Genomic DNA, 144179 nt, shown 5'->3' with positions numbered 1-144179 from the left:
AGCAATCTGCCATTTCAGGCCGCTCTAGATGGCCAATTCCCATACGTCCGCAGTTCCTGCTACTTGTGAATGCGGGGCTGTGCAACATACTTCATCGGAGTCTGGGAAGGTTATCAGGCAAACAGATGCCTTTTAATCTCATGTACCAGGAGGTACCTGGGTCATTTGTAAACTGACAATCCTGGAGGAGAGTAAATCTCAGCCAGGAGGAGCCAGAACCGAACATTCTTGGCGAGAGTTTGTAGTCCCATGATGGAAACATTGGAATATCCATTTAATAAAGACCATCTGGGAGGCTCATCTGAGCAGCAACTGCATGAGGAGCAGAAGTAGAAACAGCAGCACACACTCCTGGCTGCACTGGCAGCTTCACCAACATAGATGGCTATGCACAGATGATAACGTTTCAGAGCTATGAAGGAAGCATTTGCAGAGCTGTTGCTGCCTTTTTGTTCTACCGCCCATCACCTCATTTTCTCTGCTAGTCAATATATACACACATATATGCATTTTGGGTGGGTGGGTATGATTAGTTTTGTAAGGTAAAAGGTAAAGGATCCCTGGACGGTTATGTCCAGTCAAAGGCAACTATGGGGTTGCGGCGCTCATCTTTCTTTCAGGCCGAAGGAACCGGCATTTGTCCACAGACAGCTTTCTGGGTCATGTGGCCAGCATGACTAAACCACTTCTGGCACAGCAGAACAGCGTGATGGAAACCAGAATGCATGGAAACGCTGTCAACCTTCCCGCCACAGTGGTACCTATTTATCTACTTGCCCTGGTGTGCTATAGAACTGCTAGGTTGGCAGGACCTGGGACAGAGCAACAGGAGCTCACTCCATCGCAGGGATTTGAACCACTGATCTTGTGATTGGCAAGCCCAAGAAGCTCAGTGGCTTAGACCACAACGCCACCCACAACCTTTCACCTTTCACATTTAATTTTGTATCACAGCACAGCCCTGACCTCAAAGCTGCCTTGCCCCAGCCCTGGCCAGGTAAGCAGCCATGATGTCAGGCCCAGTAGGTAGCTCCACACCCACCCAAACTCCACCACGCACACTGCCACTGCATCTTGCACTATTTCTCCAATAGAAACAATTCCCTCTCAAAAGCCGCTGTTTGTTGTCCTGATGCCCATGTTGCAGTTGTGTGTTTCCTTCCTGTTCTTCTACTCCAAGGAAGACATCAGGCCCCGTTTAAATCCTTGTGAGACTAGAGAAGCTAATCTGTTTCACTTGTTTTATTATGCTAACTGTTTTATGTAGAGATCAGACTGCAGTTACAGACAGAATCTTTGAGTGGGCTCATTGAGTGCCTTATTTCTGTCAATGATATCAGCTTGAAGTTTTTGCCAAAAAGAAAAGTCAAATGCAAAAAGAATATGATTTGAGAATTTCAAGTATGATGTTTTCCGCTCGTAAAAAAGAAAGAAAGAAAGAAAGAAAGAAAGAAAGAAAGAAAGAAAGAAAGAAAGAAAGAAAGAAAGAAAGAGCAATATGGGATTGCATCCAATCAAGTCCTACTAAGAGTAGACCTATTAGAATTGATGGACCTTGTATGCATCCCATCCAATTGAGGTTTTTGCAATTTTTTTAAATATTAGTTTTATTTTGTAAATGCAAATACAGTTACAGAAATGCTTATGTAATGTTTTCCCATTTAGGCTTTTGTTTCCTACATGATGATCTGTGGCCGGAATAAATCTTTGTTCCCACAATGGTGGCTCAGCTTTGTTTCACCCTTCCAGAGAGAGGTCAAGTTGGCCAAAGACGTTAATGGCTGGTGAGCGTGCCATTCTTGCTACTAGGCCTGCAATACCCCACCGAAGAAGTCTCAGCGGAAGCTTCTCAAACAAAATGCATCAGTGTTTCCTTTGCCCCCCTGCCTTCATTATAAACTCTTGTCTCTGACTCAGAGACCCCCCCCCCGCTGGTTTCAATGAAGGCTGTCATCCATCCTGAGAAGCAGGGAAAGCAAAACCGACCCTTAACTAAATAACTCCCAGAGATGGGAAGTTCTGGCCACTCTCCATCATGCCTGAGCCCCTCTGCTAATCTGTTATGTCTTTTTCGGTAATTTAGCACATTAGGACAGTCCCGGCTATGTTCTGTTTATTTTTCTGATCCTCACATAAACCATATTATAGCTGTAGGCTGGGGCAGGGGAGTAGAGTGGGGAGGAGATGTCTTGTAATTAATACTTGGGGCAGGGTGGAGGGAGGGAATACGAAAGCAGAGGGGAAAGTCCCAAGCTTGTGTTTTCTGCTCTCCATCTGCCGTACAGCTGTTAAAATTAATGTCTCTGTTTAATGAAGTGATTGTTGATTTTGCAACCCCAGGGCCTGAGGTTTGAAAGAACTTATGAAATCACTTGTGCTTTTCAAGCAAAGCATTAGGACCTGGCTTGCTTGCTTGTTATTATTTATTTGCTAAATTTGTTTGCCACTTTCCCACCCAAATGGTGCTTGTGAAGTTCTCAGAGATGGTGGTGGGTGAGGGCAGAGCTAGGGTGCCCATCCTCATTGGCCCTGCTCCAGGGATGCCTTAAACATTATTGGTAGTAGCTGAAGAGAACTACAGCCTAGAGTCAATGGGCAAACCCTTGATGATGTAGGTCAGCGGTGGGGAGCCTGTTATTGGACTCCATTTCCCATCAGCCCCATCCCAGCATGGGCAGTGGTGGGAATTGTAGTTCAGTAACAGCCAGAGGGCCAAAGGTTTCCCATCCCTAATGCATGGGTTTGGGCAAACAGAAAGAGTATGAGAAAGATAAGCTGCATTCCTATATAAAGTGGTACCTCGGTTCTCGAAAAAAGTCTGTTCCAGAAACCTGTTCGGCTTCTGAAACATTCAAAAAGTGAGGTGCGGCTTCCCATTGGTTGCAAGAGCTTCTTGCACCCAGCGGAAGCTGTGTCGCATGTTCGGGTTCCAAAAAACATTTGAAAATGGAAGCATTTACTTCTGGGTTCTCGACGTTCGAGAATCGAAATGTACAACAACAAAGGAGTTCAGGAACCGAGGTTTCACTATAGACACACACTTGTCTGTAAATTCATTCTGCTTAGCTCAGTGGAGTTTAGTACAGCGTAGACATATAAAGGGCTGCATTTCTAAGTACGGTGCTTGTTTAATATGGTTGCAAATCGGCAACTGTTCTGCAGCATACTGATGAGTTTTTCAATAAAACAAGGTTGAAAACGCACAGAATACCAAATGGTGTTGAGGAAAATTAAGATTTTAAAAAAAAATTACTTTCAGTAGCCGTGAAGTCTGTACCAACATGTACTTTGTTCTTTTGAGAATGCAGCACAAAGTTAGCTTTTAGAAAGAGGAAGTGTGTTTACATTAGAGATTAATGTCAAATAAATGGGACTGTTGATCCACGGTTCTCTCCCCACCCCCCACCCCACCCCAGCCTGTCTTTTCTCCTGTCCTGCATACCCGTCCCCTTAGGCTTATTAATATCAGACATATGGGAGAGACACTTGTGAAATGACAGCCACTTCCTCTCCATCCTTTGGATTTGTCAGTAGATCCTGGGGAACTAGAGGGGAAGGTTGGTTCCCCCCCCCCAAACATACACACCCCATGAATTCTTTTTATAAGAAAACTACTTTGTTTGTACTCTTGTTTTTTTAAAAGGGGAGCTGACTTCCTGCAAATACAATATCAAGTTAGACCATCTCACAAGGAGAGGTTTTCTCTCACACACACTAAACATAATGTTTACCGCAATGGTTTCAGACCAAAGATCTCTTCCAGACGGGTTGTGGGGTCCAGTGTGGTTGTGTTCTGCAACTTGCCATTGATGCAATAGTAGAGCATTCATGGTGGGTTTATACAGGGCATTCCACATATCCTCTGCCTTCATTAGATGCTGTGGGACACTTTTTCCAATATTACCTCATTAGTGCTGGAGGGGCATGCAACAAAACCAAGTTAACAGAAAATAAACCTGGAACAATTTGTGGCCTTAAATGTTACAGGATTTCTGCAGGAAATTATGGAACATGCACTTACTGGAAACAAAGCAGTATGTCCACTTGAAAACCTCTGCAGGCACAAACGTTACTGAAAGCATGCTTGTGTATAACTGACTTGATACTATCCTGAATGCACAGTAAAAAAGGGGGGGGTGTCTGGAGAGGTACAAAATATGGCCTGGCTCAGTAGAAGGCAGCTTCCTATAGGAGTTTCAATGATGTACCCAAACCATTTTAATCATACTTAGAGTGCATGTCTAGGAAACTGTCTCATACCCATATAGCTCAGTTTTATCTGTACTAGAGTTAGCCAATGTGATGTCCTCCATATGTTGTTGGACCACCATTATCCCTGATCATTGGCTATGTGGTTGGCTTCCGCAGATGATTGCTGGATAACTCCACATTGGCTGCTCCTAATTTATACCAAGTGGAAGCAGGTCTTCGTGGTTTCAGAGAAGCACATTCCCTGGGGCCTTCCACATGCAAAGCATGTACTTTCTTCACCAGAGGTGTCTGGGGTTGCTGTGGGTCAAAGCCCCATTCCTGTTTCTGCAGCAGGATCCCTGTCTTCAGCAGCCTAGAGCTGCCCAATCAGCAGGAAAGGTGAGCTTTTTTAGCCATTGAGAAGAAATCTTCTTAACCGTTGTGCTGATTGGAGCCAACCAGAGCGAAATATGGTGAGTCAGCCACTAAGGATTGACTCCTAGGGCCGTGCAGGAAGAACGCCAAGGAGTTGTTGTTTATGCTCCAAAACTAAGCATTTAGGAGCACTGAAAACACAAGGTGCTTCAATTTTGAGAGAATGATGTGCAAGTTCTGTTACATATAATGGAATGTCAAGCAAAACACAGCTTAAGAAAACCCTGGGAAAATATATCGGAGAACTACAAATCCTTTGTCCATGGTCACACATAGCAAATAGTAGATATAGCTGAAAGGCATCACATGGAGATCTGCATTGTTATCATAAAGCACCAATGCAGCAGCAAGCAAAGGCTCTAGCAGCTTAGTCAGCTGCTTGTGGCTGGAAAGCCAAACAGGATGTTTGTGACTGTTGCCATGGGAACAAAGGGGCAGTCCATTCTGTACTGAGCACTGGATGTTAGCTCAGTGTGTGTGTCATATGACCCGTACTGGAAGTACATGGGTGGAGTTTATTCTTACTGCTGTGGAGTGCAGACATGTTTCTCTGTACTGATGTAAGAGACAGAAATAAAGAATGTAAATAGATTTCTGTCTGCTTCTTTCCCCTCCCTGGGGGACACCAAAGGGGAGAGAGAATGAACGGTGTGTTCTTCTCACATCTGGGAAGAATCGCCGAGACCTCGCCTGCTTATCAGCAGAGTGGCGCAGCGGGGAGGTCGACAAGGAATATCTGCCGGTGCCTACGCTGTGGCACATTCCTCTGACCCAGGCAGAATTCCAACATGCATGACCACTCCAATGCATTCACAATTATTATTATTGTATAATTATAATATTATTGTATAATCTTAGAAGGCTGTATTTGAGGGTGTGGCAGTGAGGCAGCTTGGCTGTCTGGGGCTATGCCTATGACTCTCATGAAAGATTCTGCACTTCTGAATCCGCCAGTACACTACTGATCTTCACAGAGCAATAGCCTTTCCCCATTTCTACCCAGAGTCTTCAAACCTGTTCCATCGGTTTCCAGAGTTGCATTCCAGGTCAGACACCTCTTCTCAAGATCATGGCAGTCCCCAAAGGGTATCTTTAGCCCTAGCTCACATTTTGCTTTCTCCTAAGGATTTCCAAAAGAAACTCCATCAACCTTGCTTGATGACAACAATGCCCCATTGTCAGAGGTGCATCTCCTAATATCCCATTCAGTCTCCAGTTGGCATGGCAGTCTCGGAGTTCAATGAGGCACAGCTGCATGTTTCTTTAATGATGAACAAACATCTGGAAGAGCTAAGGAGCAGCAATAATAGAGAACTTTTCACCTCGGTTTGTAGGGCTCTAAGCTGACTGAAGTATTCATGATCAGCACATTTGGGCCACATTGATCCTCCACAATAAATAGTGCATAATGCTTTTAATTTGCACGGCAAGATGTTTTACTGTTTCTGCCTTCCATGCTCATCCTTCCAACAACCATGCTCTAATGTTATATACCTGTATCTTGGGCTGAAATTGCATGATTTGCCCCTTTTCATCGCCCAGCTTGCAATCTCTGATGCACTGGACACCACATGGCAGCAATGAAGCCACAACAGGAGAAACAGCCTCTACATCGCCAGCATGTAGAAATCAGAACAACTCCATCATTCTGTCTTGGGGAGTTAATGTTCTGCCTAGGAAGGGAAAACACACTTTGAGATTCTGTCTGTCTTGGCCAGGCTGCCAAGCTAAACGGCGCTCCACTCTGGGTAGTGATTCCTCTGCTTCTCTGGAGAGACCTCTGTGAGTTCTGGGAGGGAGGTGGCTTCCTGCTCCAAGAGCCCTTTCGACTCTGTTCCTTGTAATGGAAAAAGAAAGGGAGGGGGAAAGATGTGGCACTGGGGCTCTGCTGCCCCTATTATTTTAGCGCTAATACTTTCAGCCTGTGTTTATTTTCGGAGAGTGGCCAGTGTCTCCACTGCCGGAGATCCTGCACACATTGCACTAGTATGAGGGAGGAGGGGATCTCTGGTGACTGCATTCAGCAGCAGCAGCAGCGAGTGCATGTGAGTGTGCATGTGTTTGTTTTAGAAGTGTTGCTAGACTGGGGGCTGGACGAGGGAGATTGCCAACAGAGCAGCTTGCGAACAGGACAAGTGCTGTGTTTGTTTACTTAGCTGAGTGGAGCTGGGCTTGGGGCAGAGGGAAGAGAGAGAAAGGCAGGTGCAGGCCTGACAAGTCCTCTCTCTAAACCAGAACGAAAATAAATGGCAGCAAAGGGAAGCCATGGGCTTCGGGGTGCGAATCATCTTCCACCATCTGGTAGGGTGCTGGGCTGAGATAATTCCTAGGCCAGGAGATAGAACCTTTTTTCAGCCCAAAAGTGGCACATTCCCTCCTAAGGCAACCTTCCGAGGGCCATGCAGTGACAGTAGGGAGGGGCAAAGGTGGGCAGAGCAACACACGTGAAAATGACCTGCGTGCACCAAAAACGGAGTAGCAGCAAATAAAACTGATGGAGTATGCAGAACTGGCCAAGTTGACTGGGAGAATTCAGAACCACAAAGATGAGGACTTCCTTAAGGATTGGAAGAAATATATGACTTACAGTGGTACCTCGGGTTACATACGCTTCAGGTTACAGACGCTTCAGGTTAAAGACTCCGCTAACCCAGAAATAGTACATCGGGTTAAGAACTTTGCTTCAGGATGAGAACAGAAATCATGCTCCAGCGGTGCGGCAGCAGCAGGAGGTCCCATTAGCTAAAGTGGTGCTTCAGGTTAAGAACGGACCTTCAGAATGAATTAAATACTTAACCCAAGATACCACTGTATTTGAAAGACAATTGAATTAATGTAACATCGCTTGTAGGTTCACAATAAGTTTTGTAAGGGGGACTATATAAATTATTGTAAAATGATTTAGGAAGGAAACAATTAGGAATTGAAGTTTAAAAGCATTAATTAAAATAATAAAATGAAAGATTAGATAGCAAATTTGAAAATCACTAGACAGGATTGATGGAAGTCTCAGGCTATAATAGCCAAAATGAGGATGATGTGATGTGAAGTTTTGTTTGGAAAAAATTAATAAAAATGATATAAAGAGAGAGAGAGAAAATGACCTGTGTGCAGTAGGCTCGTTTCAACACAAGTTCACACAAGTTTCTGTATCTCCCATCACAATGGGCAACAAGCATTATCAGATTCAAGGGCACATTCTAGACAGGCAAAAAGACTTCAGGGGTGAAGCAGGACCAGTGAGAGGTGTGGTCTTGGGAGAGTTCAGGAGACCAGACAGAGAGAACTGGAAGACATACCCTCCAACATTTCTCCAATAGAAATAAGGTAAAGGTAAAGGGACCCCTGACCATTAGGTCCAGCCATTGCCAACTCTGGGGTTGCGGTGCTCATCTCGCTTTATTGGCCGAGGGAGCCAGCGTACAGCTTCCAGGTCATGTGGCTAGCATGTCTAAGCCGCTTCTGGCGAACCAGAGCAGTGCACGGAAACGCCGTTTACCTTCCCGCTGGAGTGGTACCTATTTCTCTACTGACACTTTGACATGCTTTTGAACTGCTAGGTTGGCAGGAGCAGGAACCGAGCAACGGAGCTCACTCCGTTGCGGGGATTCGAACCACCGGCCTTCTGATCGGCAAGTCCTAGGCTCTGTGGTTTAACCCACAGTGCCACCCACATCCCTAGAAATAGGCCAGATGCTGTCAAATAATAATTTTCCTGTATTTTCTTTTCTTAACCTCTGTCATCGAACCAAAGTGTCATTCCCAGACAGTCACCCATCCAAGCACTGGCCAGTTCCAGACTTCTTCTGTAGCTGCATCAAGGTGGCCACACCCTTGGGATGGTTCCTCTGTGAAGTTGAACATATGAAAGCTTTGTCATCACTTGCTTGGTTGTTCACCATTGCATCTGCCCAGAGCCAACCAGTGGTGATGTTTTGACTGGTAGGTGTGTTTTTCAATAGCTTGGTCCTTGCTCGACTCCCTCAGTGGTAAACTTTTGGCTCGGTCATAGTTTATACACCTGGCGTGCTGGCTGAACTCTTAACACACTGTAAGCGATGGACATGCTATGCTACTTTAAGGATGGCGGCATTCTGGAAAATGAATTTTGTCTGGCCCACCTTTAAGCCAGCCCTTATGCACACTTGTCCCCATTGATTTGGTGTTACTTGAGACTCCCTTCCTTCTGCTTGTTCGGCCACTCATACGGATTACTTGTTCGGATTACAATAGAAACTCGCCCTGGTGGGATGTTGTCCTTCCTGCTGCTAAGCTGTTTTTGCAGGTGAGAGAATAAAAGAGGCAGGGGAGGGCTTACTTGATTTTTGTACATTATTGAGGCAGGAAGTTAAGAGGCAGTTGAGAGTTTCACTCCCCCACCCCACCCCACCCTCACCACACGCACAGCTTTTTTTTCTCTTTTCTTTTGAGGGCAAAAGTGAATTGCACAAAGATCCTTTTCTTTCCTGTCTGGGATCCTTTCAAAGTGTCCTGGGGCTGCGGGAATAGCAGCTTGGCTGCAGGTAAATGGTTCCTTGGACCCTGCTGCTCAGAGTTGATCTGCAGGTGCACTTTAAGCCCTGGAAACTGAGCTCCGTGCACAGTAACTGAAGACAGAGGATGGGACAGCAATCCTTGTTCCTCCAGATGTTTCGTTCTACCTGCCTTCTCGCTATGCACTTCTTTGCCTTTTGTTCGTTTACAAAATAAATTCGGCTTCTTGGGGCATCCCTCTCCCCATTCCAATTGTAAGAGAATTGTTTCGTCTTTGAAATTTAGTTTTAGGGCCCCAGACTTTTTTGCAGGTACGTTCTGCATCATGTCCTTGATATAATAATACTACGTTAAAGGTAAAGGGGCCCCTGACCATTAGGTCCAGTCGTGGCCGACTCTGGGGTTGCGGCGCTCATCTCGCTTTATTGGCCGAGGGAGCCGGCGTACAGCTTCCGGGTCATGTGGCCAGCATGACTAAGCCACTTCTGGCGAACCAGAACAGAACACGGAAACGTCGTTTACCTTCCCGCCGGAGCAGTACCTATTTATGTACTTGCACTTTGACATGCTTTTTGAACTGCTAGGTTGGCAGGAGCCAGGTCTAGGCAATGGGAGCTCACCCCGTCATGGGGATTCAAACCACCGACCTTCTGATCGGCAAGTCCTAGGCTATGTGGTTTAACCCACAACACCACCCGGTTTATACTGGAAACAGCTCTGGTGTGGGACACACTTGCCAGGAAAATTGCTGACTACTGACCTACCCACTTTTTAAGCAGAAAGGAGGAAGGGAGTGGCACATTGGAAGGTTGGAAGGGAGTTAAAAACTAAGGAGGATTCCTACACTGGCCCTGATAAACCAGGGTCAGGTAGTAGAGGAAGATAGATTGCTTCCTGAAAACATTGGCAAAGGTAAGCAATGGCTAGGACTGGTCTGTGAAAGAGCAGGATTTTCTATCATTTTGTGCTGAGATTATAGCTGTAAAATGGTTGTGAAATGATTGCTTTTTCCTTTCAAGTAACTCCTGTATAGGAGGGTCAAAAGTTCGCAGGAAGGTTAAAAGTACAGGGGGTGTTTTGCTCAGGAAGAGTCGACAATACAAGGTGATGTTTTGCACAGAAGGGCTAAAGGATCGCCCTAATAACCTGGCAAATGGGGGAGATAGAAAGTTCACCAAGACCCTTCTCTTCTTATGACTGGCTGGAAGGTTGAGAAAGGAAGTAAAAATACAGCATGTAAGTTGAGTTACAAATAGAATACCGGTAGCTAAAAAGATGAGGTGTGCTGGTCCTGAGGGTTAACCGTGCGGCAAGGCCCAAGTCCAGTCCGAGGTCGAGGGTGCGGTACGGAGGCCGTCCATCAAAGCTGAAGCTGGGTCCAAGGCAGGGAGTCAGGTGAGGTCAGGAACTCTGGCAGAAGAGCAGGACAGGGTGCAGGCAAGAACAGGCTACCAACAATGTTGCTCCCGCAACCTGGGACTGGGGCTGGCTGGCTTTTATCTGCCCTGAGGCATAGGGCAGCCCCGGTCCACAGGTGACTCACCTCTCCTGGCCTGGAGGTGAGCACTCCTCCTGCGAGAACTTAGTTCCCTCCGCCTCTCTGCCCTGAGCCTCTGCAGCTCAGGAGAGGCTGGAGGGTTACCGGACCCAGAGGCAACTTCACCTTCCCCTGACGGGGCTGACAGTGGAGCACCTGCAGGCAATGGGTCCTCCATCATCTCAGGAGCCAGAGCAGACTCAGCTGATGCCTGCACCTGAGGATCCAGCACAGGTGAGGACCCTTCAGGCTCAAGCCCCAGCCCCGGCTCAGCTGGTTCTGGAGGTGGGGACTCCTGTGCAGGCTGGGATTCCTCAGGTTCAGCCTCCGAGTCCGAATCCCAAGCCATCACATGAGGAGTTGAAGAAACTTGTGGAGTCAAAAATGTACAAGAGATGAAAAGGACTGAAACACTTTTTAAAAGTTAGAATACTGGAACGTGTTCAAGGGCACAGATGAGTAGTGCAGCAAAAGCCAGCAAAAACTAAAAGGTGCCCAGAAGCTCAGTTGAGGGATGCAAATGACAAGTGTTGCCTTGTCTAGGCACACTGCCTAGAATAGGTATAGCTGGATGCATTTAGCTCAATTTATGTTTAACTTATGGGTCTAAATGACATTGCCATTTCTAGACTCCATAGGAAATAAACACAGCTTGTGATGGGACAATCTGGTTTGAGTCCTTGTTATTCGGCCGATGCCTAAGTGCCACAATACTCCACTCAATAGAGTAGGTTGGGTCAGTTAAAGTCGAAAAGGTCAAACAGCTGTTCAGTGAGGGCAGATAGAGAAAAAGAAAATCATTTACTTGGTGGCTGTGGGAAAGTTAAGAAGGAAGAGGGGTTGGTTTAACTGGTCACCTTGCCTCCCTTGTAGTTCAGGATACACTCCATACACATTTTACTGCCTGACACAAAGGACAAGAGGGAGCTCTCTCTCTCCCATTCTCTGTATAAGACCCCACCAGATTTGCAACTGAACCTTCCTTCAGCTCTGGTGATGGAACAGCATCTGCCACTGCACCTGAGGACAGTAGGCTAGCCTGAGAAGTACAAAGCAGGCCCTGTGGTGCACACAGTTCTGTCCTCCAACAAGTCACCATTGCTTCCCATCGCCTGTTTCTCCCACCTGAGACATCTACCTCACTCTCTCTAATGGTAAGGCCAACCATGGCAAAACCACTCCCTTCTTGGGGAGTGGTCTCCAATAGAGATCCACAGACAAACCTGAAACACTCTGGCTTGGTGTCCATTTGTTTCCCATATTTGCTGCAGATTCGGAGAAAGTATGCAGCTCAATGAGCAGCTTTGTGATTTGGGCTGGAATATCACTTTCCCAGGCCTGTTTTAATGGGACTTGTTGTTTTTCCCAGACTCTTTGATCCAGTTCATTGCTCGTTGCATCTAATCTGAGATGCCTGAAAATGCATCTTGAGTTTTTGGAGAGTTATGGCTCCCGTCTTATTCATTAGCCACTTGGCTTGTAGCCAGAGGAGATGTTCTGGCTTCTTTGCATGCCAGACGTGATGAGGAAAAAATGGAGGGTGTGTGTGTCTTGATCCTTGAGAAGAAAAGGTCTTGGGTAAATCAAAAGGAAATGTTTGTAATGGGTTACTGAGGCCAATAGAAGTCAATCCATCTTTATACGGCTAACTCATCCCAGGAGAGAACTGGTGAGATTAAACCATTCATTTGCATTCTGATACAGCTGCTTAAAGTCTTTCATCTTGCAAACGATGCTCCAATCTGTGGAAACTTCCCTTCTCACCACCGCTTCAATCTTTCTCACTTTCCTTCATTCTCTTTTGCAGATACACGCAAGCACACACTTTTTCAACCTCATGTTTCAATGGCTTTACAAAATACTTTAATCCAACCTAACATCAAATTATGGAAGAAATGAAACCGGGATGAAGGCTTTAGAGTTCAAATGCTAAAGATGGCTCAGATCCATTTGTCCTTTTCGGAGCAGAGAAGAGATGAAGCCAGCCATAATGTCTAGAGCCAATCTGTGTTGTTGTTTTTTAAAGAATAATTTTTTTATTAACCGACCAATCACATCAGATCAAACCAAATTACATAAATTCCAAATTACACAGCCGAATTTTAAATTTATGTTGGGGGTACCCATATTTCAAGTTCTGAAGGGGATCCAATCAACTTCTTGCTTCTTACTGCTGTTTTAATGTCCACAAATGTTCACAGTATTATCCAGTCCTTTCTTCTTGTTTTTCCACATCTCTTGTTATTTTCATATATTTTTCCTTTCTCTTTGTGACCTCTGATAGTCTCCACAAGCTGGTTAGACAGTTTGTAATCCTGCGTGGATATTATTATTTTTTATCCAGTAGCCATATCCAGACGTTTTCCATGTAACATCACTTCCATACATCAAAACAGTCTTAGCTTCATTAATCTTCACCAATCTGCCTCCTTTCTCAAAACCTCTGAGGAGATTCACCAGGAATGCAGTCTGAAAACAAGTCCGTTCCTTCTCTCGGCTATAAATCCTTTGGCAAGATGGCGACTCCGAATTAATTGCTGTGCCATTCCCAAACCTCTTATTGCTTCTCGATCTCCATAAAGCATACTTTTGGTTAAAGTTTATCTCCACACAGACCTTAATCATCCTGCTTGGGTCAGTTCAACCGACGATTCTAATGAGGAGGGGTTCTTGTAAATCACATAGAATGTCTAGAGCCAATCTGCTGTGGAAGAAATCTACTTGAAAAGGAAGAACATTGGGATCACCATGAGCAAGGAGATGGAGAAGGCCCTTTTTTATCCACCCATTCTAATCCACAGGTCACATGTCAATATTTCCACTTTTATTGGCAGGTAGGGGTTTGTGTGTGCCTATCTTCTCTATTTGGATGAATTCCCACAAGTGTTTATTGCAAACATTTCCTATGGGATTCACTCCCCATTCAAAGCTAGAGCAGCTCTTGTTCCTAGAGAAGGGGGGGTGGGGAGGAAGGGCTACTTAGGTTCCAAGCAACTCTCTTCCATGGCTGGCAATGGGGAACTGCAATTCCCAGGGTGCAATACAATAAAGTGTTCTGCTTGCAAGCTCACAGAGCGGGAGCTCAGAAAGTAGACACATTCAAGATATTCAAATTGATGATTGTTTACCCTTTTCTAGTTTATGTAGCATTGTTATTTTGCAGTGGTGTTATTGAGAAATTTGAATTCTAATGAGCTCTCATTTTTAGTCTTGGACTTATTGTAATACCATTTCTGGTAGCCATCAGCACATATCGAGATGGTTCAAACGGACTCTTTTACAATACACTCTCAGTCGTTCCTCCCTGACAGGACTTCTCTACTAGTTCCACCATTTTTCTTCATCCCCACTCAACCACTGCCAGTGGTTTGAGTTCCTCTAGGGATTTAAGAAAGCATTGTTAGCCCAAGTACAAAGGATATATTTATCCCGGGGCTTTCCAAAAGACCAGGTGCTATCCTCTTTAATCTTCTGGGTCAGAGGTCAGCATTTTTGACACTGCCGTGATCAAACAGGAGGTGGACTTGGAGAATGATTCCCAGGAACATGTGTGGTTTTGGCTCAGAAATGATAACCTTTTTTCCTCCCCTGTTTTCCAATAAAATAGTAAATTCAATGCTCTCTTCATTTAGAGCTATCGCTTTTCTTCCTCAGGGGCAAAACCTGAAAAATAGTGTATCAATACAAATCTGACTTATAAGAAAAGATGCAAATAGGTGTACTCATGCCACCCACCTGAATGTGTGCAGAATTTTCTCAGGAAATCTGTGGGGCCAGCCAACCCACCCTTCCCCATGGTTTTAGGGCTCCCTCCCTACTGAGATACAGCTGTTCATCACATGGCCAAGGTTTAGGCATCAACTCAAAACATGATCCAAGAAATTGATCTATTCATTTTTATTTTTATTATGTTTAGAGCTTTTCAGCCCAAAAGGCTCCCAGATTAGCTTACATGCAATCAATAAAAAAACAAAACAAGAAAAGACAGTCCCTGCTTGCAGGTCTACCATATAAAACTACTACACACAAAAAAATAAAAACACAAGTCAAAGAGACCAGGGAGGAAGAAAAATCAAACTCAAGAACCAATTATTAAGTCGTAATGTATATATATAATTCTATATTTATTGTTAGCCACCAGGTTGATTATCGCATTAACATGGAAATATTAAGAGGGATTAAATAAGGAATTGTGGTACAGTATAGTCAAATCTGCTCCATAATTATTGCTGAAAAAATAGCTCAAAATTTAAGGTATACTAGAGGACAAATGAAAGAAATATTCATTTTTTTACTATGCAGCAAAATTTTATACAATAACGATGATAACAATGTTCGAATGACTCCTGTTAAATAAATATGCTGCTATTGTGAAGATGTCATTGTGATCATTTTATGATTTATTCGATTTCTTATCCACCCAGTAGTGTCACGGAACAGTGGCTTTTTAATCAATATACCACCATGTCATGCTAAAGTTCAAGTGATGGTAAAGAACTGTATGCTGGGATAGTGTCCCAAATTCCATCACATGAAATTACAATGCAAAACTCCCACGATTTCTAAGTTAATGAGGCTGAAAATGACTTTTTCGCCTAGAAGCTAATTGTTAATGACATGGAAATGTTTGTGAAGCTCCCACTAGATTTCACCAGATACCCAGATGTGGCTTTTGTGTCATGTGAAAGATCACATAAGGAATAGAAATGACCAGGTAAGGTAATTTCAGGGAAATGGAAAAGGACTCTAAAGTGAAACTAGGTAGAACCCAACTCTGGTTCTGCTCTGAGCTACAGAGTTCATATGTTGTTTTAACAGGGAGCAAACAGCCTCAGCACAGTTGTGAGCCCTGCGCATACTGGAAAGTGTTGTTTTGCTTAAAGGGGCCCAGCCTTTTCCATGACTTTCTTACCGCAACAGAGCAGGGGGGTTCTCCAGTCACACCGACTCCTCCATGGAGTTCTCCAAGTCCAAGGATAGCAGTACTAGGGGGACGCTGCCTCTGTAGGCTCATTAGGTGGCTACACTTCTAGAAGGCACTTCTGTGTACCTTCCCCCTCTGTTTCAGAGTCCTCCTCTTCCTCACATGAAGAGGACTCTGACAACTGGTACCCTCCAGAAGTTGTTGAACTACAACTCACATCATCACCTTTGAGCATGGCTATTGAGCATGGCCAAATGCATTTCTTAGTACAGAAAGTATTGATTTGATTTGTAGAGATCTTTCCTGTTCTAATTAATTCAAGAGGGTTCTGGAAGCTTCTCTGTGTGAAAGAAACTTCATGTTTGGGTTATTTCTTCAGAGAAGCTGAGTACAGCCTGTTTAAACTAGTTCTGTTATCTCTATCTGTCAAGGTCATGTTGACTATAATAGTGAGACGCGAAGGAGGTTTTACTCTCTCTTTCTGTCTCTTTTTCTTTCTGGTGTGGTGTTCTATATATAGTGTTAAGGTTTAGTCTTATTACAGTATAGGTTATTGTAAGTTTAAGTTAGGTCTTCTGCAACTAGATTTCTTATGGACAGGGCCGATCCTGAATGTATTGGATTATGCTCATTTGCCTTCAGTAGCAGTCAAGCTCTGCTGGATGAAATACAATTGCCTCTGGTCTATTTTTTGGGAATCCTGCAAGGTGTTTAAGTTTTTACTCTGCTAACTATACATTGGAATCTACTCTAGATCAATATTGAGTAGAATTTAAATGACACAAATATCTGGTGGGTAACGGTTTTGGGAAGACTGTTCTAACCTACAAGGTTCTGAGCTGCTTTGGGTTGTATGAGGAGCAGCAGTTGATGGAAGGACCAACCAACTTCCAGTCCTTGTCCTTGCCTCTTTCACATGTGTTCATTTATAAGTCCACTCCATGACATTAATTTTAGATACAGTGGTGCCTCGCTAGACGAAAAGAATTCGTTCCGCGATTCTCTTCGTCTAGCGGTTTTTTCGTCTTGCGAAGCAAGCCCATTGACAGCTTAGCGGATTAGTGCTAGAGCTGTCAAGTGGCTTCCAGCGATCAGCTGTTAAGCGGCTTATCAGCAGAACAGCTGATAAGCGGCTTAGCGGCTTAGGAAAAGGGCAAAGAAAGCTTTAAAAAACCCGCCGGGGGACACAAGATTTTTTCGTCTTGTGAAGCAACCCCATAGGGAAATTCGTTTTGCGAAGCGCCTCTAAAACGGAAAACCCTTTCGTCTAGCGGGTTTTTCGTCTTGCGAGGCGTTCGTCTTGCAGGGCACCACTGTACATATTTAAATAGGTATTTTTGAATTTATTTGCTCACAAAGCACGCATTCCTAAATGAGTTTCTTTCCTCAAAATACACATTTCTAAGCAGGTTTTATCCCAAAATACATATTTGTATATGCATTGTGGTATTTCTCATTGCTGAAAACTGTTTTGTGAAATTTAGAAAAGTGCAAAATTCAAAGGATAGTTATATTCTCATCCACACATTAGTCAAAGAGGTACTGAATGAATCAGGTGAGTCCAAATTAGAATTCCTCAATTATCTCTGCCTTTGCCATTATGTAAGAACCTGGGTTCGCGGGAGAGAATTCCCCCCGCCAATGAGGCAGAATCCCAGAGTCCAGACTGTTTCCTGACAACACTGTAGCCAAAGCACAGGCATGACTGAACAAACCTGGAAATGGGAGCACTTTGCCCCCCGTGATCTGTGTCAGCAGGCTGGAGAATGAACAGTGGGAAGGAATGCAAATGTATGGTTTCGCTCTCACCACTTTGCAGAAGTGGTTAGAAAATAATAAATTGGTATTTCTAAAGCAACTACTGAAGCACAAGCAGATAGGAAGACAGACCATAGCAAAAGCATTTAAACAACAGCTTCAGACAGTTGCTAAACACTTGAATTATGAGAACCACAGCCTGTCAGACTTATTGGCAAATGCTCAAGAGCAGGCTTCCTCAAACTCGGCCCTCCAGATGTTTTTGGCCTACAACTCCCATCATCCCTAGCTAGCAGGACCAGCGGTCAGGGATGATGGGAATTGTAGTCTCAAAACATCTGGAGGGCCAAGTTTGAGGAAGCCTGCTCTAGAGGTTCCAACTGATCCTACAATGTTAGCAATATTAATTATTATAATCTGACTGGGTCACCATACCTTCCAACATTTCTCCGGTGAAAATAAAGACATCCTATTCCATACCCTCCAGCATTGCTCCGATGAAAACAGACATTTCCTCCCAAATTTCTCAGATGAAAAAAGGAATGTCCTATTTCATGTCCTCCAACATTTCTCCAATGAAAAGAGGGACATCCTAAGAAAAAGCGGAACATTTAGGATCAAATCAGAAACTGGGATGGCTTCTGTAAATCAGGGACAGTTCTTGGTAAATAGGGACACTTGGAGAGTCTGGGTTGCCCCAGCCACTCTGAGCAGCTCCTAAAAGCAAAAAGGGAGAACTTTTGGATGTACACATTAACACTGCATGGCCTCAACCAAGAGGATAGGACTAGCATGGCTTAGCGTCAGCGAATGAAGCCCTTCTGAACATCACATTCTCATAGCTCTATGACGGCCACATTAGAAACGGCATTACTTTTATCAGAGCAAATGATGAAGGTGGAAGACAAAATGTTTTGCCATGAGAATTTTTAAATTTCTCTTTTGTTACTCATTGTAATATATATAGGTAAAGGTAACGGGACCCCTGACCAGAAGGTCCAGTCGTGGCCGACTCTGGGGTTGTGGCGCTCATCTCACTTTATTGGCCAAGGGAGCTGGCATACAGCTTCCGGGTCATGTGGCCAGCATGACTAAACTACTTCTGGCGAACCAGAGCAGCGCACGGAAACGCTGTTTACCTTCCCACCAGAGCAGTACCTATTTATCTACTTGCACTTTGATGTGCTTTCGAACTGCTAGGCTGGCAGGAGCAGGAACCGAGCAATGGGAGCTCACCCCGTCGCCGGGATTCGAACTGCCAACCTTCTGATTGGCAAGTCCTATGCTCTGTGGTTTAACCCACAATGCCACCTGCGTCCCTTGTAATATATACCGTATTTTTTGCTCTATAAGACTCACTTTTTCCCTCCTAAAAAGTAAGGGGAAATGTGTGTACGTCTTATGGAGTGATTGCAGGCCGCACAGCTATCCCAGAAGCCAGAACAGCAAGAGGGATTGCTGCTTTCACTGCGCAGCGATCCCTCTTGCTGTTCTGGCTTCTGAGATTCAGAATATTTTTTTCCCTTGTTTTCCTTCCAGTCTTGTGGTCTGGTGCGTCTTATAGAGTGAAAAATATGATATATATATATACCTGTACATAAATACATTCCTTATATACAAAAAGGGAACATCTTCTACACTACAGGCACCGAAAGGACAATGCAGAAGGGCACCAACTATGAAATGCATGGGTGGGGAACCTGAGACTCGGGGGGGTCAAATACAGCCCCAAAGCCCCTCTATTTAGCTATTTAGCCCTCAGACCCTTCCCCAGGCCACACTGCCTGTCTGTTTTTCCCTGGCTGGAATGTGGCCTGGAGCTCTGATAATGCCTCCTGTTTGCCTGGCTGGAAGATAGTGTGTTTGAAACTAGCCCACTGTACAAAGATAAAAGTCCCATCCAATGCCTCTGGCTCCACTTAAAACTGGCATGTGGAACCCAGATGGCTCCCAGAAAGGGATGTGGCCCTTGAGAAGAGGGCTTCCCTCCCCTAATATAATGCCTGTCCAATAAATGATATTACCTGATCTACCTTCTTCCCCCTTCCTATACCACGAGAACATGACAAAGCTGAATGAGTACCACATGCCCTTTAAGCTATTCACAGTGTCCATAATTTCCAGCTGTGCTAAAACGCAACTTCTGCTGCAAACACATATTCAGGATTCAAATACCTTCCAGATAAAAAACTCCCCTAGGGAATTTGTTCCAGAGGTTAGTTACTTTCCTTGTTCGTATCATGTGTGCCAAATCATAGTCTGCCTAGCTTCAGTTTCAGATACAGGATCGCGTTCTGCTTTTTGTCCTCTTCAGACATCTTTGAACATTCCCCACTTTGCCTGCACTCCAGGCCCTTTGCTGTACGTTATGAGTCTGCTACTTAACCCTCTCTGGGTATGTCTCATAAGTTCCTCCCGAGGTTAGATGTGAACGTTTAAAAGATGGCTCACCTGTCTACGTTGTACATATGGCAAAGCTGTATACTCTGCTAGTTAAATGTGCATTTCAAGGCACCATCTGGATTCTGAAGAGCATGGCAGATGTTTCTCTTTCTCCATCCTTACCGTACTCCTGACACCTCGCATGCACAGATGCCTACACCTGGCCCTTTCCCCTCCATAAACAAGCCCATAAATTAAACTACCATGGGAAGGATGTCCAGGCTCCAACTCAGTGAAGAACCCAAACTCAGATAATGGGTCTTTCCAAAACTTTATATGCACAGATCCGTGTGATACATATACTAAACAATATCTCAAAAGTGCATTTGGCAATACACATCTTTACCCAAAGGCATAGCAGGTAATATGGCTACTCAAGAAATCCATGAGCGTAGCCAGGATTTATGTTGGGGGGGCAAGACACTCACCTGTCATCATCCTTTGTCTGGTTCTGCCTAGCAGATTCGGAATGAAATATCTCAACAACAATTGTTTTAAATTACAGCCGTACCTCAGAAGTCTAATGGAATCCATTCCAGAAGTCCGCTCGATTTCCAAAACATTCGGAACCCAAAGTGTGGCTTCTGATTGGCTGCAGGAAGCTCCTGCCATGGAAGCCTCGCCAGACGTTCGGGTTCCAAAGAACATTCACAAACCGGAACATTCACTTCTGGGTTTGCGGCGTTCGGGAGCCAAAACGTTCAACTTGCAAGGCATTCAGGATCCCATGAACTTTCTTTTGGCCCCAAGTGCTAGAAAACTCTGTCAAAATCGTTCTACAATTTCTACTTTTAGGTAAGTATTTTTAGTTATTTACTTGATTTGTGGGGTGGGCAGCTGCCCCCTGCCCCCCACCCACCCACACATTGATCCAACAGTGACATATGCCTTGCACTTCTGTGCAGGCAATAGCACAGGCAAAACCTAGAGTAGCAAACTATTTCTTAGCAAGCAATCTAACACTCCACCTGGAAAAAAATCTGTTCAAGGCTCTACTGGTGTCCCCAGGACCTGGATGAAGGATGGGGGTACCTGTGTCTCCTGAGAGACAGGGGGTGGGTACAGCATCTTCCTCCAAAGATGCAGGAGGAGAACTGGTGTCGAAAAGCTAGACTAAAACTGTCACAATCCCTTGGGGGAAAGGTGCTGGCAGCATGACTACGCTGGTAACATGGCAATGCAAGAAGCTATGTTATGTGTTTTGACCACTTGATTCCAAATGGCATCCAATCGTATCCAAACATAGAGGGGAAACCTCTCAGGAACCATCACACCCAATTTGGTTATGATATCATAAGAGGTGTCTAAACGCATAGAGAAAAAGCAACTTTCTGAAATATATAGTAGATTTTTGTATGCTGTTTCTGCTACTGTGGACTTCCTTTGCCCTAACACAGGCATTTAAACCAACCAACCAACCAATGAACCTCATCCATAGCTGTCAACTTTTCCCTTTTCTTGCGAGGAATCCTATTCGGAATAAGGGAATTTCCCTTTTAAAAAAGAGAAACGTTGACAGCTATGACCTCATCACTTTGCTGGAGAACTGCATTGCAAAATTCAGAGATGTGTGAATTTCAGCTGATGGCTGCATTTTGGTTCCTGTGTTATTTTGCCAAGTGCAACTTAGGTCAGTTCTGCTTTAAATGTGAACTGAATTGAATTTATCCCCCATCCTTAAAGTGATCCTTTCAAGAGAACTGTAGCCACTGGCCAAATTGTCTCAACAGCATTGGTATATAGCAGGCATGTCCAAAGACCGTTTTGGGGATGTAATCCGGCCCGCTGGTCGGTTCAATCTGGCCCTTGTGGCAGTTTATTTCCTGGGCTAAAATCCTAAAAAAAACCTAAAAAAAACCTCAACAACTTCAATCCTAAAAAAAGAAGTGTCTTTTAAACCCTAAAAGAAGCTCAACAACTTTGCAACTTTGGGGTAAAATCATAAAAAAAGGTCAACAACTTTGGTCGGCCCATTGGTCGGCCCTCATAGCTCTTCACTTCATCAAATCTGGCCCTCTTTGAAAAAAGTTTGGACACCACTGGTATATAGTGTAATTCACAAGGTTTTGGGGGGGCATTGTGGAAAGATAAAGTACCAGTTTGGGTGTGGTTTGTTTAAAAAATAAAAACTTGATATGTAATAAAAGACAAAAGACTCCATCTGCAATGCAGTTGTTTCTGCATCTCAGCTCCAGGGAGGAATTCTGCTCCGATTTCTGTTCCCTTTTAACAATACCTAATCTGAAAAGCAGTTGGAGCTTGGCACCAGCAACCTTCACAGCTGGAAGAGGCCCCGGTCTTCTCAGGAACAGCCTCCAAATCTACCCAGAAGGTGGCAAAACTTGACTGTGTGAGGCGTCGGAAAGGAGCCGGACTGGTGTGAGGTATCTGTTCTCAGTTCCGGAGCCATAAATCCTGGGCTGATAGGGTAGCCAGATGTGAAAGAGGGCAAGGATGCACCTGCTGAAATTCCATCTTCTACACGGCTATGGAAAGGCCACGTTGGTCCATATGTGTGTCGGGAGGGGAGGGGTCCCTACAAAATCCACATGCTTTTATCAGGACCAACCTGAAAGAAGAAAATTGCACAAGGAAGTGAAGGCTTATACAGAAATGAAAGGAGGTGATTCAGTGCAATGCTTTGCATGCAAAAAGGCCCAGATGGAAGGGATAGGAATGTGTCCAGTCTGAAACCTTGAGATTCTTCTTGCACCCCCTGCCCTCTGCAGGCCTATTATGGGGTGGGGGGAGACCCTCACCTTGGGAGTGAGGATATGGTAGTCTGCGGCTCCTGTACTCCCCCTGTGACTGCAAAATGAAGGTGCTTGTGGAAGACTCATTATGAGGGGGCTTCCTGAGTCCCTAAGCATGCAGGCACATGGCTTGTTCTCTGGCAAGTAAATTGCAGTTTAGCAGCCAAGGATTTTTATAACTGGACTGGGATAGAAATTGAACTTTCAGGTTGCAATCCTAAAAAAAAAAAAAAAAAAAAAAAATTACTTAGGAGTAAGACCCAATGAGATAGGTGACTATGTCAATTTTGGTTTCTCTGTTGGAACAGGAGTGGTAAACCTGATTTTAAGAAATGTTATTAAATTAAATTAATTTGGTTCAATTTGGAAAATTCATATTAAAAATGGGGGGCGGGGATCTGATTTCTCACAGTTTTCCAACCTTAAATTCAGTTCCCCATATGCCCATATCGGTGTGAAATTCTTTTTAAAAAGTCCTAATGAAAATACATCAGTATTCTATTCCAATTTCTTCTGATACACACATTTTTGCCAGCAATCTTGACCAATAAACATGTTTTTTGCCCGCAATTTCCCCGAATGTATGATATTTTTGCATGATATTTTCCCTAATATATGCATTTTTATGCACACTTTACCCTGGTACATGCATTTTCCTACATGTTGCTTTGTTGGAAACCTGCATTTCGAAATTCAAAAAAGTGTAACTTTCAACGATAACTGCATTTTGGTACAGTATTATTACCGGATGAGAAAATTATTTCTATCTCTAGAAGGAAATATGCAAAGAATTGTGCTGGCACTAGAGTTACAAAGGTGGGTGCTAATATCTGGAGAATGGCAAATATAGTAACTCATATTAACAATGCTCTAGGGGTGTTCACACATTACATTTAATGAGCATACAGTCCGTTTACCTGTGCACACAATAACCTATAGCTAAGTTGCACAAAAAGTGTACACTCTTTCACACAAACATTTGTACAAGTGTAGAGGTACCTTCTACCTGTGTTCAGTGTGAACATGTGAGCAGTCTTTTTATCTATCTACAGTGGTGCCCCACAAGACGAATGCCTCGCAAGATGAAAAACCCTCTAGATGAAAGGGTTTTCCATTTTTCAATGTGCTTTGCAAGACAAATTTCCCTGTGGGCTTGCTTCGCAAGACGCTTTCTTGTGATTTTTTTCGTCCGTCCCCCCTTTTCTAAGCCGCTAAGCTGCTAATAGCCTTTTAGCCGCCAAGCCGCTAATAGCGCTAATCCGCTAAGCTGCTAATAGGGTTGCTTCGCAAGACGAAAAAAACCGCTAGACGAAGAGACTCGCGGAACGGATTATTTTCATCTTGCGAGGCACCACTGTATCTATCTATCTATCTATCATCTATCTATCTATCTATCATCTATCTATCTATCTATCTATCTATCTATCTATCTATCTATCTATCTATGATCTATCTATCTAGAGTTTATATTCCATCCTTCTTCCTGAAGTAGCCAAAGGTGGAAAACATACCCAGATTTTTTTTTAAAAAAATTCTTTAAAAAATTCTAAAAACAATTAAAGTTAAAAACATTATTCCATCCAGTGATCTCAGGATTGCCAGAAACGGTATTCTTCTGCTACCAAATGACCGGGTAAAGAAGAATGTTTTCTAATTCCTCCTGAAAGTTAGTCATGATGGACTCAGGCTTACCACACTAGGAAGGGCATTCCAAAACTGGGGAATCACCATTGAAAAGACCCTGCTATGGGTCAACACCAACCAGGCAGCCCCCTAGGGGCAGCACCACCAACAAGGCCTTGCCTGTTGATTGTAGGATCCAAGATGGTTGGTTAAAGTGCATTCTCCAAATCTCCAGAGAAGAAGAAGAAGAAATGGGCAGGTTTGGGGGACTCGTGTTTTTTTTTATGTGTTTGTTTTAACCAGGAACAGATTCCCGAAAAATGTTTCATGTGCCTGGTAAATAGGAACAATTGGAACACATTGTATTTGCAAACCATGACACCGCTTAGAAGGTATAGTCAGACAGTTTAGCTGACTCTGAACACCTATATGATACGTGCTGTGTTGGTCAAAGAGTGGGAGAACTTCAGAGAGAGAGAGAGAGAGAGAGAGAGAGAGAGAGCAGAGCCATGAGTAACTCTCTGCAGAGCTGTCTGGACCGAATGAGGTTTTTTCCGGAGGTAAAATTACAGGCAGGGTTCTAATTGGGATCATAAATAAAGAGAGAGAAATATGTCAGTCTAAGACATTTGGGGAGTGTGGGGCGGGGGGGGGGTGTCTTTCAGCATAAACATCATGGAAAGTTAGGTCTACATTAAAAAAAAAAAATCAGAATGGCCAAGCAGAGCCTTAAGAAGACTCCCTGGAAAAGACCGTGATGTTGGGAAAGATGGAGGGCACAAGGAGAAGGGGACGACAGAGGATGAGATGGTTGGATAGTGTCTTCAAAGCTACAAACATGAGTCTGACCAAACTGTGGGAGGCAGTAGAAGACAGAAGTGCCTGGCGTGCTCTGGTCCATGGGGTCATGAAGAGTCGGACACGACTAAACAACTAAACAACAACAACATCCATTATCATTACTGTTGTTGTTGTTGTTACCCTGCCCATCTGAATGGGTTACCCAGCCACTCTGGGCAGCTTCCAACATATATAAACATTATAATACATTAAACACTAAGGAACTTCCCTATACAGGGTTGCCTTCAGATGTCTTCTAAAGGTTGTATAGCTATTTATCTTCTCGGCTCGGGGGGGGGGGGTGTCACATAACTCCAAACCCTCCAACATTTCTCCAATGAAAACAGGAACGTCCTAAAGAAAAGCAAGGCATTCCAGGATCAAATCAGAAACTGTCCCTGGAAAATAGAGGCACTTGGAGGTTCTGTAACGGTTATTTAGTAAGCAAAAACCCAGCACCCAAAGTCCATTCCGGGGTGGCTCTACCATTAGGCTCTGCCTCAGGCGGCTGATCCTTAGGGAAGCAGCAGAAGCAGTGCAGCCACCTCTGGCTTTTTCTCCTAAGCCACCAGCCCTTCCCCTCTGCTACCATATGGCCTCTCCTGCACCACCTAATCTGGCCTGCTGTCTCAGGTGTGGTGGGGGATGCTATCCCTTGTTGAAATAAGATTTGACTGCAGTGCAGTTGGCTTTGGACAAGAGAGATGGAAGGGAATGCATATGGCAAAATGTCTTGGACCAGCCCTGGTGCAATCTTAATGCCACATCTGGCTAGGCTGTCAGGGGCCATATAGACCACAGCCTGGCCTTTCAGATACATTGCAGCTACCGCAGTATATTTCAGAGATGGGGAATCTCTTGGCTCTCCACATGTTGGCAGACTCCAGACCCCATCAGCCACAACAACCCCAGCCACAACAACCAGTGATCTAGAATGATGGGAGTTGTAGTCCAACAGCATCTGGAGGAGCACAAGTTATCCATCCCTGGAGTAGAGGCAGGTAACATTCACATCAAAGTAAGGGAGGCCAGGTTGTGGCTGTTCCCTATAGGGTTGTCACATGTCTGGAATTTCCCGGGCATAGCCAGAATACTGGAGTCGGAAGCAGTGTCTGGGTGAAAATTGCAAAAAAAAATTGTCTGGGAAAATTTGGATGTATGGCAACCCATGTTGACAGTGTCATTTGGGGTGATTTTCCTTAAAAGTAGCTCAAAAACTTATAATTTTCTCTCTCTCTTTTGCGATTTTGCCAAAGAAGCTCAACAATTTTGGGCAAAACTAAAAAAAAAAAAATACTCAACAACTTTGCCCCCCCCAAAAAAAGACAACAGAACTTTTGTGTCCAGATTTTCACTTTTCAAAATATGGCAACCCTAAATTAGAAGCTTTCCCAGACTTTGCCTGTAACATTCCCACTGCAGGGTGTGTGTTTGTAAATGACGTCATCTGCTTCAAATCATATTTTACTGGAGACAAATGGCCAGGGCTCATGCCAGAGAACTCTGCTGGTTAGGGCCTGATCAAAGACTTTAGGATTGGGCTCAAGATCAATGGGAAGGAGACAGAGAGAGAAGGAATCAGCTTTATTGCCTTCAGATGGTCATTAGCTACAGGTGGAAGAAGGCATCTCCCTCACACCTGTTGTGTTGGCCCAGTCATGGAGCTGGCATCAGCAGACCCAGCCAAGACACTAATGATTCCAGGCTGCCTTTCATCTAGGAAATGCAGGGCCGACCTGACAGAGTGCCCTGATAGCCTCTTTTCTTGCCTCTTATACATATGGCCATTATTTGAGCATGCACTTACTTAAAACATCCATGCGTATGCCAGGCAGCCCGCTACAGTGCCCAAATTTTAAGGCAAATGTGATGACCACAACAGGGAATGGCAGTGATCCATTACTCAGGTTCCTTTTCAATTACAGCTGATTGACAAAGCTTCAACAGAAGTCCTTTACACCTCTACATTAAGGATTCTTTAGGGCTTTGAAGAAATGTTCTATCTCTGAGATTCCTGCATCTCTTCATCAAAAATACCCTTTCTCCGGATAACCGGTGCTTGTGGAGACAACCTGAAACTTCTTTCCCAACCTTCTCTTTCTGCTTTCCCCTATGGGTGTAAGCAGTGCTTTTTCGGGGGGGGAGTACGCAGGGGTACGCATACCCCTACCTAAACATTTTGTGAATCTAAGTTTGGCCTCATTGAGGGGCAGCATTTCAATATGAGTGGGAAAATGTTGTTGTTGTTAAGTCGTTTAGTCATGTCTGACTCTTTGTGACCCCATGGACCAGAGCACGCCAGGCACTTCTGTCTTCCACTGCCTCCCGCAGTTTAGTCAAACTTATGTTAGTAGCTTCAAGAACACTATCCAACGATCTCGTCCTCTGTCGTCCCCTTCTCCTTGTGCCCTCCATCTTTCCCAACATCAGGGTCTTTACCAGGGAGTCTTCTCTTCTCATGAGGTGGCCAAAGCATTGGAGTCTCAGCTTCAGGATCTGTCCTTCCAGTGAGCACTCAGGGCTGATTTCCTTAAGAATGGATAGGTTTGATCTTCTTGCAGTCCATGGGACTCTCAAGAGACTCCTCCAGTCCATAATTCAAAAACATCAATTCTTCGGCGATCAGCCTTCTTTATGGTCCAGCTCTCACTTCCATACATCACTACTGGGAAAACCATAGCTTTAACTAGACGGACCTTTGTTGGCAAGGTGATGTCTCTGCTTTTTAAGATGCTGTCTAGGTTTGTCATTGCTTTTCTCCCAAGAAGCAGGCGTCTTTTAATTCCGTGGCTGCTCTCACCATCCCCTAAACACTGTTCTGGGGGGGGGGGAGCACTGGGTGTGAGAGTAGGGCAAGGAGAGATTTTTCAAACATTCATGAATAATCTGTACTTATGTTTATAGTCAGCTGGGCTGGGCTGGTGCCAACAATGTGGACTTTTAATGCAGCTGAGTTCATGAGCGCAAAAAGCACTCAAAAATTAGTTGCATACCTAGTTATGCACTGTTTGTCTATGCTTATTAAACAGCTGTTTTGTGTGGCTTTTATCATACGCGTTTGTTGTGTCAACAGTGAATGCATTACAGATTGATTTTCATTTTAAATATGTATATATACTTCCAAGGCTTACATTGCACTTCCAGTGGTTTCCCATCCAGGTCATTGACCAGACCTTCACTGGCTTAGCTTCGCAAAAACAATAGTCTGATTTGCACATAATGCTAAGCCAAGCCCCAGCTTAGTGTGAACAAGCAAACATGTAGCTCCTACCCTCTCAACTTGCTGCTGTGCTGTACTGAGCTAAGCCATGATGTGTCATCCAAACCCAGACTCATGCTTCAACTGACCATGAGCTGGAACTAAAGTTTGACCTTCAATTTGCATCTTGTGGTTTTTCTGGAAGAGGTAAATCACAAGGCCAGGTTCAGATGACATGCTAAGGCATACCATGTATTTGCACAGCAGCAAAAGAACCTATCATAGCTTCCTCCATAACCGTCATAGCTTCCTCCATAAAATCCCAGGAACTGTAGCTTGTAAGGGGTTATTATTGATACCCCGCCCATCTGACTGGGTTTCCTCAGCCACTCTGGGCGGCTTCCACCAAAATATTAAAATACAATAATTCATCAAATATTAAAAGCTTTCCTGCCTTCAGATGTCTCCTAAAAGTCAGATAGTTGTTTATTTCTTTGACATCTGGTGGGAGGGTGTTCCACAGGGTGGGCGCCACTACCGAGAAGGCCCTCTGCCTGGTTCCCTGTAACCTCACTTCTCACAGGCAGGGAACTACCACAAGACCCTCAGTGCTGGACCTCAGAGTCCGGGTTGAACGATGGGGGTGGAGACGCTCCTTCAGGTATACTGGGCCGAGGCCGTTTAGGGCTTTAAAGGTCAGCACCAACACTTTGAATTGTGCCCGGAAATGTATTGGAAGACAATGTAGGTCTTTCAGGACCAGTGTTATATGGTCTTGGCAGCCACTCCCAGTCACCAGTCTAGCTGCCGCATTCTGGATTAGTTGTAGTTTCTGGGTCACCTTCAAAGGTAGTCCCACGTAGAGCACATTGCAGTAGTCCAAGCAGGAGATAACTAAAGCATGCACCACTCTGGTGGGACAGTCCGCAGGCAGATAGGGTCTCAGCCTGCATACCAGATGGAGCTGGTAGACAGCTGCCCTGGACACAGAATTGACCTGTGCAAAATGAGACCCAAGCAGACTTCAGTTCCCAGTTTTCTTTGGGAGAAGCCATGACTATTAAAGTTGTATAGGAGTGCTTTAAATGGGTGGTGTGGGTGTTCAATATCCATGACACATCAAAGACCATGCAGGGGTCCAAAACAGAACTCATTGTTGGCCAATTATGGCAGCAGTGGCCAATGTGATGTCCTCCAGCTCTTCTTCAACTCCAGTTCCCATGGGGCTCATCCAGCATAGCCAATGGTTGGAGATGGTGGAAGTTGTCCCCCAACAACATCACTATTGGCTTTCTCAGCCCTAGGAACCACAAGGTTCTCTTGTATGTGCGCAGGAGTCAAGTAGCCAAGGAGAATCTCCTCCGAGAGTTTCCCAGGGAGCATCTTTGTTCAATTTCATCTGAAGACAAGGGGCGGCAGGAAGAAACCGCTATTTCTTTTTCTCCCCTGGAGAAAAAAACATGGGTCTCATCTTCCTAGTTGCGGCAAAGGTTAGCCTCTGACCCCTGCCAGACACAAGGAAGGTGTCTGCACTGAAAGGCAAGCTTGTGTGGAGCAGCCGAATGAATAAAGCCATGGGAGAAGGAGGGGGGGTGCTTTATCCAAAACACATGTTTTTTGCCACTATTCTAGTTATCTGGAATATTTCCTGCATGTTTGTTGCCGTGGTAACTGGCCCAGCATGAAAGACCTATTTACTAGGCCCTAGGATAAGAAACAGCCATGTGTTGTCAATTTTAGAGCTCTCTTTCTCTCCCCCCAACACCCCTGTCTCTCTCTCTCTCCCCCTCTTATACAGTCCCCCTCTGCTGTATACCCGGATGGTACGGAGCCTAAAAACCCAAGACGAGAACCATCCCTCCTGCTCGCATCATTCCCAAGTAATTTTGTTTTCTCCTTGAGTGAGGTTTTCTTGGCTCCGCATGGAGAACGACTGGGCAAAGAGCCATGGTGGGCTGGGGGGGTGGGTTCTGCTTTGAAGGAAACGTTAAGAAAAAGTGTCTGGTGCCTTAGAGGCGTGATTTGAACAGGAGAGGCTCTGAGACTGGACAAGAATTCACCGACAGAGCAGGAGGTAAGTGAGCACTTCAGCTTTCAGAAGGGGAAGCCGCTGAGTTAGCTGAGGTGAATTCGTCCCCTCTTCCTTCTTTCTCTTTCTCTCTCTCTCTCTCTTTGCACCTTCTTTCCCCGGTTACCACAGAGTGGTCAACCTGAGCTGAAGCTCTTTCACCTTGCTGCTTTCTCGCTCCCTCTTTTTTTTCTTCCTGTGAAGCGAGCAGCCTGTCGACAAGCAAACCTGTAGGAAAATATTTGCTCTTCAAACTGCGACAGGAGAGCTGCACTGAGCTGCCTTTCTTACGCTCCAGTTCAGAAGAGCGAAAGGGGAGACATTGATGAGAGCATCGAGATTGTATGGTCGACAGAAAGATGTAGTCCCCGAGGGACCATGAGACCTTCTCAGAAGGGCTCTGGGGACCCAGAATTGATGGTGGCCTGTTTTACAGTCTAAGCCTCCACATGTTCTTTCTGTGAGAAAGTCTTGCAGCTCTACGAGGGATTCCTCCAGTCACCAAGGGGCTCTGTTCATACTAAACATAATGTGTCATATGCTGGACAGAGCCCCAAGCTTCTGTCTGCCGTTTAGGATTCAGAGAAGTCGCTTCTGGTTGTCCCTGGGGACAGATCTGCTGCCTGAAGTCAGACAGGTGCAAGCTCGTTTGAGATACTTCAGTAATTAAAACCAGTCCAGGTAATTTGCCTGAATTAATTATCCTAATAAAAGACAAATGTCTCCTCTTCTTTTTCTTCGATGTCTCTTTGCTGGACAAATCAGAGTGTGCTTAGAGGTGTGGGTGAGCTGAGGGGAAGAAAGTATGATCTGTGTTTCCACAGGTGTTGCCAAGACACTCCTTGGGAATGTTTGCTTCCCAGAGCTGTGGGATCTCTGGTGCAGTATTGCCTTTGATATATGAAGGATGATGGGTTGTGTTGTGATGTATGCAGTTACAGCTGTGTGAGGTGAATAGGAAAAGGATACATTGTAATGGCGTGTCAGTGGTTCTTACCTGTGCCCAGGTGTGTGCAGTACCTGAGCACAAAACTTTGCTGCTTTGGGATCCATAACAATGCCTGAACATCAATCCAGCTGATGTAGGCATACCTCTGGTTGACTGACACATCCGTTTCCTATATTTCATAAGGTGTAGCAAGCGGGGCTGGATGGTTAGGAGTTTGGGTTTTGTTTCTTCTTATTTTTGTCCAAATGCTCTCTGTTTAGATCAGAGTAGGAAGCTAGTCCATTTAGCTCGGTTACATCTACATCAGGGATGGCCAACGTGGTGTTCTGCAGAGATTGTTGGAACTCCCATCATCTCTGAGCATTGGCCATGCTGCTTGGGGCAGCTGAGAATTGTAGGCATGGAGAAAAGCTTAAACTTCCACATATTGCACATTTTTTCATTCCTGCCATAAATTCAACAATGTATGGAGGGCAACACTTTAGCTACCCTTAGTCTCCACTGGCTGGAAGCAGTTCATCAGCATTTCAGACAAAGAACTTGCTCAGCTCTACCTGAATATGACAGGGGTGGAACACAGGATCTTCTGCATATAAAGCATTTACTCTACCACCTTGGTCCCTTCCCAAGGATGCTCATGGCAAACCTCAAAAATTACGCATCCCAGGTATGTTATGGCAAAGGGAGCCCACAGCATCATGTATCTGCTCCAACATATGGATGTTAAGATAGGACTGTTCACCCCTACTATTTTGTGCCTTCCCTCTGCTCAGCTTTCCTCTAAAGCAGTAGAAGTCAGCACAGCATGAGACAGGATATCGGATAGGGTGAACTTGCACAAAAGACCTGAGAACTCTTTCTCACATCGTTTAATGTACACATTTCCATTGTAATTGCACATATACATGTGCATAAACTCTGCAGTGCTGCATGCATAGAATTTCCTGCAGAAATACATGTTGCTGTATGGATTCCTGACACTGCCACCATCCATGATTTAAAAAACCAAACCATGCAATATAATTCTAGTCCTCAAGGAAATTGAAATAATATTTTAAACCATGTGCTGTATCTGCCAAAGGTTCCAGTGTTCAAATGATAGAGTTTCAGTTCTTGTCTTTACCTGTTCACGTATCCCACAACTCACGACTGACCCGTTCCTTGCCTCCTGCCACCCTACTGCTGCTTCCCCCAAATAGTTTATGTTTTGCAAAAAAAAGGTAAGGCATGGGGCTCAGAAGAAAGTTGAGCCCATGCTTTACCTTCATACTTCACACCAAATGAACTATATGATTATAATAAGGAAGCACGTTTACAAAAACTAAAAAGATCGTTTATTTACATGATGGAACTCAAGATGTGGGGTAGATGCCATTATTTCTTCCTGATTTAGAACCTGATTTCTAGAACACATTCGCTACTTTCACAACCCCATCAAGTACCCCGGGATCAACAAGAGTTGGTGTGCTCAACAGAGAAGTTGTGAGACTGCATCTATTGAAGTCTGGCACATTATAGAAATGTGGGGAAGGAATATAGCTCAATGGTACAATGCCACATGCTTTGCATTTAAGAGGTCCCAGATTCACCCCCTGGCATCTCCATGTAGGCAGAGGCTGGGGAAGACCCCTGTCTGGAACCCTGGAGAGCTGCTGCTGATCATTTTAGATCAGAGATGGGGAACCCTCTAGCCCTCCAGATGTTGGTGGACTCCAGCCCCCTCTGTCAGCATGGTCCATGATCAGATATGGTGATCCAATGACATCTGGAGGGCCACAGGTTCTTAATCCCTGGTGCAGACCATAATGAGCTAGAAGAACCATTGGTCTGACTCTGTTTAAGGCAACATCCTATGTTCCTGGATATATTCTATGGGGCACAGCCATCCAGCCCACTCAATGGCAGCATTATAGTCAACTTGACCATGTGTTCATATTCCAACATGCTTTCCATCTACCCCCAGTGCATATAGCTCATTCTCCCATGCCCCTGGCAGAAATGTCACACATTTAACAACTGTATGGCAGACAGAAACCCTCTCCCATTGCTGAATCTGCATGCAAGGAAAGGCTTTGCCTGGTTTCCGCCTTTCATGCAGAGGTAAAAGCCGCAGCAGTCTTGCTGGTGGAGAGAAGCAACCCTGTTCACTTAGTAGGCTGCATTTTTCACTAGCCTTGGCATTCTGTGAATTTGCTGAAACTCCCAAGACGTGTTGAAATTCCATCAGAAATGGCTGGAATTGAAGGTTGGAGTGGGAAATGAAACATCTCTGATAGGAGGGCAAACTAGGTCACCATTGTGGTTCTCTCTAGCCTGCAGATTTGTGTTACAGACAGCTCGGCTCCCCTTTTGAAGCAAAGCATTCTTTCATATGGATGTGAAGTGACTGTTTCCATACCTTTGGCCAAAACAATACCTCCTGCCATCCCCTAAGAGCAAAAAATGCCAAGAACATTCATTCTGGCATGTGAACTATATGGCAACGGCAGAGCGCGCTGTCGTGAGCCAAGGAAAATACCTCCTGACATTCCCTTAGAAAAATAAAAGCCTAGGTTTCCTCGCAATATGAAATAACTTGAATATTAAAAACAAACAGAGGCCCAGTAACAGGGTCGAGATGCAAAGAGTAACTCCTCATACAACTGAAGTTTTGCATGCAAAGATGTGCCATGGCTATGGGAGCTTCACCCACATACAACCAGAAGTAAGTAGAAGGAAATATGATGGCACTGGCACTGGCCAGTAGGCAACCACAATACTAATACAACGGCCACCCACCCCACACACATGCTATTTCATCTGCAATGCTTCTACTCCCTGGACAAATTGATCACTCAATCAATCCTTGAAGTGCTATCATATATGCTGGATGGCAGGGCCTCACTTTTGCATGGCTGGAACTTAACTCCAGAACAGAGGTAAACCCGCACTGATTGATCTGCACACTTTGCCTTTGGCCCCATCCACCACTTACACGAGGGCCCTGGAAAGGGAAAGCAATGGTTGGGTTGAAAAAGTTCCCCACCCCATGGGGACAGATAGAAGAGGACACCTTCATCCCAGTATGGCTCCCCTTTATCACATGCACAGCTCAACGAGACAACCCACGGACTGCATACCAATCAATATGGCTTACCTCAACCAACAATCCCACCCACCACCTTCACAAATGCAAACAAACTGCACTTCAACCAACTACAGACAACCAACCACACCCTGGACCCCCCAATCCCTCTCACTATCAAGGAAAGGTAAGAAGTGAATAGAAAGAGAGCCTACCCAGTTGACACTGGCCAACCCCCCCCAAAAAAAACCCCACATGTACGCTATACAAGACGCTATACACACCTCCTCTCCTCCCTCTCTTCTTCCCCGACTCCATACTGAATACAAACCTAATGTCTCATATATAATGCAACTGATTTGTAGAAAAGTCTTTAATCCAGAAAAAAAGAGACAAGGCACGTGCTTTGGTAAACCAAGAAAAGCTAATAATAATAATAATAATAATAATAATAATAATGTCCCCCACTTTAAGCAACCTGCAGTGCTAAAAACGAAATACTTATTCTGAGAGCCAAATGGATGCATGGAAGATGAGCACCCTCAATTCCCCAAGCTTATCTTCCCCTCGCGACAGTTATCTTCCCACTCTTCTCAGAATCAGAGGCCGACTGAGCAAGGAGTGCTGGTGATGGACTGTGGGAAGGCAAACCATGGGAACAGTGTGGGATCTTCTCAAATGCCCACCCACTTTCCACAACACTGAGCCCCATCCCACATTTTGAACATGATGGGGGCAGACCTAGGCCTAAACCAAGGGATGGAGAACCTTTTTTTAGCCTGAGGGCCACATTCTTCCGTGAGCAACTTTCTGGGGGCCACATGCCAGTGGTGGGTGTGGTCAAAGGGTGTGACTTTCATGTTTGCTACATTCTGGCCACGCAGGTGCTAGAGGTTTGTATGCAAGTGCCCACATCTCTCTATTCAGTCAGGCAGCAGGTATTATCACATTTCCAGTCAGGCATATTCCAGCCAGGCAAAAGCACTCAAGGAGTGGTTCAGAGTGGGGGGAGGAACCTAGGGAGAGTTCTGAGGGCCAGAGAGATATTGAGGGCCGCAGGCTCCCCATTCCTGGCTTTCTGCAGACATCACTGGTAATTTGATCTTCAGTTTTCCTACACCAGATATGCATATGTAACCATAATATACCTGTAAATCCTTGCATTTCCCTTTGCCTTCAGTCTGCTGAGCTGAAGAGAGTTTTGTTGATGAAAAGCTGTGAAATGCCAGGGCCAGGTCACATGCCCATTGCAAGGTGCTCTGCGTAAGGGTAACACTGCGGTTTGTTTTGGAACAGCCATGGCATGTGCCAGTGGCCAGGGTGCCCAGACGACCAGGGCTATGTTTATAATAACAGTGTTATGTGTGTAGTAAGAGCAGCCTATAAAAGGCAATGCAGGCTGGTGGTTGTAGAGGAGAAATGTAAACATATAGCTGAAAGTTAGAGGCAGACCTGCTGGGCTATGAAGAAACTTGCTTGTGAGATAGAGATGGGATTGAGACTAGAGGAAGCCTAGCGTGCAGGCAGTTTAAGGAGGTCTCTGTCTGCCAAGCATAAAAACCTCAAAACCTGACAATATTAGGAGTCAGGTCACACAGCCCTTGGCTCTGTCCGTTTGGAATATTGCTGTGAAAACGACGACAGCCTTGTAGAAATTTCATAAAGCTTTTCTTGAAATCTGACAGAGGATTTGATTTTGCACCTTTAGTCTCCTGCCTTCAGATCCACAGCATTACACATTTTTTTACTTGGGTGCTATCAGCCGACGGTTAACATTTCTGTGTACTTGTCAAGGATATTTTCATAATATGCTGACCTGTCATGCTGTTTGCAGTCTGATCCTCTGACCGCCATCATGTTGCACCAAAAAGACCCATTTAAGTTATTGAATATGCCCCCAGTTTACAACTTTTCCATTCTAACTCAGAAACATGGAACATTTAAGACTACAAAGTCAATGATTCAGTGTTGCGCTGAGCAAGAAAAGGAAAGAAAGGAACATGTGTGACACCACTCAGGGCCTAAATTAATTTAACCAAGTAACTGAGAAAGTATGGAAGTTGATTGCTTGGGGCCAGGGAAGTGGAATGCATCTTGTGTTTGGGCTATCATTTGTGTTATGCTTATTTTCTTGTAACAGTTTATTTTATTAAAGATTTTTTGGATGAGGTAAAACACAGTTTGGAGGTGGAGGCAAGATTTGGAACCAGAAGCCTCTCTGAGCCATGAACACACATGCAAGTGATGCGCCTCTGTGGCTAGTTATCACATGCCTAGAATTCTCCATCCGATCACCTGGACACTCACAGCTCCCACTGCCCCTCGCTCAAGAATCTGCCTCTAAAATGCCAAGAATGAGCCCATCTCAAACAAGGGAGGAGGCTGGAGGCCACTATTCCTTTGCACAGGTGTCAAAGCAGAGTGCCTCGAGTGGGATCTCCCCAGATTGACAACACAACATTACATGGAGCAGCATCTGCCATCATTCCTGAGCGCGGAGCACAATGTGCGGCCCGGAGGCAATCCACAAGGTCAGAGTCCTGACCTCCAAAGACACAGCCCCACGGGCTGGAATGTGTTTCCACAGCAACCTGTTGGGTTTGGATTTCCCCACCCCACCCCAACCGCCTCACTTATCAAGGGGACAGTTTCTGTTTTGGCAGCTAATGGAGCAGCCTGGGAGTGTAACTGGATCCACAGCTGGAATTAAAGTAATGGCCTGGCTTGTTTAAGAAGTTTGATGGATGGGGAACCCCTTGGGGTGAGTGGAGGAGGGGGCTGGATACTCAAGGCCGAGTCTCGGGAGCTGCTGCTGAAAGCAGAAGGCCACCTGCCCTTGTTGCTTCAGAGCCCTCCTTCTAATTTGAGTCCCTCCTGAGTTGTTTGTGGTCTGGTGGGTGGTTAGATGTTAGCCAGAGAGATCTGATGAGTGGCAGAGCCAAGCTGTTTGCTTTAGCTTGGAGTACTGGCTCGCTCTTTGGTTTCCCCCCTTTCAAGTGGCAACTGAGGTTGTGTTGTGGGGAATGTGGGCAAACAGGGGTCCAGACAAAGAGGAAGCTGCCATCGAGCCTCAGCACGGCGGAAGGAGCTGCTTGTTCAGCATCTCATATTTCCAGTCAGGGCCTTTGCAGGTGATGAATTTATCTATATTCAGACATTTCAATGCCACACCCATGATAAATGAACCTCGCGGTGCCTGAAAGGTTGATTATCCCTGGCCACTGCTATTGAGAATGCTCACTGTGCTAGTCCAGTGCTCCAATGTTGGGGGGAAATGCATAATGTTATCTGCAAGATCCCCCTCAATTTTAGTCCAATCCCAAACGTGGTAGCCTTTTTAAAAACAGTACCTGAGGAGGCAGCGCAGAGGGGAAAGGGGCTGGGTCCCCTCTGTCCCTCCTTATATTTAAGTCATATGCCTATTTTATGTATATTTGATCTTCCCGGGCTGCACCTTTTGGCATGTCATGGTCATGTGGCCTTACTCTTGTATATCCATAAGTGTGAGCATCTGTAAACACAGCATCTCTCTGGATTACAGCAGCCAGTTAAAGGTAAAGGTAAAGGTACCCCTGACCATTAGGTCCAGTCGTGACCGACTCTGGGGTTGTGTGCTCATTTCACTCTATAGGCCGAGGGAGCCGGCGTTTGTCTGCAGACAGCTTCCGGGTCATGTGGCCAGCATGACAAAGCTGCTTCTGGTGAACCAGAGCAGCACACGGAAACGCCGTTTACCTTCCCGCCGGAGCGGTACCTATTTATCTACTTGCACTTTTGACGTGCTTTCGAACTGCTAGGTTGGCAGGAAGAGTAGCCAGTAAGGTGTCACCAAAAACAAGAGCAAGTCAATTTTGCATAACATCTGCATATTGTAATGCACAGCCACAAGCTGACAAATTATGGGTTGCATCCAATACAGCACTAAGTTGACGTCACTTAGCGGCATACTTGTCCCACCGGCAAAATGTTTTGTGCGAGAGAAATGTTGTGGTGCAATAGAAGGCTGCTTGCAAACTGATTGTGACAGATTGTGCAAACTGTTGCACAATGACTTTCCACCAGTGCAGTTGATGCGATGGGTTCCTCCATTGCACAACTTTAAAACTCACCTGTCTGCTAGTGCATTGGCCCTTAATAACAATAAAACCAAATCCATTGCTGGTGAGGAGCTCTAGTTTCTCTGTACTCCAAGAGCCTGCAGCATTCAGGTCTAAGTACAGTTCAGCAGGAACGAGGGTCTTCTCACCAGGCTGAGTGGTTCGCAGCAACCAACTTTCACAGTGAGAAAATCAATACTGCACCTATGAGTTCAGGCCCTATGCAAGCCTCTGTCTCCCTTTGCTGTTGTGTGTGTCAGCCTGAAGGATGCTATGGGAAAGTCTCGGTCTTCTGTGGGAACCTCAGCGCAAAGCTCTGTCCCCCCACTTCCCAACCCCCCATGTTGTGTCCCGATGAAGCACCTGGACCTGCGCCCCCATGAAGCAGAGAGTGGGGAGCTGTTGTCCTGAAAAAACTGCTCCCTCGGCCCTGTTTGCATGCAAAAGTCTTGCAGCAGGAGACTCTGTAGGCGTGGACCCAGCCCAGCCGACAGTGGGATTTGCATACATCAAAGCCGCAGACAAGGAGCCTCCCATGTGTTTGTCAGCCTGAGTTAGAGGTGATACGGGCCGGAGCTATTGTCTGCCCTTAAGCCACCCCTGAAAAGATCCACTTTCAATATCTGAAATAATTTCTCCCTCGGTTATTAAGAGACGAGTGGCGGCCACTTACTGAGAGGTCTCCAGCTGTGTAGCCAATGGGGTTTTCATGGCCTTTGGAAGTGAGGCCGGTCCTTTATGAGAAAAAATAGAGGTTTCCTGTGGGAAGAAAGGTTGGCCAGGGCGTATGTATGTCACTGTGGGTACTATGGACCTTGAGCAGGTTCTGTCACACTTGTCTTGCACTAAGGAGAGGCGTGCTGTCATTTCCCAGGCTTGTGGGCGATTCAGATGCATCGTGACCAAAACCAATATGAATCATAAATATAAGTTGTTTGTCTAGGGAACAGCCAGATGGCCCTAGTTTGAGGAGCTAGGCAAACTGATTCAGCCCTTCCAATGCCCAGAGAGGTGTAGGGTAGCTCAAACTGCCTGAGCCCACTTTGGGTTCCACAGAGCTGAAGGAAGCCCACATAAGACCACTGGGGGTTGCATCCCCTGCCTAGCTGACTCGGGGTGGGCATTTGCACATCGCCAAGAAAAGAGTGGTGCTACTGTGGTCTAAACCACTGAGCCTAGGGCTTGCCGATCAGAAGGTCAGCAGTTCAAATCCCTGTGACGGGGTGAGCTCCTATTGCTCAGTCCCAGCTCCTGCCAACCTAGCAGTTCGAAAGCACATCAAAGTGCAAGTAGATAAATAGGTACCACTCCAGCGGGAAGGTAAACGGTGTTTCCGTGCGCTGCTCTGGTTTCACCAGAAGCAGCTTAGTCATGCTGGCCACATGACCCAGAAAAACTATCTGCAGACAAACGTCAGCTCCCTCAGCCAGTAAAGCAAGATGAGCGCCGCAACCCCAGAGTCATTCGCAACTGGACTTAAATGTCAAGGGTCCTTTACCTTCTTTTTTTAAAAAGAAGAGAGGGAGAGGGAAAGAGGGTGCAGAGCTGCATAAAATTCACATCTGTGAATTTATGTGTATAGATGTGCAAATTTTGAAATAATGACTATGACTGAAATACCTTGCCCCAGAGCAAGGAACATGGAGACCAGCTGGCCCGTGTACCTGCTCAGTATGTTCTCCAGAACTTGGGCAACTTGGGCCCAATTAGGTAGATCCACACCATTAAAAGCACTGTTATACCACTTAAACAGTCGTGGCTTGAGTTTGTTGAGGGTGTTGAGAGTTGTTAAGGCTCCCTCAGAGAGCTACAATTCCCAGCACCCTTAACAACTTGACAACAAACTTGGACCAGCCAGACAGTACTTCAAGTGAAAGATGCCTTCAGAGATGGAGCTGTGGTCTGTCATTTAGGATCCATGGACCTCCTAAGACATGGGTAGGCAAACTAAGGCCTGGGGGCCGGATCTGGCCCAATCGCCTTCTCAATCTGGCCCATGAACGGTCCAGGAATCAACATGTTTTTACATGAGTAGAATGTGTGCTTTTATTTAAAATGCATCTCTGGGTTATTTGTGGGACATAGAAATTCGTTCATTTTTTTTAAAAAAAAAAATCAAAATATAGTCCAGGCCCCCCCAGGTTCTGAGGGACAGTGGACCAGAAATAAGCTAGGGTGCAAGTGACCAACATGCAGCCCATAAACTGTATTTAATCCAGGAATTTATATACTGTATACATAAGTACATGTTTGTGTGTTTGTGTGTGTGTGTGTGTGTGTGTGTGTGTGTGTGAGAGAGAGAGAGAGAGAGAGAGAGAGAGAGAGAGAGAGAGAGAGAGAGAGAGAGAGTCAAGTGTTAAAATAATTTGAAAGGGCTTGGGTGCTTTGAATTTCAATTTGTGGGATAAGGCACCATATACTGTTTTTTCCTAAAGAGAAGAATATGTCGGGCCAGCTTTGGAAACGAACAGACTGGTGGTTCAGGCTAATGGCTAATGCTAAGCAGAACAGGAATTCTGTCTCTGATTCCATAACTGAATTACACCGGAATGCCCAGTCTCCCAGTCCCCTTGGCAACCTGCTGCTGCTCCAACTGGGCGGTGGCTGACAGGTAAAGAATGGGAAGGAAGTGTGCTTTGGCGCAAAAAGGTTATCAGTCCGGTGCTGTGACAGTCAGCAGAAACCTGCCTTGGTCAGAGGCTATGCCTGAGACAAAGGGAAGATAGACCAGGGGTGAGGAGCTAGAGAATAAGGGAGGCCTGGAGGTGAGGCTTTGTTACCATGGCTACCAGGATGCAAACACGGCTGGGCGCAAAGATGCTGGAGGCAAGGAGCAGCTTCTTAAGAAACCGTTTTTTGGTGTGTGTGGCCTTTTTGGCTGCTTAATGTGACTGTTGAATAAATATTTCTCTTTCGCTACAATCCAGTGACACTTTCATTGTTTTTACTTCATAAACAAGAAGGCTGAGTTTCTATAACTTTTGTTTGTTTGACTTGTCTCCTTCGCTGTGCTAAAGGCAATGGAAGGGAAAGAGCAGAACACTCTAATTTGGGACTGGGAAGTGTAATGCCATGTCAGCCTTCCCCAAGCTGGAGCCCTCCAGATGTTTCGGACAGCAGCTGGGCTGGCTGGAGCTGACGAGAGCTGTGGTCCAAAACATCTGTGTGGCACCAGTGCTATTCTGAGGCTGCCACTAGGGCAAAACAGAAAATTGACTTGGAAGTTTGAGGCCCTGAAGTTGGGAAGCCGTTTTTAACTGTTTGGGAGTGATGTTTACCGCGCTTTGTATACAGAACATCATTTGACAGAGGAAGTTGAGCTAAAGGGAGAATGAATTTTAAAGACAGGTTGTCAGGATGCTCAGCAGGGAAAAGAGACCTGAAAGCCACAAAAGAGATGTCACTTCTGCACACATTACAATATGTTGTAAATAAATGCCAATTACATGTGCATTTGATGGAACATTGCAGTGCAGGTACAAACCTCTGGCTGATCTTGGTTTGAAGTTTGGCTTGGAGTCTCACAGCTTCTTTTCATGAATGTACTGCTTCATGTTATCTGTTAATCAGCACAGTGGTACCTCGTTGGCTAGTGCCCCTTGGGACTGGTAGGATGGAAGACCGGGAGACCAACAGTAGATGGCGCTAGAATTGATGACAGGCAGATCTAACTAACTCAGGAATTGGTTCATCCCCCCCCCCCATTATAATCCGGCCCCTCACAAGGTCTGAGGGACAGTGAACCGGCCCCCCACTGAAAATGTTTGCTGACCCCTGGTCTAATATGTTTCCAAGCACAATTCAAAGTGTTGGTGCTGGCCTCTAAAGCCCTAAATGACCTCGGTCCAGTATACCTGAAGGAGCGTCTCCACCCCCATCGTTCCACCCAGACACTGAGGGCCTTCTGACAGTTCCCTCACTGCGAGAAGCCAAGTTACAGGGAACCAGGCAGAGGGTCTTCTCGGTAGTGGCACCCGCCCTGCGGAACGCCCTCCCACCAGATGTCAAAGAGAAAAACAACTACCAGACTTTTAGAAGACATCTGAAGGCAGCCCTCTTTAGGGAAGCTTTTAATGTTTAACAGACCACTGTATTTTAATACTTTGTTGGAAGCCGCCCAGAGTGGCTGGGGAAACCCAGCCAGATGGGTGGGGTATAAATAATAAATTATTATTAATTTATTATTATTATTATTATTATTATTATTATTATTATTATTATTATTATTATCCTTGTGATCCTTTCCAACTCTCTGATTCTATGATTCTCCACCTCCCCAGCTTCTGGAGTCCTGCGCATCTCAACACATCCCATTTTCTTTATCAGTTTTGGTCACCTTTTCCAGCTCCTCCTCCCATTTTCTTTACCTCCAGTGGAGCACTCTCTTCCAACTATCTGGTTTTCTTGCTTCTCAGTCCTCCGCCTCCTCTTTTTTCCTTGGGTTCTCCTGCTGGTTCTACCTCTCCATACCTAGACCTTCCTCCTGACACCCTGTTCTCTCAGTGGCCAGCCAAATTCCCATGGGAAACCCACAAGCAGAATCTGAGCACAAGAGCATTCTCCCATTTCTGTGGTTTCCAGCAACTGGTCTTCAGAAGCATTGATGCCTCTGACTATCTGTTTTTTAAAAATAATAATAATAATAATAATTGACAATTTAAAAATTCCAACAAAGAAGGAAAGAAAAAAAATTCAACAAGACAATACAATAGAAAAACAAAAACACTACATATACACGAACCTTAACAAAACAAAACAAAAACAATTAAAAAACACATCCCATAATTTCAATGTCTTATCCTTCATTCACTTGTTTCAGCGACCTCCTCACACCTCCCTTTTTTGTACTCCACTTCAGTTAGCTATTCCAGCAAATCCTTTCCATCTTCCTCTGTTTTCTGTCCTGTAATTTATCTTAACTTATCATAACCTTATTTTTCCCTTTAATACATTAATACAATTGACAGTCTGTTTGTACTTAGTTCTTTATAACATTTCTACTTAAGCCATATAATTTCATTCCAACATTTTTCTAACATTCATTAATTTTACAGTATTTCTGTAAATAATCTTTAAATTTTTTCCAATCTTCTTCCACCAACTCTTCTCCCTGGTCTCGGATTCTGCCAGTCATTTCCGCCAGTTCCATATAGTCCATCAACTTCATCTGCCATTCTTCCCGGGTGGGTAAATCTTGTGTCTTCCAGTACTCTGACTATCTGAAGCTGTGCTTAGGCTACGTTTTTAACCTTTCCCGCAAAAACTTTGATGCCACTGCCAGACGTATAGCTGCTCTGTATCATATATGCAAGAACACCCTATCAGTGATTATTCTCTGATCTCTCCCGCCGGCCTCTTTCCCTCCTTCAGTTCTGAAAAATATCCCAAATGCTCTAAAGTAGGGCAGAGGTTGGGGAGGGGGTGTTATTGGGGGTGGAAGTTGTCATATTTTGCTGGTCCTAAGGCCCCAGATTACCTTAATCCTGCTCTGTGTATAAGGAGAGGAGACAGTAAGGAAATTGTCTCTTTTTCAATTCCTGGAGGAGTCGAGAGATTTTGTTTGAAGACAGTTCTTAATTTCCTGCCTTGCGTGCTTCAAAGCTGAGGTATGCCTTAGGGAGTTTTTGGGGACTGCTCTGCTTGCAAGAGCTCAGGAAGCAGAGCTTGTGGGGAAAATGACAGCTGCAATTTTAATATGATGACTGCTTTTCAAATGAGCTCAATTACGGACGCGGGGCTGTTGCCCTGTTGACAGTGTTGGTTAAAAACCAGAAGAACAACTGCGTCAGATGCAGGGAAAGCAACCAGGCTAAAGGATGAACGCTGAAATGGGCCTCTTGTTAAGGCTTCACTTAACAAGGAAGCATGGAAGGTTTTCTTTCGATAGATAGATAGATAGATATACAGTCATACCTCGGGTTACAGATGCTTCAGGTTGCATTTTTTCAGGTTACGGACGCGCCAAAACCCAGAAGTACGGGAACAGGTTACTTCCGGGGGTTGCGCATGCACAGAAGTGCTAAATCACACTTTGCGCATGTGCAGAAGTGCCGAATCGCAACCAGTGCGTGCACAGACGCGGCGCTGCAGGTTGCGAACGCTGCGGGTTGCGAACGTGCCCCCCACACAGATCACGTTCGCAACCCGAGCATCCATTGTGTGTGTGTGTGTGTGTGTGTGTGTGTGTGTGTGTGTGTAGGTTTACGAAAGTACTGGTATGTGCAATGTCTCTTTTTCAAGTTACATTTTCTACAGATCAGTTTCATTTGTTGAGACATTAGTATTACATTAGGAAGAAAAGGGGGAAAGAGGTAGAGGGGGGAATGGGGAGTGGGGTGGGGGTCAGGTGGCAATGCTTCTATTCTACTTAGTGTATGTGTGGGTTCTCTTTACTATTCACTTGTATCCCTTTGGTGCTGAGAGAGGTTGGGGGTTGGCCTAAGGTGTGGTTGCTTGTTTTTGATTGTAACCCGCCAACAGCATTCAAATCAATCTGGCTATGCTGATGCAAACACACCTACACCCCACTCACACAAGAAACCAAAGTTTTCTTTCACTTCTGAGTATCTGTAAAAAGGGCTGCAATGAATTGCTGGTGAATTGGTGCAATTTCATAGCTGTCAACTTTTCCCTTTTCTTGCGAGGAATCCTATTCGGAATAAGGGAATTTCCCTTTAAAAAAAGGGAAACAGCTATGCAATTAATGTTGCTAGAAACGTTTTGGTTGGCTAAAAGTGTGTGTCTGGTTGATCAGGTAGCAGGTTCTTACTTTTTTCGTGGTTCTGGCCACATCCACACCAAACATTCAAAGCACATGACTCCCTGAAGAATCCTGGCAGCCACAGCTTTTAAGGGTGTTGGGAACTGTAGCCCCATGGGGGAGGGTAAAACCACAGTTCCCAGGATTCTTGGTGGGGAGAGGAGCATGACTGTTAAAGTGATACTAGTATGCTTTAAATGTGCGGTGTGGGTGTGTTCTTTAAAGCTATAGAGGGTCAAGTGGTTTTTGAGAAGTGGAGAATGCTTTTCAGCTGCATGCCCTCCTAGGCAACCTTGCAGGGACTGCACACCACTGATGGGAACAGCCACAGGCAACAGTGGGTGGGGCCAGAGGCAAAAGTAGGTGGAGCAATAGAGACTAATCTTTCTTTTTCAGAGAAGCGTGCATTCCAATCACACACAACTATGGGGTTTCTGTTTCTACAGACATAGGGCTACTATACGTCTGGGATCCCAGACATATCCGGGATTCATCCATTGAAAATAGTGTCCAGGCAGAATTTTAGAGAAGCGGTAAAATGTCAGGGAAAACTGGGAGCGTATGGCAACTATCTGACTTTTAGAAGACATCTGAAGGCAACCCTGTTTAGGGAAGTTTTTAATGTTTGATGTTTTATTGTGCTTTTAATATTCTGTTGGGAGCTGCCCAGAGTGGCTGGGGAAACCCAGCCAGATGGGCATGGTATAAATAATTTATTATTATTATTATTATTATTATTATTATTATTATTATTATTATTCCACTCCTGCCTCCAGAGCCACTTGCAGAAAATACATTTATGACAAGTTAGTGTTCAGCACCACCTCAGCTGCTCTCTATTGTCCTGCAAGGTTGAATCTTGTCCCCCATGCTGTTAACATCTATAGGAAGCTGCTGGGAGCTGCCACGGGATATTTGGAGTGTAGGTGGCACTTAGTTCTTTCTTCCACCTGAATCAGGCAAAGTGGTTGGAGGCGATGGTGAGGTAGAATTTTCCTCCCCAGTTACGCTCACAAGTCATGGAAGCATCCTTGCGTGGAAACACCACATGGGGCGTATGTGTTTGTGTGTCAACTTCCAGTGACAAGTGTAGGTGTCTGCCATCTGGGTACCACACAGCTGATTCTCTTTTCTCTGCTCTCCACAGAGAGACTTCCTTGGCAAAACTGGACCATTCCAGAAACGGTAGCCTGCCACGGTAAGTCTGCCTTCGCGGATGCTGCTACTTCCCTCTCTTCCCAATTGCCGCTTAATTCCTTGTGTAAACTCTTCGTTTTTGCCACCTCGAGGCATGCTTCCAGTGACCCTGTCCAGTGTTTCCTCTTCCCCCAACACACACACACACACACACATCTGGGAGGTCCCCTGGGAAGTCTGCTGCCTTGATCTCTTTCGGGTAAGTGCTAACTGCTGATAATAATCTAACAATAAGCATTTCAGGGCAAGGTTAGGGATATTATTATGGCAAAGCGTTCACACTCCTTTACTTGTTGTTGCAGATGGGGCCGGGGATGGGGGGAGTGGGCTGGGCTGGAAGTGGATGAGGATTGAGACCAAATAGGCCTCTTTTCCTGACCTTGCGTAAATGGCGGACTTTAGGTCACGGCTGTGCAAACAGAATCTTCCCTCCCCTACTTGTTTATTTCTTTATTTGTCTAGCTAATGCGGGTTTAGTTCAAATGCTGCTGAAAGGACTGCTAGTCCCCTGTCATGGGCTTCACAGCCTATGCCAGAAATTGGTGGCAGGACCACTAGGCAGGCAGCCAGGCCAATCTCTCCTCGAAGTGCCACATTCACCAAATTCAGGGGGTGCACCTTCCCACACTCTGTCAAATAGCAGAACTCTGCTCCCTGCAACTTCAGTGGAAAAAATCATGTCATTACTGAATTACTCAGCTTGCTGCTTGGGATAGAAGTCTCAATTCGCTCCTGTGCTTGCAGGGGCTGGAGAAGCCAGCTATTCCACATCCCTGTCCTGTTTCCATGGTCCCAAGGAGGAGTTTTCTGGGCTAGGAGGGAAAGAAAACTCCAATGGTCCTCTATCCTTCCACAGCTATTAGTCAGCTTTGGAGTTGTAAAGTAAAGGTAAAGGGACCCCTGACCATTAGGTCCAGTCGTGGCCGACTCTGGGGTTGCGGTGCTCATCTCGTTTTATTGGCCGAGGGAGCCGGCGTACAGCTTCCAGGTCATGTGGCCAACATGACTAAGCCGCTTCTGGCGAACCAGAGCAGCGCATGGAAACGCTATTTACCTTCCCACCAGAGTGGTACCTATTTATCTACTTGCACTTTGACGTGCTTTCGAACTGCTAGGTTGGCAGGAGCAGGGAACGAGCAACGGGAGCTCACCCCGTCACGGGGATTCAAACCACTGACCTTCTGATCGGCAAGTCCTAGGCTCTGTGGTTTAACCCACAGCTCCACCCGTGTCCCTAAAAGGAGTTGTAAACACATGCTATTTGTCATGGTTAGGAGTTGCCCCGTCTTCAATTCAGATTTTTGTGCAGGTGCATCACCAGGTAAACTACAGAATGATGGGCTGAAGCATTTGCCTAGTAATCTCAGGCCCTGGACTAGCTCTGTCCACCCAAGCTGGTCACAGGGCACCTTCTTATTTCACCTGAGCAGCAAGACATTCCTGGTGTTGATGTGGCCTTGCATGCTCTGCACCTATGCCCTGCAGCCCTGCATTTGGACTTATCTTTGGTTCCAACTGTCAGGAGTTCAGCCTACCCTCAAGTAGGACCCTGGCAGAGACAAATGCCCGACTGGCATGTTCTCTCCCTCCTGGTCGATCGTTCAGGAGCTTCAAAAGCTTTCTTCTGCCCGAACATCACAGCGACCGATGCCAACAAACACCTGCACACTTAGGGATCCGCAGAGTCTTTGCAGCTTGCATAACAGACCTCAGCAACTCAGCATTTTGGCTAATCTACTTTATTTACATATAAACATATACAGAGCACTGCAACAGGGCTCCCTCTCTCTCTAGCATCAGACAGCAAAGAGAAAAAGAACAAAAGACAATAGTCCCACTTCACGGAACACAGTAACACAAACCTCCTGTCTCCGTCACTTCCCACTCTGTGGAGTCAAAACATACACCGTCATGTGATAGACAAACATCCCATGACTGCAATCATAGATCAGGAATTCTAACAACAACACCTGCTTTCTTCTAGGCTTGCGTTTCATTCTGCTGGTTCCTGGTGTGGATAGTGTCATTATGTAGTTTAGTCAATAGGTGGCGCTGAACTGACCTGTCTCTGGGTGGAGTCAGGCAATTCCTGTTGCTGCTCTGTTCCTGTTGGAGAGAGGCAATAAAGTTCCTGTCCTGTTTCCTGTAGCTTTTAAGTCTTCCATGGTATTCCTTGGTGTCCGATGGTTTCCTTGGTTCTGAGTCCCCAAGCTTGCTCCTTAGCTTCGACTCTGTCAATTGGCTCCTGGCTCATCTTGTACATCTGCCTGTGGTTCGATCTGAATACTCACCTTTTCCAGGTCCTTTGCTCCCTGGATCTTGCCAGTGGGAAAAGGCACCCGTGCTGTTTGGACAGCAGGCACCATCTGCAATAATCAACTAGCTGAACTGGCAACAATCTCCCTGAAACAATAACCCTCATTGCAGTTGCCCCTTACCCTCATGGTCAACTGACCGCTATGCAGGACAAAAGACTGACAGTGATTGATAAAGTCCAGCTGGACTCACCGCGCTTGGCTAATCATTTAAGGAGCCATCCTTCTTCCATTTTCACGTGCTTATCCTTACTGCTTCTCTCAAGGCAAACCTCGCGTTCCTGCCTGTCGGCTGAGCTTCCCAAGCCCAAGACAGATGGCCCAATTGCATCTGCCTTCTGCAATTAAAACAGCAATTCCTGTCGCTAGGTACTGAGATGGGAAAATAAGGGACCCTCCTTTATTCCTGACCTGGAAAGTTCCCCAAGCAAAACACAGCTCACCCTCTCCAAGCATCTCATAATGAAAACAGCAGGCAACAGAGCAAGCTGTTTACACAAGCTGTGCTCTTCTTCCCATGGAGAGGTTGACTGGGTTGGAGCTTCCTTGCACATCCTTGTTTTAAAAAGACATTCCAGGGACTGGCTTGGCTCCGACATTGCATCTGTTCTGTTCTACAGACCAGTCAAAGGCTAGTCTCTTTATTTCATGGACAGAGAACCTTTCTGTTGAGGGTCAGGACCCACAAGTTGTTGGTGGGAAGGACCAAAGGCAGTGGTGGTTAAAGCTAACAGGGTGTGATGGCCTGGGACTCGGGCTTGAATTTAGAACCAGAGGAGTCTCAGTCTGCACCAGATCCTTCACCTCAGGCATCATCTGAACCAAGTCTGGGGCCTGATCCTGAAGAGTCCCAGTCTGCACAGGTTCCCCTGCAACAAACACCAGCTGGGCCGAGTCAGGGGCCTGAGCCTGCCCTGGCTCCAGATGCGGGGATTACCTCGTTGCCTTCAGCTGGGCCATCACTTACAGCTGCTCCACTACCAGTTGGGTCAGGGGAGGCTGAGGCGGCCCCTGGGTCTAGTAACCCACCGACGTCTCCCGAGCTGCAGAGACTAAGGTCTGAGAGAAGGAGAGACCTGAGTACTCACAGGAGGAGTACTCACCTTCAGGAGAAACAGGGAGGTGAGTCGCCGAGGGATCAGGACCGGCCGTTACCCTGACAAAGATTAAAGGCTGTCGGACCCCGCCCCAGGTTGTGGGAGCAACATTGCTACATGCTAGATCCTCCCTGAGATTCTGTACCTGTCCTGCCTTGGAGGTTTCCTGCCTCGTGTCCTGCCTTGACCCTGTTGGACTGACTCCCAGTGGAAACTTTGGATTCTGGACTGGTCCTGGACTGTGTTTCACGGGTTACCCCTGAGCCCAACACACAGGAGCTTGGACTGAACACCTTTCTCTCTTCTTCCTCCCCAGTCTCTTCACTGCCCAGCTGTCAGCTGGGGGTCAGACATCTTGCGAAAGGTCTGAACAGATCACTTGCAGAGGACTTTTGAAATCAGGCTAAGGTCTGTGTGTGGCCGTAGGGCTGTTGGTTGCTCATCATAGCCCTACTTTTATATAGCAGAATTCTCTCCTTGGTCTTTCGGCTTAGGGATGGGGAACTTTTCCAACCTTGGGGCCATATTCCCTTTGAGGCAACCTCCTAGAGGCCACATGCCAGTGGTGGCCAGAGCAACAAATATGAATTACCTGTATACCTCTGCACTCCATCCAGACAGGCAAGAGGCATGATTAGAGTTCAAGGATGCATTCCAGCTAGGTAATAAAACTTGAGGTGTGAAGCAAGGCCAATGAGGGGTGTGGCCTTGAGAAGGAGGGTGTCGCTTGTCGTGTCAAGGGACCACGAGGCTCATCTAGTCCAACCCCCTGCAATGTATGGATCTTTTGCCCATCATGGGACTCGAACCCACAACCTTGAGATTATTAGTCTCATTCTTAACCAACTGAGCTATGATGGGTACACTAATTGTGTGACAATTAGAGTAAAACAGTCTAACTATAAAGTTGGGCTGAGACTTTGGATGTATTAGTTATATAACAAACTAGGGTGTGTGTTTGGGTGTGTGTAATGCACATCTGTATTGGACTGAAATGTGATGATGGCATCATTATGACAAAAAGAATTTTTTTTAAGAAAATGGGATTTGTTCATAAGCATGGGCCCCCAAATGCTATAAATCTCCTGCTGTTTAGGAGGTTTGAGTCTTGCTGCAACTGACTAACACAGAATTAGTGGAATTGGAATTAGTTGCTTGTTCGCCAGAAGTGGCTTAGTCATGCTGGCCACATAACCCGGAAGCTGTACACCGGCTCCCTCGGCCAATAAAGCGAGATGAACGCCGCAACCCCAGAGTCGACTGGACCTAATGGTCAGGGATCCCTTTACCTTTATATTGGTTTGTCATGCTGTGCAGGTGCAAAACCTCTTCTTTGCATACAGTATATCCTACCTGTAGTCACTTTTCTGGCGCACCATGTCTTAGGATCTGGCCCCAAGCATTATTAACACCATTTGCCTTTCATTTAATTAGAAAAACAATCAAGCCCCTCTTCATTTCATCACTACAAACAGCGAGCCAAAGATGTGGCTGGTCCGGCTCCGCCGAACGCAACAGATTTACACCAGGAATGACTGTGGTCTGCATTGTGTTTTATTCAGCCACAATAAATTTTCTCCTGCAAGTGCTCTGGTGTGGCATGAAAGCAGCTGTGTTTTCTTAGGCACCAACAATTTGACTGATATGGTTTTTATTGCCACCACAGAAGCTGTTAGCGCGTAAAAGTTACATTAAAGTTTTATGGACCTTGCTGTCTCCTATGTTAACTTTCATATATCTAAGGAAGGTTTCCAAAGGAGACACCTCCTTCCAGAAAAGGCCTCTGCAGGTCTGGAAGAACCCACACATGCCACACATTTAAACACAGAGAAATACAGAATCCACCGTCCGATTGATTCCTGTCCCTCACCTTGCAGAAAAGCAGCGGTCCCTCCTGCTTTGGTGCCCCCTTCCCATTAAAAAGCAAAACAAAACGCTCTGTCATACAAGTCTCAATCATTATGCCGTATCAGATCATGTCGCTAAGAATGCCATAATGTAACGGGCAGCCGGCCAGGAATAATATTCGCATTCCCACTGGAAATCTCGAAAACCCTTTCATTTCACCGCGTCCCCAGATATACTCTCCACAAAGAGGTCATGAAATCTAAACTTCAGTGTATAAACCGCAGGAGGACATCGGCTGAACATGTCAGGCTGGGAGCGAGGGGGTGGGCTGAGGGGGGGTGTGTGTGAAAAAAGCGGGGAGGGTGTCGCATTAAAAATTGCCTTGCCCATTTACAATCTGTTGAAAGTTTAAAGATCGCTTTCTTTGAGGTGACAAAGCAATCTGTCCGCAGCAAACAAAGGCCATTTACCCGAGTGCTTGGTTTTGGGGTTTTTTGATGGTGTGTGTGTGTGTTTGCGTTTTGTGGTTGTTGCTTTTTAATGCGCGGAACAAGGGCGACTCTGCAGCCGAGTCAGCTTAGAAGCAAGAATGGTGCCTGAATCGGGGAGACAGGATGATTTGGGAGTGTGGGCTCGCTTGCATTGTTCCCCTTCCTCCTCGCCCCCACCCCCCACCCCCGTGCTGCCCCCATGCTGATCTGGCTTTGGCAATTTGAAATTGATTATTTTGGATTGTGTGCGTGTGTAGAGCCCCGCCCCTTCTGCCAGCTAATTAAAAAGTGGCCTTGTTGAGGCAGCATGCTTTTAAATTGCTAAGGATTGGCAGGCCGGGCCCGGCAACAAAAAAATCATTAATTCTAATGTGACAGTGTTTCTTTAAGGGGCCCTCATGGTACAGGACAGGGGTCGGATCAAGTTGATTATGGACTCCTGTTCTCATCAATCTCGCGCTCTGCGGGAAGGTAGCGGAAACATAGCTCCAGACTTTGGCTCGCTTTTCAGCTCTGGGCCGAGCTGGGGTCGAGACTGGTTCTCAGGCTCCTCGTTTCTCCTGGGGGGAAGGAAGGGGGGTCAGAAACGAGGCTCCTCCGCGTACAGCCAAGTGTAATGAAGAGTCCGCCTTCGTCATCTTCGGCGAGATTGCTTTTCAGCGTTAAAAGCGCTCCAGCCAGGACACTGCTGTTATTCAGCTGGGCTGGGGCTGGTCCTGCCGGATTATCCCAGAGCAGGGTGTGAGATATCAAAGTTGGAAGAGCAAGGCAATGTCAGCTCTGCTTTGTGAGATTCACTCCCATGAATGCATGAAAGGCTCCCTGTACAAACTGCATTAGATGCGCTCCAAATGTTCATTCCTGATTGGTCACGCTCTGACCCGCAGCTGCATTCCCTGGCTGGAGGAGTGAAAGATGCACTGTGGCTTTGTTCTGCCAAAATCAGGGCTTGGAACCATGACAGGACTATCATATTACTGAAATGGAGGGTCATCTGGAGAAAAATGATCCTCGCTGTGGCTCGAGGGCCATGTCCCTCCTCGGGAGAACAAAACACGGAAAGTCCCGGATTGGTTTCCGTTGAGGTGGGCGCAGTGAATACTGGGTGCAAAACAAGGATCCGCCAGAGGCCCTGCGTCCTGCTCCATCACAACATCCAAGGATACAACTCGCTCTTCTAAATTATTTGCTTCTAAATTCTGCTGTGTGGATCAAAACGGTGACTGAACAATATACAGTGGTACCTCGGGTTACATACGCTTCGGGTTACATACGCTTCAGGTTACAGACTCCGCTAACCCAGAAACATTACCTCGGGTTAAGAACTTTGCTTCAGGATGAGAACAGAAATCGTGCTCCGGCGGCGCAGCAGCAGCAGGAGGCCCCATTAGCTAAAGTGGTGCTTCAGGTTAAGAACAGTTTCAAGTTAAAAACGGACCTTCGGAACGAATTAAGTACTTAACCCGAGGTACCACTGTCCTTGGCATGTTTAGGCTTTATCTAAAATAGATCTTGCCTTTCAGTGACTAATTTGGACTCACTATCATAACCCAAGGTTGGTTGGTTTTAAAAAAAACAAACCCAACTAGCTTTGATAATTCCATTGTCTGCCCCAAATGTCCTCCCCCCCTTGTTTCAGAGAATAGTCTCTTTTATTTTTGTTAAGTATCTAGTGCTCATGGACATCAGCGCCATGAAAATCGGTGGGTGGCAGCTGCTGAAAGCACAGCAAAACAGTAGATGGGTTGTGTTCAGTGCTTTTTTTCCTTTAAAATGTTTAGGGGTACTCTCATTTTCCTACTCATATTGAAATACTGCCCCTCAATGAGGCCAAACTTAGATTCACAACATGTTTAGGGGTATGCGCACCTCTGCGTCCCCCCCAGAAAAAAGGACTGGTTGTGTGTATTCTGAGAATCTGTGCAAATGCAGGATGCCCATGCTGATACTAAGCAAAGTAAATTAATAATTCCCCCAACACAGCATTTTGTAGCAAAAAGAACCTAAAACACTGCAATAAATCAGAATCAGATAGGCAATTACAAAATGTGCACCGTTTATTCTGAGTGTGGCATTCGGTTCTTATTGTCACAGAATTTGGTTGGGGCATTATGACCTAGTGGTCACCGGGGAAGCAGTTTTACTCAATGCGCCTTTTATTGTCGGCATATTCCAGCTGAACCCCAGCTGAAAAGTAAAAGTTTTTAAAACATGTCCTGTCCTATTTAGGGCTGGCCCTTTTTATTGGGGATGAGCTAACCACTACACAACAGGCTCTAATTCAATAGTTCTAGTGAAGCACCCAGGGGTGGGCTATCTCTCGTTTTGCCCCTCACAGAGCTACAGTTTGTGGCACCCTTAACAAAGTACAGTTCCCAGGATTCAAAGAGGGGTGAGTGAGAGAACGTGCTTTTAAATATATGGTGTGTATGCAGCCTTTGCACCCAAGGTGCTTCCCCTTAAGTCAATCCACTCCTCTCATTTTTCTGCCACGGTGTCTTCGCAAAACTGCAATTGCTGTTTCTCGCCCATTTATTTGTGGGGCCAGGGTCTCTGCCTCTGTCCCTGCAGGTGAATCCCCCATCCAGGAAACATTAAGAATCATTTAGAAACAATAACATTTGTTTGTCAAAGAGCCCTGCTGGCTATCAGGTATCACTTGAGGCAAAACCTTAATGAGAGACACAATAATGGAACAGCAGCTTTGAAAGTACCGTATTTTTATTCTAGCTGTATGAACTGCACAATGGACTGGCTTGACCATTTGCCAAGAACCTTCTACAGTCGTACCTTCTACAATCGTAGCTTAGTTCTCGAACGTTTTGGCTCCTGAACACCACAAACCTGGAAGTGACTGTTCCAGTTTGCAAACTATTGTTTGGAAGCCGAATGTCCAGTTGGCAATCAGAGCTTCCTGCAGCCAATCAGAAGCCGCACTTTGGTTTCTGAATGTTTTAGAAGTCGAACAGACTTCTGGAATGGATTCCATTTGACTTCCAAGGTACAACAGTATACCGTATTTTTCGCTCTATAAGACGCACCAGACCATAAGACGCACCTAGTTTTTGGAGGAGGAAAACAAGAAAAAAAATTATTCTGAATCTCAGAAGGCAGAACAACAAGAAGGATCGCTGGGCAGTGAAAGTAGCGATCCCTCTTGCTGTTCTGGCTTCTGGCATAGCTGCGCAGCCTGCATTCGCTCCATAAGACGCGCACACATTTCCCCTTACTTTTTTGGAGGGAAAAAGTGAGTCTTATAGAGCAAAAAATACAGTATGTATTTGATGGGAAACGAAACCAGCATCCTCCCCTACGACCTATACTGAGTTTGCTGCTAGCATATAACTCCACTTTTGTTTCCAAGGAACTCAAGCCAGCATTCAAGATCCTCCCCCATATAATATACCTCACTGGGGTTGTGTTTTATCTTCACAACAACCCTATGGGGTTGGTTAAGGTAAGAGATGGCAAGTGTTCCAAGGGAAGCTTCATGGTTGAATGGGGACTTGAACCCGGGTCTGCCTAGTCTATATCATGCTGGCTCTTTATGCAAATTAAGAATTATTTCCAGCTACCTCTAAGCTTCTCACGTGCTCTAGCAAATGCTTGACCACATCACCATCGGGAGTCGACTTTGGCTATTCCAAAGTGAGAAGAAGAAGAAGAAGAAGAAGAAGAAGAAGAAGAAGAAGAAGAAGAAGCAGCAGCAGCAGCCACTCTAGGCAGCTCCCAACAGAATATTAAAAACACGTTAAAACATCAGACATTAAAAACTTCCCTAAACAGGGCTGCCTTCAGATGTCTTCTAAAAGTCAGATAGTTGTTTATTTCCTTGACATCTGATGGGAGGGCATTCCACAGGGCGGGTGCCACTACCGAGAAGGCCCTCTGCCTGGTTCCCTGTAACCTCACTTCTAACAGGGAGGGAACCACCAGAAGGCCCTCGGAGCTGGACCTCACTGTCCGTGCTGAACAATGGGACTGGAGACGCTCCTTCAGGTATACTGGGCCGAGGCCATTAAGGGCTTTAAAGGTCAGCACCAACGACTTGGACACCAGAGTGACGCAGCACTGTCCCTCTGGAAATGGTCACCTCTATCTGCCATTCCTAGCCAGTGTGCATCACAGCCTCTGTTTATGGCTCTGCAAATGGGCACAGCTTTGTGTCCTTCAAACCACGCCACCTTCTCTCGTGTGATTCCAGCCCACTCCGATCATATCCATCTCTGAGCAGCAAACTGGTTAACGTGACCTTGCGAAAGGTTGGGGGGGCTGGAGTTACTTCTCCCTCCTTTTTTGTTCTTTTGAAGCTTGAAAGGGAGTTTAAAGGCTCCAATCAGTAATGGGAAGCGAATGGGCACAGGTCAGAATAAATTAGACTCTCCTCTTGCAATGAAAACCAGGTTGGCTGAAAATTACCCCCACTCCCCAGTTCTCACTATTTTTAGTCCCATGGCGGCAGGGCAGGCGGATGTGGTGGGAGAACAGAACTATTTACCTTTTGGCAGGCATCAAGTATTGAACTTGAGAAGGGAGAACAAAAGGGAGAACATCTTTCTCTGGGCAAGCGGAACTCAAAAGGGTCAATTCAGAGCTAGCCCTGGATTTAATACTTCTGTTACTGCTCTTTATCAAAAGAATCCAGGGAGGTGTACAAAAGAAGACTTAATTCACACGACAGAGAGATGTTGTTTGAAAATGAGCGAATAAGTATCAGAAAATGCAACACACATGCAAAACCACCCAAATATTGCTTCTTAAAGAAGCTGCCGAAAAGAAAGAGCCCGTGTAATATAGTTGTTAGAGTGTTGGAGTAGGACCTGGGAGACCAGGGGTCAAATCCTTACTTGGCCATGAAGCTCGCTGAGTGACCTTGGGCCTTTCTCTGCCTCCTAGGCTAGCCTACCTCATAGAGTTGTTGTGGGGATTAAATCTGGAAGGGGAAGAACCATGTACACCACCACATGACCCCAGTAAGTGGAGCTTTGGTTGCAGGGCAGTAGCCACAGAGGAGCAGCACCTTCTCGTTTCGCCTCAGGCGGCAAAACGGGACGGGCCCCCACCTGGTCCCTCTGTGATTTATGCTTTGCATATGCCAGGTGTAACTGGGCTGGCAGCCCCTAAATCTCCCCTTGGTACAAATGGGAGCTTTCCTTCTGATGCAAACGGCAGGCACGAGGCAGGCGATCTGGATCAGGACCACAGTGGGCGGCAAAGGGTTAAAGCCCTCTCCTTCCTGGCCAGGGTCTGGGACTCAGCACCTGCTGTTAACTTTTTAAAAAGCGATTCCAGAAATTGCAAATTGCATGAATGACGTCTTGTCTAGTTTTGGACTACCTCTTTTAGGCTTACACCTGACGGTCATTTGCCGGGAACACTTCTGCTTGTTAAACTGCAGGGCAAAATGTACTGGGAAAGGAAAGTCCTCTGATTCAGAGAAAGCTTTACTTGAATGCTTGTAAAGAGAAAACAGCAGTCTGCTCATGGACTGTGGTTGTTTAAGAGGCATTCTCTCAACATTTTCACCTATAATGACATCCACAGTGTGGACAAACACTACAACCTCCATGTTGCAGTGCAAGCATTATCTAACTATAGTATAAACACAGAAAAGAGCAATCTGCTCATGGACACCCCCTAAAACTGTAATTGTTTAAGAGGCATTCTCTCAACATTTTCACCTATAATGACGTCCAAAGTGAGGACAAACACTACAACCTCCATGTTGCAGTGCTAACATGATTTAACTACACTATAAGCACAGAAAAGAGCAGTCTGCTCATGGACACCCTCTAAAACTGTAATTGTTTAAGAGGCATTCTCTCAACATTTTCACCTATAATGGCATTATTATTATTATTATCCGCACCATGGACAAACACTACAATCTCCATGTTGCAGTGCAAACATGATCTAACTACAGTATAAGTATAGGAACAATCCCATGCTGCTGTTTAACTCCCTATAAGCAAAATATACCAACATAACATGTGGGAGTTAGTATGTAGTGGTTTGAGTATCAAACCAGGACCTGGGAGATGGGTTCAAGTCCCCTCACAACCACAAACTGACTGAGTGTCATATATTTTAGCCTCATCTACTTAACTGGATTGCTGTGAGGATAAAACAAAAGAGGGGGAGAGAAACGATAACTGCCTTGGGATCCTTGGAGGAAAAGCTGGATACCAATGTAGAAAACGAAATAAAGTGAAACGTGTATGTGAAATCATCTGTCTGCTGGATTCCAGCAAAATCGGTTTTCCTCCTGGATCCGGATGGGTGGAACTCGCAGCAGATTTCCCGGTGGGATTCAAAGCAGCACGGTTGCTAACAGTCCATTTGAAAGCACCCAAGGCTCCCCTTTCATAAGACGGTTGCATTGTGTGTTGGAAAACACAGCTGGGGAGGGGAGAAGCAAAGCAATTGAGGAGTGTTGCAAAAGCCCATGGTGCCCTGCCAGCTTCCGCAGACCAGGGCTGCCATTTCACTCTTGGAACAGCTGGGTGTATTTTTCATTTGGCCGTTGCCTGGCTTCTGATATCAGCATTGTGCCTGATGTCACCTAGCTGATAAAACATGGCTTCATCCCCCATTGAAAGGAGCAAATGAGTGAGCCGGACAAAGAGCAGCGAAGAAAAGGGCTCACTTTAAAGAGGCTTTCAAGGATGTTGCTTAAGTCTCTTTTATAAGCTCCTCAAAGCTCCGTCCCTCCTCCTATTAACTTCCCTCTAGGTGGGAGCCTCTCCTTCTGAAGTGTGACATAATGAGAGGACTGTGACTTCTGGGGCAGTCAGGTGGGGCCAGAGAGGCTGCCATTGCTTGCACAGTGTTGTACTTACCTGGTTGTAGCCTACAAAAACAACAATCAAGGGCGTGTTTGCTGCTTTGGCATGATGATTTTGCACCAGTCTGTACTGCTGGTGGCTTGTATGGTTTCCATATAATAATGACATCTTCTACCAGCCTGTTGTAATTGATATCCCATTTCTAGGGGTGCGGGGGCGCGATTGTCACTTTACAAGAGAGAAATTAATGATGCATCTTTCAGTAATTTTGCAAGGACCCCTGACTGGAGCAAGAGAGACATCATTTCCTTATTAGAATATTTTATTCTTCTTCCCAGGCGTTTTGTTACCACCCGAAGCCTGTCATTTCAAAACCTTAAGTTTAATTTTAGATAGATTCCACACACACCCTTCATTTCTGTAGTTATCATTTATGGTTGTCGTTGAAAAATCTTAATAAGCCATTGATAAGGGGAGCAAAAACCTCACACCTATTTTAATGTGCTAACAAGGTTGCCTGGAAATACACACACACACACACACACACACACACACACAAAAGGGTGTTATCTGGGTACCGGTTATAATTTCAAAACTCCTTCCAGCTCTTGCCTTGCTCCGCTCTTTTATATTTTATCCCTACTTATATTTTATCACTACTACATTTTATCACTATATTTTATCACTACTATTCTATCTAATAATATTAATATTATTAATAATAATAGTTTATTATTTATACCCCGCCCATCTGGCTGGGTCTCCCTAGCTACTCTGGGCGGCTTCCAACAAAATATTAAAATACAATAATTCATCAAATATTAAAAGCTTCCCTAAACAGGGGTGCCTTCAGATGTCTTCTAAAAGTCAGATAGTTGTTTATTTCCTTGACATCTGACGGGAGGGCATTCCACAGGGCGGGTGCAACTACTGAGAAGGCCCTCTACCCAGTTCCCTGTAACCTCACTTCTCACAGCAAGGGAACCGCCAGAAAGCCCTCGGCGCTAGACCTCAGTGTCTGGGCTGAACAATGGGGGTGGAGACGCTCCTTCAGGTATACTGGGCTGAGGCCATTTAGGGCTTTAAAGGTCAACACCAACGCTTTGAATTGTGCCCAGAAATGTACTGAGAGCCAATGTATGTCTTTCAGGACTGGTGTTATGTGGTCTCGGTGGCCAGTCCCAGTCACCAGTCTAGCTGCTGCAGTAAACAAAGGTGGTAGGTGCTGGGGGAATTGGAGCCAAGCCTATTGTTTCTCAGTAGCCCAGTCTTGGTGATACTTAAGTAGCCTAATAAGTATTGAACATACTCAGTACCCTGAAATGTTATGGGGCGAGACAAATGGAAAATCAGGCAACTTGTGAATGCCCTTGATAGTATTCTAAGGAAAGCATGCAGAATCTCGTCGCTCGGAAGTGTTGCAGGTCCCAGCATAGGGTGTGTGGCTAGTAACCTAAATGTTCCCGGTAAATTAGAGTATTATGGTATTAAAGCCTAGTGCCTCTTTCCCAAAGCCTAGGAAGCTTCTGTTCGGCTTAGGGAGGGAGGTGTGACGTCAGGACGTTGTAATGTCACACGCACAATGTCACCCCCCCACATCGCCCTCGCAAGCTGGCGCCTCTGGCCTTAGCTGCTTCCCTGTGAAACATTTCACTGCACAATACTGGTGGGAGTGCATTTGCTTGCCAATTGTAAAGTTTTAGCATCAAATTGTACAGATGCCTGCCTCTTCAGCATTTTTATTATTATTACAGTGGTACCTTGGTTACCAAACGGTTTGGCTCCCGAAGAAATTGGCACCCAAACGCTGCAAACCCAGAAGTAAGTGTTCTGGTTTTTGAACATTTTTCGGAAGCCGAACATCCAATGAGGCTTCTTCGGCTTCCCACTGAGTGCAGGAAACTCCTGCAGCCAGTCGGAAGCTGCGCCTTGGTTTTCAAACAGTTTAGAGTCGAACGGACTCCAGGAATAGATTAAGTTTGAGAACCAAAGTACCACTATATTATTATTATCAGAGACTTTTCGATCATGTATTTGTTGTTGTTGTTTAGCTGTTTAGTCGTGTCTGACTCTTCGTGACCCCATGGACCAGAGAACGCCAGGCACTCCTGTCTTCCACTGCCTCCCGCAGTTTGGTCAAACTCATGCTGGTAGCTTCGAGAACACTGTCCAACCATCTCATCTTCTGTCGCATACCCCTACCTAAACATTTCGTGAATCTAAGTTTGGCCTCATTGAGGGGCAGCATTTCAATATGAGTGGGAAAATGTTGTTGTTGTTCTTAAGTCGTTTAGTCATGTCTGACTCTTTGTGACCCCATGGACCATAGTCGTTTAGTCGTGACTATGGACCCCATAGTCGTTTAGTCGTGTCTGACTCTTCATGACCCCATGGACCAGAGCACGCCAGGCACTTTTGTCTTCCACTGCCTCCCGCAGTTTAGTCAAACTTATGTTAGTAGCTTCGAGAACACTCTCCAACGATCTCGTCCTCTGTCGTCCCCTTCTTCTTGTGCCCTCCATCTTTCCCAACATCAGGGTCTTTACCAGGGAGTCTTCTCTTCTCATGAGGTGGCCAAAGTATTGCAGTCTCAGCTTCAGGATCTGTCCTTTCAGTGAGCACTCAGGGCTGATTTCTTTCAGAATGGAGAGGTTTGATCTTCTTGCAGTCCATGGGACTCTCAAGAGTCTCCTCCAGCAGGTCATGTATTTAGCTTTAAAATAAAAAGGCCCAGGTTGTTCTCTGTGCCTCATTTACTAAGAATTTTCTCACTTCAACAGAGTGAGTCTGCATATCTGCAGCTAACACATAAATGTTTTCCATTGAGCCCGATGTCCATGGCCTGCTCATTTGAAAGGTTGTGATGATGAAGATGCCTGTTCTTTGAGAACAGTGATGGGGAGGGAGCCTGTTGCCTGCCGGTCTTAACTCCAGCTCCCATCAGCCCCAGCCAGCTTGCCCAATGGCCAGGAATGATGTGAGTTGGAGTCCCACATTTCAGTTTTTCAATGCTTGTAAGAACTGCTAAGGTAAGCATTTTCTTTAACCTTGGGCAATTTGATTTTCCTGTCCATTTTGAATGGGCTGTTGCTGTTTTACTCTGCGGGTTTAATTTTTCTGCATTAGTGTGCATTCTTGATTATAATGACTATGAAACTGTAGTCTAATATCCTGTAGTCTTCTAATATCCTGTACTCCCACAAGATTAGAACTTCAGAATATGGGGCATTATTTTATTTTATTTTAAGCCCCAAATAGCTATCCCCTTGTGCATGCTCTAAAGTCCAGTATTGACTGGATGGAGGAACCTGAAGAAACTTAAGGGATGCGCTTACAGTCATGGATTCAGGAACAATTTGCCATTCATGTGGAAAGGAAAACCCCACACTCTCTGATAACAACAACATGGGAAGCAAGGTGCAGACAATCAGCTACAAAGTCAAACTTTGGATCAAAGAGCACTATAAATGGTATACACTATAAAAGGCCCACAGTTGTGAGGATAAAAGCAGGGGAATATGTGTGCATTTGTTGGAGGAAGGGTGGAATGAGAATATAATTATTATTTTTGTACATGACTTCACACCTAACAAAAAGATGATGTTTCTCATGGTTTAACGCAGAGGAAATATTTGCAGCATGTGGTGTTTTCCTACCTCATGTGGAAATAGGGATCTTTCGGTGCATTTAGCTAGCAGGACTGCTTAATCACAATTTCAGGAGCAGCTGTTTACCAAGTTATTTCAAAACCTCACATTTTCACCCAAATCCCCCTCTGGGAGTTAGCGATCTCCCTTGTAGACCGTGTGCGACAGACATGAAGAAACAAGCTGTCCGTCATCCCTTCTGAACCATGAAGCGGTTTGTCCCCTGATGTTAATTTAGTTAGATCACGGCCAAAGGGCGTAGCTTGTATCAATGCCAGGCCTTAATGAGCAGCTCATTTGAATCCATGCAAAGTACCAGGGAGCATGGAGACATGCTAATTAAAGTGACTGCTGTTCTTTAATTAAGCAGTAATTCCCCCCCAAAGAGGTGATTATCATGCAAATGGAGCCCACTTAAGTGATGTAAATGCTTTGGGCAATATATGAGCCTCTTTCTTTGCTAAGAAGTAAGGGGACATTAATCCAGTATGCATGTACTGGTATTAACCAAGCAGATAAAAGTTATTCATTTATTGAGCTATTGGGTTCTCGGGGCTTTGTTGCGGAACAATGGGGCCAGGCAACAGGGCTCTGCTTACAATAATATATTTATGAATAATCCTACTTCCATCCTAAAGGCCTATTCAAAGACTGCAGATGTATAGTTAAGGTCTACCAGCAATATCTTACAAGTGTGTGTATATATCTCTGTGTGTGTGCTGGGCATGTGAGAGAGGGAATACATCTGGGAAGTATTTCAAGAGCAGTAGGGTAACATGTGTCTATAGATGGTGTTGACATGTTGGTCCTGGAGGGCTGAAGGAGACAAAGGGCTCAGTCCATTGGGAATACCTTTGGTGTAAATTCTCTTGGAATGAATGGCTCTTGTGGAGGAGCAGAGCTCCCCTACTTTTTCCACTGCTCCCATGCCTTTCAACCCTGCTTGTTCTACAAAAGACCTTCCCCAGTTGCTCGCGCCCAATTGATACTGTTTTGGAGGCGAGCCGCTAGTGCTAAATTTGTTCTTTCATTTGCAACAAATCAATAGCAAAGATCCCACAACTCGGGGACAATTCTGAGGGGAGTTTTATTAGCGTGCATGCTCTGCCAGGCACTCTGTATTGGGGGAACATTGGATTTCCAAAAGTAAACCAATCGATTTATTGTGCATAGCCAAAGGCCTTTACAATGTACAGCAGAGGGCGAGGCAAGGCTTTCCTCTGAAATCGCACAACATACCCTATAAAAAGTTTACAGCATGAAATTTTAAAATAAGAGAGCATTGTGGAGTTTCTTACCTGCCAGAGCAAATTTGGTTACCAGGTGTATAATCTGTAGGTATTTATCAGCCAGAAGCTCTATTATCATAACTCCTGGGAGGATCAGCCTGGGAGACAGTCAAGGACAGGTAATTTTCTCTGGGCATTGAAGCTAAGGGGCAAAGCAGCAGGTAATACCTCAGGAACAATTCACACTTCTGCTTCCTGGGTTTAGTTTGATCTGTGGACCAGCTACTTGTAACACTTACAACAGAGGGGAGGAAGAGTGGGAGGGAGGTTGATGCGGTGCAAACACAGTGGTGAAGCCCATCTAGTGCTCCTGCAAGCGTGTTTGCTCCATGCTGACCTTCCTGCTGTCTCCACCTGCCAGTAAGCAATAGCGACCCACCTGCTAGAGTGGCCAGTCCCTTCTGGGTTTAGGTTTATCAAATTTATTTATCTCTTCCTGCAACAAAAGTTCTAAAGCAATTTCCAACAAGAACGGAATACAATAATAAAAATACGTAAAGATATTAAAAATATACTCGGAGTAGAAACTTCCAATCATTAGTACTGACCAAAATGCTCAGCGGAGGCGTGGTTTTTTCTTAGCACCAAAGTAGCACCAGGGGATCTGCTACAGATTCTCAGACCCTCCAAGTATCTCTATTTTCCAGAGACACCCCTGATTTAGAGAAGCAGTCCCAGTTTCGGATTTGATCCCAGAATGTCCCACTTTTCCTTAGGATGTCCCTGTTTTGATTGGAGAAATGTTGGAGGGTTTGGAGTTATCCGACCCCACCAGCCGTCAGAAGGCAATCCTGCATAGGGAAGGTTTTTTTATGTTTAATGCTTTATTATGTTTTAATACAGTTGTACCTGGGGTTAAGAACTTGATTTGTTCCGGAGGTCCGTTCTTAACCTGAAACTGTACTTAACCTGAAGCACCCCTTTAGCTAATGGGCAGTGGCGTAGCGTGGGGGGTGCAGGGGGGGCCGGCCGCACCAGGCGCAACATCTGGGGGTTAGGGGGCGCAAATCCACGTGTTAGGGGGCGCAAATCCACGGGTTAGGGGGTGCAAATTACTTGCCTTGCCCCGGGTGCTGACAACCCATGCTACGCCACTGCTACTGGGGCCTCCTGCTGCTGCTGCACTGCCGCTGCACGATTTCTGTTCTCATCCTGAAGCAAAGTTCTTAACCCGAGGTACTATTTCTGGGTTAGTGGAGTCTGTAACCTGAAGTGTATGTAACCTGAAGTGTATGGAACCCGAGGTACCAATGTATATGTTGGAAGCTGCACAGAGTGGCTGGGGCAACCCAGTAAGAGGTGCGGGGTATAAGAAGTAAAATTATCATTATGGAATGGGACGTCCTTATTTTCATCGGATACATGTTGGAGGGTATGGATTCTTATTTCTAAAGGTCCCAGGCCATTTGAAGAAAAGACTGCCTACACCCTGCACTTGGCACCCTAGTACAGTGGAAGCTTGTGTTGTGAATGTGCTCTGTGCAGGAAGCATGTTTGCAACCTGCTGTGTCCACAACCCGCAGCACCGTGTCTGCACACGCGCACGTTGCGATTCAGCGCTTCTGCCCATGTGCAAAGCACGATTTAGCCCAAGCGCAAGCGGTGAAACCCGGAAGTAACCCATTCCGGTACGTCCGGGTTCGGCGCGGTGCGCAACCCAAAATCACGCAACCTGAAGCGTCTGTACCCCAATGTATGACTGTAGTATATTTTGGGCTGTAGCTGTCTTGGATGGGGTTGCTGTGAATATCAAATAACTTCTCATGATGATGCCAGTATCTGCTCATACTGATGTGATATCCATGCTCAGCTTGCCATGTTAGTATTGTGAGAGAAGCAGTGCTGGATTTACGTATAACCTAAACAAGCTATAGTTTAGGATCCCACTCTCTTGGGGGCCCCCCAAAAAATTAAAGGAAAAAAAATACTGGGTGTACATTTCCAAAATATAAGATAAAAACCAAATAAAATAAAACCTACATAACAGCAACAGTGTTTTGTGTTGTGCAGGCTGCTATGATGTACGTAATGGGCCCCGCCTGCTCCCTAAAATATCACTGGTTTGCTCATTTTGATATATAGGGTGCCTACATTCTGCACGTGCAAATGGCTTTAGATACCTGCTAGGTCCATAAATTACCCTATAGCATACATTCAACATAAAAAACAGCGAGAATTGTTGACAAAGGACCGCTGGACATATAAAGGGCCCCATTACCTTCAGTAGCTTAGGCCAGGGCCTCATTAAACCTAGACCTGGCCCTGGAGAGAGGAAGAGGGGAAAAGCTTGCCCAGATTAGAAGAAAGATAAAAAAATCAAGTAGTTATGTCAACAAACCCTGGCTGATATTCCAAGACAGATGTGTGCCTATTTATTTTCATGGAATTATGGAATTGTAGAGACCCCAAGGGACATCTAGTCCTACCCACTGCAGAGATATGCCATAGTGTGATGACTTGATATTGCTCAATAGTCTTGATATTGCGCAATAGTGTAGTCAGCTTGCAATAATAAGGTCAACAGAGAATCTTGTGGCACCAACAAATTTATTACGACATAAGCTTTCATGGACTATACTCCACTTCACCAGATGCATGAAATGTTATCCTGAGTTACAGTTGCAGGTGCATAATATGAGAGGCAGTATGGTGTAGTGGTTAGAGTGTCAGTCCAGGACTTGGGAGACTAGGGTTCAAATCCCCACTAAAGGTAAAGGTGAAGGGACCCCTGACTGTTAAGTCCAGTCGCAGACCTTCTGATCGGCAAGCCCTAGGCTCTGTGGTTTAACCCACAGTGCCACCCGCGTCCCTTCCAGCCCAACCTGCCAACCTGCCGAGCAGCAGAGATTGTCACTAGTGAGGTCAGCAAGAAATAAGATGCAAGGAGTCTTGAAACTGCTAAATACTGGAACAGCTTCTATATAACAGCACAAGACCTTTTCATAGAAATGAGCCGTGCCGTAGCATATGAAAGTTATGTGCTTAGAAGCAGAGTATACAAAGGCTGTTTCAGGAGCAAGCAAATCTGGCTTTTATAGCTTGCAACTCATCAAAGTTAAAATGGGCCCTTACGCTGGTGATGGATTTTTGGAGCCTAAAAGACTACAGAACAAGCATCAGACTAGAGAGAATGAGAGCTTCAGTCCATCACTTGAAGCCTGGGGAGACTCCTGCATGTCTGAGTGGCAGCCTTTGAAATTCATTTATTTTTGTCTCTGGCAGCTTTGATCAGATTGTCAACATGGGGCCTGACAAGGACTTGTTGTGATGATGAGCGAGTGATAAAAGTATCTTCTCTCTAGAGGAGAGGCTGATCCAAGCTGCTCCTTTTCTCATTATGTAGGCCTGTAAACTGTGCAAGAGAGACACTAGATGTCAAGAGGATTCTGAATATGCCGCAGTTATTGTTCTGATCTATGCTGGAGCAGGGGAGTGCGGGAGGCTTCCCTGCATCCAGCATGTATTTGCATGGAATTAAAGATGGTCTTTTGATCCACTGTCTTCAAAAATAAAACCACATGGAAAGACTGGATGCCAAGAATGATATTGAGGCTGCTATTTTGGGGCTAGCAGGGAAGAGGCTGCAGACTGAAGGTGGCAATCCTAAATCTGGGGCGGGAAGATTTAGACCTTATCTAATACGCGGGTGGCGCTGTGGGTTAAACCACAGAGCCTAGGACTTGCCGATCAGAAGGTCAGCGGTTCGAATCCCCGTGACGGGGTGAGCTCCCGTTGCTCAGTCCCTGCTCCTGCCAACCTAGCAGTTCAAAAGCACGTCAAAGTGCAAGTAGATAAATAGGTACCGCTCCAGTGGCAAGGTAAACGGCGTTTCTGTGCGCTGCTTTGGTTTGCCAGAAATGGCTTAGTCATGCTGGCCACATGACCCGGAAGCTGTACGCCGGCTCCCTCGGCCAATAAAGCAAGATGAGCGCCGCAACCCCAGAGTCGGTCACGACTGGACCTAATGGTCAGGGGTCCCTTTACCTTTACCTAATACTTTGCCAGGTTCTTACGGTGGCAGAAGATCGCTCTTATGTTTCTCCATCCGTTCCCTTTTGTTGCTGTGGTGGAACAATTTTCCTCCTGATGGAAACTACAGGGGGAAAAAAGATGAGAAGAAACTGTACCAGCTCAACAAATGGTGGAGCTCATAATGTCCAACCGGTTGATCGCAATCTACTGGTCGATCGCGGGGTGTCCCAGGTCAATTATGTGGTTTATTTGCCACAGCATATACAGTGGTACCTCGGGTTACATACGCTTCAGGTTACAGACGCTTCAGGTTACAGACTCCGCTAACCCAGAAATAGTACCTCGGGTTAAGAACTTTGCTTCAGGCTGAGAACAGAAATCGTGCTCTGGCGGCGCGGCAGCAGCGGGAGACCCCATTAGCTAAAGTGGTGCTTCAGGTTAAGAACAGTTTCAGGTTCAGTACAGACCTCCGGAATGAATTAAGTATTTAATCCGAGGTACCACTGTATTTCAGACATTTTGACTGTGGGACACATATACCGTATTAGGGTTACCATATTTCAAAAAGTGAAAATCCAGACACAAAAGTTTATTTTACTATATGCCCAGGAAATTCTGCCTGGACCCAATAGACAAATTCCAAACACCTTAGCTAAGTGACTTTAATGTAACACTACATTGGATACAACTAGAGTTATATTTCAAACAATGAAAAAGCTGTTGAGTTTTTTTTAGTTTTGCCCAAAGTTGTTGATGCCAATTTTGAGCTATTTCTATGGAAAACCGGCACTGCCATATGTCCAGATTTTCCCAGACATTTGACCTATTTCCACCCGGACACTGCTGCCAACTGCAGTATTCCAGATCTGTCCAGGAAATTCCGGGTGTATGGCAACCCTAATACAACCCACAATTGCTGTGCTCTGTACAGCCAGTGCTTCTCAGCCCTTGCTTAAACATTCCCATGGAGAAGAGCTTTATTCTGCAATCCTTTAGGCATGTGCAACTGCTTTGAACATGGCAATGTACACTACACCAGTTCTTACTTTTCTTCTTGGGGACGACTGCTGTATTGAGAGAGGAAAGGGAATGATGTATTGCAGATCAGACTTGCTGGTGGCGACAGTGGCGCTTACCCAATACAAGAACTATGATGGTTGCTCCTAAAACATTCTGTATCAGGGAAGGATAGTCAATGGAAGCCCAATGGAAGCCCTCAGACTATATCTAGCCTACAAGGGCTTTTCCATCCCATGCTGTCAGGAGTCTGCGCTGGAATCACGGTTAACCTGATCTATCACACTGAACAGGTAGGAACACATCCAGTCCCCCAAATAACCGCAATGTGGGCCACTTGTAGGAGCTACAGACCTCACCAAGCCTCCGCTTCCCAGTCTCTTTTCAACAGAAGCTCTTCTATTAACGGGTTCTTGATCCTGTTTATTTGGCCTTTAATCCACCAAGAATAATTCTCCTCATCAGGAAGTTAGCATTTATTAGAGGAGTCGTTTTCAAAACCCTTAAGCAAGTCACAGTGATGAAATGTGTCTGTTTTTATGGGGCTTTAAAATGCAGCTTAATCATTGTAAACAAAGAAGAGAATCGCGGACAGTGGAAATCTGGAGTAATCCCAAATGGTGAGAGAAGCAATGTGCTATCTAAAGAAGAAAACAAAAACAGAGGCCTGAAGCCCATAGCTCTGTTTATTTTATTCTTGGCCGGTGGAATCCTTTCACAGTGCAAAAGCCCCAACAAAAACTTAAAACAGCAGTAGCTATTTATATAGACAAGCACAGAGTAAACACTCTCTGATGGAGTAGTCCACCATTCACAACACAGCAGCCATTTTTTTATCGGGAATCCTGCCACTTCCTGTTTCCATAGAAACGTGGCTCGCCCTGTTTCGCCCTTATCATTTCCCTAATGTCTAGACCGCCAAGAATTCTAGCGCATGGAACTTTCCTAAATAATACGAGGCATTTCAGCTGATAAGCAGTCAGAGGTGTCTCACCACACATCTCACGTGTTACGCAAAGATGCGGGGGGGGGGGAGCGCATCTAAAAAAACCACCTCCCAGAAATCTTGAAATCTTGTTTGCTTTGGAAGCAGAGACTCTGTGGCTGTTGGGATACACACAGCAAGCTCCACAATTTGGTGGCGTGTATAATATTGCACGGACGCGGGTGGCGCTGTGGGCATGGTCGGCGGTTCGATTCCCCCCGTCGTTCAGTCCCAGCTCCTGCCCACCTAGCAGTTTGAAAGCACCTCTAAGTGCAAGTAGATAAATAGGTACCGCTTTACAGCGGGAAGGTAAATGGCGTTTCCGTGTGCTGCTCTGGTGCCGGTTCGCCGGAGCAGCTTCGTCACGCTGGCCACGTGACCCGGAAGTGTCTGCGGACAGCGCTGGCTCCCGGCCTCTAGAGTGAGATGAGCGCACAACCCTAGAGTCTGTCAAGACTGGCCCGTACGGGCAGGGGTACCTATAATATTGCCTAGGCTTTTCTGAGTGACATATACACAGCTTTTACAGGCTTTAAGTAAAAACACCTCCTGGACTCATCAATCTCTCTCCTCTGTCCTTTTAACTTTGTTGTCAGCAACTACTAGTTGGAAGAGATTGGATGAGTTAACATCTCTGTTTACCCCCTTCCCCTTACTTACTCCCCCCACCCCATCTTTTTACAACAAGGGGCCAGTAATAGAACCTTTTAGGGCTTTGAGGAGCACCATTATCCTCTTCTGACTGATGCATCCTGCAATTGTCTTCTTGCCTTGGATAGCTTTTGTTTTGCTTCGTAGTGCAGGAGGCAAGTGGCCGAGCCTGGAGTTAATGAGGGTAATTGCTGCTGCAAGAAGACTGCTGTAAATATTATGCTTTGGGATTCTAGACTGCTATCTTAAACATCATCCTTGCTCTGCAGTCATCCTTGGAATGCAGCCTTCCAGCGACAGAAATAATGCTGGATCTGTTAAGGGCGAGCCTTTCTGGATCCGCCTTTTCATGTAAAAGGGATGGGGCGGGGAAGGGCAGGGGAAAGGTTCCACAAGCAAAAATATTTGTGCTAACTGAACAAGGTGCATGGCACTACGCTGGCCGAAGGCGTTGCCGAAAGGAGGCCTACAAGGCCCACTGTAAGGCCTTAGGGACCCCACTTGGGATTTGTATAGGGTTTATTCCTTAGCTTTTTCTTCTCCCGATTACAAAATCTTCTAAGATTACACAGTAATCTTATAATTATACAATAGTAATTAAAAGGGGTCTGCAACTATCAGTGCAGATCCCTATGCGTGAATCATTTTTGTGTGTGCATGGACTTTGGCAAACGATTTGCACTGCTCCGATATCTTCCTTCAGAGTGCCTTTAGTCTAAGGTTACAAGACGTCCCCGTTTCCCAGGGACAGTCCCCAGATTTACAAATCAGTCCCCTGACAAAATCCTATCATTCCTACTGAAGTTGAAAAGTGTCCCTGAATTCATTGGGAAAAAAATCTGGTAACCTTACTTTAGCCATGTTTTCTTTGAAGTTTCATTGCATATAACAGAGATTGCGCAATATTCCCTTGAAACAGAAACACCTTGTGTTTTCAGTGCATGTTCCTAAATGCTTAAGCTTTGGAGCATACGGAAAAATTCCTCTTCTGAGTTCTTCCAACGCATCTTCTTCAGGGTAGCCCTAGGAGCCAATCCTCAGTGGCCGACTCACCTACTTTCGTTCTGATTGGCTCTGATCAGCACAAAGGATGTGAAGGCTTTTCTCAGTGGTTGAAAAGCTCATTTTTCGTGCTGATGGGGCAGCTCCAGAATGGAGGAGACAGGAACCCTATCTTCAACCTGCCATAGTCCCGGACCACTACACCACTGCATGGATATGTGTTATGTACTGTACTGAGTTGAATAGGATCCAAAAGGCAGCAGTCTGATTGGTCCTAGAACAATAGGATTCAGAATGCAGCCGTCTGATTGATCCTAGAACAATAGGGTCCAGAATGCAGCAATCCGATTGGTCCTAGAACAATGCAGCAATATGATTGGTCCGCAGGAGCCACCCAATCCAGCTCCAGATGGAAGTGAATCTGCAACCTGATTGGCCTACAGGAGAATCCCAGAATAAGCCAATCATTGTGTAAATAATGTATATAAAGCAGATATTTGGGGGGAACTTGCATTCCTCACTGCTATGAGCTGCATAAAGAGCATGAAATCCACATTGAGTATATTTCAATATATTTTTACAGTAGTCATTTCTCTACATAGCTGACCTTTTTCTCAAATATGCAAGGCAACTTACAGAGGTTGTCTGAGCGTTTTTCCATCCAAGCTGACCAAGGCCAGGCCTGCTTGGGCTCATCAAAGTGGATTGTATCATATGGGGGTTGGAGGACATGCTCTTCAGGGTCCCTTCTATGATTCTGTGTACCTTCTGACTGCTGGGGTATTTATGTGACGCTGAGGCTTCATGGGAAAGAAGTTTAATGGCCAAAAGGAGCTCCTATGCCACCCAGCACGGTCATGTGATCACTAGTGCCATGCCACTAGTTTATTCACTCCCAGAAAAGTTACCAGCACCTGTGGAAAAAATGAGTAATCTGTGAATATTTACACAGCCAGTGTGATTCTTTTTAAAAACTCTGTTGGTGTTACTTTCTGCCAGAGGCGTTTGCTTGATGTTTGAGGGTCCTCCTCAGCATGAATGGTGGCAGTTTCTGTAATGTAGGCAAAGCACCTCATAGGTTCGTAGAATTGCAGAGTTGGAGGGGACCCTGAGGACCATCTAGTGCAGGGATGTCCAACCATTTGACCACGATCGGCAGGTAGATCCCCAGATGTTCACAGTCGTTCGCAGTTGATTGTGTGATCCCTGTTGATCGCTGGATGGAAAAAGCATTGTGATGAAAGTCTCTGGCTCCCGCTGTCCTCGCTCTATCCCTCCATTGCATCTAATGGACATCCGTTTGTCGTTTGTTAGCCTCACCTAAAAAAAGCTCGACAGCTCTGGCGTCTCCCCCCCTCGAATGACAATAGGTAGATCACTGCCATTTATTTTCTACTGGGAGTAGATTGCAGTCTCTTGAGAGCTGGACGTGCCTGATCCAGTGCAACCTCCTGCAATGTAGGAATATGCAGCTGTCTCATATGGGGATGGAACCCACAACCTTGGTGTTATCAGCACCAGGCTCTAACCAACTGAGCTAACAACAGATGCTTCTTTTTTAAAAAAAATAATATTTATTAAAGTTTCAAAAAATTACAAAAATAAAGAAAAAGAAAAACAGAAAATACAGAAAAAGTAAAAACAATTAAAAAGAAATCCATCTTTCCATATCTTGTCTTTCATTTACTTGTTTCCTTGACCTCCTCAGACCTCCCTTTTTTGTATTCTAGTTCAATTGGTTATTTCAGCAAATCCTTTCCATTCTTGTTTTTATCTTACTAATTTATCTTAATATATTGTAACTTTACATTCTGACCTGTTGACAATCCATTATTCCTTAACCCTATATAGCATTACTGCAAAAACCACATTACTTCATTCCAACATCCTTTTAGCATTCCTTAATTTTACAGTGTTTCTGTAGATAGGCTTTAAATTTCTTCCAATCTTCTTCTACCGACTCTTCTCCCTGGTCTCGGATTCTGCCAGTCATTTCCACCAGTTCCATATAATCCATCACCTTCATCTGCTATTCTTCCCGGGTGGGTAGATCTTGTGTCTTCCAATACTTCGCTATAAGTATTCTTGCTGCTGTTGTTGCATACATAAAAAAAGTTCTATCCTCCTTTGACACCAATTGGCCGACCATGCCCAGAAGCCTCTGGCTTCTTCAGGAAGGTATATTTAAATACCTTTTTTATTTCATTATAGATCATCTCCTAGGAAGCCTTAATCTTTGAGCACGTGCACCAAAGGTGAAAGAATGTGCCTTCAGTCTCTTTACATTTCCAACATTTATTATCAGGCAAACGATATATTTTTGCAAGCTTGACTGGTGTCACACATGCTTCTGTGGTGTACTGCTGCTGTTGTATTTTGTGCAAGGAATGTGGATACACAACCCTCCGATGGCTTGCGATAATCAAGAAATCCCAGCTTATAATGACATGTGAACATAGCCAATCAAGGGTGGGCGGTGGGGGCGGTCCGCCCTGGGTGTCACCACTGAGGGGGATGACAAAATACCAGGTGGCACTCACCGTGGGGCCTGCAGCGCGCCCGAGCCACGTGTCTCTCCTGGGAGTGACATGGTGGCCCAAACAGTCCGCCTGCTGCCTCCCCCTCAGCTGTAGGGTAGCTGAGTGGGAGGAGGCAGGCAGACTCCTCAGAGGCCCTGCGGAGCATCCTGCCCCAGCTTGCCCCACGGGCAGCTGGCTGCGCCCCTGGGTGCAGGGCACATGCACCACCCCAGGTGCCCGATCGACTTGCTCCGCCACTGTAGCCAATGGCTTGCTCTGCTACCTTGTTGTGGTGCAGCAGTCCAGTATTGGTTGCACTCAGACCTGAACACTTCTTTTAAGGCTATTATAAGCTTATATGAAAGGCAAACAACATGGTAATTCTTTACGCCCCCCCCCCCCGAATAGCTGGCATGGAGTGCAATTCCTGTTGTTCTATAGATGATTGTTAAACTATTTGCTTTTATTTTTTAAGAAAACCTGTTGCACAAATTTATTCTCACATTTCCATCTTCCTTTTAAAACGTCTCTGTAATGCCATGCCAAAATGGAAAAAAGGCACAAGTGGCGCAAGCTGAAACATTAAGATGTTTAAAAAGTGTGTGTGTGTGTGTGTCAGAGTGAGTGAGTGCACACTGAATTTAATATTGAATGTGGAAAGAGAAAAAGCAGATTGCAGTCTTTCTTGAAGTCTTGGACAGCAAACAATATTGTATTCAGTTGCTGCAGAATAAATGCTTTGTGTTACGGCATGCTCAAGATATGATCTCAAGAAGTCTTGCCAACTTTGCACTCTTTGTGCCAATTCGCAGGCCGTTTCTGGAAGGGGGAAGCAGACTAAAAAACAACATTGCCAGGACTTGTTAGCAAAACATTTTCATCATTCAAAGGACTGCCATGCTTGAAAGTGCGAAAGATACCAAGCATGCCCAATGACTCATAATGTACATACTTTTTACCTTCTTTAATTTTTTTTAAAAATTGTCCTGCAAATTGGGCGGTTACATTTATTTAAAAAACTGTCCCAATGTTCCACACGGCGGGGGCAGGTGGGCGGGCGTTGTATTGTGTGTGTGTGTTTTAAAATAATCCTACATGAGTTCTTGTGTTAGTGGTTAGGAAACTTTCACTTGGTTGGCTTTGAAAATGAAAACAAGGTTCTTCAGAGTTAAAGTACCGTACTTTTGATATACCAAAACCTACAGGACGAAACCAGATTTTTGGTAGTTAACCAAGGCAAGTTATTTTGGTGCTTCTCTGAGATTATCATAGAGCGACTGTGGTTCTCAGTATTTTCCACAATAATTATGACGCTCGTTGCGACTCTTTGCACATACATACCTTCCAACATTTCTCTGATGAAAATAGGGATGACGTAAGGAAAAGCGGGACATTCCGGATAAATCAGAAACTACTGTGGCTTCTGTAAATCCGAGACTGTCCCTGGAAAATAGGGACACTTGGAGGGTCTGCAAGAGAGCCTATTGGCTCCACTCCTTGCATGTGTTTGACTTCAAACTTTATGTGTATGTAGGTTCTGTACACAGGAAAGTACCTTATACTGACTTAGGCCAGTGATCTATCTAGGTCAGAATTATTTCCACACCATGGATGGCTGACCTGGGGCCTTCCAAATTTGCTGTACCACAACTCTCATCATTCCTGACTGTTGGCCATGCTAAGCAAGGAATGATAAGAGGTAGAGTCAACAATATATGGAGGACTCCAACTGATCAACTCTGGCTGATAGAGGGTTGTGCCAATTCACACCATGGGTTAATCTAGTTCACTGTTATCTATAGTTATTGATGGTGGCTTTCCAAAGTTTCAGACAGGAGTATTTTCCAGCTATACCTGGAGATACCATAGATTGAACCTGGGACCTTTCGTCTGCAAAGTATGTTTTCTGCCACTGAGCTCTCCATCACCTGCTACCTGATTCTTTTAATTGACGATACCAACGATTCAGCCTAGGACTTATTGCCTGCAAAGCATGTATCTTACTATTCAGCAGCATCAGTGATCAGAGAGCTTGTTGAATAGGCAGAATCCCAATTATGTTTGCAGAGTCCGTGCTTACGCTCTCTGGGTGTGCAGGTAGGTCAGGCGTCACAAACCTTATTGGACTTGTGGGCTCATTTTGAATTTTGAGAGGGTGCTGGGGTACCAGTCGCAAAATGGCTGTCATGGAGAGGGTGGGGCACAACACAAAATGGTTTATCTGGGGTAGCGTGGCATAACACAAAATGAGAGGGACAACCACCCCCAGGAAAAAGATGCACTCTCATTTCACAGAAAGAGCTTTGAAGGTGACCGCATTTTTTGCCCCATAACTTTCAAGGAATGCTAGAAGCTTTTTTCTTTTTTCTTTTTAAAGGAAAGCTCAGAGTCTCGGCCACTTGTCCAGAGACACCTCTGAAGCCTTCATAGGTGTCACAGTCCCCCCCGGGCACAGAATTAGTGACTCCTGATATAGGCCCTTTCACAGGTTATGGTGAACTCAGGTATAGGGCAAGGCTAGCAAGCAAGCACAGTCCCACTGCCCCACCTACTTGGAGTCACCACCAAGTGTGGTGTGGTCTGAGTGGTGGGAATGCACAGGAAGTGGGGTCCATTAATGGATCCAGCTGAAATAATTTCATGGCCCTGGCAGATGGTGAACAGTAGAGTGGTTTCCCAAAGCTCTGTGCTCACTTTGGAGATGCCATTTCTCACAGGTAAGTTTTACTCTGCGTAGACTCATTGAAATGAATGGGCCTAACCTGGTCATATGAATTACGCTGGGTCTACTCTGAGCAAACCATAGATCCCACCCCAAGCTCTTTGTTCCAATCCAACAATGGAGATCCACCATGAAGGAGACCTTCAGCGTGCATTGCAGATGTAGAGGAGAATCTCAGTGTGAGTGCCTTCTGCATCATGATGTTTATCCATATACGGTTCCCACAGGTGGGTGAGTCTATTGATGGAAACAGAGAATATAAGCCCACCAGGGAAGGTCCAGAACAGCAGTGGGGAACCTGTGGCCCTTTAAATGCAGTTGGTCTACAACTCCTGTTGTCCTTGGCCATTGGCCATAGTGGTTGGGGCTGATGGGACTCCAACGACATGTGGAGAGCCACAGGGGTACATGATTTGAGTTGGGTCAATTTCTCCTCTGGTGTGGTCATATCAGTACCCTACATCTGGCAGAAACACTTTCTGAGAATGTGTTGATTAGTAAGTAATTAGATTTTAAAACATACCCAAACACCCCTACAGTGAGCATGAGGCTGTGTGCGGCTGGCAGCATAGCTAGTATTTGAGAACAGCTCATTCCAAGGGGATTGCTTTAAACAGCAGGTCGTTAATCAAAAATCTCGTTTCATTAGAAATGAATATGGCATGTTAGTTTTTAATCTAATCGCCTATAAATTTCAGTTTGAGAATAATAATAATACATCTTCTTAAGTGGTGTGGCTGAGTCATTGGTGTCTGAGTAATGGAGTTTTGGATTGTGGGAAGAAAGCCCTCTTAGATCATATCTTTCAATAAAGATTTTCTAGTATCCTCCCAGTCTTATTTCAAAATGTTTGTTTAAAGTGTGTGCGGTGCCCATTGTCATAGTAAGACAACATCTTTCCATAGGGCCACATGAAGTCTTTTTTGTCAAGAGCCACAGACAGCACTGTCCTTAAGCTATCTACAGCCTACCTTTAGCAATTTTGGTGTCCACCTCCTCTGCTCCTGTAGTTTCTCCTGGGACAAGGAATTATTGAATAATGGACCTTTTAAAAATTACAGCAAAAGTCACCGCATTAAGAGTCTGGCTACAGTACAAGGAATCTATTCAACTGATGCTTAAAATCATGGCCAAAAGCAGCTGCTCTGCCATGGAGTAAAGGAAACTCGCCATTAGCTGTCATCGAAAACAGCATGTCTCTATCCCAGCTGCTAACAACATCAGCTTGCCTGTCTCTGCACACAGGTGCAGAAGAAACTAGGCCTTTCTGAGTTCCCAGGACTGGGCCTGGAGAACGTCAACCCATCTCCAACATGTGGTTTGAGGGATTTCTATAGATTCTCAGCACAGGTTTCCCCCCCACTAGTGATTCTTAAACTGAGTGTGGCAAAGGGGGCTGAGTGTGCTTTGATGAAAGACGTTACCATGCTTAATTTGAGATTTACACAGGTTATCAATATATGTTGACTTTGTGATTCAACATTTACTAGTATTTAAACACACCCATTGGAATGGGTAGTGTTTATTTGAAGAACTGCCAAGTCCCTTAAGATTCTGTCCAGTTATCAAGACCATCATTAGATAGAGGCTCAACTTGCAGGTGGCTGTCTTTTTTCCTCATAAACAGGTTATATCAGGCTTCCTCAACCTCGCCCCTCCAGATGTTTTTGGCCTACAACTCCTATGATCCCTAGCTAGCAGGACCAGTGGTCAGGGATAATGGGAATTGTAGTGTCAAAACATCTGGAGGGCCGAGGTTGAGGAAGCCTGGGTTATATAATAAACACATTGGGCTACACTGTTATTTATTTTATAGGATAATTTTGGTTCTTCTGCTTCCCAGAAAAAGCCCAGAGAAAAACAAACAGAGCTAATTGAGGCTACCCAAGTACGATGCAGTGTGTGCGTTTGCAAGATGCAATGTTTGGCACAGCAGTTTCGCTCGATATAATACCTTCTTACTTGAAGAAACAGAAATCTCCTAACGAGTTTTGCTGCAGCCTGGAAAACCATTCACAAACTTGTAAATCCCATTAACTTCAGTGACATAGCGGTTACAAGTGGTTTTCGGGCTCTGCCCTTGTTATTTTCAGTCATTTGGATTTATTGAAGGAGGGGAACTGGGGTGTCAAAGGCAAGTCACTCCACCTAAATAAAAACAAAGCCCCGAAGCAGAGAATCTTTTGTGCTGAAGGATCACAGACAGAAGCTCTGTTGGTTCAGCTTCCTGGCTTCTGGCAACAGGTCAGGCAGAGTTAAGTGATTTAACTTTTTAGAAAGGAGTTAAGTCCTCTTTCAGGGCTTTTTTTGTTTTTGTTTTTTTCTTAGGATTAGAGAAAATGTGGGTGTTTTCCCCCACCACTCCACCCTCCTCCTCCAGGCTTAATTCTGAAAGAATGCAGAAGGATGCATTCAAGGGTGCTGTCCAGAGGCACCCAACTTTAATCACAAGGTAAACCTTTTGTGGAGGTACCCTGGTAGAAAAAACAGCCATTCTAGGGTGCTAATTAGCTCCGAGTTAAGCTTCTGACAAATCCAGCTGAAATAAATGTGGGATGGGAAACACATCCAGGAATGCAGGTAGAAGAATGTGAGCGGAGGTGAATGAATAGCCTCCGCTGATTATACATCCCCTCCACAGCACTCCGACAGACAGGTAGTGGGGGGAGAAAGGACGTTTAATCTGAGACCATAGAAAATTGCATTGTGGCCTGCCTTGAAGGATCTCTGCCTGGGTTTTAGCTGCTGTCGTCAGCAGGACTGTCCTTTCCTTAGGGAACTGGAGGAGAGGCAGAGAGAGCACCATGCTGGGGTATAGAGTACATCCTGGCAGGGGACTGGATTTGATTCACTCCCTTAGCATCATTATTCTCTACAGAGCAAAGAAATTTTAAAAAGGGGTATCTAAGTGAAGCAGGCAAGTGGAGTATCTAAGTGAAGCAAACCACATTTAACAGAGGCTATATAGAGAAAACATGCTAGCCATGTCTTCTATTCCTTGCAAATAAGTAGCTTTTTGATTTGTGATTATTTTGTCATTGTCTTGTTTGCAGAGATTTGCTGGCTGAATATATTTGCTTTGCAGCAAACTCAGCAAAATATTAACTAATTTTGTCTGATGAGTAAGGAAACATTTCAGCATCCTCAAGGGCAGTTCCACTACACACACACACACACACACACACACACACACACACTTCATTTTAGTCATGCCACAAGTTCATTTGAAAACTCATGTAATGTGAAATAAACTCTTAAAACTGCCAGAAGCAGCACCCAGGTGTTTAAAAACACAGTCTCAAAAAGAGCCCAAAGTTATTTCAGTAGGGCATAGTGGACAGTGCATTTAGACTGGAGAGACACATGTTCAAATCTCTGCCCAGCCATGGAGCTCCCTGGGTAGCCTTGGGCCAGTTATTCTCAGCCTAATCTGCTTCGCATGGTTGTTTTGGCTTAAAACATGGGAAACGGGTACCATCCTAAGCTCTTGGAAGAAGAGTGGGATAAAATGTTTGAAAAGCTCATTTGGAATCTATCTTACACCTCAAGAAAAGATATTTAAACCATAGGCTACATACAAAAAAAGGTGTTACCTCCTATTTCTCCAATAGCACCCATAAAACTTCTGGGGACTGGGCTGGGATAAATGAAGCACATCAGCCACAGGTGGATTTGAACCACAGCTCTTCCAAGAAATGAGGTGCAGGGCTGCCTCTTGAACTGTTCCATGTCCTTGAAAACCATGGGGTTTCCTGAGCCCCAGCAGCTTAATGTGCTCTTTACCTGGCTCTTCCTGTTGCGATGATACTGATACTAATACTAGTACTAATACAGTGGTACCTCAGGTTACATACGCTTCAGGTTACAGACTCCGCTAATCCAGAAATAATGCTTCAGGTTAAGAACTTTGCTTCAGGATGAGAACAGAAATTGTGCTCCGGCGGCACGGCAGCAGCAGGAGGCCCCATTACCTAAAATGGTGCTTCAGCTTAAGAACAGTTTCAGGTTAAGTACAGACCTCCGGAACGAATTAACCTGAGGTACCACTATACTAATTTATTACTTATACCCCACCAATCTGGCTGGGTTTCCCCAGCCACTCTAGGCAGCTTCCAACAAAGTATTAAAATACAGTAGTCTGTTAAACATTAAAAGCTTTCCTACAGAGGGCTGCCTTCAAATGTCTTCTAAAAGTCTGGAAGTTGTTCTTCTCTTTGACATCTGGTGGGAGGGCATTCCACAGGGCGGGTGCCACTACCGAGAAGGCCCTTTGCCTGGTTCCCTGTAACTTGGCTTCTCACAGTGAGGGAACCACCAGAAGGCCCTTGGCGCTAGACCTCAGATTTCTCCTTGCCCTCTGCTGTCTGTGTATGATAACCTCCTCTTCCTACCACCAGGCTCTGGCCTGATCTACAGATGCAGCAGAATCAGTGGTGATAGAGAGCAGCACTTCAAGGTGCAGCTTGAGATGTGGGGAGATCACATATGGGAATACTCTGTTTATGAACTCCCTGCAAATAGACAACCAGTACAAAGGGCAAAATGGCCAGGTTGTTGTTGTTTAGTTGTGTCCGACTCTTCGTGACCCCCTGGACCAGAGCACGCCAGGCACTCCTGTCTTCCACTGCCTCCCGCAGTTTGGTCAAACTCATGCTGGTAGCTTCGAGAACACTGTCCAACCATCTCGTCCTCTGTCATCCCCTTCTCCTTGTGCCCTCCATCTTTCCCAACATCAGGGTCTTTTCCAGGGAGTCTTCTCTTCTCATGAGGTGGCCAAAGTATTGGAGCCTCAGCTTCAGGATCTGTCCTTCCAGTGAGCTGATTTCCTTCAGAATGGATAGGTTTGATCTTCTTGCAGTCCATGGGACTCTCAAGAGTCTCCTCCAGCACCATAATTCAAAAGCATCAATTCTTCGGCAATCAGCCTTCTTTATGGTCCAGCTCTCACTTCCATACATCACTACTGGGAAAACCATAGCTTTAACTATACAGACCTTTGTGTGCTTTTTTATTTATTTACAGGGAGTCTGTTTTTATTCATTTGGTGGCGGTGGGCGTATTCAAAAGTGGTATCCCACACCAGGCATCATAGAATCATAGAATTGTAGAGTTGGAAGGGACCCCAAGGGTCATCTAGTCCAACCCCCTGCAATGCAGGAATCTCAACTAAAGCACCCATGACAAATGGCCACCCAACCTCTGCTTAAAAACCTCCGACGGAAGAGTCCACCACGTCCCAAAGAAGTCCATTCTTGTCCAACAGATCTTCCTGTCAAAAGGTTGTTCCTGGTGTTTAATCTCCTTTCTTGAAACTTGAAGCCATTGGTTCAAATCCTACCCTCCAGAGCAGGAGAAAATAAGCTTGCTCCATCTTCTAAGTGACAGCCCTTGAGATAGCTATCATATCTCATTTCAGTCTTCTCTTTTCCAGGCTAAACACACCAAACTCCATCAACCATTCAGAGCTTCAGACCCTTGATCATCTTGGTTGCCCCCCTCTGCACATCTTCCAGCTTGTCAATATCTTTCTTAAATTGTGGCACCCAGAACTGGACACAGCATTCCAGGTGTGGTCTGACCAAGGCAGAATAGAGTGGCACTATTGCTACCCCTGATCTGTGTAAGAATTTAGGCCGCAGTCCTAACCCCCTTACCTAGGAGCAAGACCCACTGACTTCAGCAGGACTTATTTCTCAGTTGGTTGAATTTACTTACATGCCACTCTTCCACAATGGGCTGCACCCAAAGTGGCTTACAGCAAACATCCAAAAATCAAAATACAAATATACAAAATATAGAGCATGTCAGTAAATTTCAAAAATGACAATTTAACAAACACAGAATAAATTCAATATCACCAAAATACACACACCACAATATAGGTTTAAGTACTGTAAATACAAAGCAAAACAAGAGTTAACTGACAATAAAGTTTCTAGTTTTCCTGTACTCCAAGCAGCTTGGCTTACAGCTCAGAGGGGAGAGGTCCTCTCACCAGGCTAGGTGACACATACAGCTGGCTCCCAAATCCTTACTCCAGAGGAGGCTGGCAGCAGCAAAAAGCAGAAGTTGGGCAGGGCAATGATGGTCAGTCCCTTCCCTAGCATCCTAGTGCATATCTTATTGGTTAGGAGTACACTGTTGGTATAAAGTTTATCCATGAATTCTTATGGAAGCAACAACCTTTTATTTTCACTCCTTGAAAGAAATGTTTTCACTAAATAGCATTACAATTTATAAGCACTTACCTGGATAAGAGCCAGCCATTTCCTGAGATCCCCTTTTCCCCAAGACTCCATTGTATTTATTTTAAAACTTGGTGGAGGTGGGGTTTTGAAAATGCTTTGCTTAATTTAAACCCTTTGTTTTCGCTTCACTGTTAATGTCAATATATATGGCCTGCAACAAAGAATCTTGTTTTGTCTAGCGACGTTGATCCTTCCAAAAATGCTTATTTTTAGAACGCCTAAAAGTCAGCCAAACATGCAGCAGCCACAATCTGTCTTCTTTTAGACAGGAAAAATACAAGCTTCTATTGGGTTTTTGTTTGTTTGTTTCGTTGTCAACTCCACAATGTTCAAGTGTATTCTAACCACAGCCAGATGACGTATAATGTCACTAGGGTGGTTGTGTGCCCTAATTTACAATGGGCAGTCCTCTATTGGGCTGACACTCCTCTGTTGGAAGCGTCCAAGTCTCGTTTAAAGAGAAAGAACCCCAAGAATGGTGAGCAGGTGCCATGAAGTTTGAGATCAACAGTGAACACCTGCACAGAAGAAAAAGCAGACACCTGGTCATAGTTGTTCCCACTACTGTGAGATGTATTTTAGTTAAATGATAGCAATTCTTCCTAATTTTACATCATTACGTATAAATTGGGGATGCAGGTGGCACTGTGGGTTAAACCACAGAGCCTAGGACTTGCTGATCAGAAGGTCGGCCGTTCGAATCCCCGCGACGGGGTGAGCTCCAGTTGCTCGGCCCCTGCTCCTTCCAATCTAGCAGTTCGAAAGCACGTCAAAGTGCAAGTAGATAAATAGGTACCGCTCTGGCGGGAAGGTAAACGGTGTTTGTGTGCTGCTCTGGTTCGCCAGAAGCAGCTTAGTCATGCTGGCTACATGACCTGGAAGCTGTATGCCAGCTCCCTCAACCAATAAAGCGAGATGTGAGCCACAACCCCAGAGTCAGCCACGACTGGACCTAATGTTCAGGGGTCCCTTTAGCTTTACTTTTTACATATAAATTAGATACACAAGTTCTTTGCAAATCTGTGTCCTCTTTTGAGGTGATACATTTCCACTCTTTTTGGGTGCTATATAAATGAGCACCCCAGCTGGAGCTAGCTGAATTGCCCATGGTGTATTGTCATTGAAGATTTAGAAATATTTTATGACTGTTCTTCCCCATGTCTCTATATGTTAAAGGAGACAGACAGCTGGGGAGGCTAAACAAACTTATTAGGGAACAAGCCCCATTGGACACAATGGTCTTAATTCCAAATAAACATGTATCGGAGACATAAGGCATGTTCAGGACCGTATGTTTGCATGAGTGACAAAAGGTTAACTTGATCAGAACAAGTTATTGCAAGAGCTACTCAAATGCTACAGCTATTAGGAAGTAAGATAATCACTCCTGGGACGGTAATACGTACAGGATAGGGGTGCATGCATTCTTGAGCAAAGATAAGATACTGCGTTGAATTTCATGAATGCACATTTCAATTTTTTCCTTTCATTATGAATGGGTAAGTGTGGCAAAAAAAAGGAATCACAATAGCAAATGAGAGCAGGAGACTGTACTCTGTGTATCAAGTGTAGAATTTTATTTATGGCATTAGAATTACACTGGCTTTGTGCCAGTGCAAAAACATCAACCCCGTGGCACTCCTTTCAAGGTTTTCAGCTTCCCCAAGGAGAGAAGTTCTAGTTAGCAAATGAGTAGCTTTATTTATTTATGACACATGGCCATTTTTAATTTCAGAATTTGTTATGCATATCATCACTGTGGCCTCTGGGGACATCAGGCATAAAACTGAACCTCTGATATATAGCATTCCGTGCTGCTGCTGGTAAATATATTAACTCAGCCTTGCAGAAGACTTTCAGATAATTTACTAGCTCACCTGTCTACAGCTACAGGCCATCAAGCAGACCCAGCAGCAAGTTGCCCTTTGTTTATTTTTGTTTAATTGCTACCTTTATATCTCTCCTTTCTCCCATGATGCATAATTCCCAGACAGACTCTTCAGGGGCAGGGGCTCTGAGTGACTGACCCAAGGATATTCAGTGAGCTTCATGGCTGAGTGGGAGGATTTGAACCCTAGTCTCCCAGGCCCTAGTCCGGCACTCTAACCACTGCAGTGCACTGCCTCTAACATATGTGAGCCCTGTGGTGCTCTGGCCACTTTAAACTGCTATTATATGCCTCTATGCAGTGCTTCCCCCCACAAAAAAATATGACAATTCCTTCTCTAAATACATACTTCCCTCTACCTGCTCCAATTTTTAAACATTATTTTTTAATTGAAAAGGTTTAGGAAGTGAAGCTTATTCTTTAACATGATTCTTGGAGGGTGTGCTAATTTCAGGGTTTAGATTTTCTGTTGTTATTTGTATATGTACATTAAATGTGGAAATTGTAATGGTTTGATTTATAGCACCAGCAGTGCTTTTTCTTTTCTTTCTAAAAAAACGTTTAGGGGTACTCTCATTTTGCTTCAAGAAAATCACCATTTTATAGTTCAAATAAAAAAAATATGGACAAAAGTGCAAAAATTCGCAAAATGTTAAGGGGTATGCATCTCCCTGCGTCCCCCCAGAAAAAAATCACTGCCTCTATGAATAAATAATTTTCTTTAAAATGGTTTTTATAAAGGAGCAACACTGCAATCCCACACCTGCTTACCTAGGAGCATGTCCCACTAAACTAAATGGGGTTTATTTCTGACACTAGAACCGCAGCGTTCATCTCCTTAATGTGCGCAGCTATAAAGCCCACAGCAAACCATACACGAACTTCGCACGTTGCTAGATCTCATTGAGAAAACTGGAGGTCAAACAGAGTTACACATGCCTGCAGCTCCGCCTCCTTTTCTGGACGGCAACGCCCATGTTCGTACGGGGGGAGGGAGAGAGAAACACCTTCGCTGTTCCTTCCTCGGACTTCCAAGCGGCAGCGCCCCCCTTCGAAGCCAGCCGTTTCCTCAACAAACTCGCCGCCCTCACATCTCCGCTTAAGCAACGGACGCGGCTCGGCCAGGATTGAAATTTCGCTCTTTTACGCACGCACCCCCCCCCCCACCTTCCATTTGTTTACGCCATTGGTACATTCCAAGAGTGTTGCGGTGGCGGGAGGAGGGAGGAGCGCGGGAAGGCAAAGGAAACCGCCGTTTGGCTGAGCGAGCGCGGTGGGCGGCGCTTGAGGCGCGAGCCCAGCCGTTTTGACTTGTGAGGAGAAGAAGGAGGAGGAGGAGGAAGGCGGAGCCTCAAGCGCGCGCCTCCCTCTCCGTCTGTGAGAGGCTGCGCTCGGGCGCGAGCGGGCCATGGGGCGGGGCTTAACGCACCCACCCACCTACCCTCGCGAGCGGAGCCGAGCGCGCGCCTGTCGCTTGCTGGCTCGCGCGGGCAGGCGGGCGGGCGCGCGCGCGTTCCCTCCCTCAGTTCAGTCAATCAGTCCGTCAGTGCTTGAGAGTCGTGCGTTGTTCGTTGGCGGCGGCGGCGCAGGACGGGACGGTCTGCTCTGGCCGGTTGGTCGGTCGGTGTTGGATGGAGGGTCCCGTCCGCCTCGCCTGCTCTCTCTGGAATGTACTGGGGGGCGGCTGCCGAGTGGGAGCGAGGGCTCTATGGGCGCAGGCAGCGCCTCTGCTGCTGCCGCTGAGGAGAGGTGAGAAGGAGGGGAGCCGCGGGGGGGGGGAGTGGGGGCGGGTTGGCTGCGGTGGGTGTGTTAAAAGCCGGTGAGGGGATGAAGAGAGGCCGAAGAAGTGCCGGGGCTTCGGGCCGAATGCCTTGAGCCCGGCCAGCCCTGGGTGTGCGCGCGTACGTGTGAATGCGCGCTTGGAGTTACAGGTCATCTCAGGAGGGCAAAGTGTAGGGCCGGGGGACGCTGCTGCAGCTGCTGAAGGCCCTCAGAGAGGAGGAGGAGGTGCTCTTCAGTTAAATGGTGAGGCTCGGTGTTTACAATCGGTTCGTTTTTACGGTTACGTGTAAAGAAAAAAACCTCGGATCGTCGTACACTGTACTCTGAACCGGGAAGTGGGGCGCGTTTGTGTGTAAACGAATCGGATCCGAGCCGGGTGTTAGCTGCAGGCTGATTTTGGCGGGGACACCCCCGCCCCAATGCACAACACCCACACACCCTGTAAAAAACCCAACAACACGGCTCATCAATGTGCGAAACAAATAAACACGTGCGCACATGTGTGACACCTTTAAAGGCTCGCTGATTTATTGTGCGAGTAAGCTGATGGGGGCTACGTGCAGCAAGCAGCCCACTCAATCAAGGCAAGAAGCAGTTAGGTTTTGCGCTGAGGCGGGAGCATCAGCAATGTTTCATGGCACCTGGAAGACAGTTTTATCCGGGATGTTAGCTTCACGAAAGCTGCTGCCATAATAAACCTGCTCCTCTAAGTTGTGCCGCATTATTTAAAGACATGAAGCATGATCCAGCCAGCCACATCTAAGTTGGACCACAGTTCATGAAAGTGGGATTCTGTAGCCCATGTAAACTTATGCCACAATAAGTATATTGCTTTTAAATATGTTACAGAAGTGAGGCTTCGGTTTCTATTGTATTCTGGTGTTTATATTTGGTTTTAATGCATGTTTCACGTTACAAGGTACTTTAGGTCTCTTTTTTGAAAAATGCATCTAATGAATGCAGTTGATAATAAAGCTTCTTAAAGTGCCCCAAGACTTTCTTCTGTGTATGTGTTTGCTTTAATAAGCTACCATGTCTACTCCTCTGGAATTTGAGGATATAAACTTTGCTTAATCTGAAATAGTTTCTCATGCATCTGCCCAGGGGGAAGTAATTGGTGTGGAAGTACCTTTTTAAATCCTAGAACTGTGAAAAGAAGGAAGCATTATGACTTTAGTCTTTAATTCTGGGTGTCATTTTTGATATCACGGTATCCATCCTCTAAGGTTGGCACTTGAAGAAAATATCTGTTTGTTGTTGAGTGCATCCAAGCTTTCCCCCTATATACAAAGGGATGAGCACCTCTTACTCAGCTGTACTTTTCTGCAGAGTGCATATGCAAACTAACACTGGGGTTCTGGAATAACCAGCGCCTCCTGGTTCCATTTTTAAATGTGAAAGGGGTTTTGGGTGGGGGGTGGAGGCAGATGATTCTGCTTAACAATTTCTTAACTTTCATTTTTACCTGACAATGGATGAAATATTTTGATTGGTATGAATATACCCTCTTGCACTTGATTACTTTACTTTAAAATAAGTTAGCCCAGTACAAGACATCACTTTTTATGTCTTCTGCCCCCATATCCTATACTTCCTTTAATGTAAAAAAATTCTTCTGCCTACTTTTTGTTACCTGACTTTGCAGTCAGGGATAACCTTACCTGATTGTGTTCCTGTCATTTATGATGCAGTTTCAAAAGTTCTAGTGTGTACATGTGGAAGGAAGAATACCTGTGATTACCTGTGTGAATTGGAAGGTATTCTGTTCCTTCTGGTTAAGGCATGGATGCTGTATATGCATGACCAAATCCCACAGAAGCAGATAATTGGATCCTAAGCAGCTGCCATGTCTGCAGTCTTCTGATGCTGTCTTGATCAGAAACTTGCTTTTGATAGAGCCAAAAGCAGTTCCTGGCACTTCAATGGGAAATGTGATTGAGAAGCTTGGTTGTCAACTTCAAACTGTTTTAAGTTCTGGCACATCTCTTTATGAAATTGTAAGCTGCATCTTGTTTTTCTTAAAAAGTATTTATAGCAGCTACATGTTGGGAGTTCTTCTCATTTGGGCTGAGATGAAACATCACATTTTGTCTGGAAAGTTTAAATTAACTGTTGTTAACTGCTGCTCAACTAGAAAGCATTCTTACCAGGAGCAGCCTGCATTGCCGCTATCTGTTATGCACATGTTAAAATTGCATAGTGTCCAAACGAGTTGTGTGGAAGAAAGATATTATAAAATAAGAAAAGTTTGTTTCTCTGTACTGTACCTAATTTCAGAGGAACAGTTTGCTTACTTAATCAGGAACATAATTCGCTGTGACTTGTGGGTTTACATAAGAGAATTCTTAGCATTAAGTTCTTTCAGCATCTTAATTAACCAAACTTGCAGGAGATTGATGCCTCAATCTGCTGTTCCTGGAGGCTATCTCTATTGATTTCTAAGCAGAGTATTTATGATTCTGTGTCAAAACACTTGTGTTTGTGTCAAAAGGAGATCAGTTGTGATTTTAACCCTGTATCACTCTTAACAGAGGCTTGGCTGGTTTTAAAACTTTGTATTCAAATATGATTTTTTTCTGTAAAAAGAACTCTATAGTGTCATTTAGGTTTCTCAGAAAGGACACAGTAAAGAGTTGTATCATGTTGCTTTAGTTTGTAGGTTTCATAATCCTTGCCCAGTCTAGCAGGTGGTTTGACTTTCAAGTGAATTAAATTGATTGTTTAGACAGCCAGGTCAGCAAAACAGTACAGAATGAGTTTTCTATGTACCAGAGCAAGAACTGTTGTACTCCTTTTACTGTCAAAGTGAGAGAGGACTTGGTACTGAATTCAATTTAGGAGGCCTATAATCTGATGTTTTTCCATGATGGATAAAAAACATGCAGACCTATTTTGATGTGTTTTTACATTTTTTTTGTGGGGCGAGTGTTTCTTTTTAGTTATAGCATGTACATAACCTAGGGGTTGAATCTAGTTCATTATGACCTATTATCTGACAGTTTCCTTTCACAAGTAATAATGGTTGTAGTCTCTGCAGCACATTTTAAACAGGATTTAGGGCAATATTATTTTAAATGTTAATGTTCTCTAACTGTGAAATATCCCTTGACTTTTAGCCATAGAAGTTATTTCCCAGGGCCATTTGGCATATATCTCACGATTTTCAAAACTCATAGTATTCAGCAACATCGGTGTCATGTACAAAGAGATTTCATTTTGAAGGTTAAAAATCTAAAGGAAAAATTAATCACTGCTAGCTTGTTTTCATGCTCAAAGAGTTAAGCATGAATGTCTTGCTGTTAAAATGAAACCATGCAGCATGCAATAATAGGAAACATCCCTTTGTAGAATATGTAACATTTTGTATGATTCTTTTTATATTTCCTTAGTTCCCTTTTTCAGCCTTGCGATGTACAGTATCGCTGTCACGCACAATCTGGGTAATAGTACTGAGGTGATATTAATTTGACTCTTTAAAATCAAACTAATTATATCTGCCTGAAAGAGCCACATTAGTGTGATTCTTGCTCCCTAGTGCTTTTTTGGAGCCCTGGAGACAACCTAGTGAATAGGGCTGAAAATTCATTCTGTATTTGATTAAATGGAACAGACTCGTTGCTTCTTACCCCAGCAGGGGCTATGAGATCTCTTGATCCCCGAAGCGGCTCATAGACCCTGGGAATTCCATTAGCAAGCACCTGAGGAATTTCTGCCCTGCAGTGCCTTTTTTTGTAATACGGGTGGGGGTGGGGGAAATAGAACAAGAAGTATATCACTCTTGATGATGAGTGGGGGAGGCTACACCAGAAGAATCTGTATGTTGGCAGATCTAAAATCAAGGCATGACTTAACAGCTTATCTAGTGAGAGAAAAGCCCAACCCCAAAGAATACGAATAGTTAGACACTGATGTTTAAAGAGAACTGTACTTTACTTAAGGCACTGAAATTAGTTCAACCACCCTTATTATTGAAACCATCACTTATTTCTCAGTCTGAAGAAGCAAACCGGTGGCAAACCATTATCAGTGCAAGCACTTAGACTTGTGGAGTGGGTGAGTCTTTTTAATAAGATAGAATATAACAGGCAATGGTGTGTACTTTTTATTTGACAGTTAATATAAATTTGGTTTTTTAATTATTTTTAATTATTTTAATCATATTTGTGGTCCTGTTTAAAACATAGATTTTTGTTGAGAGAAGCCTCTAGAGCACTATTTTGATCACACAGATTTTTTTTTAAGTCTGAATAAGTGACAGATTCTTGGTAATTAACCTTTTATTTGTATACTTTGCAACTTCCCCCACAGGAAAAATACTGGTAATTGAAGCATTTCTCAATAGTTCCAAGTTTGTGTTCATTATCTTTTTATCTTAAATTTTTGATAACATATGCAAATGGTATATGATTTGTATGCAAGAATATATATGGATTGCACTATACATGTTTGATCATTTGGTGATTATCATATTTCTATATTGAATGGTATATTTCTTATGTGGTCCATTGTTTCCATTTACAATTTGTACATGGAATTTATGTCTATTTTTTAGACATACTTCATTAAAACAACTAAGGTACTTAGCAATTGAATATTGCACCTTGCCTGAACATAATCACAAAGATTGCACAGGTAGTCTTGTGTAATGTGGCTTACTTTTAAGGATGGCAATCCCTTCTCTAAATACATACTCCCCTCTACCTGCTCCAATTTTTAAACATTTTTTAATTGAAAAGGTTTAGGAAGCGAAGCTTATTCTTTAACATGATTCTTGGAGGATGTGCTAATTTCAGGGTTTAGATTTTCTGTTGTTATTGGTGTATGTACATTAAATGTGGAAATTGTACTGATTTGATTTACAGCACCAGCAGTGCTTTTTCTTCTTCTAAAGAAATGTTTAGGGGTACTCTTATTTTGACTCAAGAAAATCACCATTTTATAGTTCAAATTGGGAAAAATAAATACAGTAAATGGAGAAAAGTACAAAGATTTGCAAAATGATAAGGGGCATGCATCACCCCAGGAAAAAGCACTGAACATCAGTATTGGCTAAGCTTGTCTCTGGTACTGTCTGAGTTTGGAATCCAATTTTAGTAGCTGCACTGACAAACATTTCCAGTAGCATTTCTAGTTTATCATTTGGATATTTTAAAATAGAGCATATGAAGGGGGAAGAAAAATGTAAGGAGTTCCTTAGATTTACGTAATTCAATCGGTTGCATGAAATATACTTCTGAAGTAAGATTGAAATATTATTTGTTTGTAAGTTTCATTTAAGCATAATTAGGTATGATGTGGGCTAACAAGTATAATAAATAGCTTAAATGTCAGCCTGGTAAAAGCACAAAACAGTGGGGAAATGATAAAATGGTATTATATTGATTGACACAAGAGCTAATATCTTAGGATTACAACTGAATCGTGTAGTCCTAACATTTGAAAGTAAGATTTTATTTCCAACACAATTTTTTTCTGAGAAGTTGGCATTCTCTGTTCATGATCTGCAAACATTGATCTTCTCTATTTCTGTTTAGTAAAATTGTCTAGTTTGTGATGTTTACAAAATTCTTTTCAGCTATGCAGAACATTGGCTGTGACGTACTCCCTCTGCTGGTCAGCTGCAAAGGCAGCACTATTTGTGAATACAGTACCTGTTCAGGAAACTTTAGAGTAGTAGACACTTTTCATGTTTGATAGTACAACAGCTATAACTTTAGGGAAACAAAGAAAACAGTAATTTGGGAGTCATACAAGCACTACTATCTGTCTGTTAGAATGTAAATTCAAGATTCTTGATTTCAGCTTTCTCTTTTAGAATGGGTTCACCAAAGCACAAATTGCACACACATACATTTGTTATCAAAGTACAAAAAATATATGCACTGTATTCTGTACATTAGAAGATTAAAGCTTTTAAAAGCTAGATGGGCAGTCAGTCCATGTCAAGTTATTGGCACAATAAAACTATGCATTGAAAACCACAGAAACAAGTTCGGATAGTGACTTGAAGAAAGGGCACAGTTTTTAAAATGTAATGCTATCTTAGCATCGCAGCCAAGTCTGTTCTTTTAACGTAAAGTAAACTATCTTAAAGTAGCCTGGGGCATTTTATGTAGTACTGATGTCTGCCTTAGAAATGTGTCATAAGTGAGTATTCCAATCTATATTTTGTGTGGTAATTGATGTAGCATTTGCTTTATGATGCCAGTTTTTGATGGTTTATTATGCTCAAGAACTTCAGCAAAACGTATCAGTAAATAGCAGGTAACTTTCTCTGTCTCTACTGAAAATGTTTTTTCTTGCTACCTGTAGGGTTTTACATGAGTCTACTGTCTACAGCGGTCTTGATGAGTCTTCCCCAACCTAGTGCTCTCCATATGTTTTAGACAACTCCAGCTGGCTGAGGCTGATGGGAATTAAGTCCAACAACATCTGGCGGGCAACAGGTTGGGGACGGCTGACATTAAGGTTTTAGAAATTAGTGGCCACTGAGAGAACAGCATGGTGGATTAGATGGACCTTTGGTCTGATCCAGCAGGGCTGCTTGTATGTTTGTATCCATAGAAAAGTAGGTGGCAAGTGGCAAAGCAGGGGATTGGTGTAAGTAAGCTGTACAGAGAGTGTGTGGAAGACAACTGTTCTGAAAAATCAGGGGTGGAGTCTAGCTAATCTGGGCATTGAGGATGAATGTGAGGCAGAGATGCACAGTGCACTGAGGGCTTACATACCTCACTGCTTCAACAATGGGGTTGTGATTTTATGACAAGTCCATTGAGGTCTGGGCATCTCTAAGGCAGTCATAACCAGGCAGGAAATGTATGTGATCTTAGATGTGAGAAAGCAGCAGGTTGTGGGTTCTGATTCTGCAAGTTTGTTGAGTGTGAGGGAAGAGAAGTGGTGATCGTCATCCCTGTCTTCCTACCTGAGCCCTTTGTTGGCAGTATAGGCAGTGAACATACTCTCCTCACCCCTCACAGCATACATGCAGGAAGCATGATGTTGGCACAAGAGAAAGCATGATGCAGTCAGCTGACATATCAGTAAGGGAGGGTGATGGAATAAGTTGGGCAGACAGATATGGGAGATAAACATGGATGATGGAGACCATGTATCAGGAAAAGTGAGGAGAAATTTTCTCTCAGTCTACTACTGTATTTAGTAACTGTGGGCACATTTGTGTATTCTGTACCAGCCAATGCATTGGGTGTGGGCCTCTAGGGTCCTAAATTGAACTATTAGAAAAATAAGTCTTGGAATCCAGTGTCATCCTCCTGATCGTGCTCCCTGTGAGGGCATGTTAGAGGAGGTGAGGTGAGCAACCTCTTCCTGCCTATGGATCTTCTTTCTTCCAGCATTCTATGAAACCCTGTCCTGTACTGGACAGATATGGAGAAGGTGTCAGAACACCACTTTTTTGCCCCTTATACCTCTCAGCTAAGACTATTCCAACCCATCATTCATTACAACTATATTTTGCAGTTTGGCAGTAGGCATGTCTTGATTCACCGGCAGTCCCCCTAACCTGAATCAGCTGCTCACCATTGCCAGCACCCCACATAACAGAGGCACAAATGCAAGGATCAGACACTGCAACAAGCCCAGATACAGATGCAATAAAATAGATATTAAAGGACCTAATAATGTTAACCACAATATCAAGGGTTTATTCACCTGCTTGTCTTCCAATATGACATACAGCATCATCTGCCAGTAACGGCCTTCTGCATTCTATACAGCAAAGGGCAAACAGGTCAGTAGCCTTTATGCAAAGAAAGAGAGAGAAAACACAAATATTACATCAAAAAGGACCATATCCCATTGGAGAACATTTCACCACCACAGAATACTCTGTTACTGACCTTAAGTTGACCGTTCTTGAACAAAGAGAGGTGTTGATTAACTTGCAATGCCAGGATGTGTATGTTACTGTTCACAAAGCAATGTTGCTCATTGTAATTCTTTTACATACAATTAAGTGTCAATACATTTTTCACCATCTGCATTTCTTACATTTCATTTTCTGCTCATCTGACAGCTAATGTTTTGTCTTTTTCTCTATAGTCATCTGTACTATATTGTAGCTACTCATTCAGCATCATATTCCATACATCTGATAAAGTGGACTTTAGTCCTTGAAAGCATGTGCCATAATAAATTAATTTTAAAGATGCCGTAAGACTTTGTTTTTTGCCTATGTTCTAAATAAAACAATCAAGTTGTTGCTTGAATACCTGAGGCTACAATATTAGAAATTATTAAAAAGCAAATAATCACAAATCCTTAATTTAATTCTTCAAATCCCCATTTAGCAATCACAGAAGTTATAAAGCATTTGACTGCTGGTGCAAGACTTGCCTACCAGTAAGTGGATTTATTTCTGGCATTATATCACATAAATCAGGGGCTGTACAAACAATGTTGATACCATGTAAATTGTAGAATAGCTGTAGCCTTCTGCTGCATTGTTGAAGGAATACTGAAATGATACTGTTGTAAATCTGCTGTTCTATGATCTGATGAAGCTGTTGAGATACATTTTGGAACATTAAAGCTTGATTTCCTCATGGAATCTTCTGCTGAGTTACCTGGAAATTTGCATTGGGTTTTGGTTTCCCAAAACCTGAAAGAATTACAGGAGGTTAAAAAGTATGGCCCACCACTTCATTTGAATCTAGTATATATGCCAAAGTGCAAAATGCAAGCAAGACTGAGTTTGGTGAAAATGTCAGTGAAGTATAGAATAAATAACATGAAGTCAAAACTTAACAGTTGCTCCTTTCTTACTCTGTATTGAGTCAGATTTAATTCGTCTCTACCATATGCTGGTTGAAATTCTGTGGAACTCGTGTTTGCTTTGTGTTCCTATTCATGGGACTTGTATTTTCCCTGTGGCCATGAATTCAGTGAATTCTAATTACCTATGATGTAAGACAGTAGTAGATGACTGGGTGGCTATAAATTGTAGCTGCAGGTGTGGATTTAATAGATATATGTTCCTTTTATGGATCACATATAGTATCTATAGTACAAGTTGCAACAGAAAATAAGACTTGATAAGCTGGCTTACTTTTGGCCTGTATTTTATAGAGTTGCCATAGTTTCTTGACAATGTAAGTGTAAGTACAGTTGAAAATTAAGTTATTAGTTATTTTAGAGTAGAGTTCAGATACCTTTGCACAAGTGCTTAATGGCTGGTAGATACTTAATAGCAGAACACAATAATTCTTTAGCCAAAATGGATGCTAAACAGTGGTGTAATGGTTAGAGTGTTGCATCAGGACCTGGGCGAGGAGGGTTTGAATCCCTACTCAGCCATGAAACTCACTGGATGATCTACCTTAGCCTAACCTACCACACAGGATTGTTGTGAGGATGATGTGGGAGGGGGGAGGGAGAGAACCATGTACACCACCTTGAGATCCTTGGAAGATAAAGGTGGTATATAAATGTAAGCAATAATAATAAATAATAATAACCCTGATGGATATGTTCTGCCTCCAAAATAGGAAACCACAGGAGGGGAAAGTGATGTTCTGCTCAGATCCTGCTTGTGGGTTTTCCATAGACATCTGGTTGGTCAGTGTGAGAACAGGCTGCTGAAGTAGATGGGCCACTGGCCCATGTGTGTGTCTCTTCCTGTCATTTAAGTTATGGAATTTCCCAAAAGAACAGTGTTGAAGCATCTGAGCATTGTGATGGAATGAAATGTCAGGTCTCTACACTTGTTCTCTAGGTCTTCCTTCATCATATCTGGATGATCTTTAATGTCATTTTTCTACTCTTTCAAACGTAATTAATAGGTCTTCAGGCCTCTATGTTGGCTCATCTTACTTTTCTCTCCATGCGATTGAATTTGAGACTACTTGAGAGATCGTATTTGGATCCAAACCTAGTTCTTGTTGTACACGTTAGTAGCTTTCTTTCTTTTTGAATGCAAAGTATCTAACTACTGATTGCTTACACTAGTGAATGGAGTATGGCACTGTAAAGCTAAAAGAATTTCCTTACTGAAAATGCACCAACAGTCTTCTTGGGTTTCTTCTTCTGTACAGGCAACTTTCCACTTACGCAGGGGTTACGTTCCAGGGACAGTGCATAAAGCCAAAATCGCATATAGTCAAAACACATTGGGTTGAGTGGGTGTGTAAGATTGCCAAAGCCTTTTCCCCTAGACACCTATTCCATTTCCGTCCACTCATTTATTTTTTAGCCAAGCACATAAAGCTGGATGTGTGCAAGTTAAATGCACACAAGTTGCAAGTTACCTGTACTGCCGTGCTTGATTTGCTTTATTGAGATGTGTGGACTGTTACTGGGTTGTTTATGCACTTCTGGCATGGCATACCTTGTGTGTTCTACTCCATTCTTGTGACATACTTTAGTCAGGATGTTTTGGAATGTGGAATAATATACAGAGAATCATGCTTCTAGGTCAGGGTAGATGGTTCTATTATATCTCTAGGTCGCATCTGTATTCCATGTGCAAGTTCCATTAGACTGTCATTGGCCATACCTAAGAACCAGATGTGTTCGACATGGTTTAGTGTGCATTACATAGTCAGGGCCATATGCATGCCAAGTTTTAGAACAAAGCTGCTTTTTTGTGTGTCTCGTTATAACAATTGAATAATTAAAACAGTTGAAATCCTGCCCTACCCTATTCCTTGTATAGCTTGCAGATGTGTAATTTAGTTGACCTATGAGTTGAGTTCAAGAATGAAAATTTATAGACCTCAAGGCAAAATGTAAAAGGCTTACCATTTGAAGTGTGGCTCAGATAAATGGGTGGTGGCCGCTATGTAGCTTCGAAACATGTACAGCTTTTTGGTTTTTCAGAGGAGAAAAGTATTTCTCTGTAGGCATCACACCATGATTAGAATTTCTTACACAGCTGTGTAATCATGTTGGCAACATGTCAGCAAAATGTGTACAGTTTTTTTTAGCTATGTGACCCACAGAGTCTTACAATGATGAGTTGCCCAACTTTTCTTAGCCTTTATAGTTTCCAAGAATTAAACTGTAATAGAAATGTTGAAAAGTCAGGAGCAAGGAAATACATTAAAATATGTATTCATTAGTCATAATCAATGGTTATAATTTCTAAGTTAAATCAATATTTTTTTAAGGGTTGCAAAAAACTCTTCAAAGTTTTCTGTTACCATTCTGTATGGCATAAAGAAAGAAAGTCTCAAAATGGGACTGGAAAAATGTAGTGAACTCTAATACTGTAAAAGAGTAAATGGACAATTTACTACATTATTTTATTGAAACGTTCCTTGGGGGTGTAAATTTAGTTTAAGATGAATTATAATGCCTCTGAGGAGGGTTTATATTGATAGTCATTGGACAGTTTACTGTTTTACTTGAGTTCTCTCCTTTACCCTGTACTATTTTGAGGTTTCCCTCTTTCTCTGCTCTTTTGCATTTGGTTCTGTCCTCTTGTATTTAGTGTTGTAGCAGTTGTTTGTAGCCTTCTGCTCTTGAGCTATAATAAGCCTGGTTCATGTTGCAAGACACAAGATTTTCATAGTGACTTTCAATTTCAGTAGTAGATGGATTTATGTGAATTTAATACTTGCAGAAATAAGCCACCATTGTATTTTGTTTCACAGTAACTTGACCACAGAGAATTTGTCTCAGGATTGTAGCTTTGAGACCTACGTTGGGTAAAAGATTCCTGCGTTGGGTAAAAGATTCCTGCATTGCAGGGGGTTGGACTAGGTGTCCCACATGGTCCCTTCCAACTCTAGAGTTCTATGATTCTAAGTTTCTGTGAAATAAACTCCCTGGAAAAGTTCAAGAGTTCCTTCAAATGGTTGTGGTGTTTGATGAAACATGAAATGGTGCTTTGTGGCAAGTTGGCATATTTTTGTTCCTACTAGCTCATGCTGAAACTTGACTCGAAAAACAAAATACCCTAGTCTAGTCATAGTGAATCAGTGGAACACTTTACCTGTTGCTTTAAATTAAACCTTTTTCCAGGAAAGTGTTGTGACTTGTAGAATCTAGAAAAAAAATTTTACTAGTGCACATCTGTGATTCAAGGTTGTAAAAAGTGCTTGCTACACCCTTTATCTCTAGAGTTTGGTTTATCTTTAGTGCCTGACTCTGTTTTTAATTTAAATTTATATTTACCACTTTGAGAACTGAAGGTTCTCAAAGTGGCAAATATTAATATACTATTAAAATCAAACAAGGTTAGGAATGAAGTTACAGCAACAAAGTAAGCTTTAAAGCAACATATGGTCACCATCAGAGCACTAGTAGGAGGGACAGATAATCACAATAGCAAAGGCATGAAAAAAATAGCAGGGTTTTTTTAACAAGATGTTGAAATGCCAATAAAGAGTGGGACCAACAAGTATCTTGGGGTTGGGAGTCACATAATCAGAGCAGTACACCTTGGTACGTATGATTACTACATGCACAGTGATTTCCAAATTTGGGGCAGGGTGGACAATATCATATTTGTAATATGTATAAATGGAGTGTTGACTGCTTGATTCCTTCCTTGTTTTAGAACAGTGAAATAAACTTGGAAGCGAGTTTGTTGCTCATCAACTTTAATTCAGAGCATAAATGAAGGGATAACGTTGTTGCTGGGTTATATAGATATCTCACGTTTAACAAATGAAAATAGGCATATTTGTTCCTGAACAGGGATAGCATAACCACTATAGTCCATGCATTTGTAATTTCTAGGCTAGATTACTACAATGTGCTCTATGTGGGGCTGCCCTTGGGTCTTGTGTGGAAGCTCCAGCCGGGGATATGGCTGACAGCATGTGACAACATAATTAAAACATTAGATTTGCTGCCAATCTGCTACTAAGTCAGGTTCTGGGTCCTTGTATTAATTTATCTTAGGGACCACCTGAACCCTTACATTCCAGACTGAACCCTGAGATAATCTGCAGTGGCATCATTAGTTGTTTCCTAAGTGAACGAGGCTCATTTGATAGTAACAAGAAGCCTTTTGTGTCCCTGGAATACTTGTGGAATACACTGTCAGTAGAGGTACCTTCTTTTTCAGCTTTTAAATCAGGGGTAGGCAACCTAAGACCGGATGTGGCCCAATTGCCTTCTCAATCCGGCCTGTGGACGGTCTGGGAATCAGCGTGTTTTTACATGAGTAGAATGTAATTTGTTTAAATGTTATTTAAAATGCATCTCTGGGTTATTTGTGGGGCATAGGAATTCGTTCATCCCCCCCAAAAATGTTGTCTGGTGCCCCACAAGGTCTGAGGGACAGTGGACCGGCCCACGGCTGAGAAAGGTTGCTGACCCCTGTTTTAAATGCTTGCTGATTTTTTTTCTATTCCATGAGTCTTATGCTGGCAGTTACACATACATATTTCTGTAATAGTTAACTGTTCTCTGTTGTTGTTTTTTACTGTAATTTTGTGCATTTTTTATGTATAACTGTTGTAAACCAGTGTGATACTTTTTAAAAGAATAGCGGTATACAAATGTTCAGAACAAACAATTAAAGCATTTCATATTGGTGTTGCACACAAGCCATCTAGTTGCCCACGGTGAGCAGGTTCAAATGCCTGCATAACTCTGGGATCTCTCTGCATGACTTTAGCAAGTCACTTTCTTTCTGTCTCACTTATCTCTCAGGTAGTACTTGTGCGCACAGAAGCATAAAGCTTGCTTAAACATATGTTCTTAATGTTTGCGTTCCGAGTGTTACAGTGACCTACAGCAGATGGTATTGGATTTTGATGAGGAAATTTTCCACATTCCTGCCTTTCCATATCATTTTGAAAAGGCATTCATTTAATCCCCTTCCCCCTTGTGGCCCGTGGAGATTTGTATTCATCTGGTTGCCTTTTCTGTGTCAAGTGTCCATATTTATCATGAATAATATAAGGGATATCACACACCTCAGATTTAGTTGCTGTACCTAACTCCACCCTTTCTGCTCTTGGAATGTAAAATGACCCAAATCCAGAAGTTAGGGGGGGCGAAGGGAGTAAGATGTGCATAGCCAGACAACCGACAACTCGGTTGCTGTCAGCCCATTGAACTTGGTGAGACTTACTTCTGAGTGGACATGCATATACTTGTCTGTTCAGATTTAAACCATGCTATATTAATTTATTTTAGGAAGATGAGAGAGGGATAATAAACCGATTAGTTAATTCGTAGCTGTTACTAAACATACCTATAATAAATTTATTAATTAAATGGGTTTTCATAAAAGCTTATGACTGCAGCCTGCATTGAAACTACCACTTTTTATACATTCTTATTTCTTGATTTCACTGCAGAGTTTGAAAGGCCCATTGTTCTAGGCACATTTTGCAACAGGGAATTTCATTTGCGCGAGCAGTTTCTGAGCTCTGGGCGCAATAATGCGCCAAAGATTTCAGATTAAAACTTCATAGTGGAAGGAAAGGAGGACCTTTTTCTGCCTCCCCACTTCCATCTACTCTCTGAAGACTGGAGAAGAGACCCTCTTAAGAACATTAGGGGGGTGGGTAGGAAGAAGGATTCTTGTTATTAAAAAAGTGCCTTGACAGTCCATGGTTGCGCTCATAACCTAGGTTTAAGGTGCCATTTAGCTCCTAGCTTTCATATCTCAGTTTCTAACACTGTTATACTGATACACAGTACTAGCTTTCTTCTAAGGCATTCCAATGTTATTTGCATTTTTTAAAATACTAAAACAAACAAATGGTACAAAGTATGGAACATTTTCTTCTTAGACCAAGTGGTGGTCCCTTCAAGAGCTGATAATGAGCCTCCTACCTTGAGCTTCTTCACTTCTGCCTTCCTTCAGAGCATACAGCTCTTAATTTGCCCCAAGCAAGGTGTTGGAAGAGCTACCCTAACAGTAATAGATGAAAGATGGCAGTTGTGGAAAAAGACAGCAGGCTTGAGGACTGTCTTCTGTTTGGTCTAGCAATTTTAGAACAATTTTTTTTTAATTTCTTAATTGCCATTCTATTTGCTTTACTAAAGATGACATACAATAATAAGAAAAAAGGCAAAGTTAGGCAGGCTGATACACAAGTAAAATATGACAATTTCTTCACTAGTTTCGTAATATCTTCATTGGGACCATCCAAAATGTCACAAAAGTGTAGCATACTTTTGAGTTCCCCAGAACTCAGCATACAAATAAGATGTTTACACAGAGATGAGACCAAGAGGTCAGCTTGTAGACTCAGTTACAAGATGGAGACTGCAGGCTAAATAAGTCCCTCCCAGGTGCTTCAGATATCAGGTTACACACCTAGGATTCTGGAATAAATAAGCGATGCCATCTCCAAATTTCTGATAAATTAAAGCCTGGCTTGTAACATATCTGTGTCAAAAATAATGAATAACAAAAAATTCCCCTGAAATGGTTAAAAATGTTAAACTTTTGAAATAATAATATGATTCTAAAGTTTAATTCAAATTAGCTTGTTACACACATTGTATTTTTGTCTTAAATTTAGAAAATTTAGGTGTGTGCACACATATCCTGCCTTCATTCTTGGTTTGAAAAACTTATGGTAAATTATTTGTTCCATTCAGTATCATAGATTTGTGAAAGCCTAGTACAAATATTGAAAATGCAAATTTAGTTGAAGGACTGAACCTTGGAAACCAACAGACTAACTTCTCTCTTCCCAAAGTACTTCTAGATCTGACTTTTCAAATCACTTTTGCAAGTTTCTCGTCCACAGGCAAGTTGGAGGCCTGACTTCTTTTAATCTAGTAATACACAAAAATATAAGTTGTAGTTCCTGCCTTTTACATTAGGTTGTGACTAAATCAAAACATTATTTGAGCTGAATCCCTTCTTTTCTGAATGTAATTAGGAACACACTGATTCTTATTGCAGCTGGCAGCCTCTCACTATTGCCTTTTTCTTCATGTGACCCCCATGGTCTCGATGACCTTTCCTGGGGTTAGTCATAGGCCTTTTTCATTGTGATGGGCTAGAAGTGACTCATGTGGAGTTGATTATTTCCTTGCTTGTCTGGTCTTTTTGGTGCCATAACTTCAAGTCATTTCCATTTTCTTCTCTGTTTTTGGCTGACCACAGTGAAAGGAAATGCTTTTGCTGGCGACAGGATCAGTTTACATGCTTGGCCGACTTGATTGAGCCTGTGAAAAGGTGGGGGTGTAGGGTAACAAACCCCAAAGGTGCTATATTTCCTAGGTATAATTTGGTAGTTGGTAGTGTCTATTAAACATCTAAAATCTGCTTAAATTTACATTTCCCTGATTTTCCAGTCTCCCTTTCAACATTTAATGCACAGCAACTTTTTAAAAATCCCAAACCCACATCCCTGTGTGAGAGAATGTATTAGTGTCAATTGTACATGAATGTGCATTGAGAGATTTTACAGTTCTCAAAAGAGTGAAGAAATGAACCTGGGGGTTAGCAGTTAAAATTGATGGGCAGCAAGTCAGTTGCTACTAGCTGATGTTTAACCACTCCTTGTAAACAAATAAGGCCTAGTGAATTGCATATGCCAGCTGTTACACTTGTATTCCTGAGGTCTGACGAAACAGCATGAAAACTGTGATCAAAGGCTTTGAGAATCACGGAGGAGCCAGTGACTAGGGAAATGCCACTGACTAAGGAAATACCTTTCTCTAAATAATGTAGACGTCTCTACTTTTGCTTTTAAGGTGGCTCAGTGTGAAACTTAATAATCAATTTCCACTTAAAAACGTGTGCTGTTCCTGACAAGATGTTGTGGAATCTAAATGGGTTTTCATTGATGCAAGGGGGGCAGTGTAACATGATGTTTCTTCACACAATGTTATGTACAGATTAAGATCATACAAAACTCTGAAATTGCAACAGAATGAAATAAGCAACTTTCATAAGTTGAAATTTCTCTGTCGCACAAAATTTTAAAATCCTCCATTTTTCAAAGGCATTGACTTGCACTGGTGGTGTCATTTGCTGCCTCTCTCAGTTCTCCATCCCTCACTTCCATAATATGTAGATAGTACTGACATACATTCATGGATTTTTAAAGTATTATGACAAGAAAAAATGTAACTGAAGTGTGTTGAACACTGTTGAGATGGATTATTATTCATTCAGTTAATATTCTCAAAGGGCAAAGAAGCTTTGTTGTAATTCATCTAAAGCAAATTAGCCACTTTATCAAAAGCTCATTTTAGAGCTTAGGTAACAAAAGCAATATTGTCTGGCTTCTAGGAATGGAATCATGATCTTACTAATTTTTGAATTGTTTTGAAAACTTGGTGCTAGATATATAGATGGTACAAAACAATGTATTAATCATGTGCACAAAATGATCTGAAAATATTTGCTAGGATTGTAATGTTAACTGCAGAATTTCCTGCAAATATCTCTAAAAATATTGTTCACTCATTTGATTTGAAATTCTGAACTAAAGCTAAATATAAATAGTGATGATTTGATTCTGCAGTTCAGAATTTTGTTCACTATGGACAGTTAACATAATAAATAAGGAATAAGTACGGTAGTGATCCAGGTTTTGTAATATTAGAAATTGTGATTAATGTCCAAAATAATATTCTGTGACTGAAATAAATGTAACATCTCATGCTGCCTCTTTCTTGAAGATTTACAACTTGTACAGATGAGCAGACTTCAATCTGTAGACTCATTAAATCTTGACTTCTTGAAATGACCAATAGAGAGATCAGTGATGACAAATGAAAGGACACCTGTCACTTAACAAAGTTGTTGGCCTTTCCTTTCAGCTTCAGGCTGAGTTTCGGTACTGTGGTTACCCTGGTAGATGACCTATGCTGTTGTAGAGATCTGGATACCATGAATGTTGATTATCCCCCCCCTCCAATCTTTCAGTTGAATTTGATACCATTGAGTATGGATGTTGATGGGAGGTTCAAGAAGGTGAACCTGTGGAACTGTTCTTATCAGCTTACTTGTTGTAGGGTCCTTCCAGGATCCACACTGTCTCCAGGGTGATAATATTTACAGTACAAGAATCATCAGAGTGAGATCAGCCCCATTAAGCCTATGGTACACATTTCCGTTTATGTCTTCCATCTTAATGACATGATTCTTCAGCTTTACTGGGCAGTTGCCTAGGGTCAATAATGCATTGATTAAATCCAGTCAAGTTGCTCATAGTCAATATTTCTCTGAAATGAAGTGAGACGAGTAACTATCAGGGACATAGGGACCATCACCTACGGGCTGAGGTCCCTTTAGCCCCCCCCATAAAATATTTGAGGGAGGCGGGCCCCTGAAGGTTGATTGGCATTGCCATTCAAATAGTATGCATGTGCCATGTCATGTGATCAATTATGCAGGGCGGGTCTTACCTGGGCCCCCTCAATATTTTATTCAGGTTGTCACCTGTGATCAGGGAGGGTGTCTTTTTAGTAGTGGCAGCCCAGGTAGGGAGCTCTTCCCAGGGATGTGTGTGTGTGTATGTGTGTGTCAAGTTTGTGGTCTTTTCAGTACAGTGTGAAGACTTTGCTGCTTATTGAGCTTAATGGCAATTAATATTGATTGGTCAGACTATCTACTTATTTTGACTTTTAAAAAACAAAATATTGAACTTGTTAGGATTCACTTGCTTATCTCTCATTATGATATATGAGGGACTCCATTCTCCTGTACAGACTTGCAGTTACTGCAGTATAGTCACTCACTGCAGTTTGCAGATGGAACCCTCCTGATTTTACCATGAACCACAGAGATCCAATTGCTGGTTGTGCAAGGAAATCCTTCTCCTTTGTGGCACCTACCACATGAAATGCTCTTCCCACTGAAATCAGGGAAATACCAACCTTGGGGTGTTTCTGCCACTGATTTGAAGACATATCTTTTCATCTTTTCCCTGACCCTTAATATTACTAATACTGGTCATTGGTATGATTGTACTGATTATTTTTATTGGATTTGTTGCATTTTATTATTGTGTGAGCTGCTTTGGTATTTCTTTCTGTAAATGAAAAGTGGAATAGAAATATTTTAATAAACAAACTGAAAAATCTACCCTCAGTGCCCTTCTGCATTCTACAGAGGAAAAGCCCATCTCTGTGCAAAAGAATAAGTGAACACAAATCTGACAGCAGAAATGACAGTATTCAAAAGCCATTGGGGGGATATTTCTGTAAATGACCTCAAAGCGCCCATCCTAAAGCAAAGGGACTTCAGAGGCAGATTAGCTTTCCAGTGCCAAAATTTCTGTCATTCTGTGACACTTTGTGAATTACCACTGTCAAGTATGTAATGATCACTGTCTATTTTTTTCTGCATTTCATTTTCCTTTGACTTTAGTTTTTACAGTCCCTCTCAATGGGGTATATGCGTGTAAATATGTGTGTATCTACCTGTAACTTGAAGTAACACTTCATATGTTTGATGAGGTGGACTAAAGACAACAAATACTTATGCCAGAACCACAAAAGACTAACACAGCTGTTACTTGGGAAATGGTTAGAATTCTACTGATGTTTGATATTGCTTTGTTTGTAAACTGCCTCATAGACCAAATGGTAGAAAGGCAGAATATTTTGCTGCCCTCAAAAATAGAAATGCTTTTGTAAATAAATACTGTGCCAAAATATAGTTCATGATGAGTGCTTAGCTGCCCTGATTGAGATGATGCTTAAATCAGAAGCCCTTTGTTTTTGTGAATTACTGTTTTCTGATAGAGAAATTAACATACATCACATTTTGTTTTATATGGAAACTAATCTGCCAGTAATAAAGAAATTCTGGTCACAAAGCCACTTAAGTGGTTACTGGATGAAGAGAAAGTGGGAGTAAAGAAATTCTTTAATGAGCAATCATAAAGTAAACTTGTGGAAGACAGGAGTGCCTGGCGTGCTCTGGTTCATTGGGTCACGAAGAGTCGGAAACGACTAAACAACAACAAAGTCAACTTCTTGAAAAGCAACATAATTTATTTTCTCTTATTAAACATGTTGCTATATAAATACTACTGGGTGTGTTCTGGATGTTCAGTTTTATAGCAAACAGTAAGATTTGTGACATGTACAAGTTGCGTGAATCTACTTCTTCTACTTTTCATAATACATTTTGTTAAGCATTCATGCTCCACTGAAAATTTAATATGGCAAGCATTCAGGAATCATGGATTTTTATCAGGCATTGCCCACCACATTAAAACTTACCTTCAAAATATATGGGCTAGAAACTTAGGTCACATCCACAACTTACATTTAAAGCTCTTTCACTGTTATAAGGGTAATGGAAAATCCTGGGAACTGAAGTTTGCTCAGGGTGCTGGTAATTGCAGGTCTGTGAGGTCAACACCCTAAAACAAACTACATTTCCTTGGATTCTTTGCAGGAAGTCATGGCTGTTAAATTGATATGAGTGCTTTATGGTGAGGATGTAACCTTGCTCTTTTAGAATTAAAAGCATTGGAGAATGTAACATATAGTTGACTTCAATTGCAAGTGTAAGTATGCTTTGCCCTCTATCACTAGCCAGAAGAGTGAGGACCACTGGGAGGTTGTACCCCCTCCATCCCAGAGTATCACGGCAAAGGGAGGACTAGCCTGGCCCTAGCCATCAGCCATATTTTCTTTCCATCTCCCTAATGGAAAGAACTCTACACCAACTACGAGGACCTGTGACTGCAGTTGTATGAAGAAGATGACACTGGCTTACCAGAGCACTAAGGACCATTGAGTTAGTTTCACAGGTTAGGTTCTATTCCAGCCAGAATATTCACAAGGGAAGGCCAGTGATCCTAGGTGTCTTCATTCTGGCAGTATCCAACTCTTGATTTTCCTCTACCCTTTTCTTCCTCTACCTTTTTCTTTTAGTCCCTTCTGCATGTGTGTCTCTTCCTTTGTAAAACTAAGGGAGGGCCTGTACTTTCTTTCATTTGTGCACAGTGCTTACCATCACATGCATTGTCCGATATGAACCATTTTGTAGCCATTTTTGACAAGCAGGATTAAGAGCATATAGCCTTACTATGTAGCAACAAAAAACACAAAAGTCCACTTCAGACTGTTTATTTCATTGGATGGTTTCTTATGTGAATACAACTGATGTTTTGTAAACCATGTTTCATTTAATACAACACTGATTTTTAAAAATAAAGACAATCCTGGAAAATCAATACATTAAAGAGCGTGTATAGCATAGATATTTATATGGTCCACTGGATGACTTTTGAAATTTTTCTGTATACAAAGCCTGTGAAATAACTGGGTAAAGTTGATGATGAGTGTAGTTTCAACTACACTCTTTACATAAATAGATGGTAGAAGGATTTGGCAGATAGCGAAAACACTGCTTCTCATCCTCTTAAAGTTCTCTAAATGTTTACTTCTCACATGCTGCTCAGGTGGTTCTACTACTGAAAAAATGAAAAACAAGCAAATGCACAGTTATTTCCAGCTGTACAGCTTGAACTCTAAAGGATCACAAATAAAAATGAACTAAATACCTTGGATTATTTATGTGAGTTTTTCCTCTTTTCAGTAAGAAAATTACCCAGCAAATGGTAGTATAAAATGTCCCTGCCGGTTGAGTATAGTTCACTTCTATATTGGACATTCTAATGCAGCAATTATATACCTCATTTTATGCCATTTTTAAAAAACCCTTTCCTTTCCTGTCTTGAGTCCCTGTTAAGGAACAACAAAAACAAAGTTGTTGTTGCTGCTGTATTGGTTTGTGGTAGTGTTAGGTTTGATTTTTCCTGTTTTTACCTATTGTGTACTTCCTTTATAACAGCAAATGCATTGGAAGGGCAGGTTAGAGTTTTCCTAGCACAGAGATGCTGAGGAGAAACTCAGGAGCTGGAAATGGAACAAGACAGTTTCATACCTGAAAAAGAGATGAAAACAGTAGTAATAAAATAAATACCTAAATAGTATCCTCCAACATGTGCCGCTCCTTACTCCTTGTTAGGAATTCCTTGGTAGCTAAGTTATACAAATGTTGCATTTGCTTAAATAGCAGGTACAGCTTCATTTTGTATGATGGGATTCAATTAACCCACTACAGTGGTACCTCAGGTTGCATACGCTTCAGGTTACATACGCTTCAGGTTACAGACTCCGCTAACCCAGAAATAGTACCTCAGGTTAAGAACTTTGCTTCAGGATGAGAACAGAAATTGTGTTCCAGCGGTGCGGCAGCAGCAGGAAGCCCCATTAGCTAAAGTGGTGCTTCAGGTTAAGAACAGTTTCAGGTTAAGAACGGGCCTCCGGAAAGAATTAAGTACTTAACCCAAGGTACCCCTGTAATATGTCTGTCAGGATCATATAAGTATGTGGAAATGGTACTGTAGCAATTATGGAATGAAGAAATAACCAACCTTATTTTTAGATTTTAAAAACTAACAAAAGCCAACTAGACAAAAGACATCTGAGAGAATTTCCTTTTGTAAAACAGTTATCATATTTACACACTTGTAAATATTAAAAGATGAAAGATTTATACAATCCGTAAGAGGGGAGGCGGGGTTATTGGTTTATTTTATTTTTGTTCATTTTAAAAATGTATTTTGTGTATTTAATCTTGTTTTTATGCTGTGAACCACCCAAAGATCTATGGATGTAGTGTACAGATTGAGTAAATCATAGTGTGGCCACCCCTGCTCTATCAAATAGCATTCCTGTTAAGATATGACAGGTGTCCACTATCTGTACTTTCGAGAAATCATTAAAGACATTTTTGTTTATCCAGGTGGATAATGGGTCTTTACTACAAGTGTTTACTTGTTAGGATTTTAGTATTCTTTTAAATGTAATTGTTTTTGATGTTTTAAACAGTTTTTAATTTTCTTATGTGTAAATCATATTGAGACAGTTATTTAGAAGGCTATTAATAAATTAATTATAATAATAACATGCCTATTCTTTTGTAGGCTCTTCAGTGATTCTCATTAATCTGAAGCTCTTTGCCACAACACTTTCTAACTTGGCACTATGCATCCTGATCCTGGACCTTTACAAGAACTACTTTTTCTTATAGTTACCATTTGCTTCTCAACTACAGCTTCAGGTAAGTTCAACTTCCTAAACTGTCATATATACCTAATGTTCTCCTCCAGACATTTTGATGGTTGATCTCTGTTGCCATGCCCCTATATTATGTGCTCCTCAGTTGGGCACAACCTAACCATTCAAACTGCCAACTTTCTGATTGGCAAGCTCCAGGCTCTATGGTTTAACCCACAGTGCCACCCGTGTGGATACATCCCATCAAAGGACTGCCCACTAATATGGATTCTAAAGAGAGATACAGTATACTTACAAGAAGCAGAAAAAGTGAACCACACATGTGTGGATCTGTTCATATCAATGATACAGGCGGATAAATTGGATCAGAAAGACCTTCCTGGATATAAGTACCTGAAGTGTCTGTTAATATCTGATAATCAAGCCAAAATATTATGCTACTTTCAGTATTTAAAACTGAGTTTTTAAAAATCAGTCTAAGGATTTAGAATTAAATTCGATGATACCACATATGGTGATCAGAGCTTGTTGTATATTAAGTAGTATGGCTTCACTGTAATGAAAGCGGTTTCTGCATTGTCAGTCTAGCACTGTACTTGATTTTGAGAGGTAAAAATGCTCATATTGAGCTAAGGTTTAACTTCAAAATAGTTTTCTGTTCAAGTCTGGAGTGCTTATGAGTAACGAATGCACAAATATTGAGGCTGGATATAAATTTAGAAATAGTATAAACTGCTCTGTATTTGTAGGAGATACATTTTTTAAAAAAAAAAAATCTATGGGATTCCCCCCCCCCCTGATGTTGCCTATTGAAAATCCTGACACTATTTTATATTCTTTTGAGTGTTGTGTTTTCTATATTGTACCTTTATTGCATATTTCTTTTGCATCAATACGTATTAATGTTTTCCACTGCTTTGGGGGCCTTTGGGCTAAACTGCAGTACTGTATATAACCTGCAGCATACCAAATGTTTAGTTCACATTTTCGTACATACTCAAACTGCTAACAGCTAAAGGAATTGGTTGCACTGAGTGTGTGTGTCTTTCTTTTCTAGACTTGATTCCTCACTTTGTTTCTGAGCCACTTTCTACCATCCAGAAACCTGGTGCAACTGTAAAGCTTCATTGTACTGCTGAGCCTTCTACAGCTCATGTAGCTTGGCTATTCAATGGAGAGAAATTACACAAGAAAGTGGAGCAAGTAGACTCACAGCCAGGATACCTTACAATCTTCTCCCTTAGCCCTTCAAATTCTGGTGTATATCAATGCATAGTCAATAACAGCATTGGTGCAATTATCAGCAGGCCTGCAACAGTATCTATTGCCTGTAAGTTATACTTTTATTTATGGTAAAACTGAGTACATTATTCTTTTATAACGTTTCCTTTTGTTTTGTCCATTTTTTTGTTTGTTTGCCACATCCATGAATTTAACGTCTTGGAGGAATTTATGTGTCTTTAAACATGCCTTATTTGGGACAAAGGGGTGACCTCTGTGTTAGAAGCACATAGTAAAGCAAAGTATCTATTTTGTGTTTTTCTCTTGAAGTTAACTACATAATACAGTAAGAAACTATTACTAATTTCTTCCAGTAAAAATCAGTCTTCATATTGCAATTTATAAACATGTTCTAGAAAGGGAGTTTGTGCTAAATGAAGAAATCTTTATCTGAAGGCCTACCCAAACACCCCCTAGTTTTTAGGTAGATGGTGCAAGTTTGATCAGTTTTACCTGAATTGAAGGGGAGGGGGACAAAAGCTTGTTAATTCCATGGGAATTGCCATAATTTACATTATAAACCATAATCAACTGTAAAAAAAATAATTGCAAATACAATCTTAAATGAAAGTTTAAAGGCCTCAACAAAATCATCCCATGCTGATATTTGTCTTTTGAAAACCTTTCCCCCTCTTGTTTTCAAAAGTATTTCCAACTTGAGGGTGATTTGGCTTTTGGGGATCAGAAGTAAGATTCTTGAATTGTCTTGTAAGTCTGAGTTAAAGAATCTCCTTTATAAAGATGCTGTGTGTATGAATCATATCCCAAATACCCATAAGAGAAAATTTTCTCATAATTCAGACTGGTAAGTGTTTTTGTAGAGTATTGACCCATAGCAGGATTCCATTGAGAGCTTATAAAGGTCAGTTAGCACTGACAAACTCTACTGGTTGCAATAAATTGTGAATATATCTAAGTGTACCGTACCACTTGGAGGTGAAAATGGCAATGGTGGAGCTACTGGTAGGTGAATTGGCATTTAAGTGAGCTAGCAGCTCTATAACATAAGCTGAGAATTGTACAAAACAGTGGCCCAGTTCACACATCATATTAAACCATAGTTAAAAGAAACCAGTGTGGAGCAGCATGTTCATGCATGCTGCTGAAGTCATGGGCACTTCACTTCTTCCTTGCCCCTGCATGTCATGTTGTTCAAACCCAACATATGGAAGCCAAAGTTATTTGGAGATAAACAAACCACAAGAGTGGGTTCAGATAACATGACATACCAGATCATGGCCTATTTCCCTACAGTACAGCAGGAGCAGGGGAGGAAGAAGACATGTGTACTCTCAGCAGTATGCACCAGCAACTCTGCTCATTCAAATTCAGTCATAATTTGTTTTAACAATGGTTTAATGTGCTGTGCAAACCTAGCCAAGGAAAACTGGCATGGCAATACTGTACAACAGCACTATATTCCACACATTGTCGAATTGCTATTCTGCTATTCTAATTATCTTCCATTGTAGGAACAAAATGTACTCTGTTCTTGTTACATGCCCTTTCTCTTGCATCTGATTTTATAACAGTATCCCACTAGTTCTTGCATTTTAGCTCTTCCTTTTAGCCTTATTGCAATATAACTGAAAGGTTTTTTTAATGATGCTTTGAATGAATTCATCCTGCCTTTCATTTAGAATTGAAATTCTCTGATTGCCCATATAGCATTGTTGAGGTCGAAAAGGTTAGAAGAATTTTTAGATGGTGCTCTTCAAGAGACAGTCAATACAGTAACAATGGAGATTCAGACTTAGGTATATTCATCTCCCGCACATACGTGTTTGCACACACACAGAGCTTGTAGAAAATAAACTTGAAACTGGGCTGTATGCTGGAACTTTAATTTCTGTGCTTAGTAAAGTGGGAGGGGAAGGACACACATGAACTTAAGGCTTTCCTTCATTGTTACTGCATTGACATTCTCTCCTGAGAAATATCCTCTGATCAGGACTTGAGCACCCCATTTTTTTAAAACCCAAAACTTTGGAAGTAGATCCTGCTGTATTTTCTGAACCTTTAAAGAAAAAACTACATTTCTTCTAGATCTTGATGATTTTGAGACCTCAGTGAGGAACACAATTTTTGTGGAAGAAGGGAATACTGCTTTAATCAGTTGCAAGCCACCAAAAAGTAGTCCAGAGGCACATATTCGTTTCCGTGTACGAGGGAAATGGCTGGAACAATCAACAGGTGAGACTCTGTGTAATAAAAAGATATAAATGGCTGCAATCCAGAGCACCCTTACCAAGGAATAAGTCCCATGGAACTCCATAGAACTTACTTCTGCGTAGATAGATATATATCTATGCATATAGAGGGGTTTCACTTTCTGTCTGTTTTCCTGACCATTAGGAATTGCTACAGTAATTTGAGCTTTGGTCATTACATTATCTTTCTGTTTCAGTAAACACTGATTAATCTGCACACTTGAGTAGAAAATCAGTCCATAGCAACTTAATTAATAATAACCCAATTTTATTCTAGAAAACTACCTAATTCTCCCATCTGGAAATCTGCAAATTTTGAATGTATCTTCAGATGACAAAGGATTCTATAAGTGTGCAGCATATAACCCAGTCACTGATGATCTTAAACATGAACCCAGTGGACATAAGCTCATAATCAGCAGTGAGTATTGAATGTGATAGGACTAAAATTGTTCCTTGAAATCATAGGGCATAAACCACCAAGGACTACCACTGCAAGTTGCCTTAACCCCATACCTTGCACTTTGAAAAGTTCAGTTTAGAGGAAGCCCTGTCAAAGTATCAGGTACTATGCACACAATGTATAACCAGTTTTCCTTAACCTTGGTTAAGCATTGAATCTAAATACCTAAATTATTACTATGGATGTGAAAACATAATTTGGAGTGTGTTTGCAAATTGTAGTTAGTATTAACCTTTTTTAAGAGTTGCATCTGCATCAAGCAGACCATTGCAAAGGGCCACAACTCATTGGCAGAGCATATGCTTTGCATGAAAAAGTTGGCCTCTCTAGGTAGGACCAAGAAATGCTCACACCTTGAAACCCTGGAGAGCTGCTGCCAGACATGATAAGCAACACTGAGCTAGATAAACCAATAGTCTGGCTTCGTGTAAGGTAGATTCTTATGGTTAAAGCAGTTTGCAAGCAGAGAAATGAAGAAAGAAGGAAAAGTGATAAGCTGATCTTACTAATGTGTACTACTTAAGGTTTAGCTTGGCCTATGCATGGCAAATGTTTGGAAATTTAACCAGGCTGAAGGCAACAAACTACAATCAATCAAATGTTACATCTTCACTCAGCCTAGGGTCAACAGTGGGTGGTTATGTTGGCATGTTTATAAAATGGTATAGAAACATAATGCCTTGATGAGAATGTAGGAAGCCAGAGAGTCTTGAACACCCAATTGAAAAGAACTCATGTATCCTTTCCTCTCAATTTCTAGGCTCTTCCTCAGACAACTTTCACATTGTTCATCCCACCACTTCTCAGACTTTGACAGTACCTCAGCACAATCCCTTGATGTTGGAATGTGTTGTTAGTGGCCTGTCTGTTTCTTATGTCCGTTGGTATAAGGATGACCAAGATGTACTCACTAAAGGCAGGTGGAGAATGCTTCACTCTCATCTTATGATAGACTCGATTAATACATCAGATGCTGGAAATTACTCCTGTGTGGTGGATAACAAGTCCGGAGTTGTGAAACATGTAAACTACAGTGTGAATGTACTTGGTAAGATATGCAGTGGCAAAATGCTTGATTGGCGAGTTTTTTTGAAGCAATAAATTTATGGTCCATGAGACATGCTATTGTGAAATTAACAGAATGAAAGCAGCATATCATATGTGCATTTTCTTTTCCATTCTAGAATCACCATCAATTTCAAAAGGATTGCAAGATCAGTTAGTGTCCCTGGGTAAAAATATACATCTTTCCTGTGAAATACATGGAAACCCGACACCTAACCTCACCTGGTACCATAATGCAGCTCCTGTTCATCTTTCTTCACGGCACTTACCTTCAGGAAACAAGCTGAGAATTAATGGTTTCACCAGAGAAGATTCAGGGTTGTATCAGTGTGTAGTTAACAATGGAATTGGATTTGTGCAGTCTACTGGGAGACTTCATTCCCAAGGAGGTAAAAAAAATAAATCACATCACACACCCTTCTGTTTCTAAACTTCTGCTTTTCTTTTTGACATCTTTCAGTCTAACATGAAAATAGCCTGTTGCTTCCTGGGATTATTCTCCTAAATTGTTCTGATCAACAAGTTACGCTTTAAAATGGTAGACTTCATTTCTTGTGTTGCAAAGAAGACTATAGTCCACTGACCAAATACTAGCCAATTTTTGATAGGTCACCTAGTGTGTGAGCTATGAGATTGTGACAGAATAAATTTATTAGCCTCTCAGTTTTGATGGTGTTGAGAGTGTTGCTAATGGTTTTGATGATGTTGCCAATTGAAACTAAATTCCAGCTGTAAAGTTATATATGCAGAATCTCAAATAATGGAATTCTGATAATACTTCTTGCTGATGTGTCAGTTTAGGGAGCATATTTGAAAGCTTTCAGTTTCTTTCTCTTCAGAATATTAAATATTCTTTTACTAGAGTAGTTAACAATCACAGCACTTGCATGAGCGGGTTCTGATGTGTTTGTGGCCCAAAGCAGTCTACTTAGCTTTTATGTTCATAGATGTCCATATATTACCCCCTGGCCCTCTTTATGACTGTGCTGGCTTCGGGATATGCAAGAACAGTACTGTATTTTATTATAATATGAGTTTGTATCTTATATTTATATTTTTAATAGACAGAGGCTTCAAGCCAACTATAACCTCACTGCCAGCAAACAGCAGAGTAGCAGAAGGTGACACAGTCACGCTGTCCTGCAATGCCACTGGGTTGCCTCCGCCTGTAATCCGTTGGTACAACAGTCATGGGCTGATTACCAGCCATCCTTCACAGGTGCTTTATTCAAAATCACGGAAGTCATCCTCCCAAGCAAGAACTGGCAACTCCATTTCAGACAGAACCTACTTCATCATGTCTCGCAGTGGATCAAGCTCCTTATATGTTCAGCCTGTTACATCAGAGCATGCTGGGAAATATACCTGTGAAGCAATTAACGAATATGGGACTGCTCGTTCCGAAGCTTTCCTTACCGTTGGTAAGTGACATCCCAAGTTGCTGCTCCAATAGTGTGCAGATATTTTGGCTGATGTACTGTCAGGATAACTTTTTATTTTATTGGATTTGGACAAATCATACATCTAATGGATGGTCAGGAGCATCTGCCTGTTGCTGTTCATACATATTGTGCAGCTTATCATGCTTTGTTTCTGGCCAAGCAAACCCATGAATGGAAACCAGGGTTCTTGACTTAACAGTTGTGGTTGGTCGGGTGGAAATAAACGATGACTGTTAGTTCATACATAATGCTAAGCCAGGGCTGTGGTTTGTTTCCTCCTGGCGTGGAAAATACAGGAGCAGGGAAGGAGCAAAGTAAGGTATGACTAACTTGTGTACCGGTGCCCAGTGCTTGTTCTCCTTAAATCTGAGTTTTATTTTTTATTTTATACTTAATTATGCTTTTGTGTGATGTGCAAACTGGCTCACTGGGCCACAAGTACGTGTCTTTCATTTTTGTAAAGATCAAAAAGCAAAGAAATATTTTGTGTTATATAGGGCAGGGGTAGCCAAAAGGATGCCCTTCAGGTGCTGTTGGATTACAACTTCCATCACCCCTAGTCATTGGCTATTGGCTGGGGCTGATGGCAGTTGTAAACCAATAATATTTGGAATCCATGCATATCTCCAAGGCTTTTTTTCAGCCACAACTCACCAGAACTCAGTTCAGGCATCTCTCAGGTAGACACCATTGCCCTTATAAGAGATTAAAGGAAGCATTCATGGAGAGTTCTGGCGCCTCTTTTTCTAGCATTGTATATCTCTAACCTTCAGCTTCCTTCTGTAGATTCCTACGAAGCTAGTACAAAAGCAGACGAAATTGCTCCTGTGGAAATTGCCCAGAGTGATGAAGGAGATGGAGATTATGATTCAGATACGGGCCTTCAAAGTTCATCTCCAACAGAGATTCTTACTGAAGAAGTTGCTACAGAAAAAACATCCAGTGGCATTTCTCCACCAGAAGCTCCAATCATTCTCAGTCCTCCACAGACTCTTAAACCAGATCAGTACAATCTGGTATGGCGCCCTGGAAAAGATGGTGGTCAGCCAATTAATGCCTATTTTGTGAAATATCGCAAGGTACTTATTCAAATTGCATTATATTTGATAAACTTTGCACTTGCTTTTTTGAAAATTGGATGAGTTGGACTGCCATCATTTTTAGTAATGAACAGGGCTTGATGTTAACACACACACACACACACAGTACAGAACTCTGGTATTTGATGATAATATTAGGCCAAAGAGAGACACTCCATGTCCAAGTGCATTCAAGTCTCTGCTCCTAAAGCTTGCTCTAAGCTTTGCAGGAAAAGTCATTAAGAAAACTCTTTCACATCAGTTACTTGTTTTCACTTTCTTATAGTGAAATAACTAAGGTATTATATTTAGACTTGCCTTTCCTGTATTTAACTGCAGCAGATTCAGATAGGGGTTTATTTGCTCTTAGCCTCTTGTGATTCCTTTTTGCAGTTGGATGATAATCTCAATGTTACCAACTGGAATACAGTTCGTGTCCCTGGAAGTGAAAATGAACTTTCTCTCTCAGAACTGGAACCTTCCAGTCTCTATGAAGTCTTGATGGTAGCCAGAAATGTGGCCGGTGAAGGCCAGCCTTCCATGCTTACTTTCCGTACTAGCAAAGGTAAGTAAGCGTGTACTCAAAATACATTGCAGTTGATGGGCTTTTTTCTAAAGTTCCCATTTGCGGAGACCTATAATACCCATAAAAAAACAAAGATAGTGGCTGCAGTCTCATTGGAACTCCATGTCCAGTACTTGCTCTGAACCAGGATTCAGGAATTGAACATAGATCTGCAGTCTGAGTAGAACCCTGAGATTCTGTGAGTGATCTTCCATTCACAGAACAATGTCAGCACTTGCTGATATAAGGGGAAGAAGGTGATTTTTGCAAATTTCTCCTCTCCTCTTTAGCACCTAGGAAGATTTACTCTGGTAGAGTGGGGGTCCCTTGGGAACAGTATTGAAAGTTGGCTGGCTGGCTGCAGAATGAAGGCAGATTGGCAAAATCACCTTTCTTGCATTATTGGGAGGCTGTGCTCTTTCATACATAGAAGGGCACTTTAGGATCTCTTCACAATGAGAATACGCTTTCCTTGGGAACTTCCCAAAGTTCCATTGAAACAGACTTGCAGATTTGGGCTGTCCTATAGCAAAGGCTAAACTGATGTACCATCAGTAGCATGGCATATTCAGTTTTAGTGGGATTTCTGTAGTGTAAATATCATTTAGGTTCAATAGTATTGCTGCCTATTTCCATGAGGCAGAAAGCTGTTCTCAAATGGCATAAAAATTGTGTGGGACGTGTGTGATTATAAACCTTTACTACTTGGTTCAAAACATGCCATAGGAGAGGATATTGACTGACTAGCAAGGTTTCTTCCACTCACTGAGCACATAATTCTCTTTTAGAAAGAACCTCCTCCTCAAAAAATACACAGACTCCCTCTCAACCAGTTGGTATTCCTAAGCACTCTGTCATTCAAGAAGGGGCAACCAACAATTTTGGAGTGGTCCTTCCAGATTCATCTCGACATAGTGGAGGTAGGTGTTACCATTCAGATTTTTGTCTGTGCATTTTATACTGGAGCATACATTATGGTTTGGGCTGTGGGTGTGGGTGGAAACCCTCCTGAATGTTCTCTGGCTGTTCATCTGATTTTCAGGTCATTTATGTGTAAGTGTTCAATTTGTGACTTTTCTGACTGAGCACTAAACTGTTTGAGGAATTGGGAAGGCCCCGTAGCTCATTGCAGAATGCATGCTTTGCATGAAGAGGATCCAAATTCAATCCCTGGCATCTTCAGTTAAAACAAAAATCTGGTAGCAGATTATGAAAGACTGAGAACCTAGAAAATTGTCACTGCTCAGTGTGGGCAGTACTGATAGTAGATGTTCGATAGTCTGATGTGGTATAAGGCAGCTTCTACATCCAGTTAAAGATCTTAGGTAGCAGTGCTGGGTAAGACCTCTGCTTTTGGGAGAGTGCTTCCAGTCAGAGTAGATTGCAGTGGGCTAGATTGGGGTAGAGAACCTCTGGTCTGTGGAGCTTCACCAAACCACATCCACTTGCCTCAAACCTGACATCATATGTGATGTGAGGTGCCAGGCAGATAGAAACTGCAGCTGGAAAGCAGTATTTAATCTGCCAATTAGTCGACCCCCACCTTGTGGACCAACTTTGACAGAGTATACACATTATGTCATCAGATGATAGACAGTGGTCCCCCCGATTCATCAGAGTTTGTCCAAGAATGAACTGTGCATCAGTTGAAGTGTGGGGAGCCTAATCCTTGATTAATCCAAACCTTCCAGAAAGTAGGTCTCCTCACTCATTACATGATATATTTACCCTCCAGATTTCCTATATGATTTGTTGTGTAATGAAGAGGGTTCCAGTGTATAATCAAAATGTATTATTTGTGATGGTCTTTGGGTTGCATGTTGAGATGGTAGGATTAATGGAATTTATAATTAGTGAGAGATGTCCTACTCATTTACTAAAAAATGAGTCCAATGTATGTTCCATCACTTTTGTCGTTGCTAAATTTTACAGAATAATTTAACGTTTCATAGTTAAATTGATGTGAAACAACATAGTCAAGTGTCGGCGCTTGCATGTGTTGTCTGTCCTATGTGGTAGAAGATGACAAGCTGGAAAATAGCCTTAAGAATATATAACCTTTTCATGGTTAAACTATGTATCTTCCTCTTCCAAATTGTATCCTATTTCTCTATGCTGTACTCTATGTAGTTTAAGTGTATGAACCAATAAAGTAAAGACTGAAGGATATGTCTGCCAGAATGGTTATAATCACACTTACTAACACCACCTCTCTCCATTCTTTCTGTTCCCACTGCTGTCTAACTTCAAGTGAGTTCAGTAAGTATTAATATAATATGCATGGTTTTGAACGCTAGCTAACTTGTTTCTAAGAGGTCTTAAAGCTTCTTGATACTTATGAAGGCTTTATTCTTATAGTTACTGTATCTAGGAATTTCAGTTTAGATTGTAGGCTTTCTGTTCTGCAAATGGTGAGGTTTCTGTGCAGTACGTTCATTTCAGTTCGGTACCAAGTAGTAGTGACACAGCAGATCACCCTGTCTATTTCTGTGGTCGTGAATTAAGCTATGCAATTCTCTTGGTTTCTGATGATGTGCTAATGCTTCAGGACTGGTGTGCGCTGACATAATACAGTGTTCTGGCATAACGTAGTCCATATACAATAGACTACATTGCCAAATTAGCTATTTTTCCCCCTAAGAAGCTTTAATTATCTCCATATTTGAAAACTGAAATGATCTTCCATGTTTGTGTTTAAGAAAGGATTTTCTGGGCTTAAGACTAATGCACATTTGAGTATGTTCTTTCTCACTTGACTGAAACACATTATTAAATAAAATCTGGGTATAGAAATCAACTATTCTAAATCTTTATGAAGCCTTCTCAATTTCCTATTTCAGTACCTGAGGCACCAGATCGACCTACTATTTCCACGGCATCAGAGACTTCTGTTTATGTCACTTGGATCCCACGTGCCAATGGTGGATCACCCATCACTGCCTTTAAAGTAGAATATAAACGCATGAACAGGAACAGTGAGTGGCTGGTTGCAGCTGATAACATCTCCCCTTCCAAACTTTCAGTGGAAGTTGGCAGTTTGGATCCAGGTATTAATATGCATTTTTTGTTCAAGAGAGTATTATGCGTTTCTGCATTGGCGCTGTAGCCAAGTTAAAATCCTGTTAAACTGTAAGATGTTGCTCTTAATGTCACCAATGCTATATAAGATTCAGGGGAATTAGCAGTCCTTGTGTCTTAACTATCACAAACTTTTTTAGTCAAGCATCTGAACAGCATTTTCATAATAAGCATGAGAATAAGTCACTGACCAGCTTTTACTTTCCTAACTTAGTATAGAGAGCAGGCATGTGCTCACATCTTGCCATATCTTTTCTGGTGGAAAATAACATCTCATCCAGTATTTGGCTAGATTGGATCTTTCTATCAGGAAGGGATGTCCAGCATAGTAAATGAGAAAAATAGTATAAGATAACCTTACAACAAGGGTCATTTGGATCTTTCTGTTCTATGTTTCTAGAATGTTGGGTTTTATCTTTTCCTCTAATGTTCAGTTCTCTCTTTTTTTGCCATATGAAAGGAGCTGCATATAAGTTTCGTGTGATTGCTATTAACAACTACGGGGAGAGCCCACGAAGTTCTGCCTCTCGGCCTTATCAGGTAGCTGGCTTTACCAATCGGTTTTCCAACCGACCCGTCACAGGACCACACATTGCTTACACTGAGGCGGTCAGCGACACTCAGATCATGTTAAAGTGGACTGTAAGTATCAATTTATGTGCACCATGAAAAAAATTGATTTTGCTTGCATCTCACGTTAGATCAAATGTCTGATCTGTAAAGCAACAAATCAGTGGATTATACTAAACTGACCTTTTGGGAACCAAAAGCTGTATATGAAAAGCAGTGAGCACTTGAAATGCACAGTAAAAATGCTGAGTATGTGCAGTCAGTATTAGCAACCAGTATTGCACTCAGGAAAATGCCTTGGTGAACATGTACTCTTAAAAACTTGCATCAAAACATAATATAGATAGTGCCTACTGTAACTCTGTAGGATGGCTGTTCCACATAGTAGGTGCTACTGTCACAACAGCCCTTTTCCTGGTGGTCTGGAGGCTGGAAGGATGCATTAAGAGGGCTCATCTTCTGATCTCATTGCATGGACAAGTCTATATGGGAGGAAGCATTCCTTTGTGTAACCCGGTTCCAAGTTGTTTAAGGTTTTATAAATTGCAGTAGACCCCTAAACTTTGTTTAATAGCAAATTGAAAGCCAGTGCAGTTTCTTCAAGTGGGATGTTACATGCCCACAGTATGGTGCTCCACTGAGCAACCAAGTTACCACATTGTACACCAGCTGCAACTTTCGAAACAGTCTTCAGAGCAGCCCCACATTGAATACATTATATTACTGCAATCTCAGAATTTCCAAGGCATGGGTCACTGGCTTAGGCTGTGCCTTTCTAAGAACAGTCATAGCTGACATACCAGCCAGAGCTATAAAAAGGCATTCATAGCCATGGAGCCTACTTGAGTCACCAGTGACAGAGATAGATCTAGGTATACCCCAGGCAGCCCCATCCCGAACATGCAACTCTTCTGTTTCCCAGAACCAGGAACCACTTACCCATAGGGCCTCAGCTTTAGTTCATTGATCCTCATCCATGTGTAAAGGCAACAGGGTCACATTACTCCTGCCCTTCTCCTGATAAAGGTCATCCATCAAGATGACCAAAGCTAATTTGGTCTGAACCCAGAATGGAAGGGTTCCAGATTTTAAACCTTTAAACAATAATGAGAGTATAGCTTTAGCTAAAATTCTAGAACTGTATTCACAAAATACTTCTCACTGTTTTAAAGCCCACTTTTGTTCCGTTGTCTCTTCCCACATTACATTAACATTGTCTTTCAGCCCCTGCCCCAGGAAAATACATCCCTTGTTGACTGTAGTTCTGGAATTTCAGTTGTTTTAATATTTCTTTTCTAGTATATCACTTCAAGCAACAATAACACACCCATCCAAGGATTTTATATTTATTACCGGCCAACAGATAGTGACAATGATAGTGATTACAAGAGGGATGTTGTGGAAGGTAAGATACATTACTCTGATTATGCAAGGCATTGCTCCAATTACAGTACTTCTTATTACCCCTCCAAAGCATCAACCCAAATGCTGTTCTAATGTAAAGAAAACATAACAAAGACATCACAAAAAGACATCACAGAAATAGACAACTCTGTATAAGGGACTGTGCTCTTTGTAACATTTAAGAAAGCCAAAGTGTAATGTGGGGGGGGGGATGAAAATCCTTTCTGATTCCTGTGAACTAGAGTTGAGGCACTAGAATAAACATGTTTTCATTCAGTGTCTTGTACCAGGTGGTCAATAGCTTCTTTGCTAAAGGAACTTTCACTAGTACACTCCAGAATTGCATTTGCTTCTGTTGCAGCCACACAAAACTAATGGTTAATAGTTGTTTGTAACAAATATCTCTTCCTCCCTGTGTCACTATCTGCCAGATCTTGAACCCTTGTCACAGAAATTGCAGTGGGACTATATTTGTGGAGTATTAGTTCTCATAATAAATTTCGCACATGATCCATAAATCTCATTATGGTCTAACAGGATTGTGTGGAAGCTGTTCATGTGAATGAATGATCCTTCACTTTTTGAATTCTGTGTCCCATTACTATAAAGATGCCATGTTGTTAACTTTTAGGTTACAAATTTGAGATAAGCTGCAAAATTTTCTATACTGCAATTGTTCTTCTATTTAATTCAAGTGTTAAATCTCTTAACGTGCTTGAAGCTGGAAAAGAACTGGCTTCTCAGATTTAGTCTCATAACACTAATATATAAGCAGCTGATTTTATTGGATGGATTTTGGTCCATTTGTAGGTCTTAATTTTATGAGCTGTACAGTGGGAAAGTATATAAACCAATTACATTCGTTAACGCAGGAACAGGCATTTGGTTGAGCACTGACAACTACAGAATTCCCCTGATAACACCTGTTAGTGCATCTATGAGCTCTTAAAAATTATTTTATGTAAGATTAAACCTGTTCTCACAATTGCATAGAATGGCTATGGCTGCCACAAGTTGCCATGCTTGAATCTATTACTATATTAATATTGCTCTACAATGCTACAGGGCTGCTAAACGCCTATGTAATGAGTGTAGTTAACTGAGAGGTTAAGCTATTACCTTGGAAGAAGTTCAGTGTTTCACTTGTAGCCTTTCTGGCACACAGAATCTGTGTTTATAAATGTTTAAGTGAGCTCCGCTGTGCTGTGAAATTTGCTTGTTCCTGATTTTCAGGTTTATGCATTCTGAAATCTTAAAGGAAGCCTGAAACCACTAGCAGCTGCTCTGCTGTGCCAAAGCTTGAACAGAAATTTGCACAGTGGTAGAAATGTTGTACATCAAACTCTTCTTTACCACATTATATATCCACAACTACTTATTGATTTAAATATTCAAATTAGCCTTAGATATGTAGGAAAATATAGAGAGGGGAGTCTCTTGTGCATGCCTTTTGGATCACTGCAGCTGCATTGTATTTTTCTTTTTCTTTTTTGTACTTTTCATAAGTAAATTTCGGCACAGGATTTTCAGTTCCAAACACTCAGTAATAAAGTTTTCGCAATGGTTGTGACTTCATTAGTAGCCCAAGGTTTCATTTCATGATCAGTCTTGCCTTTCTGGGATTGTCTCAAAACTTTGATGCCTTTTCTGTATATGTTGCCACATGCTAGCTTGATTTTATTTTTAAAGTTCCTGATGTTTGCATTTGGTTCTTCATTACATAGTCAGTAGTTTTCTGTCTTTCTGCTTATTCAACAAAAGCACCACCAAACCTTTTGTTGTCTCCTGTGCTGAAATTTTGCATTCCATACTTGGTTCATGGAGCTAGTGTCAAAAACTCAAAGTGCATTCAGATAACAGTTGCTTACATTTTCCTTGCTTCAATATATGGGAACAGAGTTAAAATATTTGTACTGATTCCAGTTCTAGTAAACGTTTGAAGGGAAAATCTAAAGCCTGATGTAATTACTAAAAGGATGCTTGAGGTGTAATGAGAAGATGGAGCTTAGAAAGATTTGGAAAACTGAGTCCCTGGGGAAAAGCTAGTCTGCTGCTTCAGCCTGTATTCATTTTTGAGGATATAAGCTGCAAACATAAATGAACTATGATTTGTTTGAAACAGTCACCTCTAAGGCTCTTCAACAAAGCAGTTAAACACACAGACTTTCAGATATTGGCAGGCTGTATTGTACAACAGTGCTGTTCTCTTGTCGGTTCAGTCTTTCAGTAGGGACAATAGTTGTATATGCATGTGATTCACACCTGGAGTGTGATTTTGAGGGGAAGCAGAATTACACTGGCTGACTCAAGCTCTATGCATTGATGCAAAGGTGAGAATTAGGTGTCTGTGCGTGTACATGTCTGGAGCCTTCCATGCAGCTGAGATCCGTGATTAATCAATGTTTCAGGTGGTGCCGAAGCATCTGTGCACATAAAGGCCCATTTTCACCTTTGTCGGACTGTATGTGGAGATCAGGGGAAGCACCAACTGAAACGACCCTGCTTTACTTCCACCTTTCTAAGTGGAGCAAAGAAGAGCATTGGGTTATTGTGTAAATAGCACCCCTACTTGGGTGCTGTTGAAATACAGTAGCATCTTGATACTATTCTTCCCTGTGAAGGCTGTAGCTTATAGATCTGTCTATGTTCTAGGTGGAAGCAGTTCCAGCAGAAATAGACCACGATGTCGACATTTAAGAAGCATTAGGCGTATCTAAACCCTCTTAATTATAATATAGTGGGTTCCTCTTTATTAAAACTTGTCATAAGGGTGAGCATACAGACTGAAAGTGATTTATGAGTACGAAGAAAACACCAGGTGGTGTCTAAACGAAAAATTGACTTTCAGCCAGACACAGTAAAATCATTCTCTTAAATGAACTTGTTTGGATTAGAATTTCCAATGCTGAATATCAAAGGCCTTCTTACTTCATATATTTTCATAGTACATAAAAATTGTCTGCAGCTAGTCATGCTGTTGGTAAACTGCTTTCCTCAGGTTCTCTGGAGTATGTTCTTAGACTTAAGTATAGAATTGAGTGGCTTCAAGTCTTTTTGTGATGTCTTCACTTTTCTGCCTTTAAAAAGACACACACCCCCTAAGGTGGCTAGCAAAATGTTACTCCTTTTATCATATGATTTGTTGTATCAACAGAAGACCTACAGACAAAAGTACAGTTTCTCTTTCTACCAGGCTCCTATCACATGCTTTATTTTTTAAAAAGTCAAGTCTTAATAGCATGGTGGAAAGTGCTGTGGGAAAACCTCACCTAAGGTCTGTTGCACAGCTGAGTCCTTTACTCACTATCAAAATGACAAGTGACACTCAATAATTCTCTAAAAGCAAATTTAATTTCTTACTTGAGCAGAAAAGGTAACAACAAGCAATCAGAAAAGTGACCAGAGGCTGAATCCTTATCTCTGTTTGCACACAGTTTTGATACATATAGGTTAGACTTGCAAGACTCCCAGTAATACAATCTTGCGTGTGATAGACAGTGTGGTGTAGTGGTTAAGAGCGGTAGGCTCGTAATCTGGGGAACCGGGTTCGCATCTCCACTCCTCCACATGCAGCTGCTGGGTGACCTTGGGCCAGTCACACTTCTCTGAAGTCTCTCAGCCCCACTCACCTCACAGAGTGTTTGTTGTGGGGGAGGAAGGGAAAGGAGAATGTTAGCCGCTTTGAGACTCCTTAAAGGGAGTGAAAGGCGGGATATCTAATCCAAACTCTTCTTCTTATTCTTCTTCATAGCATCAGCTTAACTGCATAGACAGATGCTTCCACATTTCAGCTAGCTAGGCATTATTTTGTTTATTCCATTTAAATGTCATGGCCTAGCATGCTCCTAAATCTTCCCTTTACACACCCTCTTGTGGTTTGCTTTTTCTCTGTTCCTCTCTTAAGCTTGCATGTCAGCATGATTACAATGAGAATACATGATTATGGTGTCAGCTTGCAACAAGATGATGTTAGTCTTGCTTAAGCTATAACAAAGGTGGAGGTGGTTCATGTTACTCTTTGTATCATATTGTGATTAGTTGTATCAACAGCAAGACCTACAGTCAAAAGTACAGTGTCTCTTTCTACCAGGCTCCTATTGCATTCTTTATTTTTCTTTATTTTTTAAGTCAGATCTTAATAGCATGGTGGAAGGTCATCAACAATGGGGTGAGATGAGTCTCTTTAAGATAGACATTCTGTGATCATAGCATGTTGTGATCCATGGCTGTCCATGCACACTGCTTTGTATTGGCCAAATTCCAAAGTTTAAAACAACCACTTTCTGCCAAATATTTCTTATTGCAGTTTTATTTACATGTCTGATTCAGACTTTGCCCTTAGGGTTTTATGTTAAATAGATGCTGCATTCCATCTTTGAGACAAACATGTTCAGGAAGGTTGTAGACGTTTTATTAGTAGTAAATTACATTCTTCTTATATGCATATTTGTGTATGTAAGACCGATTTTGGCCTGCTATCTTAGCTCTTAATTGCAATGGGTCATTTATTTTTTACCTGTTGTCCTCAAATTGTAAGGACAGTTCCTACATTTTTTAGCTCGGTTTATATTTTCCAAATTGTGAAACAAACATGCTACATGTCTGTATGTTTTTCTTTCTAGGCACAAAGCAGTGGCACTTGATAAGTCACCTGCAACCTGAAACATCTTATGATATTAAAATGCAGTGCTACAATGAAGGAGGTGAAAGTGACTACAGCAATGTGATGATCTGTGAGACCAAAGGTGAGAAGGAGCTGTTATTTTTCTTCTGTCACTAAACCAATAGCCATATATTTGCTGTTCCCTAATCTTCATACTTGGGACGTGGGTGGCACTGTGGTCCAAACCACAGAGCCTAGGGCTTGCCAATCAGAAGGTCAGCAGTTCGAATCCCTGCAATGGGATAAGCTCCCATTGTTTGGTTCCAGCTCCTCGCCACCTAGCAGTTCAAAAACACGTCAACGTGCAAGTAGATAAATAGGTACTGCTCCAGCAGGAAGGTAAATGGCGTTTCCATGCACTGCTCTGGTTGGCCAGAAGCAGCTTAGTTATGCTGGCCTCATGACCCAGAAGCTGTCTGCGGACAAACGCTGGCTCCCTTAGCCTATAGAGCGAGATGAGCGTGCAACCTCAGAGTCGTCCGTGACTGGACCTAACGGTCAGGGGTACCTTTACCTTTAATCTTCATACTTATGTAAGAATTCATTTCTTTTCAAATATTTTTCACAATATTTCAGATGTTTTAGTTAGTTTCTTGACTTCATGAAAATAAATATTCCATTTCAGCACACTATATGTAATCTAATATGGGCTTTTAGAAATCACATTCTACCATCAAAACCAAACCTCAGTGCTTGAGAGAGCTTCTAATTCAATGCATAAAACTGTGCTATCTTCCCATACTTTATCTCAAGCTAATGCTCTTGCTTGTTATTGCTGTAAACAAAAAGACGGCTTCAGTTTCTGGGTTCAGAAAGACACATAGGATTTATCATCAGCTACCCAATACCCTTGTTGTTCAATAAATAATTTATTTCTTTTAAAGCAAATTATGTTTGAAACCATGATCAGTTTTAAAATATAAAATTTGGGGATACTAGTAAGGGTAGAAAAAGGATCTTTAATAAAATTTATGCACACATGTCCCAGAATATATTGGTATGTGTTCATACCAATATCATAAGCACTGATATTTGACAACAAAAATGGGCCCATTATCCTTTTTTGTCAACTACTTTACAGGCCCTTTACATTCTGGTAATGTTCATTATTCCGATGTGTGAAAGTGTGAAAGAAGCTAAAGCAGTGACACATGTGTGGACTTTTAGGGTAAACAAATTCCAAAACAAATATATATTATCAAGTAACTTATGATAAAAAATGTTCTACCATCATATTTTATGCCATTTTGGATTGCAGTAGTTGCAGCTCTTGATTGACTTATAGAATGAATAACACTTCTGTAGACTTGCTATTTTAAATGTGTGTTTTATTGTATACTCTCCTCTCTCCACATTAGTGAAGCGCACACCTGGAGCATCAGAATACCCAGTGAAGGACCTTAGCACACCACCAAATTCTCCTGATCGTGGAGTTGGGAGTAATGCTGGTCAACCAAATGGTCCCGTCCGAAGCAGTGACATGTTATACCTGATTGTGGGCTGTGTCCTTGGAGTGATGGTGCTTATTCTGATAGCCTTCATTGCTATGTGCTTGTGGAAGAATCGCCAGCAAATTGCCATGCAGAGTAGGTTAATTCTAATATTTTTCATGTCCTCTGCTGGACCAAACCTAATGAAACAATATTGTTGCCAAGTAACCTAACACCACAACATTATTGTGAATCTCAGTTGCTGTTATGATCACCACTGAATAACAGAGGGGAACAAATTTGAAAAAGTGCTTTCTTCTTCTTATGAAACATAGAGATTAGAGCCTAACTCCGTGCCTTCACTTTCCTTTCCAACTTAGCAATAGAAATGTATTCTAGGAGAACTTTATATTTTCACTTTCAGAGGATATTGGTAGATATAGTTAATGGCCAACTTACATAGTTACAGTCTTCTTTGAAATCTGCTGGGAAAGGGAGATGCTTCCTGTTCCTACATTTTTGGTGTTCTAAATGTTCATAAGGTATAGCAATTGTGGCTTGGTCTGGGGAAAATGTGGGATATAAATAAATATAATAATAATAGCAATTTTACTTGGCTCTATAGATCTGACAGAACAATCTATATTGCATTGTTAAGAATAGTGCTGGTGGAATAAAATAAGTGTCTTTATGCCACAAAAGCTGTCAGATTCCCCAGTGGTAAATATGCAAAACATGTAATCTTTGTTACCAAGTGGTGGTAAGCTGCTATCTGAACTCTGTTAGTCAGATTGTAATATGTTTTACAATTTGTAAAGGGCTTAAGGCATTGTAGTGCTAGGGGTGTAAACTCTACCATGAACAGCCAGCTATTAAACGTTTTCGTCTGTAACCTTTTCATGTTTAAGAGTTGAAGTGTTAAGCATTTTCTCCCAATTCTCACTCTTGCAGAGTATGACCCTCCTGGTTACCTTTACCAACGTGCTGATATCAATGGGCAAATGGTTGAGTACACAACATTACCAGGCACAAGTCGTATCAATGGCAGCATACATGGAAACTTTATCAGTAATGGAAACCATAATAATGGTTGCCTTCACCTCCATCACAAGGTTCCTAATGGAACGAATGGAATCATGAATGGTGCTGTAAATGGAGGAACTGTTGTTTATCCAAGGCACACTAACTCCCTGTCCAGAGCACACATGGAATATGAACACACCCACCACCTTGGAAATGTAAGTAAGCCCTAGATGTTGGAGGCCTGTTTCTTGAACGTAATACGAAATGAAGTCTTAGGAAATGGAAAGCATTCAGCACTTAACGAAAATATGTTGAAAATTCCATAACATGGCATGCTTTTTGAAGCTTAACTTGCTGGAATTGCCTCATAGAGCTTTTACTGCACTGTTAGGGGTTAGAATCTTCATTTTTAAACAGTTTTTAACACCCAGTATTAATGTTTTGCTAACCTGGTGATTACAGAAAAGGTTGAAAAGGTTGGCTAAAAGATCAAGCATAGCAAATATGCTGTCTTTCAATTCTTATCATTTTTTGTGACTCTGCCAAGTTTTTCAGAATAAAGATGTTATGCATGCATGTGTGAACCTGATGGGGTGAACAAACGCCATTGAAAAGTTTTGCGTTTGACTTGGTTGAAGAAAGTTGTGCTTTTAGTGATCAATTTTTATATTATATATGTGCATGTCATCAATGGTGATTTTTTATGTGAGAACCAGCATATAGATAGATAGAGGTAACTTGCATAAGTGTAATTTCCCATGTATTATTCTACTTTGTTTTGTTTTTTTGTTCTTGAAGGCTGTCAGCCTAACTTTGATGAAGGTGCTTGGGTGGAATTATTCCTCAGGCATTCTCAGTTTAGTCCTACGTCATAGTAATAATGGCAGTTACACATTGGATACCCTTCCACTCACTTACATTGCTTGGAGATTTTTGTGATCTTATTGGAGACTTCTCACATTCTTCCATTAATTGTGCCAGAACCTCTAGCTTTGTGACCAGGCTGTTCCTACAGCCCCATTTCAGGTTTAACTTTTAAGCAGTGCTCTTTATTACATTACAGTGTGCCAAAACTTTAGGTTAATAAATCAAGAAATCCCTCCTCCTGGTCCTGCTCTGACACACCATAAGTCTATCTGCATTCTGAATGTTTGAGACTTCGGTTGAAATTATTAAGAATGATTGTGATTAGGCCCCTGTATTATGAAAAAAATATTCATTTGTTTCCCTAAGGAATTATCTAAATAGCTAATCTTTTTTTTTTTTAACACTGGTCCTGCTCAAAACTGTTTGAATATTTTATGGGGAAACAAATAATGTGTTCAATTTTTGTTGAGTAAATATACTTCTGAGGGTAGTGGGGAATATAGGACTAGTGTTTGTTTTTGGTAACTGAACACAAGAGCTTCATTTTAGGGAGAAACAGATTGCTGCTCAAGCAAGAGTTGCCACTTCAGATAACCTTGCCTTATCTTATTTCTTTTTGCAGCACTCTTAAACTCATAAGTTCTCATTCTTTTTAAAAGCCAACCCAAACACTGATTTTACAAGTATCAAAACATGATTCTATAAGCATTCTGTAAGTGAAGGATATATCCAGACTATGTGAACCTAAACAGAACAATTGTCTATTGTCTGTATAGGGGTATTCCAGGGACACAAACCTAAAACAGGTGTTAACCAGTTTTCTTTTAGATGCTTGTCTAAGGCCTGATTCTCACTTTGGTATTTACATTCTGAATAAAAATACAGTCATACCTCAGGTTACAGATGCTTCAGGTTGCGCATTTTCGGGTTGCACACCGCGCCAAACCCTGAAGTACCGGAACAGGTTACTTCCGGGTTTCGTTGCATGCGCAGAAGCACTAAATCGCACTTTGTGCATGCACATAAGTGCCGAAACATGACCCCCTCGTGTGCAGATGCGGCGCTGCAGATTGCGAACGTGCTTCCCGCATGGATCACGTGCCTTTTAAACTAAATATGAAATCTGTAGTTCAGCATGCATGCCTATAAAATAATCCAAAGCAAAGGCCTTTTTTTTCTTATTCACTGGTTTTGTTTATTTCAAAGGGCTGCATACTGACATTTAGAGATAGAGAGACACTCTTCAACTTAATGAGAACCATGTGTCTGTTGTACTTGCCCCATCCATAATATCAAAGTGAGAATCTGCCTATAACATTCTAATTTGTCCTCTTCATCTTGAAACAACACACCAGGGCTAAATTGGAGTATGAAATTGGAATTTTGTGTGGCTATATAGTACGTTCTTTTAAAGCTCTCTGACCCACACACAGAACTATGGTTCTCATGATTTACTAGTGAGCAAATTTATTACGTTGAGAAAATGTGGCAACTTAGAACTAGTGTACAGGAGCAGTTTTGCTTTGGATGTCTTCATAGTCAAATATTGGACAGAAAGATTTGTTCAGTAGAGTTTGAGTCTTGGATGTAAAATGGTCTTTCACAGTCTTGAGTAGTTAAATAAGGATTTTTATTGCCACCTGTACTACCTCATTTTCAAATATTCCTCAAACCTGCATCTCCCTGGCATTCAGCAGTGAGGTATGTGTTAATCTTAGCATTTTTATTTGTAAAGGATTCTGCAGCCAAAACCAACAATTCAAAATCCCTCTCACCCCCAAACCCCAAATCACTCTTGGCTGGTGAATTATTGCATCTGTGAAAATAAAGAACATTTCAAAACTGAGTTTGGTGAAGCAAGCTGATCTAATCAGATTAATTCCAAGAAAATCAGTCAGATGTATTCATCATACTAGCCACATGTATATCTTGTCTCCACAAGCAGACAAAAGTCTGTATTGGAAAGGAAGTTACTTTCATTTCTCATCTCTGTGTGAAGCATTTTCAGTTTTGTCAAATTTGAGTTGGGCACTACAGGCTGAAAATAGAGCCAAGGAAATGACAACATACATGGGCAAGCTACAGCTGTTAGTTTTTGCTGTAGCATACATGCTGAAAGTTAGGCTTTGCAAAACAAATTTTGCAATACTGTGTGCTCTGTCTTTTTGATGAATGCCAAACTTCATTACAAATTAGAATAGAATCTGTTGTTGTTAATTGTAACAGATGGCATGCTTAAGGGCTTGAATTTATTCTGATTTTTTATTCTCTGCCCTCCCCAAACCCCCAATTTATCTAGGGTGGTGGTGTATACACAGCTATGCCTCAGACAGACCCTTCAGAATGCGCGAACTGCCGGAACTGCCGGAACAATAACAGGTAGTAAACCGGGGAAGAGTGAATAAAGTGAGCTTTGGGATTGAGTCTGCTCCAGTTGCTTACTACACCTATGCATTTTAGGGGCTTTCAAGTGGAGGTTGCTTTTTATCCCTGATTTTCGCATAAAGACTATGCAAGATTTCTTTATAAAAGCTGTTACGTTTTATGGAAATGTACATCCTAAGATGTTGGCACTTTAACAGCAGCTTCCTGGGATTTCTCGGATACTTTGAGTCCAGAAACAGGTACCATAGCAGCTGGTGATGCTGCCTCAGGATAAAAATAATCTAATCTTGTGTTCTGTTACCTTGCCATTGCAAATGACTGGATGAGCTTACAGATCTTCTAGGTTTATTGTGGTTATTATACCACTGTGATTTCAACATGGGTGTCTCAAACATCCCAAACAAGGGATGAATATCATCACCCAGAGGAACTTCTCTCTGGATCCTCATAGCTTAGTTTGTAAGCTAAGCTTCCAAGAGGCATAGTTCTTTTGCCATCCATTCTCTTTTATCTTCCCCATCTACCAGCACCTTCCAGTCTTTTCCCAACTGGAACATCTTTGAGTAGCTTGTTCCCTCTATGATAGTGCATTGGTATATGATAGACCAGCAGGTGCACTCTGTTTTCTTCCTTTTATATTGAACTATTACTATGAAGAGGCCCCAAAATAAGGCAAAAGTCCCCAAGCTCTGTACAGCAAAACAGAACAAACACAAGAAATGAGGATTATCTGCTCAATTTGTATGTTCCAGTTGCAAAATGGGAGTACTGGATTGACAGTTTTGAAGTAAGGAAGGTGTTTTAACAGACCTCTTATCCTTGTAGTGAGGATGGGGCATGCAGTTAGGTAATGAGCTGAGTACCTCCAAAAATACAGGATCTGCATTTTGCCGCAAAGTATCTCCGAACCCTTCTCCTGAGACTTCAGATCAATGGCAGGCTAAACACCACACCCAAAAATGTAGAATCTAGCAAGAGAATTTCCAGTTTCTTCAGATGCACATATGTCATTTCACATAACGTTTATAAGAGTCAACAGGAGAAATGAAGCTGTCCAAAGACCAGCCACAAGGTTGGGTGTGGCTCCCTGCTTAGCACTGGATACATTTGGCTGCTTTTAGAGTCCTTAAAACAGTTCCATCTTCAAATGTATAGTATCTAGTTGCCACAAAGGCCATCCATCGACACAGAAAAATGCTCTTAGGAAGCACAATGTCAGAAAAGAACAGCTGTTACAAGCTCATCATTTTTAGGCTGAAAGTTTCATGCTGCGACAGACAATTTCATTATTCTAAAAGAAGCTAACTGCATGTGCACATCAAGAGAAACTGGGTGATTGGATAGAACTAGTAATAAAGATAAACATTGTTAGATGTTTCCACTTTACTCTTTTATAAAAGGTGCCAATCCCCCCCCCCAAGTTTCTTAAATCACCACAGCAATAACTAGTTGGCGAATCAGAGCGCCATGTATGCTGCCAAACATCTCTGCACATGCACCTGAATTCTTTGGCTTTCTCATTTCAACTGCAACTCCCTTAGGTGCACCAGAGGCTGCACTAGTGAGACTATCACATTTCAAGAGTAACTCTTTGGGGTCCATGGTGGCAGGAGTGAGAAGTCGCAGCTTGTTCAGTCAACATCTCTTTAGTCTTACGCTTGATTTTTGCAACTTTCCATTAGCAAACATTGCACACCGTAGTCAGTGAGAAACCACTGTCTGTCTGCAGGGGACACGTGGAATGCCCTGGTTGATTACCAGGGTTAATTTGGTCTTATTTTGCACACAGCTGACCCTTTTGGGCCCTTAGATCAAACAAACTCAACATTTGTGGATCAATGCTAATGTTTTCCTGGTCAGACTGTTTTAAATACATCTGGGGTAATAGTTCTCTTTTACAGATGATAAAAAGCACTCCTTGTGTCGGCTGTATATTTTGAGCTTAGTGGCTTGTGGAGTAAGGGGAAAACCCTCATGCAAACATTTTCAAGTTTGTTCATTCCAGAATATAGTCAGTTTCTTGCCCTTCAGTGTAAAACAAGCGGAAATTAAATGGCTTAGTCAGGAGCCATTCTTAATTCCTTTGCTGTCAACTTAAGTAAGCACAGCTTCTAAAATAGATGATTGCACCGTAGAACTGTGTAGCAGTTCTGTGGTGTCAGTTTTTCTTAGTATTGAGTGTGGTGCAGTCATCCCAGTCTTCTCTAATCAAAGACTGATGTAACTATGATCCCAGGATTGCACAATCTCTACTTATAGTTGTCTGTGTTTTGAGTCAGTCACGTATTTATGTGTTTATTACTTTAGATGCACAAAGCGAATAATATTTTATTTTAAAGAAAAAGTTATCCCCCAGCATTCAAGCCATTCTGCGTTACAAATTTTAAAGCAAATGTACTATCCTTTCAAATAGAATCAGACAAAAATGTAGTAGTAGATCTATGCTGACTATCAAAAGTCGGATTTTACAGGTCTTCTGTTAAAAATACACAAGGAGAGTTAATTTCATGATTATGGTAGACTACAGTGTGCACATCAGCATTTGCCTCTGCTGTCTGTATTTGTGATTATTTTTGGGAATCTCTGTGATTCTTGCAATAGGATAGGATATGGGGAGGATCCTATTGCTCAGGTAGGGCTGAGGTTGCAATTGTTTTGATATGCGCATTTAAATATACATTTGGAAACCAGCACTTTGACTATACTATTGGAAGAGCAAAGGCTCCTAAACAGAGGTTCTTAGTTGTTGCCTTACAGATGTGGAACTCCCTTCTAGATTTCCATTGAAGTCTCAGCCTGGATACCTTCCAGAAGTATTTTTAGGCTAGGTTTACACGTGCAGCAGAATTTATAAAAACTCCTAACCCACAAGGCATCTCACAACTGTAAATCAAAACATAACAATTTACTAATAATAGAACTGTTAAAAATATACAGCAACAGGTTTGAATGTGGCAGAACAAAGTCTTTTCAATTCACATACCGTATTTTTCGTCCCATAGGATGCACCTAATTTTTTGGGGGGGAAATAAAGGAATTTTTTTCCCTTTATTGCCCCCCCCCAAACCAGGTCAGGGAACAGCGGGATGGCAGCGCTGCGCCTCCCCGCTGTCCCCCGAGCTTGTGGGGCTGGCCGATGTCTGCCCGGCGCGCGGGGCGCTCTGCTTCAGGGCACCCCGCACGCCGGGCAGCAGGCTGCTATCCGCAGCGTGGGGAGCCCTGCGGGAACTCCCGCAGGCTTCCCAGGCTTGCTGATAGCTTCCTGAAGCCTGGAGAGCGAGAGTGGTCGGTGTACACCAACCCCTCGCGCTCTCCAAGCTTCAGCGAAAGCCTGTATTCGCCCCATAGGACGCACACAGATCTCCCCTTCATTTTTGCACGGGAAAAAGTGCGTCCTATAGGGCGAAAAATACGGTAAATGGCATTAAAGAAGGGACCAGTTGACTCCCAAAGACCATTCCAGAGACATAGACAGACGCTGGCTGGTAACTTGTGCAAGCAGCAGCTAGTTCCTTGTCTTGGCAGAAAATATAGATATGGAGAAAGGGCAATAGCACTCCTGCTAAGGTCTTGAATATCCATTTGTTCAAGTGCATAGGTTCTCACATGGCGCAGAAAGATATATGCTGCTCTGTGCTACATTGTCTAGACACTCTTCCACTATGTACAAGGTTAAGGGAGCCTGAAAGTTTTTTAAAAAAATTAAGAGGATGGCTTGTTAACTTGAGACACATTTTAAATATCCTGCAAATAAGAATCTTGCAGCTTGTGTTGTATTTGTCCATATGAGTGTTCCATTTGTGAAATGAATCTTATCTCTCTCCATTCACATTCCTCCTCTGAATCCACCTCTTCTGTGAATCCTGTGCCTTAACTTCTTAATCTTGATCACAAGCCAAAACACAGTCTCTGTGTATTTCCATCTGATCACATTCATCCCCTTTAGCCTTCTCCTAGCTCTGTTGTCTCTTATCATGACAAAATTTAGATTGTAAGCTACTTGCAGCAGGGCGACTTTTTGGTTGCTTCTGTAAAGCGCAAAGCACGTCGTTCGCACTGTATAAATAACAAAGCATTTCTAATTATGATTCTGCTTCTGTGGCTAAAGAAAGTTCCACATAATAAGCTTTCTGTCTGTAAAGCTAAATATTATGTAGCTTTGGGATGTATTTTGACAGCCATTGTGAATAAGTGGTGTGGTTGCCAAGGAATAATTTAAGACAGAGCTTCATGTTAATCATCTTCTTCCTAGGAGATAATTATGGAGAGCTAGCAAACCATAGTCAATGAAAAGTGAATGAATTCAAAGAATGTATATGCCAGTAGTTCCTCTACTTGCTGGAAGAATACTTTCTATGTTTTATTTCAAGTTCTCTTAATAAACCCTGTAACAAGAAAAGGTTTAATTTAAATCACTGTAAACATGTATATATATGAGAGGATGAAGTGCAGTGTCAAAATATTTTTGCTACTTCTATCATAGTTTTGGAGAATATTCTTAATTGTTCACATGCTTCGTGTCCCAGATTTTCAGTTCATATGCTTGTCCTAAATAGATATGGGTGTGCTTTGGTTTCTCATTTGTTTAGTTACAAATAATATAGTTAAGTACTTGTTAGCATATATCATGAAAGTTGAAAAAGCAAGTTGATAACCACCTCAGTGTCCTTAGAAGCTGGTTCTCCAGCTGCAAACATTTATAGCACTGGCAGTTTCCCAACACTTTGGATTAGCTCTGGGCATGTCTACAAAGGATTTTAGATGTAAGATGCCTTTTTTGTTGTTGTTCAAAGGCTAAGTAGATTCCGCTATAAGGAATTGACTTCCTTCCCTGCTTGACTAGTCTTTCACAATCCAGAATGAGAGAGAATTATCAAAGATTCTTTCTGGGAAGGCTTAGAAAGCATGTTCTCACTTTCTAAGTTTACAATGCTGAAGAATCCAATATTGAATGTAATCACTCTATCAGCAGCACTTTAACAGAGGTCAGGTTACCAATTGAAAGAGCAAATTGATATTGAAGTTCTTTTTCTTATATTTCCAAAAAAATACCCCATTTAAAAATGTGTAAGAGAGCACTTAGTGGGAGCTGTCTTTTTTAAAAAAATAAAAAATCCTCTATTTTGTACAACTGGGTAATGAAATTGTTTATGAATCACTTTATAAGGTGCATCACAAAGTGATTTACAGTATACTTTATAGTGTGCCATTTTCCATGAACGTGTTTGAATTTTTCTAGGTGCTTCACTAAAACCAGTGGCACTTTTGGAAGCAACCCTGCAGCTGTGATGCCCATCGTAGCACCTTATCAGCAGGACAGTTTAGAAATGAAACCGTTGAATCATATGATGGTTGCGATGTGCTTAGCATCCACAACCCCCGGATGCAACGCTGAGGCAGAGGAAGACGGCAAGGAGAAAGTGGATCCCCCCTCTCCTCGGGACTCCTGTGACCAAGAAAATGTGAATCCTCTCAGTACAGAATGTATAGAAGGTACGCCAGCATTTTGGGAATTGTGGAAATATGTAGCTGCCTCCGAGGCAGTTGCTTTTTATTTATAATCAGAGCAATTTAGCACAGAAACCAAACTCAGACTGAGATTAAATACTTAAGCTTCTTGTGGTTCCCTGTGCATGTTATGGAATTTGGTGCTGTGATGCTTAAACTGCGGGCTTCTTTTTCTTTTTTAAAAATGGATTTCATCCAGTACTCTCCTTGGATTATTTGTGGTGACTAAATTGTTTTAAACACTGTGCTAATTTATTTAAATCTCTGCCAAGACCACCTTCGGCTGTGATCTTGTGTTTCAGCAACTAAGATTAATCAAACTAGCTACTTAGGATAGAAGAGCTGCAGGACAGCGGGGGAGGGAGGAATGTTGATGATTCATCAAATAGTAGTCTTGTTTCCCAGCCTGTTGGAGCTTGTATGAAGCCTCTTGATAAATTTGATGGTTGTTGAAGTTGCTAATAGACAACTAGATAATAATAGCCGCGTTTTGAATTTGCAGATCACAGTGCACATTTGGAAACATCAGATCACATGTTGAGCTGGAGCCCCCTTATTCTCCAGCCTCTTTCAAAAGACTGTAATGAAAAGACAGAAGGGATTTCAAATGGCGTTACGTTGGACGGTTTGGGGAGTCTTCGACAGCTCCAAGTACAAGAGACTTAAGGAACTGACCTCCTTCCCCTCCCCACTTAAAGCCAGTAACTGCACAGCAAAGTCGCTGAAAGAGACTTACAACAGGATGTTAATTATAAAAGATGCTATTTATTTTTTGGTGTAGTGTCCTATGAATGTATGTTTTTAAGAAAGCCTTTTGCCTTTTCATTTTATTTATGTCTTGAGAAATTCCTTCCCAGCACGACACCATTGTGACTATCTGGAGGTATGTTGTCATTACAGGAAACATACTAAAATGTTTTCCACGGACATTGGAAGAATACAGCTTCATTATGGTGCAAACATTTAGGAGAAGTACTTATTGGATTGGTTCAGATCCAAGTCGATCTTTGCTTTATAATTTACAATTTGGTGATATAACTCCATAGGATGGTTCAGTGCAAATGAAAACAGAATGAACTTTTGGCTATGGAAATTTAAATTGTTACAGCATATTAATGAATTGTTGCCACCTAAGTCTAAACACCCTAAAGTGGAAAAACATGGAACTTGCAATGGAAGTCTGGTTCTCAGTCAGTGCTAGCAAAAACTTGTTGGAAAATGGCAGGACTGAAGAGAGGCTCATTTAAGTGAATGTAGTAGTTGAGGTGTGAAGTTCTTCCCATACTCGTTCCAGATAGTGAAAGGCACAACATGGGCAACAATTAATGGATGTCAGACACATATTGTGAGCATGGGTATTTTGCGGCACCCCCTGTTGCCATTCTAAAGCGTTTTGATTTGTTTCCTTATGTTCCTGTTATGTGTCCTGTGCATTAAGGAGAATGTACAGGGCACATTTTCCTACTTGGGTTAGGTGAGCTTTTTTGAAAGGCTTTGTAGGATGCTTGGGTTAAAAAAAGCAAGGGGAGAATTTGGTGTCAGTGATTTAGGAAAGCAATCAAAATTGTTCTGAATTGGAAATGGCTCCCTCCTATCTCCCCCTCCCCCCAAAAAAGTGTGTTTCTGGAGTTTGCTTTAAGGGTAAATAAGTTCACACACAGTCCACATTAAGAAAAACAGCTTAGAGAGGGAAACACCAGGAGGGAAATGGCCAGAATGGAGGAAGTTGAGAATAGTTGTCCTGGTTAATCCACAGTTAGAACCTTTATAACTATTCACTTTCACAAGATGGAGCAGTATTAAGGGAGGTTTGGGGACAAAAGTGCTAGTTGTTGGTAGTTAGGTTTAGCAACACATTCTATGAAATAGGTCGTACAAACTCACCCTTTGCCAGAAGTTGGTCCAGAAAAGGGTTCTGCTTTGGCTGCTTTATAAATACACTGGAGCATTACACAATCAAGCTTAGAATGTAAGGCCTCTAGAACATTTTGTTCATTTGGTTTAGGCACCAGCTTCAGACTCAAGTCCTTTGCCTTACACCTTCCCAGGGTTGCCAACTTGAATAAAATATTTGGAGGGGGGGAGGAGCTTCCCAATAATTACCATGATTATTCTGTGTATCTTCATGGAACTTGGATAATAGGTGTAAAATCAGGGCAGTCGGGGCTGGGGGTGATGCAGAATGCTTAACACCCTTGTTTCACTTTTTTTGGAGTACAAAATAGCTGCTTCTCCCTGCAGCGCCCAACACTATTCAATGGTTGTGTCAGACTTGCAGCCAAGTTGTACAACACCTGTATATGTAGCTTTAAGAAAGGTGCCTGTGCTTCAGAAATAGCTGAGGGCACAATGTGGACGTCACAAGACTAGCTGCATATTTCCACCTTCTCCCCGTTTTAATCAGCACAAATAAAACAAACTTACACTTGTAAAACAGCTCCACGAATTGGAGGCACGTTAACTCTGTATTTGCAGTTGCCTCGCGGCAATGTGAATTCATTTTCCTAGCTAGATCCAGGAACTAGAAACACCCCGTTTGAAGAAGGGGTGGGGGGGGGGAATAGAGGAAAGGCCAAATACGCTGAATAGTAATTGCAAGCCCCTTACAGAAGAGCAGAGGTGCTCATAGGTGCAATGTATCATACTGAATAACATTTGTGTGTGTGTGTTTTTGTGTGTGTGTGTGCGCGTGATAAAAACAAGCTTTGTATTTTTATATCTGTTGCAGCAATTGTCAAATGCTGTGTGTGTATATAGTGTGTGATTATTTTATATAATATATTATGTATATTATATAATTTTATAAATAAGGCTCCCTAATGAGAATTTGCAGTGCTTATTTGGGTTACTGTGCAAGGACCCCTTTCTTTGTAGGAAATTAGAACAAGACTTGATTCAATTTATAATTAGGCCTACAGAACATCTCTGCTGCTCATCTCCAAACTAAACTAATGGCTGGACACTTCTGAGAAATTACTTTTCAAAGCCTTAGAGGGGGAGTAACAACTAGTAAATGAATGTGACCTGGTGGAAGCAAAGTCCCAGCTGGTTTGGAGACAATTATTATATATGCCTTTTCAAAAAGCAAGAATGTCAGAGTACTTTCGATATGGGAATTTAAGGGATTCTGGCACCTTCTCTGTCATACGAGGCCACTTCAATTCAATAGAGTCCAGGCAGGTAACATGAGCCTTTCGATGTGGAACTGAGAAAGTCATACTTGGAGGCTGGGAAAGAGTTTGTAATCTGTTGTAGTAGAATTTCATCAAGGACTGCTTTATTTATATTGTGTGACACTGTTTTAAGTGTTTTTCCTTTTTATTGTATTTTATTTATAAAAGTTATATATTGCCTTTATATTTTAGGGGGATTGTGAGTTTTCCCTCAATCATAGGTGTGTAATTACGAACCTTGCAAAGCATAGACAAGTGGCCAAGTTTCTCTGATCTACCTGCTCATTCAGTTCCATATTAGATTCTGACTAGTGACTCCTGGTCAGGAAACAAAGAAAATCTTGTTTTTGCATGTACGCATGGATAATAATGTGCCTTCCTACTTGGTATCCACTTAAGCTGTCACTGCCTTTTCAAATTCATTAAGCACAATAAATTTGTGGGACTTTTTAATGGCTCACAAAGCACTTTCATGAGACTTACAGCATCTTGTTTAAAATCTTTAGAATGCTAGCTTCTCAATGTTTCTAGTTCTCATGTCTTCACAGAGCTTTGGAACCAAATAAGCAAGTAGAAGTCTAAACTCCACATTCATTCTCATGCTTTTAGTGTTTAGCAGATTTCCCCTGAATATTTCTCATATACAAAATTCATGATCAGAATATATTACTGCCGCAGACGAAATGCTGCGTGTCTGTCATCAGTAGTTTGGCATCTGTCCTCATGGAAAGATGCAGATTATGTTAAACCAGAAACAAAATGCACAAATTTGGCTTGCGATAGGTTAGATGTTCTCCTTTTGTTCATCCTTAAGGTCTCTGACTCATTAGAAGGGCTTCTGACTATTTTAAAATGGCAAGAACTGATGCAGCGATATATTATTATACCACAGCTATCCATGTTATGCTTGGCACTAGCAAGTCTGTAGGTCCAAGCACAAAATTGGTAAATATGTCCCACTGAAATCTGTCCTCCTTACTTCAATATAAGGAGCCAGTGCTGGGAAACCACTTCAGAATGGACAAGTTTTTTTTGAACAACTTTCTTGATGGCATATGTCCTGCCTATGGAACTGAAGTGTTTCCCAACCTGGTGCCCTCTGTATGTTGCTGGATTACAATTTCCGTAATCCCGAAACATTGGTCATACTGGCTAGAGCTGATGGAGTCCCACAACTTCTTAAGGGTACCAGGTTAAGGGATACTGGTCTTCATTATAAAAGGTCTTATCCCCCTCCAATCTCTTAAAAGCAACTTGGTTAAATAAAGTTTTGCTGTCTAAGCAGCAAGCGTTCTAATATTTGTAATTCTTGTTCTTTTGCAAATAAATGGTTTTAAAGATGCATGTCTTTTGTATCATATAGAAAAAAATACACTATATTTTCCTTTAAAAGTTGTAATATTCTTTTTTTTAAAAGAAAATTGTACATATGTTTAAATGATGTAGGTTTGGGCAGGATTTTCCTTGTTTTTAATATTAAAGAGAATGCTGCTGCTTTGGTGTAATAGTTACAATTGCTGTCTGGTGTTTCAGTCTCCAATGTTTAAATCTGAATTCTCCAGAATTATGGATTCCAAGTGCTATGCCAAGTAAGTTAACTGCTTAACGCTGCTTTGTTATTGTTATTTTGGTATTATTAGTAGTAGTACACACACCATCTCTCTCTCTCTCTCTCTCTCTCTCTCTCTCTCTCTCTCTCTCACACACACACACACACACACACACACACACACAACCCTGTGCATCATAAAATGAAATGATTGGTTACTATGTGTTTAACCCGGACATATGGGGACATTTTCAGGACCTTTTCAATAGTTGTGCCCTGGTTTAGAAATGCTTTCCCCAGAAAAGTTCCTCTGGCACCCACTCTGATAGTTTTCCTACGACAGGTGAAGTCCTTTTTTATATTCCCAAGCTTTTTTTACTGAACCCAATAGATCAATTGGGTTATTTTTATGCTGCCCTCTATAGGTTTGATGTTTTTTAGTTTATACATAAGTTTATACATACATTATTTCATGGTGTTTAAATTGGTGTTTGATAATACATTTGGAATAATAATCATCATCACAAATAATAACTAATTTCAAATCTACCATTTGGCACACACCTTATTTAAATGGTGACAGTAGACCAGCCTTCTCTGACCTTGTGCTGTTCCGAAGTATTGAACTATAATTCCCAGTATTCCCTAACCATGGCTCTGCTGCCTAGAGCTGATGGGAGTTATAGTCCTGACACCTGGAGAGCACCAGGCGAGGGAAGGCTGTGCGCTTGAGGGTTACAGTGCTTCCATGTGTTTGCCACTGCCATCCCATAACCAGCAGTTACTACACTGCATTGGTGTTTACAGCTGCTGTGGAGGTTTCATATAAAATAGCAACCCAAGCACTTACGATGGTTGCCTTCCTCTGGGGACCAGTTTTTCCAGCAGACAATTAGA

At 42.7% G+C, this 144179-nt stretch overlaps 1 protein-coding gene and 1 long non-coding RNA gene across 5 annotated transcripts; one reads left to right on the top strand and one right to left on the bottom strand.

Annotated features, from left to right (window-relative positions):
- Positions 1-30175: 30175 nt before the first annotated feature.
- Positions 30176-139369, top strand: CDON (cell adhesion associated, oncogene regulated). Of its 4 annotated transcripts, XM_081890853.1 has the most exons (21): positions 30176-30270; positions 46282-46332; positions 109434-109570; positions 110585-110857; positions 112855-113001; positions 113296-113439; positions 114242-114529; positions 114666-114935; positions 115611-115967; positions 116775-117067; positions 117461-117632; positions 118421-118552; positions 120473-120679; positions 121171-121352; positions 122580-122685; positions 127307-127429; positions 128706-128933; positions 129729-130015; positions 132967-133046; positions 138292-138545; positions 139063-139369. In XM_081890853.1, the coding sequence occupies exons 3-21, from the start codon at positions 109495-109497 to the stop codon at positions 139224-139226; spliced, it is 3783 nt and encodes a 1260-aa protein (XP_081746979.1). In that variant the 5' UTR covers positions 30176-30270; positions 46282-46332; positions 109434-109494; the 3' UTR covers positions 139227-139369. The 4 variants fall into 4 exon arrangements, with proteins under 4 accessions (XP_081746979.1, XP_081746978.1, XP_081746981.1 ...); XM_081890852.1 differs by lacking the exons at positions 30176-30270; positions 46282-46332 and adding an exon at positions 86396-86556; XM_081890855.1 differs by lacking the exons at positions 30176-30270; positions 46282-46332 and adding an exon at positions 86690-86832.
- LOC309357418 lies at positions 94233-99833 on the bottom strand. The gene is made up of 2 exons (XR_014163125.1): positions 96855-99833; positions 94233-94348 (listed from the first exon to the last, which is right to left on the bottom strand). It is a non-coding gene; the product is annotated as an uncharacterized lncRNA (long non-coding RNA).
- Positions 139370-144179: the final 4810 nt, after the last annotated feature.

This window comes from Podarcis melisellensis (genome assembly GCF_964234715.1).
Source record: "Podarcis melisellensis genome assembly, chromosome: 15".
NCBI classification, from domain to species: Eukaryota; Metazoa; Chordata; class Lepidosauria; order Squamata; family Lacertidae; genus Podarcis; species Podarcis melisellensis.
This window is presented reverse-complemented; position numbering and strand designations above follow the sequence as displayed.

Excerpts from the sequence above, each read along its gene's own strand:
- CDON (XM_081890853.1), top strand. The coding sequence starts at position 109,495 with ATGCATCCTGATCCTGGACCTTTACAAGAACTACTTTTTCTTATAGTT. Across the intron at positions 115,968-116,774 it reads CGAAGCTTTCCTTACCGTTG|ATTCCTACGAAGCTAGTACA; the intron begins GTAAGTGACATC and ends TTCCTTCTGTAG. Across the intron at positions 120,680-121,170 it reads AGTTGGCAGTTTGGATCCAG|GAGCTGCATATAAGTTTCGT; the intron begins GTATTAATATGC and ends GCCATATGAAAG.